This window comes from Urocitellus parryii, chromosome 1 (genome assembly GCF_045843805.1).
Source record: "Urocitellus parryii isolate mUroPar1 chromosome 1, mUroPar1.hap1, whole genome shotgun sequence".
In the NCBI taxonomy this organism is placed as follows: Eukaryota; Metazoa; Chordata; class Mammalia; order Rodentia; family Sciuridae; genus Urocitellus; species Urocitellus parryii.
The window spans coordinates 215,674,198-215,785,034 of NC_135531.1; the positions used below are offsets into that span (position 1 = coordinate 215,674,198).

At 33.3% G+C, this 110,837-nt stretch overlaps 1 protein-coding gene across 4 annotated transcripts; it reads left to right on the top strand.

Annotated features, from left to right (window-relative positions):
• The first annotated feature begins 5,818 nt into the window (after window positions 1-5,818).
• On the top strand, window positions 5,819-104,655 carry Slc4a10 (solute carrier family 4 member 10). 4 transcript variants are annotated; one of them, XM_026393104.2, is made up of 21 exons: window positions 5,819-6,007; window positions 15,299-15,390; window positions 16,355-16,444; window positions 21,560-21,717; window positions 25,520-25,607; window positions 34,392-34,538; window positions 40,318-40,418; window positions 43,350-43,524; window positions 44,118-44,251; window positions 44,638-44,883; window positions 60,525-60,630; window positions 65,392-65,553; window positions 67,039-67,152; window positions 68,230-68,391; window positions 75,971-76,222; window positions 77,487-77,555; window positions 83,149-83,322; window positions 83,821-83,943; window positions 92,054-92,121; window positions 97,939-98,055; window positions 104,259-104,655. In XM_026393104.2, exons 1-21 carry the CDS (start codon window positions 5,821-5,823, stop codon window positions 104,323-104,325), a joined length of 2,832 nt encoding a protein of 943 aa, XP_026248889.2. In that variant the 5' UTR covers window positions 5,819-5,820; the 3' UTR covers window positions 104,326-104,655. The 4 variants fall into 4 exon arrangements, with proteins under 4 accessions (XP_026248889.2, XP_026248890.1, XP_077654661.1 ...); XM_026393105.2 differs by having other exon boundaries at window positions 15,302-15,390; XM_077798535.1 differs by lacking the exon at window positions 16,355-16,444.
• Window positions 104,656-110,837: the final 6,182 nt, after the last annotated feature.

The following is a 110,837-nucleotide window of genomic DNA, read 5'->3' on the forward strand; positions in this document are numbered from 1 at the left end:
AAGATGTTGAAGTAGATGTTGCCTGCATTTTAATGGTGGTTTAACCACTTTATGAATTATTGATTTGGGTCATTTGTGGTGATAGACATGCATACATTGAACCACCTCAAATCAAGAAAAATAAGCCTTCTTCCCTAAGCATATACTACATATAAAGAAGTTTCCCTTTAAAATACATATATGGAGGCTGAAAGACTATATGAATTTAGAGTATGATTTTGGAAAAACACAGGCTATACTGATGGTTGACTCCAAATCAAGATTTAAAATGGTCAACTTAGAAATGTGCAAACCTAAGAATGTAGGAATAGTAGCTATTCCCCTCAATTTCTTAGTTTTACATTTTAGGTCTTGTTGATATTCAATAAACAGTTTTTGTATTTTAAAATGGTGGCCTTTCCTAAACTTTGAAGTTTAGGAAGCTCTAAACTTTGTATATAATCTTTGAGATACTCATAACAAACTTGTAGTTTAGTATTATCATTAGCCTTATTTCTTAAATATAGACACTAATAATCTGAAAGTTAAAAGATTTTGCCTTAAGGAGTTTATTTCTTCTGCTTTACTTACTGATGACATTATCTTTGAAATTGACTAATCCAAGTAAGTTTATATTGGCTTTATTAATGAAATTGTCAAATTCCTCAATCTGTCAAAATAAGCCTCAGGTAACATGCTCTTCATATATCTTTATCAGGCTTTAAATTTCTTAAAGCATATAATTTCTAATGCTTTTTTCAGGAAGTTATTCTTACCAGGAAATCTTTTCCCAGTAATTTGACTAAAGCTCTGTTGCTCATTTCATCAGCTTAGTTCAATTTTGCTGTCTAAAATTATGTTTCTTTTCCCTACCCTGGCCTCCTTCTCTAAGTTAGTTCTGTAGAATATGTGAAGATTAGCTGTGTTAAATCTAGCTTTTTCAAGCAAATTGCATTCTCTATGTCTATTCTTACAATGAAAGTAGTTCAATGGAAGCTTGATACCCTAAAATAGCTTTTTTAGTATTCTTCCTGCCTTTCTAATTAGTGTCTTTCTAACTCTGAAGTAGCCCAACTTGAACGTCCCACTTTCAGTGAGGAGTACCTTGTAAAATGTTGTTCAGGATATGTCAATAGTTTAGAGCTAACATCATGTAGAAAATATTGGTACAAATGTTTGTTTTGGTCATTTTACCTTAGATTCCTTTTCAATTCTTAATGAGAAATTTCTTCTCACCTAGTAAGCATAATTTGATTTTATTTAAATTAAAAGTTATTTATTTCTGCCCTCAATAAAATCTCACTATTTTCTCCTTACAGCTTGTAATCACTTTCTTCTTGTTTATACTTACTGATCTTTTCATGGTATGACAATTGAGCTGCATTATAAGTGTGTAATAAGTAAGTCTGTTTTACATTTTTAGGATTTCTGACTTGGCAAAGAACTTTCATATCCATTAATGTATTTTATTTTCACAACCTTATGAAGTAGGAAAGAGGCTATTTGCCCCTTTTTAAGATGGAAATAATTTCTTTTGATCAACCCATAATCATAGATTTTTTTGTTCTGTTTATCATAAATTGTGATCAGAATCATTAACAATAAGACTTGGAATTTTTTTCACTCCTCCTGTTTATCATTACTTTTTTCATTTGTTTGGCAGTTATAAACTAGGGACATGTATTAGTCGATTGTTTCCCTTTTCCAAAAGTTAGACTAAAAGTTTCTCTTCAAGGTCGCTAGGCCCTAGTACTTTGTGAATGCACGGCTCTGAAGTACTGTTTTCTACACGTTTCTTGTAGAGAAATATGCCCTAGATATTGTTTTGGAACGATCAAGGATTTTTATATCAGTGTTTTGATGTTTTTGACAGACTTAGATAATTCCTTAAGAGATTTTGTTAGAATTAGGAGCAGAAAATCCCATTTGTATCTGGCAGGTCTGTCAAGAATTTCTGGTATAATTAAAGTTGGATTTTCTCTTGGATAAAGTTAATTTAAAATGTATCTATTTCCCAATGTTTCAGCGAACTCAATAAATCTAAACTTCAACCTTAAAAACATTACTTAACCTTTTCAAATCCAAAATTCCCCAGACATATTTTCTTACTGTGATTTATTCTGATGTGGAGGCTAATTTTATTGAAAATACTTCCTAATTATATTTATATACATTATAGACAATTTAATGATCTATGTTAATCTCTTTGAAGTTCAGCTTTATAAAGATTAAAAATGAAAATATGCTCTTTCCAGTGTGAATACTTTATCCTGATTCTGTCAATGAAAGTTAGAGCGAAATTAGAACCAAACTAAAGTTAGTACCATGAACAAATGATCAATCATAGCTTTCAACTCATTGAAGTAACTTCCGTTGTTTAGAATCTTTTATTAAAATATAAATCCACACAGTTTGTTCCACTGAATATAATCTGCAGACTTGGGGATATAGGACTAACCATATACTTTTAAACACATTTGTATTATAAAACTCTTTGGTCTGTGAAGTAAGTGTTCTATGGTGGTTTATATTTTTATGCTTTTAGTGCTGACAACCAAAAGCTAGAATTCCAAAATTTCATGTTCCCTACTCTTCTCTCTATTTTTTTTAAGGAAAAGACAATGGGTTTTCAAAGTACTTATATGGTAATCTTGAAAGAGGTATAGATTTATATAGGATTTGCAAAATCTTTTGATCTTTAGGAGCATTTCGTAGTCAGGATGGGCTGATGAGTGCCTGATATCAGGAGGAGAAATAATTTTTCTTTTTCTGAGGCCTTTTTACATAAATGATTGTAGTTTTTCTAGCACCTGCTTAACAGTAGAATAGGGTGACCTATTTATCCTTTTTCTTCTTGCTTCTTCCTTTATCAAGATCCTGGCATTGTGCTTTGGCAGGCGAGACTGTATCATTTAGACATCATAGCCTGCTGAGATTGCAGGACTTGACTCTGGGCCCAAAGTGATTATGGTCCATTATCCTTTCCTACTTTTCAAGTTAATTCTGATATATATTATAGTGATGAAGAGAACAATGTAAGTGATTTTTGAATCAGATTCCCATTGGTACTATAATCTCACCCTAGTATAAGTTATATTCATAAACAAGAAGATTAGCTTTTCTATTTCATTAAAGGGTTATTTGATGCTGTTATACCTCAAAGGAGTTTATTGTATATTTTGTGTAACTAATGAGCAGATAAGTATTTTTTAAAATATTTACTTTCTCTTATGTAACTGTTTAAAATAAAAACATCATTGCTGAGAAACTGTGAAGCTAGCAGTCTATAAGTCTTTGTAGTGCTCAAAACTGAAAAGATTGTAGCTTATTAGAAATGAAAAATTATAAACATGTTCATAGTTTATTATATAATTAATTTTTATGATTAATTAGAATATCAAATAGGCACATCATACCATGGCTTATGGATGAAATTGCCTTATAATGATGTCATATTGATGTTTTAATAATCTATTTTAAATTATTTTATGAAGCATATATTATAAGCATATTTTATACATATTTTTTCCATCCTAGCAAGGATTCAGTATAATGTCATATATTTTGAATATTTATCAGATCTTTTATTTTAAAGTAATTTAGGGGCATTATAACTACTGATCTTCAAAGAGTTGACATATAGATTTAAATATTATCCTAATATTATATATCTTCAAAATTGAAAGTGACCTTTTGAGATAGTTATAGTGGCTGAAATCTGAATATTTCACATATTTATTAAGGCTGACTACCAAATACTTATTTTCATCTCTTTTCATGGGAAATAGTAAATCAATAAAGCAAACTATCTATATCCCACATTCTAAACGTGGCCTGCAGCCCTATATAATAAGGCTTTTTAGCTAAAAATGGTGATTACATTTTACATGGTTGAAAATAATAAAAAAGAAAATTAGTATTTTTAATGTGACATTATATGAAATAAAAATTTAAGTAACCATAAAAACATTTTGCTGGAGCACATCTGTGCTCATTTGTGTATGTTGTTTGTGGCTATTTTTGTGCTATGAAGGCAGAGTTGAGTGGTTATGCTGGAGGGCACATGGTCCAGAAAGCCTAAAATTTTTATTATCTGCCTCACTTCAGAAAAAGAGTGTCTACGTCTGGTTTAGAGAATTGACTCTTCAGTGAAGGGCAGTTCTTAATTAGTCTAAGCTAATTATGTGAAGCCTGGTTTCATTGCTGATGACTGATTCTGGATGGGCAGGGCTTTGTCAGTTGGACCTAGGAGAATTTTTCCTGTCTGGGGGAATACCCTTTTAAGAGACAATCACAAAAAGTTAATCAAATTTCTTGTTGGATATGAGCAAGGACATATATTTCCTTGTTGCTGACTGCTACCTTATATCCATAAGGAACACCAGGTGGAGGTTAAAACTTACATGTAGAGGAGAGAAGCAGGCAGAACCACAGAGGAATGGAATCAAAGCCAGCCTAACTTGGGTCTTCCTATTATGTGAACCAACAAAATTAATTATTTTAGCTCATTTGATATGTATTTTCTGTTATCAGCTAGCCCAGCTTTTTCTCTATATCATATACTATAATAAAATATGAATGTATTAAAACTACTGCAAATTTCAAATTAGGGACTCATAGCCTAGTTAAAGATTATTGCAAAGAAAATCTTGTATTTGGAAATATTATTTACCCATAGCTTCAATATTCCAATTGGTACATCAGGTGCTTTATGTCATTAGTCCTGGCAAAAATATGAGATATTACTACCTTCCCCCTTACGAATAAGCATATTCAATTTTGTAAGGTACACAGATGGAATGTGATAGAGTGAACCAGGTCTATCTCCCTCAACTTTTTTCCTTTCACATTGAAAGAAAACAAAAGCAAAGAATGGAGAATTCTGCTAAGTTGAAACCTTCAGTGTCCTCAATGAGGCAGTGGAAATGATTCATTGTAATGTATTTTACATAAAGAATTAGTGCTTCAGAAATTAATCACAGTTATATTTGATAATATTAAACAAATTGCATTGATATTTATTGAGGTGATCAGCCGTATTACTACTTAACTCAAAATGCCTTTACCTAACCAATTCTTTTATGGGTATTTCTGATACTATGTGTGGTAAATGTCAATCTCCTTCATGATAGCCTTCTGAAATCTTACCTTCAATTCCATGTTTTGCAGTTATAGGTCTTTTTATCTAAACATATTTTCAAGGAAAAGCTTGAGAAAGGAATGATTTTATGTCAATATGAAGTTGAACTGTTTATTCTCCAAATGTGGGCAACTAAATAGTTGCCTAGATCTCCATGCACTATATTTTCACTTAAAGAGGAAACAATAAAATGGAAGAAAATCATATTAAATTATATTAAAATATAAGTATAAAACCACAATTTCATACAAATTATTTTGATGCTACCCCTACAAATATTCCCTCCCATCAGTGCAAACAACAAAGAACAAAACTTTGTTTTTTCAATACAACTATGTCATTTGGAGAAAAAAAAACTATGAGAATTACATATTTAAAATTAATTAATTCTAGAGGAGTTTCCTTCTGGAAACAATCCAGACTTTGAGAATAAAACCTTTTTCTTATTTTTTTTGTAAAAAAATTAATTAAATGGTTTATGCTCAAAAATGCATATATGTTTTTTATTCAGCATTCTATATGGGAAGATAGACTTCTGCTTATTAATATCATACCTATATATTTTTAAAGGAATTCATTCCTATTTCAAGATCAAAACTAGTATTTAAGGTTTACAGTTTTGGACCCAGTGGTCGGTCCACTGCCAGCATAGTACAACAGGAAAGCTATGCTCATATTTTCTTGCCTTCCCTCCTTCAGATATGGTCCTTGACCAACAGGTGAGCTCAGGTCAGCTGAATGAAGATGTACGTCACAGGGTCCACGAGGCACTGATGAAACAGCACCACCACCAAAATCAGAAAAAACTTACCAACAGAATTCCCATTGTTCGATCCTTTGCTGATATTGGCAAGAAACAATCAGAACCAAATTCCATGGATAAAAATGGTAAATGTTTCCTTATTGTGCTCTTTATATTGACTATAGATCTCTAAACTATCAGTGTTTCTATATCTTTAAAACATATTTCACTTGAAAATGTTTTATTACAATTCATATTGTTATAGTGGAATTATTTCTTTTCATAGGCATATACTGTATATGTAGTCTTATTATCAAGTATCAAATTGTAGAAATTTTAACAAGGAATTTAAGTTTCTTGAAAGGTTCATGAAAGAATGCGAAGAAAACATATCTAATAAGAACTTACACATATGAATGCAGCAAACATAAATGGAGCATCTCTGGCATCTCAAACAAGTAATGCAATGCTTCAACTTAATGCCAAAGGTGGTCTTTAGTTAAAATGAATAATGCTTACTATTTAGTGTTTGTGGAAAAAGATGCTGGCCTCATGTTGCTCACAGTCACTGAATTCCATTAGAGTTAGCAATTGAAAGCCCCACCAGCACGCTGCACGTGATTCTACCTATGTTAGACCTCATTTCTACTCATGGGCTCATTGTTGTGTGCTGTGTGGCATCTTCAGTGTTGGAGCCTCCTCATGGATCATCTTCACATACTATTATTTTACAGAAATCATTAACTTACTTTGACTTCCACTTCAGACTGTTTTATCTCCAGTATTCTTTGTTCTCCCCTTGCATCAATTTAATCTTACATAGACCACACTAAGAAAGCCACTTAGAAATTTCAGTATCATTTATTTTCCATTAGTCTCATTAGGGTAAATGGAGTTAGCCTGAGATAAAAATGAGTTTGTTAAATCTTCCGTCAGCTATAAAAGTACTAAAGCACATGTGTTGACAGCATGGACTAAATCTTGTGTGATTTCATTCCTTTTCAAAATCTTTAGTGATGTCTTAAAAACACAAATGTATGAAATTGAGTTTTCTCTAGACTTTGCTTTGTATGGAAATTTTCACCAGTTTTCATACTACTAGATCAAATACACACAAACAAATACAGAAGAAATGGTCTAAGGTATCACTCAATTTTGTTTCAGAATGTAGGTCTAGTTTCCAATAGCAAGATACTTATTTTATTTTTAGAAGCCCCAATGACTGAAGATGTCATTGTTGTTGTATAGAAGGATCTATAGTTGTGCATACATAAAATTTGCAAAAATTGTAATGAGCACTTTATGGTTACAGATTCCACTGAATATTGTGAAGACAAATAACATTCTTTGATTCAAATCTTTTATGCCATATATTTATATTCTAAATCACAATTTCATTTAAGCTATATGATACATATTAATGACAAAATGAAGTTATGATTAGAGAGATTAAAATGTAGTAATTTTATTATTCTTGTAATGCTAGTATTTTTAATTTGGTTTGGTAATGTCAAGAAAACTAATTCAAATATTTCCTAATTTTGAGTATGAGCTTATGTTTACAGGATTTCACAAACCTTATGAAAATATACCCAGGAACTAATTATCCAAGAACTTATATACATTTTGAAAAATTAAACTATTGCCTTCATTTTGTCAATTTTACCGAAAACCAGACAAATAAAATGTATATATCTATAAGAAAAGTTTGTGTTTCTTCAAAGAGGCAATGATCTTAGTCTGTGAACTAGCTATAATTTAACCTCAAACTTCATTTGGAATAATGTTTACTATACAAAAATTTCATTGAATTTTGTTTTTGTTTTCTGAGGGAAGAGGGCATGGAATTTACTGGATCAACTGAACATTTATTATAATATCATGCAGACCTAGACTTACTGTTTTTGCTTTAAACTTCTGTCAAATGTAAAAAAAAAAAAAAGATGTGAGAATTATAGCTGTAGAATTAAGCCGTGAGTTACAAGTTTCTGTATAGATAGATATAGATATAGATAACAAGGTTTTCTGAGAGCTTACTTTTTGTCTTATTCAGGAAATGGCTTAGTTTTCCCAAAAAGTAGTATCTGAGTGATTCTGTTGCCATCTGTAAAATCAGCCTTTATCTGAACACACACGAATCTTTTCAGGGCATACGTTAGGGTAATAAAAACTTGGAAACACTTGTAATAAGATTCATATATCCAATTAAGTATTGTTGTAGAGTATGCTGTCAGAAGTGGTTTTCTAAGCCTAGGCTTATAACACCTCCTTATGACTCTGTTTTGCTTTCTCACACACTTTACATAATTATGTGTGCTGAGAATTCTGAAAATATGTATAGACTTTACCAATTTAGAAATAAATCTTCTACTCAGAAGTGAAAAAAAGTGTGAAAGACCTTTACTACTAAGGTTCTCAATCTACTTATGAACTCTAAAAACTGACAAAGTCTAGATAAACAAACAAATTTAAATTCATAGCCATATATATAGACTTGACATTAGGCTTCAAAACATCCAATAGAGGTTCAAATTTTTTGGTGTAGTAGTACAGGGAGATGCAAAAGGATTTTAAAATATCAAAAAGAATAAAAATAATATTATTTAAAAATCTCTTCAGTAAGATATTTCACCCAAGAAGGTTCACTTTTTTCTTTTATGATTATAGAATAAGAATTAAGTAGGGAGCATTTTCCAGAAATTTGATGGCAGAACATATTTTCCTTTCAAAACATAAATATGGAGATAAATTCTCTCTTCTTATTTAATGTGCTTTTGCTTTAGGGGCAAAGATATTGAAATGCCCTAAAAAATGGACTGATGATTACGTAAAGATGTTTAAAAGAGTTACTTAGAATGAGTTTTCTACTCCCTTAATTGAATAGTTCCTTGAGCATGCTACTTTGGGAGTTACTGTAGTCAATGTTTTCACTGCTGTGACCAAAAGACCTAAAAGAACAATTTTAGAGGAGTCAGTTTATTTGGCACTCATATTTTCAGAGGTCTCTGTCCAGAGATGGCCAACACCATTGCTCTGGGCTCAAGGTGAGGCGGAACAATAGAAGTGTGTGGTGGAAGAAAACAGCTCAAGACATGGCCACCAGGAATCAGAAAGATCTCTGCTTATCAGGGACAAAAAATATATACTCCAAAGACATGCCCATAGTGACTTACCTCCTTCAGTCACACCCTATAGTTGCCATCCAGTTAACACATTCATGAGGATTAATGCACTGGTTGGGTTGAATATCCCATAATCTCATCATTTCACTTCTAAAATTTCCCACATTGTCTCACACATGAGCTTTTGGGGATACCACATATCCAAACTATAAGAGTATTACTCCAAAGGTTAAATATCCAGGTGCTATTGTGAATGTGTGTCTTTCTAGTTTTAAAGGTTAGATTAACAAGATAGCGTAGTTCCTTGCTCTTCTCCTTCCCATGTCTACAATTTTGTTCATACTTTTTTAGTAACTTGTGATAATTTGAATCTCCACCTCCCAATATACTGTACTATTTTGTATAATTTTTTCTTGGTATTCTGCATATTCTCATGGGCTAAGATGCAGGATGCTATGGATTCACCATGCATTTTTAATGCCACCATGCTGTGTTTAACTTTCACTTTTCATTAAGCATCAAAACTGTGAGAATTAAATGTCTGATTCTGATGTTTCAATAAAAAGTGACAAGTTACATTTGGCAAAACAACAGCAAAAATAATAGAAAAATAATATCTACTTTGACATTAGAACCCTGAATATATATATATATATATATATATATATATATATGTATCAAGAATATTCAGATACTTTCTTAAAACTAGAAGATGTTTTAAAAATAAGACTAAAATAATCAAAAAAGCAAAATAAATTAGTATTTGCATTTATTACTTAGGTCATACATTCACTTACTGAGAAATTTGAATTGCAAGTCAACTTCAAAATGTTATTACCCTTGTAATAACTTTTGTAGTTTTGAAAACAATATGAGATTCTTAGTTTCCTTAGATGTAGGGTGTCTTCAATCCACTCTGTCCTTTACTAATAATTTCTAATTCTGTCCCTCTCTTTTATGTGTTTCATCTTTAGAATCTCAAAACAAACTGCAAAGCAGAAAGTCTCTAGTATTTGTTCAAATACATAATTACTGAAGAACATTTAGGTTCGGAAGGTTGGGATATGTGTTGATTCTTTAGACCTAGGTAGATTCCAGCCCTTGAAGCACTGTATACATATGTACTGTGAATTATTATTATTTGTGGTTTTGGAAATCCCATTTATTGCCTTATAATCACTTATTTTACAAATGCTGTACTTTTTATTTACAAATGCATGATGCCTTTATGTGTCTTGATATTTGTATGTTTTGTTGTTTTTTAAATATTGTGGTCTCATAAATAAGATACCTATGGTGTAATATTTATCTCTCTTAATGTTCTACCTAGGAAGAAAAAGGTAAAGATAGAATATTTCTTATTAGAATTTCTTGACAGAAAGCATATTAAAAGATTCATGTAGGTGAAAGAAAACCAGAATGGTATTGTTGACAAAATTGATGGGTTTGTTCAGGGATTATATCATATTGTATACAACAATATTATATTGTTGTAGTTGAGTTTTGAACTCAAGACTAAATCTTAACAGCAAGCTTAGTTCTATGATGATGTGCTTAAATTTGTTATTTCTTATATTACATTAATTATTTTCAGGCATACTAATTTTTTTCCAAGTTTAATTATATGCATACTTTCATGTTTATTAAATATATCTCACCTAGTCAACATTTTCTAAATATTTAGACCTTCTTTCTTCATGTTTTCTAATCCCATGAATAAATGTATTGTTACACATGTACGTAACTTTGTCATTCATCTTTATATTTCTTTATTTTGCTCTGTCTTGTGTCTGTCTCTAACAGGCTCATCTCATCTCTGTACCTCCCTCATCTCCTACCCTTTGGGTACTCTAAATGCGTTGACGGTTTCTGAGGTAGTGTAACCAGCTTGGTCTCTAGGTTAATAGTAATGTATTTCCATGTCTTCATCCCAGTTTCCTTCTAGTACACATGATTTACAGTAGAATAAGCAATACCAAACAATGATACACTTAAGCAGTATTGATTTGAATTTGGCCAAATAAAAATTTAAAAGCTGCTATTTTACAATACATCTGTGCACAATTTACTTAAAGAGGGAGAGAACTATATGTAAAGACTTGAATGAATCAGTGTAGTACTCAAGGTATTTTTTGAGAACATATTTACCATTGTGTTTAATGATGAGGTATTTTAATGATACTGACATGACTTGAAGTCATGAAATGGTACTTCTGATGTAATCTATTGTTCCCATCCTACAATATTATAATGAAAGAAATGGCTATGCCAGTATTACAAAATATTTAATGAAAAATTTATGGTGTGACAAGCAGAGAAGCAGAGCTTCCATTTTTCAGGCAGTGGTCACTTGAATTGCTGTCAGTTTTTATCCTGTGCTTGGCCCTAGAAAAATACATTAACTATAATATTTTTATATGATTCCTACATGTAAGTCCAGAGGGAAAGATCATTTTATCATTCAAAGAAAATTAATTCAAACAAGTGTTCATATGAATATTGCATATACTTAGATGAGATGTAAAACAAATATTAGAATTGGGATTAAAGTGAAGAATTCTTCAAGTGTAACAGAATATATAGATGTATGATAGAGGATGATGTGTTAGGCTTATCAGTGTTTACATTTAAATAGTTAGACTCTGGTTACTATTAATGCTTTTTTTTACTTTCCATCACTTTTTGAATACTTTGAATGTAATAGGTTACCAAGTTAATAAATATCTTTTTTACAATCATTTTAATGCCTTAAAATTATTTAGATATTACAATAACAAAGGTTGTTAAACATTGCAATGACATTCACTCATAGGTGATATAAATATGGAAAGTTATCAGTGGACAAACTGAAGGTAACAATAAAGAAACAAGTTAAAACATTTCTGTTTGCAAGCATTGTAATATAATGATTAGGAAAGCTATAACAAATAAGTAGCATTCATAAAGCTTCCACAAATATGTGAGTGCTAAACTCAAACTATATACTATCTTTTTTTCCTGGTAAGAAAATATCCTAGCAAATTATTAGTTATTCTATTTAGAACACATTCTCTTCTGGTTGAAGGATAAATTCTGCACTTAAAAATTGCCATTTTGTAAACTATGGCCTTGGACATCAGCAAGTCAGCAAGAAAGTTAGTGATGCTCTTTCAAAATCTCAATGCATAGATTACCTTTTTTGTTTAGTTTTTTGGTACTGGGGATTGAACTCAGGGACATTCAACCACTGAGCCACATCCCCCACCCTATTTTGTATTTTATTTAGAGACAGGGTCTCACTGAATTGCCTCACCGTTGCTGAGTCTGGCTTTTAACTCATGATATTCCTGCCTCAGCCTCCTGAGTTGCTGGGATTACAGGCGTGCGCCACTATGCCTAGCTGGATTAGTTTTATATAATAGTTTTTTAGTTCAAGAAATCTACTTTGATATTCAAGCCCATCAATTTCTTTTGAAAATTTGTAATGATTTGAATAAACTAAAGAAATATTCAGACAGATTATGATTCACAACAGAATTATAAAAAATTTCTTCAACATATGAGAGTTCTAGTAATTCTATGGACTATAAATCATGTTTGGGTTTTAGTTTTATAAATATATCAAATAAAAATTTGAGCTACTTTTAAAGGCTTCTATTTTTTTTGCAAATAACCCAAACCAAACTTATTAAATTTTAAATTATAGTACTTGAACATTTTTCTATTTTCTGCCAGCTTGTCATAACTGTTCTGAAGATATACACATTTAATGTATTCTTTTGTCTTAAATAATTAATGCAAGTTTTAAGAAGTAATATACTAAGATTTCAAATGCTTCTTAAAATTTTCAGGACCTTTGTAATGATAAGTACATTTTACTATATCTCCAAAATATAAAAGAAAAAATTTGTGGTTTATATTACTATCTCATAGGCTGATAGTTTTTATGCCTTCCCCCCTGCATTAGCATATATTCTGTGCACACATCTAGAATCTAGAAATAGCAAGGAATTTATTATCATCTAGTATGATTCCTGCTAAATATTCTCAACTAGATAATTATCAATCCCACTTAAAATACTCAAAGAAAATAGTTCCTAAATCAATTCCTTAATATCAACTTTATAGGGTAATGTTTTGTAAAATTTTTTAGTCATCTTGGAACAAGAATAGACTAGAACAATAAATTACAAAATATCTTAAAATTATTAACATTTATGACTAAAATTCTTTGAGAGTATAAATATAGATGGTAATGTTTTAAACATATTGCATGAACTAAAAATAATTTGTGAAATGTTCTACTGAAAATATACAAAAGAAAACAAAAGATATTCAATTTCTTCAAATTTTAAGTTTCAACATACTTTCCATTTGATTCAATTTCTTCAAAGTTGATGATTTTGCATGGGGTTACTTCCTTTTTGTATGTGTATACTTAGAGAATTAAATAATTGTTCTTCAATGTAGTTTTATACCACATGAAATTAATTATTGTAAGAAAGCAGATACATGTTTATTTAATTTTCCCATGACTTGTGTTTCACCACTCAATTTTATAGAACATTCAATAAATTTAGTTTGAAATATATCTAATGTTCTAACTCATGAAAATATGGAGAAATGATGTGAAACTGGTGATTGAAGACATCTGTTAGTAGCACAAATGCATTATGTAAAAGGTTTTTTTAAAAATTACAGTTATTAATTTGAGAATGGTAAATTGAATGGCTGCTAATGAACAGTTCACAGTGAGAGTTGCATATTGCAGTTAGAAATGGGAGAATGGAAATATTTTATGTACTTTGTTTGACATTTCTCTGAACTTTATAAATTTTCCTGAAATATGCTATAATCAGAACTTGCATACATGGATTGAGGTGAATTTGCTTTTAAAAGTTGCTTATTTTATTTTCACCAAATATTGTATTTTACTTTGTTTAGTGAAAGCAGAGAAGCATTTAAGCTCTAAAAGTGTCTTAAACCCTATTGCTTTCTGACATTATAACAATGTTAAATCATAAAATTGTTCCTATTAGTAACTGACTCCTACCTGAGAGGCTTAATATTCCAAAAATGATAGTGTTTCTAATCACACTAGGTGATTTCTAGGTAACAAAGAATAAGTGAGGTTTTAGGAGAGAATTTAAAAGGGAAGTTTTTTTTTCTTTTGTAAGTACTATTGGAATTATAGAAGTTCAAATGAAGACCACAATAATTGGAGAAGAGGGGAATGAAAAGAGGAGTTTGGAATAAAATTGAGATTTAGGTAGGTAGAAAGAAGAGCTAGGTAGAGAGAGTATTTCTGAAGTCTCAGACTGATGAGAGTGAGCGCAATATTTTGGAGTCACTGAGTTAAGGTCATAAATGTGGTCAAATCTTCAAAGTTGGGTTGTCATCACTCATTTCACAGAGGAAGGGTGGAGATGGGAAGAGGTTGAGGAAGAAGAGACATAAGTGAGAAGTTACATAAACCTTTGTCATTTAATTGTGAACTATGGATAGATTTTAAATGACTTATAACTGCAAAGAATATTTGGTAGTTAGTGAATGATGGGATTTAACCTTTTCCGTCCATTGTCACATCCCCAGCTCTGATCTGTACTTAACTAATGTAATCTTCACTATAATAGGGAAAAGAACTACAAGAGAATTTAGTTTTGGTGAGTGTTAAAAGAAGACTAATACAACTCATGTTTATTGATCATTCTTATATAGAAGCCCAACATAAGTATGCTTATGTAATCGAATAGTCACATTCATTAAAATTATATTTATTATTTTTATACTGTATCAAATAAAGATATTTCTAACTGAAACCCTAATATAGAAACCTCTAAAACTTATTACTGAAAAACTTACTGGTTTGGCTTTTTAGATGTGATTAGATCTAAAAGTGCTAGGTAATTTTTAAATCAACATTCATCTTTTTTTTTAATGTTTGAAATTCTGTAGTCTGTGCTTAAATCTTAATAGATATCTGTCTTTTTTAAATATACCATTTTTTGGATTGATATTTGAAAATTAATGCTGTTTCACAATCATGGTTAGATTTAGGTGGTTTTGTAAGCACATTTTTTTTTTCAGAGAGAATAATCTCTAGAGTTTTAAGTTGAGGATTGGTTTAAATTTTATTGACTGATTTCTCCCATTTCTATCTGTAACTGTTAAGAATTTGGTATTGATCCAGATCTACTTATATTGATCCTTCATGTTTATATCACAAAACTTATTAAGAAATCTGTTAGTCTAGTTTAATTGAAGTTGATGTTTCACTCTGTATACCCAAAATTATGTAAATAATTTTCTGTATTTTGTAATAACAATTTCTTTTAGCAGGTCAGGTTCTTTCTCCTCAGTCTGCTCCTGCTTGTGTTGAAAATAAAAATGATGTTAGCAGAGAAAACAGCACTGTTGACTTTAGCAAGGTAAACTTTTCTCTCTCTCTCTCTCATCTAAGAAGTTTACTCAATTACCGTTAGAAATTACTACCTATTTTAGGAGGTTATTGACATAATTTTTTTTGCATGCACTCTTTGGTTTTCTTTCAGTCAAAGTTTGGAATTGTTATAGATAATGTTAGCATTAAGTGCACATATATTGTTTTGCTTACTCAAGAAACTGAACATGTGAGTTTTATGCACAATTTTCAGTATTCAGCCACTTGGTATAATGTATTTCTTTCAATAAAAGAAATAATTGGACTTCACAGGGTTTTTAACTTAAGTTTAATTTGATGTTTAAAAATTTTTACTAGTATTTTTTCAAAATCACTTTTTTGATATTTATGGAAAAACAAATCATATACTATAAAGCTTTACTGTCATTATAATTTCAGAGTCATTAGTGTAAGGAAATCCTAGAAGGACATGGTGAAACTGGGCTGTTTTGAATAAAAGCACACTAAAGATGACTGTGTTGATGGATACATCTAATTGGAGACAATTCAAAAGAAATCATTTATTTGAATATATTCTAATAAAATAAGGAGTCAGTGAAAATAATGTAATTTAGGTTGGCAAATTCCTGACATTGCATATGTGCCATTGTAAGTTATCAAAACTAACATTCAAAAAGAGAAATTGTAATACATGAAAAATAAGAAGAGCAAACAATACTCTTTATCTAAGTGGCTGAAACAGTAATAACTGAATTAATACTTTGATAAAGTCCTTAGTGCTGGCAAAGGTTGTAATAGTGAATGAGTGGTCTGAGATGGGAATGGGAGGCTCCTTGCAATGGAGGAAGTTGACTGAATCATTCTGTTTCAGCATTGCTGTGATAATGCCTAAGTGATCTAAGTCTAGTTAAGTGCATGTTCTCCTCTGATGCCTGGTGGAGTCTCATGGGGAGCCTGGTATACCAGCTTAAGTCTGTTAATTATGCGTGCAGGGACTGGGAGGCCAGCAAAAGGGGCACACTAGTCCATGTGGGATGAAACAAAGGCATGAAAAAGGACCTCCACACCAGCAAGAGAGAGAGGTGAGGGCTTCCTCGGGCTACTTTTCTACAGTGGTTCAGAGCTCATTTCACTGTATGGAGGCATGTGATTCAAATATTCAGCCAGTTCAAATGTATTCCATCTGCCACTCTAAAAATTATCTTTTAAGGCATTACATCTTCATTCATCTGAAAGTTGGAATAAAATTGTCACAAACTGCTATAACTTAATTTGTGATATTCTTAATTTGAAATAATATCTTAAAAGTCATGACATATAAAATTGATTATTCATTTATGTAAACATTAACAGTATAACAAGAGCATATTTAACATTCTCAAAAATAATGATTATAAACTCTATAGCTCATCCTTTCAAATTAACTACCTTTTAACTTTCTAAAATGATGTAACACTTATATAGTGAATTTTTATATATCTCCATGTCATTTTGGTTTTTGTTATGTGACCTATTTTTACAACCTTCAAAAATGTATCATCACCTATAAAGAATATGAAGATTGACAATTGAAGACAGTAGTCTTATTTTCTGTTCTCCTCAAACAGTCGGGACTAGAAAAAAATAAAAAATAAATGTTTTCCTTTAATCCTCTTCTTCATCATCACATTTCCGTTCACTGGTCCATTTAATAGGGAAATTAAATTTTCCCTCTACTTAGTGCCTGTCATTTGTGTTTCTCAGGTTCTTGGAACATTGGAAAGAAAATAGCTTTGAGATCTTGAATCCTGACTCTAGCATTTAGCATTTGTAAATTATCTGATCATTGAGAAATTCTCTGAACTCCAGTCTTCTCATTTATAAAATAATAATAATAATAATAATAATGATACATATCTGTGGTTTTATTACAAGATTCAATGAGAGAGACAGTGAACCTGGCAGGGAACTGGGCATATAGTAGATGCTCAATAAAAGTGGCTTCTATTATTATTGTTATATTAATATTAGTAGAAATGGAAGTAACCAAATAAATAACAAACCAGGTTTTAATGTTTTGGCAGATATGCACTCTTTAAGTCTTAAATAAGGCTGGGATGTATTTGTTAAATGAATTTCACCTACAAGATTCAAAATAATCTAAACCTTTAGTTTTGGGATTAAAAACAACAAGAGGGTTGGGGTTATAGCTCAGTTGGTAGAGTGCTTGCCTTGCATGCACAAGGCCCTGGGTTCAATCCCCAGCACCACACACACACACAAAAAAAAAAAAAAAAAAGAGGAAAAAAATAAGAAAAACAAATAACATCCCTAATTCTATAACCTGGGAGGATTTGGAGAGAACAGAAGTTATCCATCACTATAGAAACAACTTTTAGTGCCAGATTTTACAGGTAGATAGATGAGTTAAGATTTTTCTTTTAGCCTAATGATATCAGTTTTATAGTAAATTAATCAAAGCTCAGCTAATATCCAGGTTATTATGTCTATTTAAATATCTTAATATGTAGATTCTAAACCCTAGTAAAATTCTGAGATGTTAAAAAAATGGTCATTTACTTATTTGCTTCATGTGACCTGACCTTATATTCTATCTACCTTCAATCTACATATTTTTAATTCATCCACGGATAGGACCATCAAATTTATTCATTGAAGAAGTAATTTAGAATATAATCTGAATTGCCAGGTTTTAGCTTTTTCTACAGTGCTTTTAAAAGAAGATTTGTCAAAACACTATATACCTCAGACTGGGGTTGTGGCTCAATGGTAGAGTGCTTGCCTAGCACGGGTGAGGCACTTGGTTTTATCCTCAGCACCACATAAAAATGAATGAATAAAGTAAAGGTATTGTGTCTGTCTACAACTAAAAAAAATTTTTAAAACCCCACTATATACCTCTTTCTTTTATAAACTGACAATAGAATATATGTCAGTAGTGTTTCTTTTATTTCAAATAAACCAAAGAAGGCTTTATATAATTTAGTTTGGGGATTAAAAAACATCTTTTGCATCTATCTTTAGTTTGTAACACACATTACAAAGAATTGGATTATTAAATCCTAGAACTATAGGAAATTTGAGACTGACAACAAAGCTGAATCCCAGAGAGATTAAGAGAAGGACTCAAGATTGTTGGCTAGTTAGTGTCAAAATAGTGATTCCTCCTCATATTCTCTATTGACTTTCTTGTGCTTTCTATAAGGGGCTCAAGATGTAAAGCTTTCTTTCAAAATTTCTGCCTAATTACCTTTCTTCTGTCAGTGTGGAGCTTGCCTAGATTCTTCTGGTTCTGCCATGGTCTTGTCCAATCTTCTTCCCTACAAACTGTTTTTCATCCACGGCTTTTATACCAAATGCCCAGAATAAAGGATCTGTCCCTCAGCATGACAGTGAAGTCTAAAGAGCCCAGAAACATGAGTGTAAATCCAGAAAATAAATCCAAGAAAATACAGCTTCATTCCTTGAAGATTCCATTGGGAGGATCAAAAACTTTCAGAATTTCTTTCTATCCATTTAAAATATTGGAATCCACTTGAAAATTAATTGTCTTAAGAATTTCAGTCAACCTAGATCACCAGAGCTGTTTTTAGGTAACTATAATGTATGGTTCTTCAGATGTGATTTTTTGTTTATATTAATAGGTAGGGATATTGCCAAATAATATATTTTTATGAATCATACATAACACAAATACAAAAATATAGGGCTAGGCCAGGAATAACATAATAATATAACTATTATAACATGTAATTTCTTATCCCTGAAATACATGTCTACTCCAAGAATAATATAATGTAATGAATATAATATAGTACACCTAACTATAATTTATTGAATTTCAAAATGAAAGATAAACCTGCTAATCTGCAATTAAATTCTGTGTATTTAATGCCTTTTCTAAATAACTGTATCAATGATATAGTAGATATTACAAAATTTTTTAAAATCATGTATAAGCACCATTAGTTTTTGAAAATTAAACTATTTTAGCATACTATATATGCTCTGATTTAATTAAATTTAATCTGTAATAGCTACCTGCCTGAAGCACAGACTTTTATAGGAAAGACTATGGCATTTATTAAATAATAAATGAGTTTAAAGACATTTTTCTAGGTGGAATTTAAATTTCAGGAATTCTTAATATGCCTCATATTGATTACAATTATTGATTTTCTTAAAAAGTTATTTCTCATTTTAAATTTTGTCCTAGTGTATTAATATTTATCACTGAAACTTCATTTTTATAAGCTCTGAAAAACTTAGGACAACATATTATGTTTTTCTCATAGGACTAATATGGCAAATCTCCTATTCCCTTCTTAAGATTTTAACAGTATAGTAAAAATGTAAAGCATTATTAATTTGTAGAAGTTTCAATGTACCTATCAGCTAGAAATATTAAGTATGAAAATCCCATAATATTAACTTTCTTATTAACTAAATTCCTTTGTCATCTATAAATTAGATTTTATAATAGAAAGTTAAATTCTATAAAATAATATATTTACCATGCAATATTCTATATTGTATGATTTATGATAAGTTTATATAAATAAGCTTATAAATTTATATTTGAAGTATATTTGTGGGGTAAAAACTTTGGAATTTATGATATTTGTCAAATATTTCTTTTATAAGCAATTTTACTTTGTTAAATCATTTTTCCTTTTCTTAAATAAGATATTGGTTCTATTTGACATTTTTATAAACTAGTACAGATTACTTTTACACTTAATCCTTATAATGAAATTAATACTGTACATACTGGATATTTTGTTTTTGAAATCCTTGTCTTACAGAAAGATAATTCATTCTCAACCTATCAAATAGCTTTACTAAAGTCTTAATTTAAGAAAGCAACAGATTTAATATGGTCACTAAAATGTGGCTGTGAATTTTATAAAGTACTCCTAGAAGTTTTAAATATTTTTACCTTCAACTTCTTGGAAAAAGTCCTCAAATTATTAACCAGCAAAATAAATGTCTGGCCTAAAAATATCTTTTCAGCCTCACTCTGTTTGCCAGAGCTCTTTCCTCTCTCTCTCTTGGTTATTCTCACTTTGATCTTTGGCCCTCATTTCATTAATAGGAGAGTATAAAACCAATTACTAGAGAAGATAAACTGTTCCCCTAAAAAAACATAGTTCCATAAAAAGCAACTCAAGTGAATAAAAAACAAGAAATAGGCCTTGTAATTTTACTATAAAGTCCCTGCTTGGTTTTCACCAAAGTCTTTTGTATAAAAATTGATATTTATTCTTAAAGATTTTTACATTCATTTTTCAGACACCACTCTTTACTTTTAGCATTTCTTCCTGTTAATGATCACTTTTTAATGTTCATTCAGTCATAGACATCTCATATTTGAAATTCAGCTATGGATGTTTAGCAATGCCTAATGTTGATACTTTTTTTTCTTGTTTTCTCTATTCTGTTATGTCTAAATTCCTTAATAAGAAATTAAATTGAAGAAGTAGCATGCCAAGTATAAAACATGAATAATATAGAACAATTAGAATAAAGATGAATACTAAAGTCATAATTTATACTGTAAGAAGAAGCATGATTATATTTCTTTTGAAATAGCCATATGTTGAGCATTAATTAATAAAAACGTATTATGTAAAATTAAGACAATCTGGCACAAAATATTGAATCTGTTGACAAATGCTAGTTAATATATAGTTACAGTAAATTTAAGTACATATACTACTACTCCCCATATTTAAAGATTGCTGATGTTAAAAAATCTTTTAAAAATAGTGAATAGAAAAATGAAATATTTAGCTCATTGATGACAAAGTAAAATCATCTACAAGTAAAGAAAAGTGTCATGCATGGTGTGGTGGTGCACACCTGTAATTCTAGCTACTTAGGAGGCCAAGGAATGAGGATGGCAAGTTTGAGCCCAGCCTCAGCAATGTAGGGAGATCCTGTCTCAAAATAAATCAAAAGGGCTGGGAAGGTGGGTCAGTGGCAGAGCACCTCTGGGTCTTTTTCTCCTAGTACTGAAAAAAAAAAAAAGAAGAAAATAAAGAAATTTATTATAGAAAAAGGGCAAATGAGATATACATCTGTATTATTTGAATTGTATTTATTGATGGATAATATATATGAAGCAGTGTTCTAAATTATTACTTACCATGTTGTTCCAATTTTGATTTACCTTCTTTACTTTGTGATGATCACAGGTTGATCTGCATTTTATGAAAAAGATTCCTCCAGGTGCTGAAGCTTCAAACATCTTAGTTGGAGAACTGGAGTTCTTAGATAGAACTGTGGTTGCATTTGTCAGGTTGTCTCCAGCTGTCTTGATTCAAGGACTGGCTGAAGTCCCAATTCCAACCAGGTATAAAATATCAGAGCATCTTTTACATTTTTCTTGAAGCTTGTGTGTGTGTGTGTGTGTGTGTGTGTGTGTGTGTGTGTGTGAGAGAGAGAGAGAGAGAGAGAGAGAGGATTAAATATAATTTCCTCTTAGAATTTTGATAAGAAACCAACGTGTCACCAACAAAACTGTTTCCTGTTTGTAAGAGAGAGAGAAAAATTATTCTATACTTTCCTCCTCTTCCTCCTCTTCCAACTTCTATGTTTTATTTTACACATGTTCCTTGTTCCCGGGTACCCTGTCTATGTAATAATAATAATAATAATAATACAAACCTATTTTACATTTTTTTTGGGAGAATGACTAAGTGTTAGACTTTTTTCAAAGGTTACATTAAATGGTGTGCTCAAGAAAGAGAGGATTCTGTATACGAGTGTGGTCAAGCTCAAAAAGATTAAAATTTCCAATATTTGGTTTGTATTTGAGTAGGTAGGCCTTAAAAATAAATATAAGTGCCATCATTAGGAGTGCTTCTGCCATATTAAAGGTACTGTATATTTCAATGTTAGGCACAGTGTGCCTCTCATCCATGGTGTCTGAAGAATCACTAGAAGCAGCAGAGTGGAAATATAGTTCAATCTGAATCAAAAAGTACAAGTTCTATTTGACTACCTGAATTTTAAAAAATTATTATTATTAGTTTTAGTTGCAGTTGGACCCAATACCTTTATTTATTTTTATTTTTATGTGGTGTTGAGGATCGAACCCAGTGCCTTGCATGTGCTAAGCGAGCACTCTGCTGCTGAGCCACACCCCCAACCCCTGTTTCTCATTTGACTATACATAAATAGCTTAGTGATAATACAAACTAAATTGTGTTATCATTTATCCCTATTTTATAGGCTGTCCCTGGATAAAATTGCATATATATAATAAAATACTGACCTTAACATGCTAGGTTCCTAGCACACAATTATCCAAGGACCTTCTTTTCTTCCCTGCTTGTCCCATCAAATGTGATTCCTAAGGATAGATTATCTTTCACTCTGATTTTATTCAGCAAAACATGATACCTAAGGTCCCATTTCCGATGTGACTGCTGCTCTTTGTGTGATACCATGACTCCTCAGATGCTATTAGTATTCCTCCTCTTGCAAACATGGAATGCCTAGTCAGGTTGAAATAATGAAAAGTTGAAGTTCTGAGGCAACTAGATTTAGAAAATATGTTTCCCCCACAGACCTCTGCCCTTAACTCAAAACACAGCAGATTATATCACTTCATACTTTGAGTACAGATAAATATTCCAGAAATATGGAATAGTGCAGCCAGGAGAGGTCTCATTTTATAAGAGCTCAATTGACTAAATTGGGATTTAATGTTGGAGTTCCTAGTCTCACTCTGTGGTTTTAGGGAGAAAGCTACTGTTTTTATCAGCTTTTCATCATGATTACAATCTTAATGACATAACTTAAAAGGGAGAAGACTTTATTTTGGTACATTGTTTCAGAGGTTTCAGTCCCTAGTCAGTTGGTTCCAAGGCAGAAACATGGCAGGAGGGCAAGACAGAGGAAAGCTGCTCAGCTTGTGATAGGAGGTAGAGATGTGTGTGTGTGTGTGTGTGTGTGTGTGTGTGTGTGTGTGTGTGTGTGTGTGTAGGAACCCAGGACAAGATGTAGTCTCCAAAATAGTCCCCAAGGGCAAGCCCCCAAAGGCACACTCATTTCTATTAGATCCCACCTACTGTACTTTCCACTACCTCCCAATAGTCCATTTGAAGTATGCATTCCTTAATGGGTTAACCCACCAATGAGGTCAGAGGCTTCAAGATCCAATCACTTCCCAAAGACTCCACCTCTGAACACTGCTGCATTTGTGACTAAGCCTTCAACACATGAGCTTTTAGGGAATACTTCATATCCAGACTATAACACCTAGTTACCATTCAAGTTATAGAAAAAGTTTCTATTTATCATGGTTGATGGCTTTTTGATATTTCTGATACATACCAACTTTTATTAAAAAGGAGGAAGGTTGGCAAGCTCATTGGCAGAGTGGCTTGTGTGGTATGATCCCTTAATTGGATCTCCAGTACTATACAAACAAACAAGCAAACCAGGAAGGGTGAACTCACCATATTAAAGCAGCATCTGATTGGTTGATTAAGGCTGAAATTTCTGTGCACCACTTATAATCAATGCAGAGTTTCTGAGAAACTGGGGCTCAGATTCGAGGGATCAAACTTACTAATTGTAGAGATAATATTCTGGCAGTTTAAAATTTCTTTTCAGTTGTCCCAGCAATTTCCACCCTTTAGGAAGCTATCTGGTGAACTATGAGTAAATGATTGCTGTTTATGATAATGATAATTCCTGTATTTCAAAGAAAAAATTCCCAGGAGTAGAGAAAAGCAATAATGAGATTATATACCCTCAGTTTGAAAATTGTGAGGTTTACGTGACCTCATTTCATACTGACATAGCAAAATATGTGCAGTGAACAATGGAGAAAAAATTAGGGGCACTGTGGAGCCATCACAGAAGGAGAGATTCAAAAGACTAGACTAGTTAGGAAAAGTGAAAAATGGAAGAAGATTAGTTAGACAAAGAGAATAAAGAAAGCCATTCAGGATTCCTAATTATCCTTTCTTAGGAGGACAAAAGGGCACACCATGAATATAAGAGCAACACATAGTAGAATATGTCAAAAAATAAATATTTTAGGACCTTATAAATAGCTCATGGAAACCTGAAAAACAGCAAGATGCACATAGGTTAGGACATTTCTCAAAAGTATTATGGTTGATAAAGCTTCTGGCACCACATTCCAATATTAATGTTTTAAATATATAGTGGATTTTTCTATACAGTAGAAATTGACTTGAATTCAGTTACAATTGACATAAAAATTTTATAAGTTGGATCCTGTAAGGTTGTATAACATGATTTATGTAAAAACATGTATAATCTGTAAAGTCTGCAACTGAATGGAGGATAGAATTACAGTGACTATTTCAGTATACCTTACAAAGCCATTGGTCTTCATTTTTCATATAAACCATTTAACAAATTAACACCAAAGAGTTATAATGCAAAATATAGGACATTCTTTAATTTTCACAATTTCCTTGTAGCGTTGACCTTCTCATAGATAGGGCAATTACCAGTCCTCCAAAGTCAGAGCATGTATTGATTTCTTTAAAAGCTCCGGTTATGATGATGAATTTGCCAGACCTTCAACCTTGTTTAGATGGAGTATTATAGTGCAGCTGCTATTTTTATTCTTCTAGCATTGGAATTAATAGAATATTAACTCTGTTTTCTTATGCCTAAATGATCTTTGATTTGTAACAATAATTTTTATATTTTTATATATATCTACAGGGTATTAATATTATGTTCTGTCTTTCTTTATACCTTTGTATTATTTTCTAACCCCTTTGAACTGTTCTCCATTTTGTATACAAACAAGTTTTTTCCTTCTAATTTGGAAAGGTTTAATGAATTTTACTTTTTCTACCTTTGTCCTCTAAGGATTATAGAATCCTTAAAATTCCTAGGAATGACTGTGTAGGTCAGATAACTCAATGGGGAAATACTGAGATAAAAATGATTGTGTATTCTCATTGCTCAAGGACCTTATGCATAAGAGTCAATCACTGTAAATTGTTTCAAAATAATAATGAACTATGAAAAATTGTGGAACTACTTTACAATGATATTCTCATTTCACTGATTCCACTGGGAGGTGTGGTTCTGTTCTACTAAAAATATTTTTATATTTCTACCCTGAAGCATTTCTCTTTTTTTCTTCTTAATTACAGATTTTTGTTCATTCTTCTGGGACCCCTGGGAAAGGGTCAACAGTACCATGAGATTGGCAGATCAATTGCAACACTCATGACAGATGAGGTATTTATTCAAATTTGTTTCACTAGCTCCTCTTTCCATGACAGTTTGCTACAATTCGGATTTCTTTGTACTGAATTTCATTCTATCATGTATCCATTATCAAATTTCCTTGAGAAAAAATTGTTCAAAAGAGATTATAGATTAACACCCAAGAATATAATATTTTAAAATACCATATTCTAAAGAGAGTTAGTTTAGTGACAATTATATTGGTTTATATTCCCTTTATAGTACATGGGCTGCCAACATAAGCATCACTGTTTATCATTGCAGATTTTATTTTGGGAAAAAATAATTTTAAGGTCTAAATGAAACACAATGGTGTGTTATTTGAATAGTATACATAACACCAAAAAGCCCTGCAACATCTATAATTTTTCTGCAGTTACTTTACATATATGAAGATGTTTTAAGAGACTTTTTGGACTATTAGAGGCCCTATAGATAGATTTTCAAGGGGCTTGTTATCCCTGTCATAGAGTGCTCAATTTTTTTCTGTGTGGAAAAAAATTGTGTGTAAATTTCTTTTTTGGACTAGAAAAAGCTTTCATTAACTTCTCAAAGAGATGTATGTCTCAAAAAGTAAGATCTTAAAATAAGAACATAAAAAGTTGTATGATATAACTTTTCTTTGACTTGTATTCCCCACACAGTATGGAAATTTGTTCTTATTGTTAAAGGAAAGAGCAGATGGGAAAGATCACAGAAGGGGCATTAATTCAGTACTAAATGAACAAATGGAATTATATATTATCTAAAATATCATCTAAATAATATAATAATGTGTTTATTGGAATACAGGGATGCAAATACTTGAAAATTCTATAAAAGGAGCCAATTAGTATTGTATATTACTTTTCCTAACTTTATGAAATTGGAAAAATTGAACTTATGTTTGGGGTTTGACATTATAAGCTTTTCTATCTATTCAAATTAAGTTTTATATGAATTAATGATGTATATTTATACATTGGCAACTAAAAGCTTAGAAAAACGTTTTAAAAATCAATGTTGCTTATGGCTCCTATAAAAAATTGCCATGAACTGGATGACTTAAAACAAGTAATTTTTTTTTCTCCTGTTTGTTTTTTTTTTTTTTTTTTTTTTTTTTAGGCCATAAGTATGAAGTTCATATGTCAGCAGAGCCACACTCCCTTATAAGTCTCTAGGGGAGGGTCCTTCTTTATCTCTTCCATTTCTGGTGACTCCTGCTATTCCTTGGCTTATGGCAGAACTTCCTTATCTGTCTCTACATTCATGGGCTTTCCCCCCATGTCTCTATGTCTTCCCATTTTCTGTTATCAATGACATCTGACATTGGATTTAGGGCCCACCTAGGTCTAGGATGACTTCATCTTGAGATCTTTACCTTTAAATTTAAATTTTATCTTGAGATTCTTACCTGTAAATTCTATCTTCAATAACCCTTATTTCTATTGGTAGAACTCTCTGAGAAAACTCATAGTATCTCAACTTTTAGTGTTTCCGAATTAATATTTTACAATATTGTTAAATAAATTATACTGTGATTTGTGTTTTATAAGTTAAGTGTATTATCACTTTCATGATATTTATTTCATGTTTTATTATGTTTTGGACAGCATTTCTCTCCATCTAAGACATTTAGGTCACTACATAAGAGAGTTGTGAGGTATGCCACATTTTATAATATGAGAGGAGTGTAGTATATCCTGAAAGGCTCAGGTATAGTCTTTTTAGTTCTCATCTTCCTTTTCCCCAAGTGTGAATCAAAGTTTTCTCAAGAGGAAAATGTTGGTTCTGAACAACAGGGAAACACTCATGCTTAATTTTAGATTTAGAATGAGATCAGAGAAAGGGCTTCCTCCAGTTTCCTTGATTGATGAGACTACCTAATTTGAGAACAAACATTAGCCATCTAATGAAGACTGGAAATGAATCCTTTAGACTTGAAAGTTTTGAATTTAGCTTTAGGAAAATTTGTAATTCTTTGTGTGTACTGGCATAAAGAAGCAGAAAGCCCAACAGAAAGTTACCCATAACCATAAGAATTATTAATTATACCAGGGCATGTAAATTGAATAGAATATTGATGGAATATGAAAAACCTGTTTGAATACATTTATTTATTTGTTTATTTTAGTGCTGGGAACCAAACCCCAGGTCTGACACATGTAAGGCTAGCATTTTACCACTGAGCAATATCCCCTGCTCTTAGTATGTTTAAAATACTTTTAAAAAGAAAAACAATGGGTTATTGTTCAAAGTCCAGGTGCTTATTTAATTGCTTTGAAGTCTATAATAATTTAATCATTAAGAATGAAACTGAATATGTTGATTTATAGAGTTAACTTGCTAAGAAAATGATTAGTTGTATTATATTATAAAACTGTAAATTCTGTGAAAGCAATAACAGCTGATTTTGCCAGAGATCAAATAAAGACTTGTTGAAGTGAACTTCATCCTTTTCTTTTTTCTCCTTTGTCTGTATTGGGAGGTTCTGATCGGTAGAACATATCTTTTATATTTTCAAATCCTTTTGTATTTTAGATCCCTGTGTCAGGGATCAATATTTTTTTTTTTGGAAAAGGACTATTTTTTTTGTATCTCTGTTATCATGTATATCTAAAAAGAATATTTTGATACTCTTTTCAACAAAACATTTATGAAAATTAAATTCCTAGTTATATGTTTGTTAAAAAAATAAAAAGAATGGGCTGGGGATGTGGCTCAAGCGGTAGCGCACTCGCCTGGCATGCATGTGGCCCGGGTTCAATCCTCAGCACCACATGCAAAGATGTTATGCCCGCCAATAACTAAAAAAAAAATAAATAAATATTAAAAATTCTCTCTCTCTTTCTCTAAAAAAAATAAAAATTAAAAATCTCTCTCTCTCTAAAAAAAATAAAAAATAAAAAGAACAAATAAAAAATTTAAAATGAATCAATATTGAATGTACAACTCATCCTGCCAATATCTTGAATTAATAATAATCACTTTCTTCATTGCTGTTGAGCTTTACTAGAGAATATCAAATGATTGTGCTTATCAGCATTGATGCCCATTTGTTCATCCCTTTACATTTGAAAATATTAAGAACCTGAAAAGCTATTATGTATATAGATATGTTGTTATGTATCATCATAGAACTTAAAACTGAGAAATTTAAAAAACATTCATTTTAAAATCTATTTTAAAATAATAGTAAAGCCATTATATATTAACATAACAGTTTTATGAAAACCACAGCAAACGGAAAACCCAAAGTATTTTCTACTAAAAATGGTACATTTTTTCCTTTTTTGTTCTGGATTTTCAAACTAACAGTTTTCTTTCTTTCTTAGATCTCAAATCAACACTGGCTCTGTGCAGTCAGCAAACATGCCCAACACATGGTAGCTACTTAAAATATATGTATGAAATGAATATCCTGGTCTCTCCTATCCTAAAAGTAAATGTCTTACTGCTTAATAGTTTCTAGCATTGAGGAAGTGTTGTCAAAATCTGACTCTTGAGAGTTTTGAAACAGCAGTGTGTACTTGGTCATGAATATTTTAGCTTCATCTAACGTATTGCAGTCTGATATTTGCTACTAACACTCTCCTGAAACTGCTCCCAGTCAGGTCACCATTTACAAATATACTATTGAATGTTCATAATGATGTTGAATACCACTTTTTTCTTGTTTTATATTTCCCCCATGAAAAGGAGTTAAAATTTATTGTATGCTTTGTTTTGATACTAAATGTCTGAAATGTTACTGTTTACCCCAAGGTTATCAATTATCCTGCCACATTGTGTTTATTGAGCTTTCATATGTTTTTTTCAGCATATCTGGGATTGCTTTATGTGTGATATGTGGATAGAAATATAGTTTCATTTTAGATAGATTAGCAATTGGCTCAGTACCATTAATTGACTAGTGTGTCATTTTATTTTTTGCAATCCCTGCCTTTAAAAAAAAATCTACTTTGATGCTAATGTCACACTGTTTTACATATAACAGCCTTATAAAGAGTTTTGAACTCTAGTAAAACCAGTCTCTGTGTTCCTCATTAATTCCTTTGATAAGTATGTATTGGATAAATATTTATCAGGCATTCTGACAGAGATGGTGGGTGAACTAAAAGATAGAAGTGAACAAAATGGATAGAAGTGAACAAAATGGATAAAGCCTTTTCTTTTATTAAGCCAATGGTCTAGTGGAAAGACAGACCAACATAGAACTAAAACATAAGGCATATGGAGGTAAACACTATGGAGGGAGGGACGGGAGATAGAATTGGGTGGAAAGTGGCACCAGTTTAAATGGTCAGAGAAGAACTTACTAAAGAGACATTTCAACCAAGAACCTAAAGGAGGAAAGAGAGCAGCCTGTACAGACAGCTATGGGAAGAGTGTTTCAAGAAAAAAATAAACAATGGCAAAGGCTTTGAGGAAAGAGTGTTTCTGAAATAACAAGTGAAAGCAAGGAGGACAAAATGGCTGGGAAGGAGTGAGGAAGGTAAAGAGCAGCAGGCGTGAAGTCAGGAGGGCAGCTGGGGCAGTCTGCATGGGCATTTGTGGGTCATTACAAGGACACTGAGTTGGGAAGCTAATGGAGTGTTTTGAGTAGAGAATTGTATTTTGTAGTCATCCTTGACTCCTCTAGCTCTTTAACACCCTAAATACAATCTGTCAGTAAAGCTTCCTGGTTGTGCTTTCACAGTGTAAAAGCACAGAATCCCACTACTTCCCACTTTCTGCTCTATTATAGTCTAGTTTTCATCATCACTTGGTCCATGTCACTGTTATTATTCTTTTATTGAAAGAGCCTCCTTACTATTTTTTCTGTACTTGTTTCACTTCATTTTCTTATCAATACAAAAACTAGAGTAATCCCTCCTCTGTTAGAGACCCTTGAGTGAGTGGTTCCCTATGTCACTGAGTCAAAGTTCCTAAGTTGACCTACAAAGTCCTGCAGGGCTTTAAAAAATATTTTTGTTATTATTATTATTTTTTATTATTATTATTATTATTATTATTACTCTGGGGACTGAACCAGGGTCATTCTACCACTGAGCTACATCTCTAGTTCTTTTTATTTTATTTCATTATTTTGAGGATCTTGCCTTTGCCAGTTGAAACTGGCCTTGAACTTGTGATCTTCCTGCTTCAGCCTAGCTGGGATTAAGGCATGTGCCACCATGCCCCTGCTAATCCTGCAGGACTTTGCCTCTTCCACTTTATGTCTCAGTCTTACTACTTCCCTCTTGCTTTTATCAGCCCCAAGAATTGGCCTCTTTGTTGCTTCTTAAAAAAATGACATGAATGGTCTACACTTGCAGGTCCCTCTGCCAAGAAAGTCTTGTTCCCAATAGCTACACAGTCTGCACTCTTCGGGTCTTTGCTGTAATAGCTATTGATTGAAACCTTCCTTAACACTCTTTTTAAAAATTTCAGCATTGCCTAGTCATTTCCTTATTCCCCTTTGCTGTTTGTCCACAGCACTTGCCATTATCCATCAAAATTTGTTTATGTTATTTATTTTCCTTCTCCCCCTCACTAGAATTTAAACTCCATACAACAAGGATTTTTATTGGTTTATTCACCTAACACCTAAAGAGTTCGGATAAATCTTTATTGAATGAAATTTCAGAGTTTGTTTGAAAAGCTAAAACAGACATTAAATTACTAAATACACAGTTAAAAATGAATTCTACTAGATCATTATAATTACAGAGAAAGCTATCAAGAAGGAAGAAGTATTATGAGAGTATTAAAAAAAATGTCTAATTTTGTCTGAGAAGGGATCAAGAAAGGCTTATCTGAGAAGTCAGATGTGTGTGTGTGCCCTTAGATCTGTTAGACAAAAAGAAGGAAGATGAGCAATTCAAAGTAATTAAGTTACTTGGGAAATTGGCACATATTGTTTATAATTTAAAATCAAATAAAGAGTAGTGTCTATCTTTGAGGAGTTTTAAATAATAGGAAATCAGCTGCTTTGGACATTCATCTGTCTAAAGCAGGATATAGGATCATGTGACCTCTTGAAGCAATTTTTTAATTGAGTGAGATCACATAAAGAAAGATCTCAAGAGAGCTGACAGTAGCAAGAAAAGAAAGAAGAGCAGACAAACTCTCATTAAAGATTATGAACATTTGCAATTTATAAGTGTTCAGATTGGATTTCAGGGCCAGGTAAAGATCTTTATGTGTGAGTATTTGTAACTTATACAAGCACTTTGAGTTGAGAAACAAAATAATAGTCTGAGCCATAAAAACAGTGTCTTGGGGCAAGGAACTCTGTGTTTTTATATTTTAAAAATCTCTTTCTCAAAATATAGCTAAGCCCTTTATATAACTTGATGTTTTCATATTACACTAAGTGAAGACTATATATTTATCACACCAATGATGTTTTGTGAAGTGTTATTAGATGAAAAGTCAAGAAATCGCCTTTAAAACTGATCAGGATCATCCAGTCAGCAGTTTAGATTGAGTGTCCAACCAGAAATTGAAACAAATGGTCTGAAAGTGAAATAGAATATTTGAAGTAGAATTTTCTTTTCTTTTCTTTTTTATATAGTGTGTAGCTTTACAGATTGGATTTTTTCACTAAATAGTATTCATTTAAATTTCTTACCTGTCTTTTGGGAACATGATATTTCTTTTGAGCACTGAATAATATTTTATTGTCTAAATGCATTACAATTTACCTATTTACCTACTTAAGGACATCTTGGTAGCTTCCAAGTTTTTGAAATTAGGAATAAAGTTGTTATAAACATCTTTGTGCTGTTTTGTGCAAATAAAAGTTTTGAATTTATTTAGGTCAATACAAAGAAGCGCAATTGCTGGGTCATGTGTAAAAGCATGATTAGTTTCTTAAGGAAGTGTGCCACATGGCTCCAAAGGTAGCTGGACCATTTTACATTTCAAACATTGATTGAAATTGCTTGTAGTTCCACATCCTTGCCAGTATTTAATGTTTTGGAGTTTAACCACTCTGGAGTGTATATAGTGGTATACCATTGTTTAAGTTTGCAATTTTTTAATGTCAAACATTTTCTCATTTGCTCATCTGTCATCTGTATGTATCCGTACTAAGGCACTTGCTCAGATGCTTGCCCATTTTTAGGCTGTTTTCTTATTGTTGAGTTTTAAGAGTTCTTATATAGTTTACACAATAGTCCTTATTGAATTATGTTCTTTGCAAATGTTTTCTATCAGTCTGTGGTTTGTCTTCTCTGTTTTCTGATAGTATATTTAAAAAATACTGAATTCTTTTTTTAATATATGACAGCAGAATGCATTAAATTCTTGTTACACATCTAGAGCACAATTTTTCATATCTCTGGTTGTATACAAAGTATATTCACACCAATTCGTGTATTCATACATGTACTTTGGATAATAATGATGATCAGATTGCACCATCATTTCTAACCCCTCCTCCCTCCCTTCCCCTCCAATCCCTCTGCCCTATCTAGAGTTCATCTATTCCTCCCATGTTCCCTGTCCCTATCCCACTATGAATCAGCCTCCTTACATCAAAGAAAACATTTGGCATTTGGTTGTTTTTTTTTTTTTTTTTGGATTGACTAACTTCAGGTCTTTGCTGTAATAGCTACTGACTGAAACCTTCCTTAATACTCTTTTAAAAATTTCAGCATCCCCTAGTCATTTCCTTATTCCCCTTTGCTGTTTGTCCACAGCACTTGCCATTGAATAGCATTAAATATTTAGTCACTTTAATACATACCAGGAAAAAATAATATAGGAATCCCTAGCCTCAAATATTCTGGTTTTTTTTCATGTATAAAATGCAAAAATTTATCAGAAGTGTTTATCTTATTTTTAGTGTAAATGAATATGTCCAGTTTCTCCTTATTTTTTTCTTTTCTCACTTGTATTGAGTGTATTGTCCTGTATGTCAGTCAGGAGGAGCTTGGTTATGCTGAGGGAAAAGCCAACTAAAATCTTAGTGTCTTAAAACAGCAGACATTAAATGGTGCTGAATGGCCATTACAGGCTCTGCTGATTAGTCACTCTGGCACTCAGGCTCATAGAAACTCAACCTGGACCTGTGTTTTTCAGTTCCTAATCAGACAGAGGTAATGCAATATGTCACACACTGGTGCTTATAACTTCTAGTCAAAGGTGACATATGTGCACCTAAATTGACCACACCTAATCCAATGACAAGAAGACAAAAAAGTCTAATCCTACCATGTGTCTCAAAGAGGGCTTGGAAGATCTGTGAACAGCCAAAATGACTGCACATGTATGGGCAGGCTGAAAATATAACTCATTCTTTGAATGGAAAATAGTTTCTGTATTTTTAAAGTATACAGCCAGAAAGTACTAATTTATAACATTATTATTTTCAAAATTGAATAAAATTAACCTTTTAAATTAGTTTATGTATATCAGGATATAATTATAATATTTCTAATACAGTTTACAGATTTTATTCTCTATTTTTAAGCAAGGACTTTTCCACCAGGTTTGACTTACCCACATATAAATAAACTTTATGTAGCTTAAATTTTTAACTCTAGTTTAATGAGTTTTCATTTGTTTTCCTTTTCCTTTCCCTTACTCGTCACCTCCAGAAATTTTACCATTCACACTAGCATCCAGAGAAAAATAGTGTGGAATCTGTGTGGAATCATAAAATAATGTATAATATTTTACATTAGAGTGAGAGCTGCCTATTTCTTCAAAATGTTATAATCACAAGTGGGATCCTGGGAAATGAAAATACTGAAATCATTAAGATGTTTATAATTTTTAAACTACAAGTGGTATTTCCTTCTACAGGTCTTTCATGATGTTGCTTACAAAGCCAAAGATCGCAATGACTTGGTATCAGGGATCGATGAATTTCTGGATCAGGTTACAGTTCTCCCTCCTGGAGAATGGGACCCCAGCATTCGAATAGAGCCTCCCAAGAATGTTCCTTCACAGGTATGTATGTTTGAAAACACTCTTTAAAATGTCATTATTTTGTTTTCCTTTAAATATATGACCTAAAATTATATAACCCTTCAGAAAGATTCAAATGGTTTAAATTATTACCTCTAAGATAACTGAAGTATGAATTTACAAAAGCTTTCTTGATACTATTCTGCAGAAATTTGGCATTTCGATGACAAGCCACTAAATCAGTCTCATGCTCCTGGAAAGGGATTTGACATGGGAAGAAAATTAAAATTTTAATGACAACATAAAATATGGCCTGGGATAAAGCTTACTAGAGTCCTTTGGGGTTCTGGATTCATTACTTTGAATTTGGCAATTATAAGGAAAATTTCAAGGCATGGCTTAATGATTTTATACAGAAAACTTCCTGTTACTACTAGCCACAGTGAAAATTGAGAAGAATTTTTTAGTGTAATTCTTATATTTGTATTACTTTTATGTAGATTTGTGGTATAAAAGTTGTAAAATTTTTGCCTATAAAATTTGAATATGTATTTTATCCATCATCCATTCCAGAAAGATATTGCTATTGTTTGGGTCATTTTTTTTATTATAGGCATGACTGTTGAGAGTGGTAGCCAAATGTTTACAAGTCTCCCTCCTCATATTGCCACCTATTGGGCATAAGCCTTTCAAATGACCCCAACAATATCCTTTTTCTCTGCCTTGCCTTTGGTTCTTGCCCTGAGGGAGTCCCGCCTGGTCTGACTTGCTGCTCTGGTTCAAGTGACAGATGGCCTGAATGACACAATCTTGGGTTAGTCAGAATTGGGCAAATGAGCAGGTGTATCACTCAACAATGAATATGTATAAAGGTCATCTTGATTTTATTATCAATTTAAAGAAAATATATTAATATTTTATCCCTATATTTTTATTCCGAAGTCATTCTATAATTATTAAAGACAATTAACTTTCCTTTACAATACCATTTTTATGATTTTATAACTGTTATTACATAGTTTCAGTTGCTCTACTACTAAAATAAAAGCAGTTTCTTAAGTAATAATTGTAAGGATTGCCTTTTTCTGTGTTGTATACATCTTCCCACTAATGATTTGGGAAAGGCAAGATTATGCTCTCTGGGTTAATTAAAAAAAAACTCTTTAATTGATGTCATTTGGATAAATTCGGTGAAAATATAAAAGCATGGAAAATGTGACTTTAAAAGTCACTGTAACACCAGTTAGTTACTCAAACATTAAAGTTGAAGTAAAATGTTTTATTAAAATACCCTGTTTTTGAAGAATGATGTGTTTGAGGCAAGTCAAGAATGGGAGGTCTGTACTTTCCATTATTTGTATGAGAAAATACAAATTAATTAGTAAATTCTGAGTATTGAGAGGCAAAAGTTCAAAGAACATTGAATTAAGAATCCAGACATCTGGGTTCTGCCATTATTCATTTGTCTGACCTTGAACAAATACTTTATTTTCTGATCTTCTGTTATCAGTGCTGCCCAGCAGAACTTTCTGCAATGATGGAAATGTTCTAAATCTATGCTACCAAATAACCAAGCCATTATTAAGCACTAAAATTGTAGCTCCTGCAACTGAAGAACAGAATTTTTATTTAATTTAACTTAAATTCATATAGACATGTGGTTAGTGGCTAACATATTACACAGCAAAATTCTATATAATGAGTTTGAATCAGAAATACTCTGAATGCTTCATTTCAATGTTAATATTTTCAAAGGCATGTTTATGTAATAATATGAATCTGTGTTTTCTTCTATTAGATGTAGTAACATGAATGAACATATATTAAGCACCCTGACTTCATACTCATTCAGATAATATTTTCCCTGATGGCAAAAAATTCTATAGTTTTTATTCTTTTGAAATGTGCAAATCACAGCATCTTAAATACTTTTTTCATTCAGTTAAAAGAAGAATAACCTGCCACCTCAAAGAATAACCCTGAAAATATTCATTAGAACTTTGTGTTAGTCATTCTAATGATTCCCTTTTATGTACCCAAAACTTTTGTATTTTCTCATGCCACATACTTGCTTGTCAAAATCACAATCCTGTGAGAATCTTTACTTTGTATCTGTGCAATATAGCTGAAGCTGAAGGAAAATGTATAATTGCATTGACAGTTCTTACATTATTTCAAGACCACAACCTCAATAGGACTGTTAATGTTGCAAGTTTATCATACTTGTCTTCTCAAGTCCAATCTTTCTCTTTAGATGATGATTTTACAACTGTTCTCTCCTCAAACCTTCACCATATCTTTCCTGACCCTTGCTCTCATATGTTGACTTGCTTTTTCCTGAGAAATTCAAGAAAACCAAAAAGGATTTTCCAATGACTCCTGCCATCACACTTAACCTGTATGCCAGCAGTTGTATCCACAAGTGCTGCCATCTTACATATTACTCCTGGGGAACTATTTGAAGCCAGCCTTTTACTTGTGCATTAGATCCTATCTCTTCACATCTATTCAAGGACATTACCAATATCTTTCTTCTATATCATGAATTATTTTGTTCTGTGTTACATCGTTTTATTAGCATACAGTATACTGTTAACTTGCCAATCTTAAAAAAATAACTATTGATACCACTTACCACTACCTCTGCCAGTAAGTCACATTTCTTGTTTATCTTTGCAACAGAATGTCACAGAAGAATTCTTTGTACCAACTGCCTGAAATTCCTCTCCTCCAAGTCTCTCTCAACATCTACTCCAATAAAACTCTTGCCCCCTGCTGCCCTGACTTCACTTAAATACTTAACATGATGGTCACCAATGATCTCCATAATGCTAAATCCCATGGTCAACTCTCAGTCCACATTTTATTTAACCTATCAACTAATAGGATTTGACAGAGTTGATCATGATTTTTTTCCCTTGGCAGATTTGCTTGACTCCCCAATCATCACACTCTTAGTTTCCTACAATCCCATTGATTACTCCTTCTCAGACCCCTTCTGTTTCTTCTTCTGATTTTTTTTTTTATGTTGAAATGACATAAGGCTCAGACTTTAATCATCTTCTCTTTTCTGTCTACATTCTCATGAGGATATCATCTTATCTTAGAGTCTTAAACTTTCCTGAAATTCATTTTCCACCCTGCACTTGAGTGTTATTATCCAAATGCCTATCATGTGACTCTACTTCAGTGTCTTCTATATATCTACAGGTTAACATGTTGAAAGTTTGAACTGATTTTTCCATTGTCAGGTTTCTATACCTATATACATCTTTGCATTTATGATCTTAGAAAAAGACTATATAATGTTTCCCAAAGTATATAAAAATCACTGATATTTTCTCAGAACTTGTTGCATTCATCCTTAGCATTGATCAGGCTAAAATCATCAGTTCTTTTTTTCTTATACCAGACTTCTATTCTGTCAGGAAATTCTATTGCCTTAACATTCAACATTTATCCATAATTATGTTATTTTTCACTACTACTACTGCTACAACCCTGGTTCATCCTGCCATCATCTCCTGGATTACTGAAATAACCTCCTAACTAGTTGGCTCATTGTTTCATCCCTGGGCTTCTAGAAACTGTTCTTGACATAGCAGCCAAAGTAACTTAAGTTCTGTTATGCCACTCCTTTCCTCAAATGTTCATTTCACTGAGAATAAGAATAAGATAAGAGCCAGATCCTTACAATGGACAATAATATACACTATCTGGCTTCTCTTTACATCTGAAATGTCTTTCTGCCACTTTTTTCTTTTCTCATTTCTGTCAACCAACAAGATCTCCTTGCTCCTGTTCTTCAAGCTCTCCAGCCACTCTCCCCATTATGACTGCCCCACTGGCTGTTCTTTTTATCTGGATATCTCCTGGTTATCTCATGGCCAATGCCCTTATCTCCTTCAGGTTCTTCACAAATGAGCCTTTGTCACCAAGCCTGCCTGACCCCTCTACTTATTATAGCCAAACTTTCACCTACCCACCACATACCTCAGACCCCCCCAACTCTGCCCTATATGTTTCTTCTTCCATAGCTCTTGCTTTCTAACACACAGTAGAATTTATTTACTCATTTAATTTTTTGTCTGCCTTTCCATAAGAATATAAGCTCCATAGACTCAATTTATCCACTGGTATATTCCAAGGGCCTAGCATATTTTTGAAATATCAAAATACTTCTGTTTCAGATCATTTAACATTTTCTATATTTCCTTCAGAATAAGTATTGGTATTATTCATACACATTACATTTTTTCAAATGTCATTTTCCTTTCTCTTTGAGGAAACATGTACTTTAGAATTATTAATATCTTTCATGATTTATCATTTATTTTCATCAATGTATGCCTTTTTAAAAACTGTAAAACGATGATTTAACTTATCCAGAAGGGATAGTTTTCCCAGAAGACCAAATATTATCACTTGCTTTCTAATACTGGTAGGTGCTATGGAAAATTTCCCTAGATAATTAGGAAGTAGATCTTGAGGACCACTTTTACATCCCTTTGTTCTGTATTATATCTTTTTTTATTACCATATAACATACTATCAACTCGATAATCTTAAATGTATCCTATTTACCTGACATTTTCATCAGTTGATAGATATTTTATATTCATACTTTAGTCTCATTGTATCTACTCACATGCCCAGGGAAAATGTAAAAATATTAAGCAATGAACTGTTCTCTATTGTGCTCATTACAAAAATCTGTTTTTCTCATGTTTTAAACATGAACCATTCTAAATTTCCCATTGTGCATAGACCAGTTGATAAGTCACTTTTGTGCTTCACATTTATACTATTTTGGAATGGCATTCAAGTACAATTTTTAATTGTACCACTTAATTTTTTAAACTATCTTTTCAAGTGCTTTTGAACTCATTGGTGTACTGTACATGGTGGGATTATGTATAGGGCTTTCCAGTTTTTTTTTTAAATTTCTCTCCCTGAAAAAGGGAGAGAAAATAACAAGGGAAAATAACACATAAACTTCCATTAATTTGTCACTGGTTCAATTAGATGCTTTCTTTTATAATAATGTTTGGGTATATGAATCAGAAAGCCTTATCAATTATTCCTTGGGTACAAAGATATTAGCTGTAATTAAGGAGGGAAATACAATGTAAAATTAACAGATAGTAGTGTTTATTGAACAAACTATGCCATGCATAGAACACCACCATGCCTAACACCTTCTTACTCTAGCCTACCCCATCAACCTGTCTTTCTCTTTTTCCAGTATTTCACTTTTCTTTGTAGCTCCTATATTTACCTCATGTTACAAGTTTATTGTATACCCATCAATAGAATGCTTTTTATTTTAGTTTTTTCCTTCATCTGCCTCCTCTACCTTTGTCTCCTTCTTTTCTCTCTTTCTCTTTTATGGTCTGGGGATCAAACCCAGGAAAATGGGCATGCTAGGTGAGTGTTTTACCCCTGAGCTATATCCATAGCTCTTAGGATGTCTTTTCTTGCTTACCTTTGCAACTCTAGCGTTAATAACAATGAATGACACACATTAGGCACAGAACATACATTAATGGAAAGAATAAATAAATAAATGCCCATTACCTCATTTAATTCTCTCAGCGATACTATAAGATAGGTATTATTGTTACCACCAATAAATAGAGGAGGGAACTAAATCTTTAGGAGGCTAGATAACTTTTCAGAGGTCAAAAAGACTATAAGTTATACAACCTGTGTTCTTAGACACTCTGCTTATTCCTTCAAGAAAAAAAGTACTGTTATTTGCAATTAACACCTGGAATTAAAACAAAACAAAACAAACAACAAAAACAAAAACTTCCTGCAGGAAAAGAGGAAGATTCCTGCTGTACCAAATGGAACAGCAGCTCATGGGGAACCTGAGCCTCACGGGGGACATAATGGACCTGAACTCCAGCGAACTGGAAGGTGAGTGAAAATCACTTGTATGGGACTTCAAGGAGCAAAAGACATATCATTCTTGTCTCTCAGGAATTGTTATTTTGAGATCTAATTTATTTCATACTTTTAGTACTATTTGGGGGTGAAAATGTCAATTATTTGATTTCTCTGAAGTTACTAATGATTATCATTAGTGTTAAATCAGAACAATGGATACACCATCTCATTTTATCTTACCTAATCTTTCATATGTGCATATGCATTCACAGATCCTGTGAATGAATAAGAAAACTGTCAATTGACTCTTCCAAAAGAGCTTGTTGAAAGCTTCAAGTTCAAGATGGAAATGAAACTAAATACCAATAATTCAGTCTTGTAGACCTTATCTCATTAAATGCAAGCAGGATGTATATAATGGTACTTGTTATTTTTATGGCTGTGATTTGAAAGAGCTATATGATTTATTTTTCTAATCACACATCTTTGAAGAGATGAAAGCTTCAATTTATTTCATAAAATGGTGCTTTATGTTTTTTTGACAGCTTGTCTCTCTCCAAGCAATGTGTGAGCAGAAAATCAGAAACCCTTGGGTGGGTCTGTCTTCAGGGAATTTGTGTGTACAGCCTCCACTATAATTAAAGGCAATTGCAAAGGCCCCACAGGACTGGTGCCCCCGCCCCTCAAGGCCATTTTCTGTACTGCTTGCAATGTGTCCTCTAAGCTGGCTTTCCAGTTCCTGACGACTCTGTGCATCTTAATTCTCTTGTGTTCTTTCCCTTCATCTATGTTTTGTCTCTGAGGAAATGTCCTTTAACATCTTCCTTAGGCTCGATACCTAATTTGAGAGGGTTTAATTTTTTTTCTTTCTCCCATCAGTGGAAGCTTTGTAACTCATTCTGTTCACTTTCATACTTTCAAATGCAGTCCTTTTATTTTTGGTGGTATTTTTTTCTTTCTCTCTCAGGTGTAACATACCACTTAGCTTAGATTTTTTTCGAGTTCACTTTTCCTTACTGCTTCCTAAATCCTCCCAGGTCACCAATATCCGGTATCTTCGCTTCTCCAGAGTTCTTCCACAGATTCTGTTGCTGACATGACTTGAAGTATCCATTACTCATCTGCTCTCCTGGAGTTGCTGGTGTACATCTGGGCTGCTCTTGCACTGTTCTCTGTAATGAATTCCCACTTCCGGATTTAGATTTTTAATGCTAAAAGCACATTTATTACAGTTATTTAATAGCTAGTCAGACTAATGTATGCTCTAATAAGTAATTAATTAGAAGCAAATGGTATAATATAAATAGCTATAAATAATATCAAATAGCCATATATTAATTACTAATTAATAGCTTATAACCACCTCAAATTCTTTTTTGGGATTAGGTAGCATATAAATCATAAATGAATGCATAGTCTAGTAGAGTAACGCTGTTTGAACTGTGACTTAACAAAGAATTCAGAAATTTTAAAAAATTATTCAAAATTAAATATGCATATATTTTGACAGACACAGGCAGAGGAACCTAAGGTGAGCTTTTTATGTGTATAAATTTCACAGACAAGCTTCTCTGAGTTTCCAATGTCCTTTTTTTTTTTCAATTAAAACTTTATTCTTTTCAACCCTCTTCTGATGGAAGAAATCACTAGGAAAGCAGTAATTCTGTGTTCACATAATCATAAAATAGTTATTAATATGAAACTATTTGTTTACATCAGGTCAAGGAAGTTAGAGAAAATAGTCAAATTTTCAGTAATTCTGAATATATACATCTTCCAAGGCCAACTAGAATTTACTTCTCAAGAGAACAATTACTTTTGAGATGATTCTAAGACTGCCAAATGAATAATCCTATTCATAAAATGAATAACAAAAGTTTGACATTTTTGTATGATCCAAGTATATTTAGCATACTGACATAACTTTGGAATATAATGAGGTTTTTCACCATAAATTTTCATGTGGGAACTTCAATGTGGTTTTACTCAGTTGACTATCACATCTTTATTCCATGAAGCACACAGATCTTTCAGCAATCAATGTTAAGTCTGAATATCATTATTAAATTTCAAAGAATTAAAATACCTAACATTAATGTTTATTAGTGTTCTCATTCCTAATAGAGTAAAAAATATAGTTCTCAAACTTTAAGCATCATTTCATAATTTAATAGTCCCTTGCCAAAATTTTTTTATTAAGTGTTCCAGTGTGGGTTTGGGGTATATTTGTATGGAATTATACCTACTGGGATCTTGATAGATGTTGGGACATGTTCAGGCAATAGTGGATCAAAATTATATTTATCCAATTCAGTTATTATCAGTTTGTCCTTTAGTTTCCTAAAAATACCAACAACCCTTGAATCTATCTGTCTCTATTAAGTATTGCTGTTATGCACAACACAAGGCCATTTAGATGTCTGTTTGAAACATTATGTGGTGAGGGACTTTTTATTTTTATTTTTTTCCAGAGAGACTAGGTAAGTGAAGCCATGGTAAAACGCTGCATTTTCTCTCTAATGTGATGTTCAGTATTGGTGTGTACAAAAGTCAGTTAACCCTCCCTCCCTTCACTTCTGTTATGTTAAGTGGAATGTAAGCAATTACAAAATATTGCCAATGTTTGAGAGTGGTAGGCCTGAGTTTAGAATGGAGTAGGTTGATATAGAAATGGCACAGAGAGTAGAGTAATCCTTGAATCCCAATATTTGAATGTTGATTGATGAATAGCCTTGAAAGAGTCTTGGATTTTGACACCGTATTTGGTTAAGAATTGAGATAACATAGTGGTGCAAAGCCATCCCTATAGATCATGATAACATAACGTAGCAGGTTATTGTGGGTCTCAACTCTGCTGATGGAAAACGTATACTGTGGCCTGGCAACAAAGCAAGTGAGCACTTCTATAATTTTTTTTTTATATATTTGGGTTTCACTATTGTGTTTTCCCCCATGTCCTAGGATTTTTGGGGGACTTATCTTAGATATCAAAAGAAAAGCTCCATTCTTCTGGAGTGACTTCAGAGATGCTTTCAGCCTGCAGTGCTTAGCATCTTTTCTGTTTCTCTACTGCGCCTGTATGTCTCCTGTCATCACATTTGGAGGACTGCTGGGGGAAGCAACTGAAGGTCGTATAGTATGTATTATGTTTTCTCTGAACTTTGAAACTTGATTTGTTTGTAAGATTGATAGTAAGATAAGTGAGCCTTTAATATTGGATTCTGTTATAAGGATAAATTTAAAGTGTGGTGTGACCGATAAAACTCATATATGACTTTTCTGGACAAGTAGTGGGGAACTGGTAAACTAGGAATAGTGTCTCTCAGAATAACTAATTCTGAGTCCTACATGAGATTTCTGTCTGATCCCCTTGATCCCTGTCCCCAGTACCAGGCCAGTTTTAAGCTCTGGTTCTTACCTCTCAAGTCCATTTCTAATATATCTGAGCCATGTTTCTGTCTAGACACTATTTCTAAATATGTTCAAACTTTCTGTGAGGTAAGAGACAAGTGAGGCAGGAAGGTAGAGAGGACACTTCCCATTTGTTACCATTCATTTTTGCCCCTCTTGGCTCATTCCCCTGCTCCTATCCTACCTTCTGCCCAGAGTTGCCAGGCTTCGAATAGTGAAGAAAAAAAGAATGAACCTGTGTATTTTAAACATTTCCTAACTAGTTTCAATGGCCACCTATACAGCTTAGGTAATGGAAACATTTATATCTTTACACAGAGTGCAATCGAATCTCTCTTTGGAGCATCCATGACCGGGATAGCCTATTCTCTCTTTGGTGGACAACCTCTTACCATATTAGGCAGTACAGGACCAGTTTTGGTGTTTGAAAAGATTTTGTTTAAATTTTGCAAGTAAGTGTTACATACTCTGACCCTCAGTCCCTCTCTTTTTCTTTACTGTGTTTATTCTTCCCCTAACATCAATTTTGAAGGTCTGTTGAGAAAGTTGGAAGCAGCTGAGTTGATCCAGTTTGTCATTTCTGTCTCAGTGGAAACAGAGGGAAAGTCAAAGGCTTATGCATATTGTTATATGATGTTAATAAAAACTAAGATTCAGTTCTAAGCACTGAAGAACCTCTTTTAGTTTTGTCCCTGAGTTGTTCCCTTTAGACAAAGTCTTGAGTTTCATTACTGGGGATATGAAGCTTATTGAATTAGGCTTATTTCTACTTATTTAAAATGGTGGCAGGCTGTAAAATGACCTTCTTCCCACTATTATTTCCTTTTGTTCCTCCTAGAGAATATGGGCTATCATACTTATCTTTAAGAGCCAGTATTGGACTTTGGACTGCAACATTATGTATCATACTTGTGGCCACTGATGCCAGTTCCCTCGTCTGCTATATCACCCGGTTTACTGAAGAAGCTTTTGCTTCTCTGATTTGTATCATTTTCATTTATGAGGCTCTAGAGAAGCTGTTTGAACTCAGTGAAGCATATCCAATCAACATGCATAATGATTTGGAACTGCTGACACAATATGCGTAAGTACCATTTGCCCTGTTGTCTGTGGAACTTTTCTTTTCACAAATATTGTCATTGTTATAAGAAATATGAGGAACTTACTCATCAGAAGCTATGCCTTAAATTGATTCATGACCTACATCCTGGACTTTCAGAGTTTAATAGGATTCTAAAAGTCAATTAATTAGTCACTCATCTGATTATTGAGTTTATTATACCATTTCTGCCAAGAATATCTTCTGAAATTTCTATTTCTCAAGTAGTCCCTAAAATAAGTAGATAAGAAAACAAGTCAATTTTAATTTACATTGATTTTGACTTTGGAAAATATGTGTTATTTTTGTTTTCTTTTAAGTTCTTTTCAATGTATTATAACATAGTAATGAAAATCTAAGATTTCAGACATAAAGCAATGAGGTAAAAGAAACTCACTGAATTTGTGTTAGGTTGATGTTTGAAAATATGATAAAAATGTAAGTGAAAATCACTGAAATGAAATATTGCAGTATATGGCATTCGTGGTAGAAATACTCCAGAATTACTCACTGAATTATATTATCGTTGAGGATTAAAGATGAGATTGCACCTATTGCTCTTTCTAGTTTTGTTATACCAGCAGTTGGAAATTTCTCAGATTGTTCCTGTAGAGTATATGTGGCCATTAAATAACTCTTTCATTTAATTCTAGAATTTTCGATTGCACTTATATATAGATTTGTATACAGCCAGTATTCGAAGCAATATATTATTTCTGAGACACTTATAACTTCTGCATCAATCACCAGTATTTTTCCTTTGAACTGCTTAGATGTGGCCTCAAGCTTCTTGAGTCTTTATTTACTACTAGTTGTTGAATGTTATAATTTTGTTAAGAATGATCTAATGATACAATTATCTAATGATACAGTGTTGAAAATAAAATGGTTCTTTAACTTTTTCTTGGTTTTTAGAGATAGATTAAACAATGAATGCATCCCTATTTTTAGACAAGAACCAAAGGGGTAATGTAAAATAACTTTCCAATAAAAATAAATAAAATAGTATGAATTAAGAAGGGAATAAGAGTAGGTATCTGGGACGCTCAGAAAGAGGCAGATTGTAAGAGCAATTAACCAGAACCAGGGATAAAATTGATACATGCCTTTTCATTTATCTTTACTTAAAAAGAGAGCAGTATACCTGATTTTAGTTATCTTTGTTGGGATATTAAATTCTTTCTGGTAGGATTTTTTCAAACTGATACATGACAGGTACTATGCTAGGTGCTGGGGAAATCATGAAAAAAGATATTCTGTCCTGCAGGAGTTTCCAGTTTACAAGGCACCAGAGACAGATAACATGATGAGATGAGTGCTGTGTTAAGACATTGGTGCAGAATGCCGTGGTACTACCTCAGAAGAGTATCTCACTCAGATTTGGGGTTCAGAAAAGCCTTTCTAGAGGAAGTCCATAGAATAAAAAAATCAATAGAGGTTAGAAAGAGCCGAGGAATAGGGCAGGAAAGTGGCTCAGACAGAGCGCGTGAATGTTCGAGATTCACTGAAGCTTTGAAATATTTGTCTGAAGTCAGATGGATAGTGGTAAAACACAAAACAAAATCCAGGTTTTATTACTTTGACATAATTTAGTACACCAGTCCTAAAAATGAACAAATTAGCACTCCAAAGAAATGATGTAGAACAAATAAAATGGGTAAAAGCAGAATGGTTTTATTTGAAGAGGTGGGAAGGCACCACTTACCCACCCTTCTGGCTGTTCTGTCAGCCTCAGTGGCAGCTTTTCAAGGACTTCAGACTGAGGGACCAGTTTAATATCCCCTTATCTAGAAAAGAGAAAGTTAGAAAAGAAGAATTGAGCCCTGGATAATGTTCACAGCTTGAGGGAAGAAGAATAAAAAAAAATTGTAAGTCAATAGATGAAAAAAAAGTAAGAAGAAGTATCAGAGATGTCAGCTAAAGAGAAAACCACGGGGTGAGGTCAGGTTGTAGAAGGCAAGAGACACAAATGGATGAAAAAATATTCAGATAGGACAGTGGCATGGAGATTAAACATAATAAGAAAAAGGATTTGAAAAGAGATCATTGTTAACATTAAGAAATAGTACTGGATTAAGAGAGGAGGCAGCACAAGAAGGCAGTGAAAGAAATTAAGAAGAGATTAGGTAGAGCCCAGGATGTAGGCACGTGCCTGTATTCCCAGTGGCTCAGGAGGCTGAGACAGGAGGATCAAAAGTTCAAGGCCAGCCTCAGCGACCCAGTGAAGTCTAAAGCAACTTTAGTGGGACCCTGTCTCAAAACAAAACAAAAACAGGAAGGGCTGGGGATGTAGCTCAGTGGTTAAGTGCCCTGGGATTAGATTCCCAGTACTAAAAACAAGAATAACAACAAAAAACAGAGGGATTAAGAAGTAAAGAATACATGCATAGGACATTTTGATGTCAAACAAAATGAGAAATAGAATGCCTTCTGGGAAGGACAATGTGATCAGTGACGGGAACTTCGTGATAGAAGAGTTAGAAAGTGAGGAAATAGAGATAACGGAAAGAAAGAGAGATGATGGAGAGAGAGTGAACAAACATGGGTGAAACTGTCCAGGAAGTCAAAAAGGCATGAGATTCAGACAAACGGTGGGGTTAAATAAGACAGATGTTCAGAAGATAATATGAGATGCAAAATAGCTTTATGTGTCTGTGGTCCCTGCCTATCCTGATATTCAGAAGAGGAGTGGGCTCCAATATTCATGTTATTTTCAACTCTGCTTTTTAAAAAGGGATCTTTATAAGTTAAAGTTTCACTTGGATCAGTGTGGGCATCTGAAATCTAAATATTTGAAGACTGAGCATGAATGGGTGCTGGTCTGCATCACATTGCCCCTCTCCATCAAAGTTAGGGAGGTGGAAGGAGTGGAGAGACTGGATAAACCTGAGGGGCAGTGAGATTTTCTTGTCATCTGGCACCTGAAATGTTTGTAGCAGAAGTAGAATAATAGGTCTCTCTGGGGAATGTTGTGCTGGCTGATACCCTCACTGTATTGGTTCCTAACTTTGGTTTTTATTCTGTGACTGCCTTGCTTCTGATTAAGAATGATGTCACACATGTGTCATTAGCAATTCATGTTCTGGACTGGACAGATTTTCATATTGTGTACATGCATTTGATCAGGAATTGCCATTACTTGCTTTCTGGAGAAGCAAAATCAATCTTTATTTTTGTTATGTATACATATATTTATTAGTATACTTTTAGTTATGTGCATTAAATAAAATACAAAAGTCATTGCTCATAACACCATTTTAATGTATTGCATACTTGCAGAAAACATTTAATGTTTCATGAAGTTCCTATTACACTTGTAGTTGCTTGCTTGTTCTGACCTTTTCATATTAATAAATTTTAAGTGTCATTATCCTAATGCCCATCTAAAGTTTCTGCTTCAGATGTTGTTGGATTCATGCTTTCACAAATTTTTTTAGAAAAAAATTATTAGAAAATGTTATAGCCTGGACATACTATATCTGAGATTGCAATTTTTGTAAACTGAATATACCTATAATTGTATATATAAGCTCTAATATGTCATATGTTTTATTGAGGTGTAAGATATTGGGGGGAAAAGCCATCATGTTCAGGATCTGCATTTCAGATATTCTTTGTAAATGGGCCTGCTATATGCAGATTTCCTTAAATTCATAGTTTACCAAACAAATAACAAAATGTTTTTGATTTGTAAAAAAAAATACTTTTCTAGTTCCTCTGGCATCTTAACCTCATAATGTGGTAATATGTAGACCTTACATTTGAAGATGCACACTTTCCTTTCATTGTGCCAAAAGCAAGTGTCAAGATAATCTATTTAGTTTTGAGAATATATATATATTATACCAGACGATCAAACTGAATATGTCAAGTTAGAAATAAGTAATGAGTTTAAGCGAATAATTTTTCTTCTTTGCTTTGATTTTTTCAGAAATGGCAAAAATAGAATAAAATGTTCTGCTTGTGTAAGATGAAATGTTCCTTCAGTGTATAATAATAATCTAAAGTTCTCAAATATGGCTAGTTAAAGAAAGATTAAGGATATATGGATGTTTTGCAAATGGTTGGGTCAAAGCAAAGTGCAAGGTCTATTACTCTAGTTTCCACATACATGTAGATTAGAGTTAAATAAAATATAACAATTATCAAGATGTCAAAGGAGTGATCTCACTACTATGTGATGTGCTATTTTTTTTCCTCTCTTGTTTTCTCCAATACTTTATTCAGCCCTCTACATAATCCAGGATAGTGATCTGTTTTGAATAAATGATGATATTTAATATCCTTTTTCTCTTCTCCAAGTAGATTTGAGTCTCCTGTAAAGTACAAAACATGTAACAATTTTATACCCCATAGTACTATTGACATGGTCAAGTGATGCTTAATACATATTTATTAACTAATCATGTTGCAAAATAATTGACATAACCTGGCCTGTCTTGTTGGACAAGTAAAGACAATTGTGCTAGTTTACATTATCTTTAGTATTATCATAAAGATTTCATCCAGAAACTTTGAATAAATTTGACAGATTATGAGATTCTTAATATGAAATAAAGATGTATAAACCTATATCAGAAAGTTAGTTCTGATTGAAAATTTGGACAAGGTGCCAATATGATGGAAAAATCATCTGGGAGAACCCAGTGAAGCAGGACTAAAATTTGCAGTACTTCAAAAACTGATCAGGGGGGCTGGGGATGTGGCTCAAGCGGCCCGGGTTCGATCCTCAGCACCACATACAAAGATGTTGTGTCCGCCAATAACTAATAAATAAATAAATATTAAAAAAAAAACTGATCAGGGATCGGGGAGAAAGAACATGAAAGAGAAGTTTTTATGGCTCATGGACCTTTTAGGACTTTAAAAATAAAAAGTAAAAAAATAAAGCATAAAGTACATTTAGGGTAACCTCTGCACTTCAACTTTCTAAAATCACATTTTTAGATGTATATCAACTAAATTAATTCAGAATTGTTTGCAGCATAATTTATAATTATATCTTTATGTGTTTGAGTAATGTCTATGTGCCTTCACTAGTTTGATCCCCATAATGGCAGGCCCAGGACTACTATGTGCACCTTTGCGTTCTCTACCTGCAAAACAATTAGCACATATGATATGAGCATGTTTATTCATGTTTTTACATTTCTGAACATGCTTCTTAAGGTTGATATGCATATTGACATAAAGTTTTTTCCCTCCAAAAAAGCTAAATTTAAGAAGGTTGATTATCTGATGCCTTAAAATCAAATAAATAAGTACACTGAGTAAACAAACCTCTAACAACCAACTTCATTCTTGATAGAACTTCAGGACTTCTTGCTCCTATCTAATTATGATTTAGTACACATTAATCAACATTTTGCCATCTCCCCACCATCCATACACACTCTACCTAGCCTCTGGTAACACTATTCTACTTTCCACTTCAATGACATCAACTGTTTCAGACTCCACATAAGAGTGAGATCAAGCAGTACTTGTCTCTTTCTATGCCTGGTTTATTTTACTTAACATAATGACCTTTAGTTCTATTCCTGTTGTCACAAAGAACTTTCTCTTTCATGGCTGAACAATATTCTATTGTATATACATATCACATTTTCTTTATCTATTCATTAGTTTATGGACACTTAAGTTGTCTTCATGTCTTGGCTCTTGTGGATCATGTTGTAATAATCATGGCAGTGCGTATGTCTTTTAGACAGACTGGTTTTATTTCTTTTTGATACATACCCAGTAGTGAGATTGTTGGATCATATGGTACTTGTGTTTTAGATTTTTCAAAGAACCTGCATATTGTTTTCTACAACATCTGTACTAATTTACCCTCTCATTTACTGTATGAAAGGATTCCTTTTTCTCCACATCAACTATTATTTTTAGTTTTTTTGATAATAGCCATTCTTACTGGGGTGAGATTACATCTCATTTTGGTTTTGTTTTGCATTTCCCTAATGATTTTTTACTGCTAAGAATTTTTCTTGTATCTATTTACATTTGTATTGTTTTCTTTGGGGAAAAAACATCTATTTAGATCTATTGTGCATTTTTCATTGGATTATGTGTTTGTTTCGATATTGAGTTGTTTGAGTTCTTTACTGGTATTAACATCTTGTCAGATGGGTAGTTTGCAAACATTTTTTCCCGTTCTATAGATTGTCTCTTCACTCTGTTGATTGTTTTTTTTGCTGCCCCAAAGCTTTTCAGATTGATGAATTCTATTTGTCTATTTTCGCTCTCATTTACTGTGCTTTGGTGATCTTATCCAAAAAACACTTGCCCATTTCCATACCCTGAAGCATTTCTCAGTTTTCTTCTAGGAGGTTCATAGTTTCAGGTCTGATATTTAGATATTTAGTTCATTTTGAGTTGGTTTTTTTCATATGATGAGGGATAGAGGTTCTAGTTACATTCTTTTGCATTAAGTATTACATGAACTCAATCTCATTTTAATAATAAATCTTGTTTCCAATAGCAGTGTATCCAGCAGAGTAGTTTATATTCACTGTTTCAGTGATACTGTCCCTAATGTTTTTTTTTTTTTTTTTGTCTATCCGCTTCCAGAAAGGTAGAATACTGATAGCCTTTGTCAAATTTATTCTTTAGATCCATTTTCAATTACTGTTTTCCTTTTTTTTTTTAAAGAGAGAGTGAGAGAGGAGAGAGAGAGATATATAGAGAGAATTTTTAATATTTATTTTTTAGTTCTCGGCGGACACAACATCTTTGTTGGTATGTGGTGCTGAGGATCGAACCCGGGCCGCATGCATGCCAGGCGAGCACGCTACCGCTTGAGCCACATCCCCAGCCCCACTGTTTTCCTTTTATATTACTATAGTTTTGAATTATAGATTTTAAATACAATTATCTACTAGTATTTCTTATTCTTGTTAAATATCAACAAAAAGGCAGTAATTTACATGAATATCCAATGTTGAAAGGAGAATGCTAAGCAGGAATCAGTGATTTCCTGATTTATTGCATAAATATATACTAAATGGCTAAAATATAGAACCATATTTTGGTAAGATGTGATGATGGTTCTCAGAGGTGACAGTCTATGAAGTACTGGCCCAATTTCTCTTTGCTTCTTGAAATGACCTAGATTTAAGGATATATTCTGAAATATTTAAAGTGAAATGGAATAATATTTTAATTTACATTAAAATACCTCAGCACAGACACTGTGAGAATGTGTATGTTAGTCCTGGGCAGCTATGCTCTGAACAATGTACAGCTAGTGTTAAAGCAGAAGCTGCACTCTAGCAAAAGCTCCTACAAACCCTGTGGCTGTTAGCCACATCTTAGCCAACAATGAGGTTCTGCTGAATGTCAAAAATGGATTTCTGTGGACATAATTACTGACTTGTTAGTCAGTATTACTGAAATGTACTGGTCAAATTAAAGGTAATCCAGATAACATGGATTGACTACGATATCCCTGCTCCTGCCAAAAAAGGATATAAAACTCTAGTTAGTAAATTGTGTAGTCTCAACTCCTACGGAGGGTACTCAAGACCTGATTTGTACTCAAGACCTGATCCTGTGTCCAGCCATCTTTGGCAATGGCCACCTACTGAGAACAGTAGTCCTGAGTATGGAGCACTGTCACCTCATCCTTGAATGAACTTTTCGTGCAAGATGAAGTCAAAGTACATAAAATAGAAAAAGTGGAGATTCAATTAATTGATAAAAGAAGTTATAGGAAGGTTTTTTTTGCCTTTATTTTTCAGGAAAGTTTGTTTAATATATGTCTTTGGGCATTACTGGAAAATAAAAACAAACCTGTATTCCTCATCCTTACCTTTCTGAGATACATTGGGGCATAATTTTTGAGTCTCTCCAACTTTTTAATATTTCTTTCAACTGCTGGAATTTAAAATTTTCTTTTAAAGCACTGTTTTTGAACCATAAAGTAAAGCAATTTAAATCGTCAACACAGTTTATTTTTTAAAAGCAAGTATTTGTAATAAAAATATTCATACAACAATTTCACTGGATTTTTATATCCTTAAAATTCATTGTAAATGAAAAACAGAACAAATAATGAAAGTCTATAGATAGTTGACAGATTAGATAGAAATATGAAGTTATAAAAGTTATGAACCATTGCTGTAGTAATTATCTAGCTATTTATTTATAAAGTATCAGTTAAAATAAATTCAGACCTCATATTTTAATTTCAAAGAAAATAGTACTTTTTATTTTCAAAGTCCCTTTGATTATTTTAATTTATATTTACTGAAATCTTGTGGAGCAGATAAGGTCTGTCTTATGGAACAGGTTTTAATGACTTATGATTTACTGATAATTAAATGAAGCACAGTGAAAACTCAGTTTTTTAATGTAATATTTTTTCTAATTAGATGGCATGATCTCTTTCCATTAATGAACTTTATCTTACCTGTTGATTGGGCAAATTGCCACAGATTCTTTATGAAATTAATGTAATGCCAATATTGGTACTTTGTATATAATTTGATAATTTCATTCAAAGTAACTGCCATTCCTACTGGGACATTTCTAGCAAATTTTTCTTGTTCATGGAAAATGTGGATGCATTATACATACATTCATCTTGGCTTTGCTGGATGTTTCAAGTGTCACAGCTACATACCTGATTGTATTAGTTATGTTTAGAGACATTTCAATAACTTCTATTAGTGGAAGAAACATTTACATTTAACTATGGAAATTAATATTTTAATTGCTCTGAACACTATATTTACTAGATATTTATAGAACCAGTCAAATTCAGGTAGCTTAAATTTTTTATGAATGCCATTTTTTATAACATAGGGTGTTGTATTCTTTATAAGTTTATGTGTTTTATATTTGTTGTAACATAGAGGAAAATATCATATAAATACATATTGTATATATATTTATACAATTCTGTAAAAGAAAGACATTTATATTATAGCTCTTAGTTGCAGGTACAACATTTTAATATGCTAATCACCAAATTACTAATACTTTCTCTCCAAGACTATTCAAATATCATGTGAAAAATATGTTCTAAAATATGTTCTAAAAATGAATGGTCATTGCCAGTATCAATAAAGTTTGTGTACAGGCCAGTTCTCTTCTACTCATCCCATTATGTCACTCATTTCTTCATTACATAGGAGTCTTCACAGTCTATCAGAACTTTCTTTAGAATTGATTAAGAGGCTAGTTTTATTTCTTCCAAAATTTTTCGCATTGTGATATCTAAATAAATAGTCCATGGTATAATTTTCTTTTCAATTATAAAAGCAGACTTTTAGGGGCTAGCAGGGATGTTTCTACCCACTCTGAAATCATATAACTAAGTATTAGGGGATGAATTAAGCCCCCTCCCCATTTTTGGTGTCCTAATTCAATCTGACTGGTGTTCTTCTAAGAAGAGGAAATCTGGACTTACTAAGAAAACCTATAGATGTGTTTGCACAGAGAAAAGACCATGTAAGGACACAGCAAGAAGGCAGTCCTCTGCTTAACTTGGAGAGAGGTTTCAGAGCAAACCAATCCAGATAATACCTTGATCTTGGATTTCTAAGTCTCCAGAACTGTGAGAAAATAAGCTTCTGTCTTTTAAGCCACCAAGTCCATATTATTTTGTTATGGAGGATATAGCAAACAAATACATTGAATAAATACTTATATTTGAGTCCTATTTATGTTTGGAGTTCTGAGAGGAAACTCTTACAGGCTTTTCCTTCTTTTAGCTCTTCAGACTTCAGACTAATAAATACAGATTTATTCTTGACTACTTTCTCTCACATATTCAGATTACCCAGAAGATTCTAATGGCTCAATATGCAGAATTCAGACACTTTCTTTTTTTACTGCCCTTTCTTCATATATTTTTTTTTGTCTAGATTAATAGCAATTGCCTTCTAACAGCTGTCTCCAATTTTATATGTGGGACAAGACTAACCTCAAGACTGGCCTCCACAAAGCAGACTAGCCTCTCAAAGCACACAGAATCATTCTTTTGAAACCCAGGACAGATCACTCTGCTTCTCAAAGCCCACTGCTGGCTTCCTGTGACCTGTAGGGTACTGCCCCACCTGTCCCCTTTGCTTCTCCTGCTTTACCTGCTGCTCCAGACACACACTGGTCTCCATGCTTGCTCAACCTCCTTGGGGCGTTTCTGCCTGTAGGCCTGCACATTGGCTATCGTATTTTTTGGGTCTGGAATGTCTTTCCTCAGATTCCTATGTGGCTTCTTTTTTTCCCCTTTCTTCAAAATCATGCACTTTTTGATCTAAAATTTCAACACCTCTCCCGCCCTGTCCTAACATATTATACAATTTACTTATGTTTTTAAAGTAAAGATTATTGAAATATCATTAGGTAAAATAAAGTTAGCCCATTTTAAGTGTGCCCTTAAATGAGTTTTAACAAATGAATATGACAGTAATTGATGTATGTTAGAGTCTGTAAACAAGTCAGGATGCATGCCTGGTATTTTGCCAGAGGGAGTGGTTTGTGAAGTAACCCCAGCGAGCCATTAAGTGTGGAGATTTCTTATTGGTTGACTGCTGTATCTAGTTTATTTTAATTAAGATAAGCTGTGTGGAATGTATAAATACCCCTCCTGTCCTACAATAAACGGCTCCCACTCCTGGTGTATCAATCTACACAAGCTGCTCGTCACCCCCCCCCCCCCCCCCCCGTTACTTTACTGCAGCCGGACTGCGGCAGATGTACAAAACATTTTCCAAAAATATTTTGTTATGGGTCCTTACTTCACGGCATTATATGTATAATAAATATTTAATTATAGTTGACCTATGTGCTCTCACATAAAGGTATAGGGTGCCCAAAGGTGTAGAGTAGAAAATATTGCCAGAGTTATGTATTTAGAGGCTAAGGAGAAGATGTGCCATTTGTATGGAAATGAAATTCAAATGAGAGAGTTTATGAATTTAATGGAGCTAGTATGTTTGTTTTTAGTATTAGCTGGTTGTGGCAGTGTTTTTACAAAGTTATGTGACATTTTTTAAAAGCTAAAGCTAGTTTTCTCATGATATGATACAGCTGTACATCAGAATGATGTCTTAAAAAGTATAACTGAAATGGAGTAAATCAAATGCCATGCAAGTATGATTTTGTCAAAATGAACTCAACTTATATGTATAGCTATAATACTCTAATAAAAAAAGTAAGGTACTTAGCAAATCCACTCAAAGAATACAATCTGAAATATGGAAATAGGTGTTTTTGTAAAATGCTTGACACTGTATTATTTAAATAATAATCTGAATAGAACAAATTAATGTTTAATAATAGATGAATAAGTAAACTACGTTGCATGTTATTAAAAAGAAAAATGTATGCTTATAAAAAATATTTTGAAAATATACATAAGAACTACTGAAAGAAATGTACCAAAAAATATAGTAGTCATGATGGAACACCATCAGAGATTTATTTTTCTTTTTTTATTTTAATATATATTCTGTAGTGTGATTTTGATATTCTTTGTAATTCAAAGTACTTTTTGAAACAAAACAAAATCATCTTAAAGCTATGTTTCACTTTACAGATAGGTCATGATTTTCTGATTTTATGCCTTATATTCATACCTAACTTGCTACACAGCACTCTGGAAGCTAATTTAGTCAATAAAGAGGCTTGAAAAAAAAAATGAATCACGAACCATTACTGTTCAGTGCACACAGGAAGGTACTATTAATAACCACAAAGGCAAAAGGAGAGCATCTGCAACCCGGGGACTAAAATTAGTAATAGTGTTGAAGGGAGTTTTACCAAACCGCATTTTCAGAAGGCAGCCGCAGGCTTCTCTTGTGTAAGGAAGACTGATCACCTCCATTAGCCTAGAAACAAAAGCAAAGACTTCTGGATGAGGGCATTTAATTATAATGTTTATCTAATCACTCTACAGCCATTTAGATAAACAAGATGGCTTAGAGCACATGCTTTTCTGTGGGTAGTAAAGGGTAACAGAGGATGTTTTTGGTAAAAAGTGCATTTTAAGCCAAGTGATCCAATATCACAAGTAAAAATTATTGGCATTTTAAATTGGTGTTTATAAAAAATGTGGAGAAGTAAAATAAAGTAAAAACAGTGAAGTACAGATACTGCCCTTTCTGCCTTATAATCAATGGTAACTGTAATGTTTAACGATGATACCTAACACCTAATCAATATGTATTTTCACCTGTATTAACTCGTTTATCCTCATAATAACCCTGTAAAGTAGACTACTGTCATTATCACCTCTTTATAGATAAATCAAAGCATAGAATGCTTAAATTACTTGTACAAAATCACTTAGTTGAATGAACATAAGAAATTTGGTTGGATGCCCTGGTATCCTAAGTGACAGTATGCACCTAAAGTGTGTGTGTGTGTGTGTGTGTGTGTGTGTGTGTGTGTGTGTGTATGTGTGTGTGTGTGTGTGTGTGTGTGTGTGAATTCTTCTATCATATTGTGAGAATCACTAGAAATTATTTTGGATGAGATTAGCAGAAGAACTTTTTCTGAACTCAAACTCCATCTTTTCATGTGTTATTTCTAATGTATTTTTCTTCCTTTTTTATAGTTGGAATTAGAATAATTTGGACCAAGTTTATTGGTACAGAAAATGATAGAAAATGATATTTTTCTCTTTTCATTTTTAATTTATAGAGTGAGAATATCTGCTTCTCATGTTTAAAAACATAAGAACTGAACAGTCAGGACCCTTCTTTGGGCCACCAAGGATTGGCACAGAGATCTTTTTAAACTTTACACACAATCATACAGCCTCTGAGAACTGTCCACTGATTCCAGTTATCAGATATGTTGACTCAGGAAGGAACAGTGGCTTTCTTGGCTATCCTTGATGTCTGTGATATACAAAGTAAATATTTTAGATGAAAACATATTTTTTCCAATTTGGAATTGACTTACAAATGAGGAAAGTTATTTGCCAGAGAGAGTCCTGATAAAGGCGTAAATAACCCACATCCACTTGAACACCTAGCTCTGCAAAAATGTCTCTCCTATGAGATTGCCATTTTTACATGGTATTTGTAGCTTAGCACTTTCATTGAGTCACAGTTAAAGTGTAAGAGTAAATACACAGCCAGGAATGCAGTTACACATTATGCCCTTTTATCCACTAGCACCTATGATTACTTTGGACAGCAGAGAACATGGCCTGAGGAATGGTACACATGACAAACAAGGTGAAAGGAAAGCCATATCACCATATCACTAGGTTTAGATGGGGTTAAGAGAAATAGGACACTGGACATCAGGACTGAGGAAGGTGGGGGTGGAATAGTTGTCATGATATGAAGGCAAGGCTACATGGTGCTTTGGAGGACACATAGGTCCTGAAAAACAAAACAAGGAGAAACACATAGCACAATGTAGGTTGCTTCATTTGTTTCGAGTCTCCTCCCTTTCTGACTATACTGCTAGAAATGGCACCAAGTCACATCTAGAAGCATCATATTATAGCTGAAAGAGCAGGAGTTACAGGGTCAAAGAGACGTATTCAAATCTAATTCTATCAGCACAGGCTTTTGGATAAGTTACCAAATATTTAGGTTTTCCCATCAATATCATATGGAAATTAAATTATTAGCCTAGAAAACATAAAGTGCTTCCTATCATGCATATAGCTATATGCATGACTTATTTATATGTACAGATAGTAGCTACAGAAATCATATGTATGTGTGTATACCCATTTGCACATGGGTGTATTCATTTTTACTATAGTGCTGTCTTTCTCCCTTATTATGTTTCCTCTACAATAAACTGGCCATATTTTCTCTCTTTTACATTTTAGTCATCTCTTAGTATCCTTGGGCGATTGGTTCTAGGACCTCTAACAAATACTAAAATCTGCCGATGCTCAACTCCTTCACATAAAATGGCATGATATTTGCATATAACCGACTTGCATTCTAGTGTATTTTTCAAATCATCTCTGTAACATATAGAATACCTGATACAATGTAAATGCTATGTGAGAAGTTATTATACTGTATTCTTTAGGGAAAAATAGCAAGGAAAAAATGTCTCTAAGTGTTCAGTTACAGAGGCAGTCCCCATCCCCAGAATATTTTCAATCCATGGCTAAACTAAATCTGCGGATGCAGAACCTGTTTTATGGAGGGCTCACTGTATATATTTACTTTGAAGCAAAGCAAAGAGAGTGCTAGCATATTACAGAAGGCACTAGGGTTCCTTTTATGTTACAACAAGATGAAAGTTGAGTTTTATATTTTGTAGAAGACTGAAGAATCAACCAGAAAATAGTAGTGATGATAAGCATGATGATGTCAGGCATAGTTCCAGAGGTATCTACATGTTACTTATTTTTCACAACAGTTTTAGTAGGTAAGCTTTTTTGTCTCCATTTCACACATGAGGAAACAGATTTAGAGTGGTTAAGTAAGTTGCCCATGGTCTCAGTCAGTAAATGATAGAGCTGTCTAGTACAAAATCCTGTGTTCTGTGACTATGTACAACCAGTCTGGCACTTGGGCACAACTTGCATTCATCAATGTCTATTAGGCTAGTAATAGACATCTCCAGTGTCTTTGTTTCCCTTCTGCTGACACAGGCCAGTGCAGCTGATTGTAGCAGCTACAGCCTGTATATTCCATTCCTTTAAACCCCTTGTCACCAACTTCCTCACTCCTCTGGCCTCTGATACCCATCAACAAGTGAGCCCAGCTGGAGAATCCTCTAATATCCCTTAATGAGAGCAAGAGCCATGCCTGTCCATCTTGCCCAGATCAAGTAGAGTTTCTCAAAATAATAGACCCTCTACTCTGAGAAGCATGAAAGAATGGTGGAAAAGCAAAACAGCCAAACTTCCTGATATGGATGATGAAGAGAGATTGTGGCTAAGGCACACAGAGGTTTACCAAGTATAAATTGTAAAAATTTCCCCACAGCTATAATCTTAGCAATAGTGGTTAGGTTATACAGTTATATCAAAACAACTAAAACAGGATTCCAGTGAAATTTCATGTTTTGTACTATACGTGGATTATCTTGGAGCCCAACCACCATTTACAAAATGTTTCTCTTAGAAAATGCATTCTGAATGGCAAAATAGCAGGAATATGAATGACTTTTTGGAAAACAAACTATTCATTAATTGAGGTTCATGTAGAAGGCCATACTTTTGTTAGTTGTCTTTGCTTATATTCTCTTCTCAATAGGTTATAAAGTTATAAATAACGTGGTCAGAAATTGTATTTTCATATGACACCAGAATGCATTACAATTCTTATTACACATATACAGCACAATTTTTCATATCTCTGGTTGTATACAAAGTATATTCACACCATTTTTTGTCTTCATACATGTACTTTGAATAATAATGATCATCAGATTCCACCAGCATTTATAACCCCATGCCCCTCCCTTCCCCTCCACCCCTGTGCCCCATCTAGAGATCGTCTATTCCTCCCATGCTTTGTCTCCCTATCCCACTATGGATTAGCCTCCTTTTATCAAAGAAAACATTCGGCTTTTGTTTTTATGGGGATTGGGCTAAGAAATTCTGTGAGTGGGGAGAAAGGACCATTTTCATATGTGTTTTGGGTACTGTGACAAAAAGCTATTTCAGAAAAGACCTTATTTTGTCTTTTCAGATGTAACTGTGTGGAGCCACATAATCCCAGCAATGATACATTGAAGGAATGGAGGGAATCCAATATTTCGGCCTCTGACATAATTTGGGAGAACCTGACTGTGTCAGTAAGTAAACCACTGAAAAATAAATCCTATCTTGAATCACTTACTTTTGTTGATTGACATTCTGAATCAATTATTGCCAGTAAAGTAAAAGTTTTGAATGCATAAAATTTTGAAAGGGATAACTTTAAGTTCCTCCATTTTAGGTATCCATCAGTAAACTGGGGTTTCACTCATTATCAAATGAGAAGGTTTTTCTAATAGTTTGTAGGCCTGAAATGCTCTGAAGGCACACATAAAAAGAACAATATGTGTGCATATATTTTAGCTTGACCCATAAATATTTAAGATAGAACTATTTTAAAAAAACCAATCATTATATATTTATCAAATATTTAAGTCATGCGATGAATTGAAAGTACATTAAATATGAGTACTGTTGACCTAAATGAAATCACATGGCATGACTCGATCTTCCTTCCATGTAAAGAACCCAGAATGTTTTTACTTTACTCTGATTCACGGCTCCAGCTGCTCAGAATATATAGAGTGGGAAGGGATACTTTGGGTGGACAAAATCACTTTTCTTAACAGAATTCTGTTACTACCCTCCACAGAGCTTTCTTGTTTCCATTTTATTCTCGTCTTCTATTCAAGAAAGATGACCAACATATTTTTCACCAATAGTGTTAAATCCTATGGCTTTGTTTTATTTTCTTAGCCTTCTTTGCTTGCTTTCTTCTCAGTTTCATTTCTCAGTTCTTCTTTATCTATTTTAATGTTTGTGCATCTCTTTTTACATTTATATTTGCATTCTTTACTTCCATTCAGTGAAATCTTATCATTTGAAAAACTGAAAGTGTCCTACTTTTTATAAGCATTAAAATCTCTGAGAAGCTCTAGTTTCTTTTCAATTCTACCCAGTTACAAACATTACAATCCAAAGCTTTAGCCACTTTACCTCCCTATGTAAGCTCAAATTCCATTGTGATCATCAACACAAAACTGCATGAATTCTAGTTCATTTGATCAAACACATGCTATTTTAGTAAGTGGGCCAGATAGTGGAATATAGAAATCTTTATTTGTTGTTATACAAATAAAAAATATAAAAGTTGAGTTTTATACAAAACTCAAAACATGATTCTTATGTGACCTTTTGTCTATTTTCTCAATTTTCTAAAACACTAAATGTGAGCTTTCAGAATCAAATTACTTATCTTCCATTTTAAATTCTTCTTGACCTGAATTTTACTACCTTTATTCTTATTATAGTTATTTTCTCTAGAATAAGCCTGTACTTATTCTTGTTGTTCTCTTCTGTTATTGTCAGTTAACATTTATTCCTTTTCATCTATTTTTTATGAGGAAAAAAAATTGCCAGGTTGCTTCTGCTCCGAATCATTTAATTTGGCCAATAAAAGAAAGGATGAGCTGACCAAGAATTATTCAGAATTTAGGCATGGGAACATGGTGGATTTTTTCATCAGTGGCTCTTCAATCTGCATTCCTGTTTTGTAAACTGTATTGTATCTAAAGAGCCCCTTGCTGTGTTCCTTATCTTGATGCTCTCTTCAACAAGAAAATCCAAATAATCCCACCTCTGAATTATTTAACATGATAATTTACACTTTGTGCTTTATACTATTAGAATAATTTAATATTAAATAATAAAATTCATTCTATATATTAGCAAATCAGAAATAATAATCTTCTAAAAGATTTATAGCACAATTGATGTTACTAGCCATTCCTTTCTGTCTGATACTAGAAGTTTTCTGATCAAGTGGAATATGGTGAAAAATATTTTTGCAATCAAAGATAATACTTGGTGGTTTTTTCTTTTTTATTTTTGAAGAAATTTTTTATTAGGTGTTAACTTCTGGCAGAATTTTCAGATTATTTTTCATTAGTTAAAAGCAGTTTTACAATGGGTAATTGCTAATCTTGACCAGCTATAGCTATTATCACCAAAAAGAATGCTATATAATGGTGGTGGGGGGGGGGGGGAAAGCAAAACAAAAACCTGTAATTTTTAAGTCAGTGAAGAACATTAAAATTTGTCTTATACTGCTTTTTTCTCAGTATAATCATGACATTCATCAAAGAATTTTATTAATAAAGTGCAGTTAAAGTTTATTATATTTTATGAGTAGTGATATAACATTAAATTTACCTGTTATTCATTTGTTGAGTCCCATATTGTTTATTTTTGAGTTGTTAAGTACCTCATGAATCATAATCTACACCTTGCTAACTAAGCAAGAGAAAAAGTCAAAGGACTTTTCTTTGATTATCTCAAACTGCTATATGTAGACTAAGGTTTAAATATTTGATAAATATATGATGATTGTTTTTAAAAAATAGTTCTATCTTAAATATTTACAGGCAAGCTAAAATATATACACACATATATGTATATATCTGAGTTTGACATATATATCAAAATCAGCCATTTTAAGAAATCCCTTTGCAAGGTTACAATATTCATAAATAATTACCTAGCAATTGGTTAAGAATTGTTTTTGTGCCTGAATTACATATGTAGTTTGTACATATATTAGGGGCAGGACATTCATGCCAGCTTTAATAATTTATCAACTTATTTTTGCCAACTTATAGAATTGTTGAAACTTAGAATGTGTTTGAAGAGTAATTAGTGGAAATCAGTTTGTCAACAAGCATTTTTTGAGAACCCATTGTAAGTGAAACCATATGTTAGACTCAAAAGAAGAGAGCAGGATTTGGAATTGGTTTTGACTTCTAAATTTCAGAATTTGCTGAGTGTGTGAGTGTGTGTGTGTATGTGTGTGTGTGCATGTGTGTTGAGAGTACAATTGATATAATGCTGAAAATAAATATTGAACATAGTAGTTCATAATTGCATATTTTTAAGTTAGCATACTGTCTCCTTGAAAGCAAGAAAAAAATAAATAATATTTTAAAATTTGCTTTGAATTAAAATAACAAGACCAGTCTGTGCAATTTATTATGGATTATAAAAGAGAAAAATGAACCTTTAAATGGAATCTGTTTTAAGAATTAAGGATAAGACCTGGCCAAATCCAAGGAATATTTAGAAGACTTTTATACTTGCAAAAAAGCCTGCAAATGCTCACAAATCAATAGATAATGTGCTTATAATGGAACTTTTAGCTCTTCTTTGTGCTTAGCCATTCTGCTTACCCATGATGTTGCTTAGTAATTGCTCTCCAGCATTTCTGGACAGGAGCAGAAGCATAGATTGAAAAAAAAAAAAAAAAAAAAAACCCAAAAAACACAAGGATTCATTTTTGCTACTTTATCTATTTTTACAGAGTTTTGAGAGAAAGGAAATTAAAGCTATAATTAAGGCCTGGGGGATTTTTCTGTGGTTTTTTCAATTAGCCAAGTTATTGTGTTCTGTACTAGCTTAACATGGATAATTGGAATTCAGCTTGCAAGAAAGGTATCCGCAATTAGTTTAGAATAGGAGACAGACTCTTTTAGACAGTTTAAAGTGTCTCAATCATATTTCTCAAGATTCTTAGGATTAGGTGTCTACCCTCCAGTAGATTTTGCTGTTGTTTTCTTGTTTTCAGATGACACTGTAGCTACTTGTGATTTATTCTAGAATCTTTTAAAGGTATTTTTGTTCTGCTATGCAAAGATTCCAGTATTTGAGGTTTGATTCACTGTGAAGACTCTGTTGCTGTTCCATCCATCAGTCCATATTTTTCTCTAAGATCTTTTTGTATTATTGCACAATTTAATTTCTGTTCAGGGACCAGAATACCTCAAAAACCAATAAGGTCACTGGAGCATTTAACTTTTTTCTCTTTATTTATCTTTATTCTTAAAATAAATATAATTTAGTAAGATTATTATAAAATTAAAATAGGAAAACCCCAAATTGATTTAAAGTCATTTTTTTTTTCCTTTCAAAATATTTGATGTTTAAAATGCTGTTTTTCTTGAGGAAAAATTTTTTGACTTTGCTGCCACCTCATGGCTAAGGCCGAAATTAGAAATGGTTTTTCAGGGGTTTATAGAAATACAGTAGCAGAAATAAAGATTGTGGGGAAGTCATAGTAAAAATGAAGTTTATCTTGCTCAAGTAACTTTTTGCTCACTTGTTATTTATCTAAATTCAAGAGTCCTATCTCTGACTCACAATTTCATTTTAATAATTATGTATTGTAGTTTGTTGTTGTTGCTTGTCTTTCCAGGTGGTTGTAGAGTAGGTAATTTTTCAAAATAATTGTTCTTTAATATGTGATCATTTTCACTACAAGAATCTCATTTGTATCTCAGCTTTGCTGACACCCAGCAGCAGTGAGGCCACAACAAATTGCTTAATTTCTCTGTACCTCAGTTTCCTCAGATAATGAAATACAAATAATAACATCTACCTATACTATAGGGCAGGTGTGCAATTAATTAAATTGAGGCACTCAAATGCTTTGGCCTTGGGTCTGATGTTGGTAACTATTCACTATCAAATATATCATATTCTTAATAAATATGGTGTCAGGAATTTAGTTGATATTAGGTTTAAGAAATTTGATAAATCAGTAGTCTTGCAGATTTAAATTTAAATTTGTAAGAATAAACATTTTAAAAGGAGTTTGCTTTCAAATTTTACATACTATGTCTTTGATATTGCTCTTTATCTATCCAAACGGAAATCAGAAAGAATCTGTAATATCTGCTTAATCCTTGTGAGAATCACAGGCAAAAAGCTTGAGTTGTTTTAAGCTGCTGCTGATTGGGAAATGTTGTTTTCTGAATGAAAATATGCCCAGCTCTTTCTTAACATCCCATTTGCCTTACTTCCTGTGGCAGGAGTGCAAATCGCTGCATGGAGAGTATGCTGGACGAGCCTGTGGCCATGATCACCCCTATGTGCCAGATGTTCTGTTCTGGTCAGTGATCCTGTTCTTTTCCACAGTTACAATGTCAGCCACTCTGAAGCAGTTCAAGACTAGCCGATATTTTCCAACTAAGGTACTTTGACTGTAATTTTCCTAATCCAAATGTAAACCAATATACAGCATGTTATGGAGTCCTACATGTTTTAGGACAAAGGAAAGAGCAAGTGATGGAAGGAAAGGGGCCATAAAAGGACTTTTGTATGGCATGCCAGGTTAGAGGCAGGGTGGGGTGAGGGGGTGATAAGGAAGCATTTTGTGATTCAGGTGCCAAGGAGGGCACCAGCCCTGCAGGCTTTTCTCCTGTCAGCCTCAAGGATCAATGCCCACTTTCCCACTTAGATTTTTGGAAATTCAAAGCACACACTGCATTACTGATTGTCACTTTCTTGCCCAGTGAACAGTGGGAACTATTCCAACCTGACAGATACCTCAGAGGAACCACTCTTACATTCTCTAATTGGGGAAGCCCCTGCAAGACTTATTGGAACACTATTCTCTTTTTCGGCTTTTAAAGCGTCAGTCCCTCCCCCTAACCCTCCATGTTTGCATCTGCATATTTGGAAAGGAAAGTAAACAGAGAAACAGCCTAGTTCAATATTTAACACTGCAAAGTAACACCTATAATGTCTGATTTCGCCAAAAAAAAAAAAAAGTAAAAGAAACAAGGAAACAAGCTTTTTATGGTTGAGCTATAGATTTTGATAAAAATTCTTCTGAGAAAATGTTTCAAGAACTGTTCCCTTCAGAAAGGGCTTCTGTTTTAGTCTCTTTCTCCCCTAAGGTGGAAGATTAATTTCTTCCCACTAAGCTTAATCTGATTAATACAAAATTATTTTTTGTAAGTTTAAACAGTAATCTTAAGCTTTTAAAAATTATTTGTATATATAAAGATCCTAAGGAAAAAAAAACAGATCTTATTAATAATTGTGTAAGGATATTTGCTCAAAAGTGGATTTTTAAATGAGAAATAACTTGAAAAACTGGCTCATGCAGAATACATTTAAAATTGAATAAATTTTAAATTTGCCTCCTCTGTTTTTTATATTACCAAGTGCCATACTTGTATCATAGATAAACTAAGTGTCATACTTGTATCACAGATAAACTAAAACATTGAGCTTCTTCAATAAAAACAGATACTTTTATTTTACAATGCCTTTGACTAATCATATTAAAATGTTTCCTATGGGCTTGAAAAGGAGTCCTAAAATTTTGTCAAATTTTTTCCATGCAACCTTATTCTGTGTTCTGAATTTTTACACACCCAGGTTCATAATAAAGTTAGATTTTAAGTAGGTATTTTAACAACACAACCACCATTATATCTGTTCCATAATTCTTCATTCTGGAAATGTTAAGTGTGTACTCTCCGAAATGACAGAGATACATAAATATATATTCAGGTTCTGACAGACCTAATGGTAATATTATAGTATACATGAAATATATTATGAGATTATGTCATAAAGCATTTAGAAAGTGTGACTCTAGATTATGTTCTGAGTACTTATTGGTATTTATAGCTTCTTCAAGTGACAAGTGTTCTTATTATTTTTAGGTTCGATCCATAGTGAGTGACTTTGCTGTCTTTCTTACAATTTTGTGTATGGTTTTAATAGACTATGCCATTGGGATCCCATCTCCAAAACTGCAAGTACCAAGTGTTTTCAAGGTGAATTTATCATAGCACTTAACATCTATCATCTATCTCTCCCTTTCTCTAGGTTCAATCTTCATCAAGATGAAGTCTGTAACCTTAGCACTTCGTATTATCATGAAAATATATAATATATATCAGTAGAGCAGTAAATTAGCTACATGTAGTATGTTTAAAACTTTGGTTTAGTATTAAAAATAAATAGTAATCATAGAAATAAAAACCCAAGGATTGCTTGAAAAAAATTCCTGTCAACTTCCATAAAATCAACACTCTAAAAGATCAGGAAGGATTTTGAAGCTAAGGGAAATGCATTATCTTGAGACAGTGAGTAGGGCTTGAAAAATAGATTAAGATAGGCCTGGAACAGAATTCTGGCCTTGAGTTACTAACCCTCTCTGAACCTCAGTTTTCTCATTTGTAGAACAGGGGTGGGAAATTCCTCATAGTATTGTTGCCAGAATGAATTTCTTTGAGACTCATCTTCAGCATCATTCATGTTTAGAACTCTATCCTGAGCCTCTGATGTGACAAAATTATTACTCCATCTTCACACAACAGCCTATGCCTATATCTAAAATATTTTGTTTATATGTCTTTCGGTGATTCTAAACTGAAAGACGGTTCTGACTTAGTTATCTTTGTATATCAGTTTTAGAAGAGTAGTCAATGTATTATTTGTTAAAATAAATAAAATTTCCAATTGTAAAGGGTAAATATTGATTTTTTACTGTAGGTATTGATTGAGAATATAGATTTTTGAGCTAATTTGTCAGAGTTTAAATTCCATCTCTATTACTTATTATTACTTACTTTGGGACCTTGAGCAATTTACTAGATCTGTATGCCTCATTTTTTTTAATTATCTTCTTTAGAATGTTGTGAAGAAAAAAAATGAGTTAAAATAGTTAAAGCACTTAGAGTGATGACTGTTATCTTATAAATGCTTCATGAATACCATGAATATTAATTATGGGCCACTCAGTTTGCCAGTTTATAATTAGGGATTTCCTGGTAGTATTTCTAAGACTTAATTTGATTCAGTATCTATTAATCCAGCTGCTAATATGTACACTCATTTATTTTCCTCAGCCTACCAGAGATGATCGTGGCTGGTTTGTTACACCTTTAGGTCCAAATCCATGGTGGACAGTAATAGCTGCTATAATTCCAGCTTTGCTTTGTACTATTCTAATTTTCATGGACCAACAGATTACAGCTGTCATCATCAACAGAAAAGAGCATAAGCTAAAGGTATATTTTAACATCAATTTCAAAATAAGTAATTCTGATTTAACTGATAGTAATCAACTTTGCCTGTATTCTGTATTCATTTGCACATTGAAATACTAAAATCATATTTTGGGGTTCATAATTTTGGTGGGAATACAAGGGATTGAACTCGGAGCACTAGACCAATGAACCACATCTCAGCCCTATTTTGTATTTTATTCAGAGACAGGATTTCACTGAGTTGCTTATCGCCTTGCTTTTGCTGAGGCTGGCTTTGAACTTTTGATCTTCCTGCCTCAGCTTCCTGAGCAGCTGGATTAGTGCCACTGTGCCCATTGGGGTTCATAATTTTTATTGTTTTGCAAGACACTTTATCTTAAAATACAATGAAAAATTTGTTAGTAGCACTTGAGTAAGCATTAGTCTTAGAACCTTACCTTCAGGACTGAGGAAAAAAAATTTGTCAATTTTCTAATTTTAGCATGTTTAACATACTTTAATGAAGTAATTTCGGTTAAGTACAGCTTTACCAACTTATCTTACATCTGGGATTCTCTGTTCCTTTATTTGATCCTAAATATGCCTATTACATGCAATTGCGTTGCATTAGTAGAACAGATTACATGTCCAGATATTTCTCGTTTTAATCATTATTCTGTTTGTAATGCCTATAACAACAAAACTCAGTCACAAATATTATAGTTTTTAAGTGATATTGTTTTAATTCTATGGAAAATTTTGATAGCTTTTTTTACAAGGAGAATAATTAATTTTGGATATATCTTATATACAATATTTTGACCCTACCATTTTGCTACTTTGAACAACCATTTTTCACTGGTATTCAATTTTTCTGAGTTATGTGATATGAGTACTATCATTTAAAGGAATGAGTTAAATAAAATCAATTAAGTCATTGAATGATTAAAAATAATCAAAATAAGTCCTTGTAAAAAGAGAACATGTTCAATCTTGTTTTGTTCTAGTATCATTGGGGTTTGGGGATTGCCAGCTCACATACTCTTACTCTACGGGGGAAAAATCATTTTCAGAGTAACAGAAATCATGGATTTTGTAAATATATTAGAATGATTAAAAAATTAGACTTTTGGTGAATATAGTAATGAGATAAGAAAGCATAATTATTTGTCATAAATCTTCCTAAGGAAGTGTATCTATCTTAAAGAGCTTTCTTCATTCTCTTTGTAGAAAATAACTTAAGATGCTGAATGTTTAAAAGGTATTAATTCAATTTACTTGGGGTTTTTATTAAATAAAATGTTCAATTATTAACGAAATATATTTTAAAACATCTCATAAAATCTTACGAACTAGATCAGTGGAGTGTTGGTCTAGTTTAATACCAGGTGAACAACCAGCTCTCTTATGTAAAAAAAGGAGACCCAGATTTACCATATGTGCTGATTTCCATAGTGTGACTATTCCCAACATGGCCATTTTGAACTATCAGTGGGACATAAACTGGCAGGAAAATTCTACTTTTTAAATTTTTATTTGTTTTCATTAACACATCAATTAATCTCAAGAGATGCAAAAGAAGCATTTGATGAAATTCATGATAAAAGCTTTGAAGAATTTAGAAGGATCATGCTTCATCAATTAAAAAAAAATCATATATGATAAACCCACAACTGAAATCTTATGAATTGTGAAAAATCTGAAAGCATTTTCTCTAAGAAACCAGACAAGGGTGTCTTCTCTTGCCACTCCTATTCAATGCAGTACTAGAAATTTTAACCAGAGCAATCAGGCAAGAGAATGAAATAAAAGGAATATGAACAGGAAAGAAGGAAGTCAAATTATCCCATTTACAGGAAAATTTTTTTAAATTAAATAATTTGCTTTCTTAAGTTTAGATGGATTGGTTTAAAAGTCTCCTTATTTATTTATCTATTTATTTGTTACCAGGAAATGAACTCAGGGGCACTTGACCACTTAGCCACATTCCCAACCATATTTTGCATTTTTATTTAGAGACAAGATCTCACTGAGTTACTCATCATCTCACTTTTTAAATATTTTTTAATTTATATATGACAGCAGAATGTATTCTAATTCTTATTACACATATAGAGCAAAATTTTTCATATCTCTGGTTGTATATACAGTATATTCACATCAATTCGTGTCTTCATACCTGTACTTTGGATAATAACCTCACTGTTGATGAGGCTGGCTTTGAACTCTGGATCCTCCTGCCTCAGCCTCCTGAGCAGCCTTTAATAGTGTCATTTTTAAATATCAATAATTTTAAAACATTTCCTTAAAAATATCAGCATTATACAAAATCAAGCATCACCAGGACTTTTTATTATACTGTTACATAGTTACGTGAGTAGACCTATAAAACAAGTTTTAGAACATTATTTTAAACATTGTGTTATCCTGCAATTCTCTAAAATGTAGGAAAACATTTTATACTAAACACCTATTATTTTTTTAAAAAACTGAAAGCATCTCTGTTTTCTGATTTTAAAGTAAAACATGATTTTGATTTAAAATCAGATAATATGAAAAATTAAAGGACAAAGTTGAAAAACACTATAATTTTATGGCCTAGAGATAATATTGTTTACATTTTGATATATAGTTAAGTAGATATTATCTTATTCTTCCTTCCATCTGTCCGCCTTTCTGTCTTTCTTTCTCATTCTTTCTTTTCTGGGAATCAAACACAGGATAAGTATGTGTTCTACCACTGAGCCCAAACCCTGCAGCCCCAGCTTTAAGTATGTATTTTCTTACCATATCTATTCATTTTTTTTTTCATGGAAGAATATTATTGTGGAGATCATCCCATTTCAGCAATGTAATTTTTTTTTTCATTTTTAGTGACGGCATATAATTACATGACATTTTTTAAAAATAAACTAAAAGACTGATATTGTAAGCAGAAAGTAAGCCATTCAGTCATTGATTACCTTTCAAAAGAAGTTTGCTTTAGCCCTTATAATAAGGGTAGAATTCCATTGATTTTGCTGAAATATTACCCTGTGTGTAGGTTATTAGTTAAACTGATTCAGACAGTATTTTCTCCAAGTACTAATGGAGTCATATTAAAACAAACTGGAAGTAAATGAGGATTTGCTTTCTGTGTTATTACCTTCTGAGCCATTCTGTATCCTGGCCCTTTTGAGGTTTCTCAACCTCATGAATTGCCTAGCCCTTGTTCTTGCTCCTCATTCTTCATAAGCCTATTGTAGGCCCTTAACATCACAGCTCCAAAATCTACATACTGTTCTCCCCTTTTACACACAGTGTAGAATAACCAGAATATAGTAATACATTCTTCAAGTGGTCCTTTCATATACTTGCATTGACAGGATGGAAATGCAGAACTAAAACATTTAATATTTTTGTCACTGAAATTAACCTGAAGCTCCATAATTAAACTTTTTGTATTATGTAAATAAGTAACTATGTATTCAGAAGGTTCATATTTTTACCCCTTAGTATCAGAAGCTTAGTATCAGAAACTTGGACTTAGTATCAGAGCAAGTCTGGCTTGTCTCTGAGCTCTGTGGTATTGCTCTCAGTAGAGGAGTCAGTGGGGTCTTGGTTACTCTGAGCCTGAGCACCCTGTCCTTCTTGGATATAGATAATTTCAAAGCAAGTTTCTTCCATTGGATACATGATTTATCCACAATGAACATTTAATTTTGTTCTATAACCCTTGTCTTCTTTAACTTTGCTTTGCTGCTGATTTCTTGTTAACAACAACAAAAATATCACCTCTTAGAACACTGTTTACTTAGAAAAACAGTTGATTTCATGGCTGCTCTCCCTTCCTACTGCTTCAATGAAACATTTGCAAAGACTCCTGACTTTGGCTTGAACCACATTTTCACACACGTAAAAAAATGTTTCTTGAATATACTTCCAGACCACAAGTTCACAAGTTCACCACATCTCAGCTTTCATAAGTTTTCTTTTTTTTTTTTTTACCTGAAAACCCATTTTTGCTCTGGTTGGAACATTCCCTGAAAATTTTTAATGAGTTTTGTTTTCTAGTTACTGTACCTTTCTAGTTAATATACCAAGCACCTTGTAGACTCTACATCCTATTATCTAAGTCTATATCATAACTCTAAGTCACTCCAGAATTAATTTGTTTTCATCTCTTCCAAACATATTTTAGATCTTTTCAATTTCATCATCAGAACTAGTAGTTAGTTTTCTTTTAGATAATGTTTCTCATGCCAGTAAAAAAAAAAAAATCATTTTGTGAGTGTTACTATATATACAAACCTTGCTGATCTACATAGGCTAAGCCTAACTCACTAGCTAAGTGACTCACTGCGATAAGAATGAGGGAGAACAAAATAAGCAAAACTCTAACTCATTGCAACTTATGATCTTTTGGGTCATATGAAGAGTGAAAGAAGCTGCAAGTGTGAAAATCTGAAATGAAAAGTATAATATATATTACTTATAGTTATACATATAAATCCATATCATCTCCAGCATTTGTATATTTGTTTGTTTGTTTCTTCCTCAGAGAAGTGGGATAGGCATAGGTTAATGGAATCTCTTTAAAAAGCATTGAAAGTAACAGCTTGTTTTTTTTTTTTTTTTTTTTTTAAAGCTTACTCTCAGAAAGTGTAAAGAGAAAGACATTATCTTGCAGAAAAGAAAGTTTCTGTTAAGATACAACTATGGGCTTTTCTACATGTTTCTGTAGACAGTTCAGGCTTCTCTTGACATCATTTTTAATAAACAGCAATACAATCCCAGATCACTTGAGTAAATGAATGCGTTTGCAACATTCATTTGGCACCACATTCTCTTGATGATTATGGCATTTGATATGTTCTTTTTTGCCCTCTTTGTCAGCCTGGTTCTTCATGTCAATCTATAGTCTTTTATGTGGTTAACTTGACAGATGCAGGAAATTGCTGCCAAGCTTTGAAATGAATTTTTTCAGCAGTGGCATCTGGGTATCAGATGGTCCTCTTGGCTGGCCTCTTGTCTTGCTGCATGTTGGTTTTAGTGGGGTCTGGTGTAGCATCACCTGTTGCTATGCTCCCTTTTCCTCCCATATGTCCATTTTCCGTGATTCATGGATGAATGTGAGAATAAAAACTCCAGTTCTGTCTTTATTTGAGAAAAAAAAGTCTACAGAAATATGTTAGAAGGTGCAGAGTTCTCTCTCTGACAAAGGGATAGTTCCCTTTGGCTGGCATGCCTATCAGCTAATAATTTGGTTACAAAGACCAAGTTTTTAAAGGCACTTCTAATGAAAGGCAAGAATAAAGTTGCTGATTAATTAGTGGAAGTGCCAGAACGACTTTATTTCCTTTGGTTTGCATAAAATCAATATGCCCCCATTGTCGTATGGCATAATGAGGGGGAAGTTGTCTTGTTTTTTTTTTAATGATATATTTGTATATAACAAAGCTAGCTTTCTAAATTTTAAAAGGAAATTAATCCCTCTGAAAAATTGTTTTGTCCATTTTCACCAATCCAAAATTACACTGTTCACATTGTATCACATTATAAAATCACTCAATAGGAGTTATAGAAAATCTCCATCAAAAAGAAGATCTTCCTCCCATTATTAAATTGTAGTAAACATGGTTCCTGAGCAAGTCCAGGATGTACTAAAAGCACAAACTAGACTCTGATGTTCATCTTGTGGCTACCAGAACTTCTTACATCCTCCATCCTCTCCTAGCAGCACCACAGCTTTGCTACAAGCTTCAGGGGCACATTCACAACCACTCCTTCAGATTTAGGGCCATAAGGAGGTAGATCCTTCACTCGCCTTTATCATTGTCTCTCAGTTCCTAAGACAAAACATTTCTGGAACTGCTTAGGGCAAACTCTAAAGGAATCAAAATTTAAGTTCTATATGACAGAAGCACATCTTCCAAAATGTTTGCAGAAGGGTCAAGGGACCACATTATAGCCCTAGTAAAACACCTTCCTACTGCCTTTTAGGTTATGCTGACACCAGGATTCTCTTCCCATTTTCCAGATCTTTTAATGAAAATCTTCCCTGCATTGCTTACAAAAGAAAGTTTCCAGAATCATATCCATCAGGGAAATAGTTCTAGTGAACATTTTAGTGAACTGTAGCATTGCCCCAGATATCGGTTGACTCAAGGAAGTGCATCACTGAGCTGGTGACAACATGGGGACGTGGGGGGGGGGCAGTTAGGCGGATCCCCCCCCCTTTTGTCATTTTTAATGATTTAGCAGGGATAAACAAAAAAGAAAGGAAGTACCAGTAACTTTGAGAATCTTTTTTTAAAGAAAATAATTAACAAAACAAAATAACAGAAAATGCTGTTATGACAGATATGCAACAAATAAGATTCATACTTTAGACTCTGTGAGCTTTTGTTTTAACTACAAACTGCTTGTAGTTTGACAAAACTGCCTCCAAAAAGGCCAAAGTTGTTTTATTGAAGAATTGGTCACTGCTGCTCATGGTCAGACCAAATTTAACTATTATATCTTATTTTATAATTAAAATAATTAAGTTAAATTCTAAGAGAAGTTTCAATGATATATATTTCCTTTTAAAACAAGTCAATCTGTAACTTTTATTGGTTACTTCATGTGTGTTAATTATTGTGCTAGAAACTGTGAAATATTGAGAAATTATATGGCAGATTATCTGTTGTTAAGAAACACAGTTTTATTGAGGAGCATTGAAACAAAATGAGTACAAAAGAAAAATGTGTTGTCCAACTGCTAGAATATAATGGTACTTAATGTTCATTGAGTGCTCTCCATAGATCATACATAATACTAAATGATTTGCAAAACTAAATAATTCAATTCCCATGACAACCCAGTGATGTGCTTTCTGTTATCATCATCAGTTTTCAGAAAGGCAACACAATAGACAAAGAGATATACCTAAGGTCATTGGATGATCTGGCATTTGACCCCAGGCCGTTGGTCTCCAGAACCTATTCTTTTAACCACTTTATTATACTGCCTCTGATGCAGTGGTATCTTTGCACAATTAAAAATAAGAATTGGAACATAAAATATGCCAACTCTTTGCTACCTCAGAGGTTTTACCCTTTAAGTTCCTGCAGGACCCAGTGAGAGAGGGGAGCAGTGCTCTTGCCCATCCTCGAGTTCTCCCTCAGAGAATGGACCTAATCACGTATTGATATCAGCCTCCTCATATCTATCCCACTTATTTTCCTTTCTTAAACTTTCTGTGGAGCACTTAAATTTGCAACACCTGGAGGTTAATGATAGTGAAGTAGAAATACAGAGGAGATTAGTAACATCAGAATGGAAATACAGAGGAGATAGAAAATATAAAAACTATCATTTTAAGAAAGACTGATATTTTTCTAGTGCTGAAAGAAAAACTTTTTGAACTAGATCACACTATATTGAGATAAATTGAGCATAAAAAGGGAGCCTTGATTCTATGATATTACTCTTCCCACTGAGATATCAGAGAGCAACTGGAAAAATGTTTAAGAGTTTACCTGGAGAAGATCCCCTGTGGAGGGCCTTTGGGATATTATCAGGATGAGGATTCTATTCACAATCAGGCCATCCTTTAGCTGTTTTATTGATGGTTCCTTTTCTTTCTGCTTTTTAACAGAAAGGTTGTGGGTACCATCTGGATCTATTAATGGTGGCCGTCATGCTTGGAGTATGCTCCATCATGGGCCTGCCATGGTTTGTGGCTGCCACGGTCCTTTCCATCACTCATGTCAACAGCCTGAAATTGGAATCAGAATGTTCAGCTCCAGGAGAACAACCCAAATTTCTTGGCATTCGGGAACAAAGGGTTACCGGGCTTATGATTTTTATTCTCATGGGATCATCCGTCTTTATGACCAGCATTCTGAAGGTAATGGAATGTTTTTATGAGTTTGAGAGAAAGCAGAAAATGCATATTTAAAGATTTCACTTGAATCTAAGGAACATATTACAAATATTGTATGGCATGTGATGAAAGTGATGAATTTTTTTATCATGTTTATGCAATTCTTCTTAAACTAAGAAGGGAAAAAAATATGTCCTATAGTTTAGAATCCTTAGATATATAAAGGTTTTCAATGGCAAAATAAAAATCATTGTGTAAACTATTACAATAACTTTGAAATGATGATCAAGCTCTGGAAAAACATCACTCATTTCTGATTGACTGTGACCTGAATTCACTTTTAGGGTACTTCACAAACTGAAGTTTCTGATTTTTTATCAATGGAAAGATATACTAGCAACTAATATTACCTGCTATAAGTTAGCTGTGTAGACATGAGCATAACCATGCTTGTGGTCAAATATCCAGTTTTATACTTTAAGTGCTCCATAAAACTATTGCATGGACATCATCATTACATATACTTACTTTTTTACATTTAAAATATTTTAATTCATTTTGAAGAGCACTACATAGTACTTATTTTGTCATGTAATTTGGCAGATATTTCTGAATAATGTTAATTTCACTATAAATTATAACTCATTTTAGTTGCCTGTAATTTGAAAATTTTAATTGAATTATTTAATAATTTTCACAAGTTTACTTGTATTTAATCACTGAAATTTTTACAAGAATTAATTCATGTTGTGTAAGTAATTATAAAGGTGGATGATGATGAGCTATTTCAATAAAAAGAGATAGTATGAACAACACATGATTACAAATATCTACTATAATCTAGGAACAACTTTTCAGTGTAAGATCTATTCTTCCTCTTTTAATCCAAATATCTTGCCATTGTGAAATAAAATTTAAATTGTCTTTCAAGTTGCATAACAGTTATTTTTTATTGTTAAATAAAAATATTAATAATTGTTAAAACTCTTATTTATTGTGCATGATGTGGTTTCTGAAATAGTTTTTCACCTATTACATATTGATAAGAACCCTATTGTTATCATCGCTTTTTAGATAGTGAACAACTAATGCACAGAGCTTAAATAATTTACATAAGCTTCCAAAGTGCTAAAGGTCTGATTTGAATCCATGTCTTCTGGTTCTGTATTATATTGCTTCAAAAATACATTTTGTATCTGTTTCCACCCCCACTTTTGGCTAAATGAAAAACAGCATGCCAATGTATTAGAAAATAATTTGTGCCTTTTCTCTAATTGCTCTTTTACAGTTTATTCCCATGCCAGTGCTATATGGAGTATTTCTTTATATGGGTGCTTCATCTCTAAAGGGAATTCAGGTAAGCTACTTACAGTACTACAGGCACATCTGTCATGACTTATCTTAGGGTTTGTTGATGTTGTGTCATATGACAGCTGAGAAAACAATATCATCTGAAGAGTGGTTTTCAGACCACAATTAAATTGTTCAAACTTTTCAGAGTTGTAAAAGTTAAAAAAGACCCTCTCCAGCATCCAATGTTCTTAATCTTAGGGTACTTTTATTTACCAGAAATATATTAATATTTTAAGAAGTTTAGCATTTATACCTTTTATTGATATTAACAGCAGTACTTTTCAAGATATATCCAAATACTTACAGTCTTTGACACTTTAATCATATTTATGGACATCTATCCATGACAATAGAAAAATATCCACAAAAATGTTCATTCTAATAGATGTTATTATTATCCAATAGCAGTGAAATGAGTAAGCAATTAGATAGTCACTGAACATTGATAATTATGATGCCTACCAAGATAATATGATAAAGATGCTTATGATGTAATACAAAGTGAAAAAGTACCTACCATATGTTTATAAAGCTAATAGGTTGAGTTGGATTAAAATGAAAGGTGGAGGAAAAAATGTGTTAAGATAGTGAGATCCTGGATGATTTTTTCCTATTATATTTTTCTGTTATTACAACTGTATCTATAGAATTATTTTTAAGATATAGGGTAAGGCAGTTTCAAATATAAAAGAAATTTTATACATTGTTAAAATATTGGTTAAATTATCATGTTAGGCACTGTATTAGTTTTCCGTGGTTGGCAAAAATTTACTTTACAATCCCATAGCTCAAAACAACAAATCTTTATGAGCTCACAGTTTCTGGGGGTCTTGAATTCAGGAACAGATTAGTTGGGTGGTTCTGGTTCAAGATGACTCATGTGGGCCTGTCAGGATGTTGTCAAGGGCTGCAGACATCTGGAGCCTCCACAGTGTTGCAAGATTTACTTCAGGATGACATATCACATGGGCATGGGCAAGAAGCATCATTCCTTTGTGGATTTTGGTTGGAGATTTCAGTTTTTCTTGCCACAAGGGCCTCTCCATAGGATACTTAAGTGTGCTCACGACAGGGAAGCTAACTCCCAGAAAGAGGAAGTTCTAATGACTTGTGATTTACTCTCCAGAATTGCATGTAGTCATGCTTCATATTTTCTATTTGTTAAAGGTAAGTACACTCTAAGTCTAGCTTTGAGCACAAGAGAAATGAATTAAGATGTCATCTTTCAAAGATAAGAGTATCAAAGAATTTGTGGACACATTTAAAACCCTCTGTAAGTGTATTCTAAATAATTGTGGATGCTATTTGCAAATTTTTCCTGCTTATTTCTTTTATGATGTTTTATGGGTTGGATAGTGAGTGTTCCATCAAAATTCACATCCATCTGGAATCTCAGAATATTATCCTATTTGTAAATAGGGTCTTTGCCGATGTAATCAGATACTTGGTACACTCCCAATCTAATAACTGGGGTCCTTATAAGCCGAGAAGAGGACACACAGAAACACAGGAAAGAGAAGCTACATGAAGGTGGAAGAAAAGATTGGAAGTTTGCTGCCACAAGGCAACAATGCCAGGAGCCCCAGGAGCTGGAAGAGGCAAAGGAAATTTTCTTCCCTAGGGCCTTCAAAAGGATCATGGCACTGCCAACATTCTGGTTCAGATTTCTGGCCTCTGCAACTGTGAGAGAATAAATTTCTATTGTATTAAACCAGAAAGTTGTGATAATTTGTTATGGCAGCTCCAAAAAACGAATACAGATTTCTACTTAATTTTGCCTTTGAATAATCTTATTTTATAACTTAATATTATTTAGCCAAACCACTTCAATATTCCTGAAAAAGAGATCAAATTCAAGCCTTATTCACTGAGTAGTTTTGTTTTTTGTTACCTTAGAGAAAAATATATATTACAGCTTTTTTTATGACATAGCTGGTCCCATTGCTGTTCAGAACATACAGAAGAACAGTCACTTGACTGAGGAACAGCACCATGGGTCTTTGTTCCTGAGTGAATGGCCAGTTTCTGACTTTGAGAATAGCAGCATGTAAGCCTTTGGATAGTGCTAGGTATCAGAATTGAGGTGTAACTTCAATGCAAAGTCATTGTAAAATCACTGAACACACAAAGATAGTATGTCTTTGTTCATCTTGACTCTGGGTAAAATTAACTCAGGAGAGGGGGATGGTTGAGAAGTGTTATGTGTTTAAATTTTTCCTGGGATATGATTTCATTTGTTCATTTTAAAGTGTCTTTTGGTAGAACTGAATTGGTAAGGCAGATAAGGAAGAGTATGGAAGAGGTTTTATTTATTTGTTTTTTTCTGGATTTTTTTTTAAATTGCCTTTGGCAAAAGTTCCATGAGTACTAATTTCATCTGTAAGTGAAAAGTATTTATTATTAGGCCCCAGGCTCACATAAATACAACAGCAGAAGTTTAAGAAACAAAGTAAAATCATTTTGATAGGTTTCAACAGATTCCCCCCCCCCCCAATTCAACTCATATGATTTTATACCCATGTGGTTTAGAATTAAACAAGAATGTCAAGTTTTGGAATTATTTGGGAAGTGATTCTTTGAAATAAAAATTGAAGAAAACATTAACAAAGCCCTATGAGTTAAGTAAAATGAGTTTTAAATACACAAATGAACAGCAAAACAGGGTACACCTGGACAAATAGCATCTCATACTGAGAAACAAGCTTAGTGAAAATTTAAGTGAGCGCCACACTCAGCAGTTGAAATTCCTAATGGGAATTGTAGCTAACTGGGCAGGGAAATGGAATATTGACATCATGATATAATAAAAGCCAAATGCAAAACTTAAAATACATCTATTATGAGTAATAATAATTAAATGTGTTAAATAGCTATGGTTCAAGGAATATGTTACTTTGTTACCCTATACATTGAAAAAATCTATATATTACCTTATGGGCAATATTAAGAAACTTTTATGTAGGTTTCTCAATGTGAAACATGGCAGAAAAAACAGATCACAGTGTTCTGATGAACGCTGTTTCCGTATTCAGATATATAACCACATCTATATTCATTCTAACACTTTGGGAATCCAAAGTAAAGCAAATGTGCCACTTAAACAATAACAATTGAAGCACCCACACACTGAAGTACACTTATGCAATAACATAGCTTCATAAATGGAGAAATGGTAGTTAGGGAAAATTAGTTGTATAGAAATGGAAATTTTCAGTTGTAAGCCAAAGGATTTTATTTCTCCCCTATTCTTATCTTTACTGTGCCCAAAGTTTTATTTGTATGCTTAATGATTTCTAATTTTAAGAGATATTTGAGAAGTATTAAATAAAGAGACCTAATGGTATGTGTATGGACAGTATGGAGAGAGATGAACCAGGAATGAGTTTAGCACTTAGTACTCTTAATAGAAAGTTTCCATAAGTGTTTTGGAAGGTAAATGAATGGACACTGGATGAATTAATGTGCACAAGATTCTGGTTTAGATAAATGGGCAGAGGAAGGTCCTGCATTCTGTAAGATAGAATACAGAAGGACAGAGGTTTGTATTGAGTCTGGAATTTCTAGTATATGAACAAATAGGGTTTGGTAAAATAGGACCCTAACAGTTTGACTATGGTCAGTTGTTCCTCTGCAGATTTGAGTAATTTTGAAATATATGATGAAAACTGCTAGTTCTTTCTTATAAGAATATTACTAATTTTAACTTTACCCTTTTAACAATACATATATTATTGTAGAAATGGCACAAAGAAGAACAGTGACTATGATTGAAAGTCATAGTATTTTCTAAATAATAACCTCATGCCAGAAACTGAAAATGGCAAAAATTTCAGAAAAACTAAAATGACCACCACAAAATAAAATTACTATGCACTACAAAGTGTTACTAAGTAAAATGTAAGGAAGATTTAAGCTTCTGGTGAAATTTTAATTTATTAACTTGGGTGCTTGATAAAAATGGCCTCAAAGTCAAAGCTACAACAGTAATGCAGTCAAAAATAATGCTACTACATGGCAAAATTGAAACAGAAAATAACATTGATTTATGTAAAATAATTCAAATAAAATATGATTAAAAACCATAAATGGTTTGACAGTGCAATATAGTATATTAGTCAAGAAGTTAAAATTGAGTTAAAATCCTCTCTGGAAAACAATTTTTAACAAAAATTTATATAGATTAAATATTTTTTTCTTTTGTATATGTAGATTTTACTGGAGGTTTGGGGTGAATGCTAATGGAGGATAAGCATACCCAATATGGAGAAAACAATTTAAACTATGAATATAAGTAAACCTGATCTTAATGATCTCTTTGGATATCTCTGTCACCAAGAACTTTGTGAATTTTGAATGGCCAAACCTTAAAAAATTTTATTAACACAAAATTGTACATCTATATGAGGTTGATTATATTATACAATATACACTGATGAAATCAGGGTGATTAACATTTTCATCCCCTTATCATTTGTGTTTTGAGTCTTTGAACTTTTCTTTTCTAGCCATTCTTAAAAATATATAGTTGGTCATTTTGAACTATAGTCACCTCATTGTGTTTTTAGAACACTAGAACTTACTACTTTTTCTGTTTTGATACAACCTATTGAATCCTTTACTATCTTTCCTCCTCGGTTTTTAGTCAGTTTGTGTGTGTGTGTGTGTGTGTGTGTGTGCGTGTGTGCGCTATAATCAAAAGATTTGGCAAGAGCAACTGTAGAGAAAGAAAGGCTTATTTAGTACTCATGGTTTTGGAGGTCTCACTCCGTTGTTCTGGGCTTAAGGTGAGGAAGAACATCATAGCAGAAGGGCATGGCAGAGGAAAGCAGCTCAGGACATGGTACTAGGAAGCAGAGAGAGAAAGAGAGCTCACCCCGAATGCAGGACCCCTAAGACCTGTCTCCTCCAGTCACATCCTACTTACCTACAGTTAACTTCTGTTAATCCATATCAGAGGATTAATCCACTGATTGGCTCACAGATCTCACAATCCAATCATTTTTCTCTTATATAGGTTAAATATTTATGGTTAAGAAGTTTGTGTTTGTAAAGACAGCATCAAAACCCTTGTTGGGGATCTAAGTGGCAAAAGGAGCAGAGTTCAAATAAGGAACTCAGAACATCCTCCACAGCAGCTGGGTGGGGTCTGGAACTCAGAGAGGTAACTGAGGGAGACAGCCAGTTTGGGAGTCATCAGGAAGTGTGTTAAAGTGGAAAGATGAGCCATTCCAGGATAGAAGAGAACTGAGCTTGGGAGTACAGGAATACCCAGTATTTGTGGAGGAAAAGGAGGAGATTGTGATGTGACAAGAATAAAGATGACCTTTTGCCCTCAGGACTCTACTCTCCAAGGTAGCACTGACTTTGGCTTTACTATTTAGCATTTAGCACTGGCATTACTGTTGTTATACTCTACAACCTGTGCGGTTGTAAATTAAAATTGTAGTATTTCAGTGCGGTGTATCAATCTCATTGATGTCCAATTATCACAGATACATTATGTCAACCTAAAATTTGGGGACTATATTAAATATCTGCCTTTCTATTTCTATTGTTGTCTTATTACTAAATGTAATTTAGTCTGCTTAATCTTTTAGTTATTTGATAGGATAAAGCTCTTCTGGATGCCTGCAAAACATCAACCAGATTTTATATATCTACGGCATGTACCACTCCGAAAAGTTCATCTCTTTACAGTTATTCAGATGAGTTGCCTTGGCCTTCTGTGGATAATAAAAGTTTCAAGAGCTGCTATTGTCTTTCCCATGATGGTATGAAATTTGTACCCACTCTTTTCCTCTGATTTTGGGGTCCCTTTGGAAACACACAAACTAAAATTGGAACAAAAGAGTCTGATTATAAACCTTAGTATGGGGTTTGAACAACCATTGGAAACCCTACTATAAACTTTGGTACTAAAATTAGTGACAAAGATAGGGACTGAAAATGATCATGAATTTCAGTGATTCATATTAGTTTTGTCTATATTATTCTGAATGTTTGTTATAATATGAGGTAATTTACCCTAGGTGAAAAAGTATAAACTTTCAAAATTTAGCATCAGGGGTATTTTTAAGTGAAATTTAATTAAATATTTCCAAGAAGTTTCAAATACTTCAAAAACTATAAATTCTCAACATGAATATACATATTCATCTCAAAGTTAATGTTAGCCCTAATCAAACTGACTCATTTCTACCAAAAACAATTGAATCTATATTTCCCACTTTTATTCTTTAAATATTAAGCTGTTTTATTATTTTCTTCAGGTGTTAGCCCTGGTATTTGTAAGAAAGTTGATGGACTTCTTATTTACCAAACGAGAACTCAGCTGGTTGGATGATTTAATGCCTGAGAGTAAGAAAAAGAAACTAGAAGATGCTGAAAAAGAAGTAAGTCAGAGAAAAAGCAATGTCTCATAAAGAAGAAGAAGAAAAGTAAAAGAAAGAAAAGAAAATCAGTTGCTCCTTGCAAAACTAAATTAGTAGAGTTATCATTAGACAATTATTACAAACAACCATGATGGATAGATTCGGAAGTTCAGTTTTTAAAATCATGAAGATTTAACCAGAGACAGAGGGCACCAAGATCTCACATTAGGAAACCAATATGTATGAAATATACAAATACTTTGTGCTTAATTAACTTCCAAATCATAAGGATTATTATTTCTCACTTATAGATGGCATAAAGTTGTTGATGCTTCACCATTTACAAGTTATGGTCATGCAATAACTATGTTTTGGTTGAAAATGTGAAGACAGAAATAAGTGAGTGAGAGAGAGGGAGAGGAACAGAGATGTGTTATTACTGATGGTATTTTCTAGGGAACAAAATTTTAATCAGAAGATTCTAGTGAAAAATTAGTTAGGTTTGAAATAGATGAAATGCTTAAAAGGAAAAACGATTTGCATTCAAAGTGATTTAAGATTGAATAAATGTTTGAGAAACATTTTGGGTTCTATTTATTTTCATGAACTACTTATTTGATTCTATTTCATATGTTAAAACAATTTATTTTAAGTTTTAGGGCATTTATAAAGTTAATATGTTAGCTTGGATCTATTTTGAAGACTAATCATAACATTTTTAAAAGTATATAAAAACTACAAAGAATATAAATGGAAAGAGAGAGAGAGAGAGAGAGAGAGAGAGAGAGAGAGAGAGAGAGAGAACTCATACAACATTTAGCAGAATGATTGAGTTCATAGATTGTAAAAGTAAAACAAAATTTCTATGTAAATATAAATAAGATTTAAAGAATATTTTGTGAGAATTGAACATTATTATTTCAATTTTTCTTATAGGTGGTTAATAAATGTATTCAGTTTTTTAATTATAGAATATTTTTTAAAGTCTTAGATATGTTCTTTCCATTGGGTAATTCATTTGTAAATGTTTCAAGAATTTTAAGTTTTGCTTAGTCATTTAGTGAACTCAGATTAAGCCACAAAATCTAATGAAGTTTCTGCTCAGAATTTTCTACCTGTATGGCTACATAATGTGAATAATAATTCCTTTCTTTTTTTATGGTATTCCATTGCAGTCAATAGATTTTCACACATAGACGGACCATGATGATATATTTTTTTCTGTATAAATATTTCAATTTTTCAAAATGTATAGAAGGCATATATAGAATCATACTTCTAGTATATTAATATAATATTAAATATTATAAATTTGTCATTAGTTCTCTATTTTTCTAAGTTTAATGTATTCTGATTTAAGTATTAGACATTTTTAAAAAATAATGTTTTAACTAGTATATTTTGGATCTCTTGTTTCTTTTTAGAGTGTCAGTAAATGTCTGTTATCCTCAGGTATTATTCAAGAAAAATATGACAGAATTTGGCACAAGCTAAATTTAAATAAGATGGACATCAGATTATTGAAATTTTAATGTCTTAAATTATTCATAGTTGATGTAATTAAAATTATTAAGATTGAAAACAATTTCTAAGAAGTTATAAATTTTCAAAGAAAGTAATTTTGAAGAGAAGGTGTGCATGTGCAAATATTTAACAATGAATCCCAGTACAATGTACAATTAAAATACACTGGTTTAAAATTTTTTAAATATATAAATTGAATTTTTTAAAAAGCTTATTGGCCACAAGCTTCTCTATAGTTTCTCTGGTAATTTTACTGTTATTAAGTACATTCATGCAATAACTTAAAAGTTACTATGACTGTATTTTCTTACTTTGTTTACCTGCCACGTCTTTACTGCTACTGGTGGAACTAGATAGCAATATTCCCAGCTATGTATAATCACTGCATCCTAGCATTCATCTTAGGCCACATCATATCATGAGACATTTTTGCTCCTCTTAGAACTTCAGTCTTAGAATTTAGAACTTCCAAAAGAAAAAAATGCTGTGTAATTTCCTATGTTATCTTTAATATTCTTCCCTACTATGACTGAAAGTTTCAGATTCTCCTTTTGTCTCTGAAATAGAATAGACAAAGCTGATGGTAATAATAAATTTCATAGAATTAGCCATTTCCACGGCCCAACTTTCAAAGCTGTGCATATTTGGCATTTGTATGTATGTACCCTATATCCATTTTGCAATTTATTAATCCCATTAGGTAGAAATTCTATATAATTAGCTTCTAACCTTTTTACATTATATCCTGCTATAATCTAATGGGTATTTACTCTCTTCTGATTATGAAAAATTCTAGAAGTAACTAGTGTCCCTAAATTTCCTAGAACTCATGTTTTCTGCAAGTATATAAAAATAGGTTAAAGATTTATTGGGATAATTTTATAGCCAAATTCTTCAGCTCCAAGTTGAGAGGGGAAAAAATGTTGTAATACGTTCATCAGACAAGTCTATGGATCTTTAAAATTCAAATAGATAAATACAGTGAGACTTCCATGTGATCCTCATTACATGGAAAGAAACAAGAAAATCAATAATAGTCAAAAAATAAACTACAATTGAACATTAAAATGTAGTTCTCACTATTGCAAAGGCAAATAATTCTGCATCAAACTGGGGAGAGAAAAGAAAGTTTAAAGATGTTTATGTTATAACCTGGGATTAACATTTAAAAAGTAGGATCAGGGAAGAGAGTAGGAAGATTTAAGGAGGATGACACTAAAAGTTAAATCTCTGGTTGATTTTCTGCTTGGTTGCCTAGATCTTGATATTTTATTTCTTGAGCTTAAGGACTCCACTAAAGGATGTGATCTTAACTATGGCATCTTGTACCAAGGCCCAGTCTTCCAGGAGATTTTGCATTAAGGTGGCAAATGGACAAGTTCTCCAGAAATGTTGCATTTCTGCAATTGCTCAAATTAATTGAGTAACTTTGATCATGATCTGGCAAGATAGTAAATAGCAGAAATGTCTCAGCTCCCTGAGAGTTGAATTTAAAGTGAGCTCACCTCTTGTCCTTTTGATGATAGTTACAAGCTTGTACCTTTATCCTCTAGGGTTTTCCTATCAGTAGCCCATTTATGGTCTTATGGCACTGAAAAAGCATTCATTTGACCTTAAAATTCAATAATGAGTTAAGCAGAATAAATAGCTACACAGGCCAGTCCAAGGTCGCAGAGCTTCTGTTCCAAATTTTCATGTACTTCATGCATATGCATATGCATATGCTTCAGTTTTTAGAAAGAAAGGATTATAATCAGGGTAGAAATGAATATTGGAACCCTGACATTTTGCACATTGCTCTGTGTAAAGGGAAGACTGCAGAATCAAATTCTGGATGTCCAAATGTGCTCAGAGTACCAACATGCCTTTCTTCCTACTTAAATATTCTCTAGGACATTGTACACATTTGACAAAAGGACTATTGTTAAAAGCAGAAAACTCCACAGAATGTTTACTCTTGGAGAGAGGGTGATGGGGTTAAGCTTAGCTAAACCCTGGACATTCAATTTGGCAGAAGGTATCAGATTGAGACTTCTTGATTTACTGAGGGTTCACTCTAACACATACACTGTTAGAAAAAGTAGACAAGTACGGCTTTTGTGATTTGTATCAAATGGGTTCATGAAAAATTCCAAGAAATTAAAAAAACAAGTGCAATAAGCAAATTACAGAAAATGTCTTACTATTAAGAAGGGTCAGGATGGGTTGTGGATTTAGAAAGCATGGATAACTAATTATTATACAAATATATTTTCTAATTGAATCTTAAGATGTGGCAAGCTTATTCTCCTTCTTCAAGCAGTAGTTTTTCAAAATGTGATTCCACAACCTCTGCTACACCAGCAACACCTGGCAATTTGTTAGAATAAAAATTCTTGGGCCTTACCCCAGTCCTACTGAGTTAAAACTCTGGGTAGAGGGGCCAGTGCTCCGTATTAATAAGACCTCTAGGGGATTCTGATTCATGATAAAGTTTGAGATGAGCCCTTTCCTAAACTACAGAATCTGAATCTCCAGAATATACTCAGATTCTAAGTACAAGATAACTCTACAGAATTTTTCACTTTTGTATTTATAATAATTCATATATATTTAGAGACAATGAATTGAATATTTTGATGAAAAATATATATTGTCTCTCTATATTATATGAATTCTATATTAATCCTCCCATTTTTCCTTCTGAGCTTTCATTGTTAGTATTTTATGTATTGGCTTGTCTCTACATTAGAAATCATAAAAAATCCTTATAAATATGACATTGTTATCACATGTTTGTAGCACCTATTCTGTTAGTTGGGAAAGGAAATGTCTAGATGCTTCTTATATTCTGTAGGCCTTGTTTTCTTCTTGGATAAAATAAAGGAGCTGAACTTGAATTTGGAAATCTCTTCCATTTCTTAAGATATATAGATTACAAAATTGCTGAATATTTTCTCTCTTCTGTACGGTAAGCATCTTCACAAAGATACTTAGAGTTCCTATTTGTCCTTTGTTATTGTTTGTAATTTGGAATATTTGAAGCCTCCTACATAGATACAGACTTTGCTGAAAAATGGATAAAATAAGAGATGTTACTACTTCATTAAAGGTAAAAAGTAATTAAAGGATGGAGAATTTGTTAGGTGTCACAATATGGGAATCAGAATTTTTATCTTTATACAATTCAAATTCATGATATAACTTGATATATATCCTCCTATTAATCAAAATACCCCACAATTTGATTCCTGTTTTATTTTCCTCTTGAACTCAACACAGACCTTTGGCTCTAACAAGGCTAGTTGCTCATTACTATGAAAACATGTTTTATTAATTCCTTCATTTTATGCTTGGCTCACATTATTTCTTCCTACCTACAATTTCTTCCATTCTACAACTTCTGCTCCTGTACTTCTCATGGTGAGCCTTCATATCATCTAAGGGTAGGGTCTATATCTTTCTTTCCATTGTTGTAACCTAATGCCTAACTGACTTCCCATCATGTAGATAATGCTTAACACATATTCATTGAATGAATTTATTAATGGTTTCTGGATCATTCTTGTTCACTGGGTGACTAGAGCATAGAACATGCTCAGTAAATGTTGGGATGCTAGTGAGTAGATTTGTTTTCTAAGCCTAACTTTTCCTTCCCTTTACTGGACATAGCATTAATTGCAGTTCACTTATTTTGTGTCTGAAAATTCTTTGATTATCTTAATCAAAAGATGACATTTAAATCATTATAAATATTTCTTTAGTCAAATTGAAGAAACTCCTCAAATGTTCTTGGGTAAATTTTGATCTTCATCCTTTTAACACCTCACAACTGGGTACTACCACGTCATAGAACTCAGCATATTCTTGATGGATTCTGTATAAAAGAAATGCTGAATAGAACTCATTTTGAGGTGTGTCTGTGGTGGATACCTGGTTAGCTTTATGCTATTCTCTCTCTGCTTGCATGGTTGACATAACCTGAGTTATGATTGTCGTGATGACTGGTGCCTGATTTGACTGCTCCTCCCCAGAAAGGCTCAATTTTTGGCTCCCTCAGAGTGCTGCCTGGGTTGCAGCCGGCCCTCCATCCCCGCTCCAGGGCCCACCCAGCTCCCTTCTGGCACTGAAGGCAGCGGCTGCTCTGCCACCCTTCTCTTCAGATAAGCATGGCTTGGAAATGCTATCTTTAGAGGTGATGAGTTTTTGTTTGGATAGAATTATGACTAGTATAAAGCCCACACATGCTAACAAGCCACAGAGTGCAAAATAATTATTGAAAGCAATTTGAGAGGAAAGTGGAAAATCATCTGAAGAAAAACCAAAATTGTTCATAATGCTTTGGCCCAAATTTTTGCTGTTGGATTGAATAGTGTTTCTTCATTTTTCTGCTGCCAGGTAGCTTACACGGTGATGAACCTGTTCTTCTCTTAAACTTTATTTGCATTTTATTCTTTGTTAAACATCCTTAGCTTTTTGACATTCTTTTCTGAATTGGCCAGAAAAGATACTATATGACAGTCTTAAGCTCTTACTGGACAACTAAGGACAGATTTACCTTTTGTTTATATCTTGGTTTTCTTTACATAGCCTATGGAATCATTGAATGTCTTCTCTTTAGGCTCCTCCATGTGCATTAAGGTAACCTCTCCCCTGGAAGTAACCTTTTCTACCTGAAAGGATACATATGCTCTGCCCATGGGTTCCAGGATGTGCTTGTAAATTAATATGATATATGTATTATATTCCATATAATCTTTTTATTGCATTTGCAAGGCATATCTCATTCTAGGCTGCAGATTAGCTCTGCTTATGCTTAAATGGATTATTTTAAACTAATAGGACTGTGCTCATCTTGATTAGTTTCAATAGTGCTGCCAAATGATAAGGAGAATATGTGTAAAACATAAGTAATAAAATACATGGGCCTTAAAATAAAAAAAAAAATACTTTAAAAACAGTAGAGAAAGAGAATAGAATTGGTTCTTGGAATGCACAGGGTTATGCCATTAGCCCCACCGTGTAAAAATATAACATAAAGTGTCTGAGGGGGAATGTATAAGCAGAGGCGTGGCAGAGCTTATGCAGCACCCTGGCCTCTCCATTGCTCTGTAGCCTGGGCTGGGCATAGAGGTTCTGTATGCACCACAACCAAAGCCCCTGCAGAGAGGGCCCTACCTTGGCCAGTAGGTTGGGAGACTGATGCAAGAGTGAATGAGGCCTATCGCCACATCACATGACATATTCATAGGTGAGCTGAAGAGTCACTAAAAACCACTTTGCCTATATAAATAACAAGAAAGATGGAATATGACATTCAGATTACAGATTGTGCAAGTGGAGGGCCAAGATTTGAATAAGAGAACCCCAGGTACCACCTTGCCTTCCAGGAATAATGGCATCAGCTAAAGGTCACATCTCTCTGGCAGCTATTATAGGTTAAGCTGGGTTAAGGAAGTTTAGCTCTCCTAAGTTACTGAAAGGGGAAAGGAGAAGAGCCTTCAGGGCCATCTGTATCTGTATTTTTTTTTTTGTCATCAATTCCCTCTTGGGGAGGATCACCTACTTCTTTATGTCTGTACATCTTAAAATCCATTTTGAAGATAGAATAACATAACCTAATATTTTTAAATATTCTAAATAATTCTTGAACTGGAATAATGCCAGTTGACCCATTTGAAAATAAATAAGAGCTGTAATCTATAGACAACTTTCTTACTGGGTGCAGAGAAAAAGTTTAAGGATAACATTATTTGAAAATTTAATGAGAACATTTTAGTATGGTAGCCATATGATTATCCTCATTTCAAAGATATAGTTTAGAATATTATATATGAAGATATACATTTGTGAATAAAGCATTTCTACCTTTTGGAGAAAGGTGAAATGTTATTGTTGTAAGAAGAAATGTGAAGCATAAACAAAAGCTAAAGATGCATCTGACTGGAGTCTAACTATTCAATTTGTTTTTCCACCAAGCTTACCTATGTTTTGATACATATATTATAGGAAGATATCTTCTATTATATCCTTCCAAGTCTGCAGCATTTGTTCTAAAGTGTGGTGTCCAGACTAGCATAGTCAAATTTAAGTGGAAACCCATTAGAAATGTAAATTTTTTTGCCCTCTCTACTTCAGACCTATAGAATCAGATGAGGGCAGAACCCAGCAATCTGTATTTTTAAAAACCCTGCCAGGTAATTCTACTGTAGAGTTTGAGAACTACTGCACTGAATATATGCTTTATCTCCTCCTAACAGAGCATTCTGGGATGTAATTTCAACTTTATAACAACAAAACTGATTACATTACCCACACTTTTGTCCTTGTAAGGTTTAGATTAATTTTTAAAAAGTCTGTTTGGAAATTAACCATGTTTTACATTGAGTGACATGAAGGAGATTGTTGTTAGCATTTAAATTACTTTGTGTTATGAGATTCTCATTAATTACTTATGTTCTTGGTAGGTAAGCTTTATTGAAAGGACCTGTGCTGGCATTAATAAATGCAAACAAAGTGGAAGGTCTTGAGGTTAATGAGATAATGAAACATTAATCTGTGTTTCTTCTTTAATGTAAAATGGAGATTCATCAGGTTCACTTTATATACTTTACATTTGTCTTTCCAGGAGGAACAAAGTATGCTAGCTATGGAGGATGAGGGCACAGTACAGCTCCCACTGGAAGGGCATTATAGGTAAGATATACATTTAAAAACACATCCATGTCTGTAATAGAATATGTTGATATGTACTCTAAGAATTTCACACTGTGTGGATGCTCATAGAGGTTTGCTGAAGTTGTGTTAGAGGAGAGACTGAAACTAGAAATTCGATTAACCAGATTCCAGTACTAAGTTCTGCCCATACTGACTGGATGACTATACCCAAGTAGCATAAAATGATGTGGGGTAGGAACTATTGTCTGAAATATTTTCTTCTCATATTTTATGATGTTTATAAAAGAATCTTTCATAGTCTCAGAAAGGAGCAAATAGAGGACAGGGGTAAGATTCACTTCTGGATTAAATGAGATAGGTATTCACCAAGTTGATCACCGGTCAATATTTTAACTCTGGGAATTTACCCCTTAAAATGAAAAGTTAAATCTATTTCTTGAGCTGGAGGAATAAGTTCTATTAATCATTTTAGGAAAGATTTATGCAATTCCCACAAATATGCTAATATTCTTTACATACAATAGGAAAAAAATAAGTTTTATAAGTTGTAATAAACATTTTTGCAAGTATTTGGCCAATAATATTCTCTCTCTCTCTCTCTCTCTCTCTCTCTCTCTCTCTCTCTCTCTCTCCACACACACACACACACACACACACACACACACACTGCTCCACTCACCCCTCCCTCTCTCTTGCTATAGTTTAGTTTAGTTTTCTTGTAAATTCTATTTTAAGTACCATTTAATACCCAATTTTATGGATTCAGCGTTCTTAAGGATAATTTAAGGCTTGCCAGTAAAAAAAAAAAAAAAAAAAAAAAAAAAACCAACAGGGGATAATTTCCACTGAGGGAGGAATTTGTCATAGTGTTAAAGACAAAATAGGAATATTTTGGAGCTTTAGGGTATATTCTAAAATCATATTTCCTAAAAAGTTTTAAATAAAATTACATAGCACTTAAGGGTGAGTATAAGTATAGAAGGCATTTTTACTTTCTTTCTTTTTTTTTTTTCCTTCTGCAACACTTAAAATCTAAAATCCTCTTGATTTAGTGGAACCAGTATATTTCTAAATGTATTCTATGGAAACCTAGTCTCATGGGGTAACACTCCGAGAAGAGCCTGATAATGAAATAAGTTTGGAAAACATTCCATATTGCATTCTAGTTTGAAAATTCACAATGTACAACTGCATATGAAATAATCTAAGTAGTATTGGATTTTTAAAATGAAGTTTAACTTTGTCTAATCTAGCACTTTCTAAACTCTTGCTCATAGCCCCTTGTAATGTAATTTCATGAAAAACTTGTGTTTCACATGATGATTCTTTTTAAATTAGTTGATCTCATGCTTTGTGTTACTAGGAAGCTCTCTTTTCAGGCAGATTAGAGGAATTAAAGAGCACCTTTCTAGATTGGGTAAAGTAGAGACCCAAGTTTTTTGTTTGTTTATTTGTTTTTTTCCATCTTCAATGTTGAGTTGTTGCACTCTTGTGAGCAACCACCAATTTGGTTCATGTGAGGTCACTTAGGACTTCTATAGGACATGATTTTTGTCATAGCAGTTTTACCTACACATAACAAAAAGAGAGATATTTTCTGTTATAGAAACTTTATTTCACTTGGTAAATAATTAATTGCTACTGCCATTTGGTTGTTTCTACCCCTGGGGATGTTTTGCAGCATCCTGGATGTAACCTATAATTGGTGCCATTTTAAAATGTAATAAAAGCATCAGGTATACTACAGGCTCTGATATTGTAGGTTACCCTAGATATGTGGAAAGAGCTCTGCCAAAGATACAGGCTGCATTCATCTGTTAAAAAACAGTTATCATGTAAGTGAGTACCAAATACATGAATGAATGATCAAGAATCACATCCTTATGAAATTTATATTTAAGTAGAGTAGAAATGGAGGACAGAACATTAAAAAAATGAACAAGTAATATAGTATAGTATTTCAGATGGTGAAAACTGCAGTGAAGGCAAATATCAAATAAAAGGGATAGGTGTGGTATGAGGAGATGGAAATAGCAATTCTAATTAGAGTGGTTGGCAAGAGCCTGAGAAGGTGATGTTGGAACAAAGAGAGGGAAGTTATATATGGTGGGATGAAATACTTGTGAGGGCAGAAGAAAGATCTAGAACAAGGCCCTGAAACCTTTAGTGTTCTACAATGGTCAGGAGGCCATTGTATTGTGTCTGAATGAGCCAGGGCAAGATGGAGGAGGTGAAGTAGAGGTTGGGGGGGCATAAAGCTTGATATGGATCATTGTGAGAACTCAGTGCTTACTGAGTAAGTGGGAGCAACTGAAGGGCCCACACCTGCAGACCAGGGATCTGCATGGCTGTAAATGCCAGGTGCAAGAGCCTAAGCAGTCCACATGTAGAATCTAATCTGTTATGTGAAACAAATTTTTAAAAACTGCAGCCCACTCAGGTGTGATGTCCTAGTCCTGTTATCCCAGAGACTCCAGAGGCTGAGGTAGGAAGATCACAAGTTCAACAATTTAGAGATAACATCTCCAAATAAAAAGAAAATAAAGAAACTGAGGGACTGAGGATATGACACAGTGTTAGAGTGCCCCAGGTTCATGCCCCCAGTTCCACCAAAAACAATAAAATAAAATAAAATAAGAAGAAGAAAAGGAAAAAAGATTGATTGTATGTCCTCCTCTGAGAAGTGTCTGTTCAGGTCCTTGGCCCATTTATTGATTGGGTTATTTGTTATCTTATTGTCTAATTTTTTGAGTTCTTTGTATATTCTGGTTATTAGGGCTCTATCTGAAGTGTGTGGAGTAAAGATTTGTTCCCAGGATGTAGGCTCCCTGTTTATCTCTCTTATTGTTTCTTTTGCTGAGAAAAAACTTTTTAGTTTGAGTAAGTCCCATTTGTTGATTCTATTTGTTAACTCTAGCGCTATGGGTGTCCTATTGAGGAATTTGGAGCCCGATCCCACAGCGTGTAGATCATAACCAACTTTTTCTTCTATCAGATGCCATGTCTCTGATTTAATATCAAGCTCCTTGATCCATTTTGAGTTAACTTTTGTGCACGGCGAGAGATAGGGATTCAGATTCATTTTGGTGCAAATGGATTTCCAGTTTTCCCAGCACCATTTGTTGAAGATGCTATCCTTCCTCCATTGCATGCTTTTAGCCCCTTTATCAAAAATAAGATAGTTGTAGTTTTGTGGATTGGTTACTGTGTCCTCTATTCTGTACCATTGGTCCACCCGCCTGTTTTGGTACCAGTACCATGCTGTTTTTGTTACTATTGCTCTGTAGTATAGTTTGAAGTCTGGTATCGCTATACCGCCTGATTCACACTTCCTGCTTAGTATTGTTTTTGCTATTCTGGGTCTTTTATTATTCCATATGAATTTCATGATTCTTTTATCGATTTCTATAAGATATGCTGTTGGAATCAATCAACACGTACATGAAAAAATGCTCACCATCGCTAGCAGTCAGAGAAATGCAAATCAAAACTACCCTAAGATACCATCTCACTCCAGTAAGACTGGCAGCCATTAGGAAGTCAAACAACAATAAGTGCTGGAGAGGATGCGGGGAAAAGGGCACTCTTGTTCATTGCTGGTGGGACTGCAAATTGGTGCAGCCAATTTGGAAAGCAGTATGGAGATTTCTCGGAAAGCTGGGAATGGAACCACCATTCGACCCAGCTATTCCCCTTCTCGGTCTATTCCCTAAAGCCCTAACAAGAGCATGCTACAGGGACACTGCTACATCGATGTTCATAGCAGCTCAATTCACGATAGCAAGACTGTGGAACCAGCCTAGATGCCCTTCAATAGATGAATGGATAAAAAAAATGTGGCATTTATATACTATGGAGTATTATTCTGCATTAAAAAATGACAAAATCATAGAATTTGGAGGGAAATGGATGGCATTAGAGCAGATTATGCTAAGTGAAGCTAGTCAATCTTTAAAAAACAAATACCAAATGACTCCTTTGATATAAGGGGAGTAAACAAGGACAGGGTAGGGATGAAGAGCTTGAGAAGAATATTTACATTAAACAGGGATGAGAGGTGGGAGGGAAAGGGAGTGAGAAGGGAAATTGCATGGAAATGGAAGGCGATCCTCAGGGATATACAAAATGTCATACAAGAGGAAAGGAGGGGTAAGACAAGATAATACAAATGGAAGAAATGATTTACAGTAGAAGGGGTAGAGAGAGAAAAGGGGAGGGGAGGGGAGGGGAGGGGAGGGGAGGGGGGATAGTAGAGAATAGGACAGACATCAGAATACATCAGACACTAGAAAGGCAATATGTCAATCAATGGAAGGGAAACTGATGTGATACAGCAATTTGTATACGGGGTAAAAGGGGGAGTTCATAATCCACGTGAATCAAACCGTGTAATATGATGTATTAAGAACTATGTAATGTTATGAACGACCAATAAAAAAAAAAAGAAAAAAAAGAAAGAAAGAAAGAAATTGCCATAAGCATTGAGGGGAAGGAGGCAAGTGCCTCTGGTTGGGAAAACCCGAGAAGAGCATTGTGGAGGGAAAGCTCCCAACTCGACTGATTGGGAAATAAGGTGAAAGCAAGCCTGATGATGTGCCCATATCCCAGGTCGAATGCATTAATGAAGGGTCTGCACATCTTTGTAAGCCTAAAACAACACAAATCAAATTCCTAGGCATAGTATTAGATGTATCTACTTGCTCAGCAAGAGGGCAAAGAGTTATGTCTCTTTAACATATCTTTCATTTCCTGGTGTTTGATTTTGTCCCATCTCTCAGTTGGGTTTATGTAGACTAGTGGTGTTTGACTGGGTGTCTCCAAGAGACACTTGACATTGTTAAAACTTGTGGGGAGGATGCCAAATACGTATAATCATACCACTTAAATATAATCACTGAGATGATATTTCTCTGGGATTTCTGAATTATAGTAATCTAGAATTCAAAAAAAAAAAAAAAAGAAAAGGAAAAAAGAAGAAGAAAAGAAAAAAAGAAACTGCAGCCCAAACCTGTATTTTTACAATTAGAATCTTTTCTTTAGATCTTTTTGAGTTTTTCTAATAATTGAGAGAGTCTTTCCATATTTCTTAATTTTTTTCTTTTCTTTTTTTTTAAAGAGAGAGAGAGAGAGAGAAAGAGAGAGAGAATATTTTTTTAATATTTATTTTTTAGTTCTCGGCGGACACAACATCTTTGTTGGTATGTGGTGCTGAGGATCGAACCCGGGCCGCACGCATGCCAGGCGAGCGCGCTACCGCTTGAGCCACATCCCCAGCCCCGCATATTTCTTAATTTTCGATTATTAAAAATCTTGTAAAATAAATAAAATTTGGTACATATGTACAACAAAATGTTATTCAGCCTTAAAAGGAAAGAAATTCTGACATAAGGTACAACATAGCTGAACCTTGAGGACATTATACTAAATGAAATAAACACTCACAAGAAGATAAATACTGTTTTATCTAACTTATATGAGGCCCTTAAAGTAGTCACAGTCATAGAGACAGAAAGTGGTTGCTAAGGACTGGGAGAGGAGGAATAGGGATTTATTGTTTAATGCACATAGAATTTCAGGGTTAAGAGATGGAAAGTGTTCTGAAGATGGATAGGGGCAGTGGTTTTATGTTATGAATGTATTTAATAACATTTAACTGTGCAGTTAAAGATGGCTAACATAGTAAATTTTATATTACACGTATTTTACCACAATAAAAATGGAAAAAAACAATTTCATATAGACATAAAATTGTCCTATATTTAGTTTCTGTCCTTGAATAACCACAGTTACTTATTTAATGTTTATTATTTCATTTTTTGGTAAACTCCTAACTAGAGATGATCCATCTGTGATAAATATTTCTGATGAAATGTCAAAGACTGCCTTGTGGAGGAACCTTTTGATTACTGCTGATAACTCAAAAGATAAGGAGTCAAGCTTTCCTTCTAAAAGGTTTGAATTTTAAGATAATGAGGTGTACTGTTTCTAATTATTTTATGAAATCAATCTACTAGCGAAAGAATGATATTGGTTTCCATCAAATTTATATCTAAAATGGTTCAGTAAATTCATTTTGAAAATGGTCAAAATTGTCTTTTTTACAAATGTTATTGTTTTCCAACATTTCACTTGAAAATATAAAGCTCACTCCAAAACTAGCACAGTGGGGGGAAATGGAGGTATAAGTGAGTTCTAATGCATGGCATTTTTGGACATTTATTTTGGCCTACTCTTTTGCTGTATGATTTTATTGTATTCCATCATCACCCACCTTGGAACCCCTCAGATGTGTGCCCACATTTCCCACTTCCTATTTCCTTTTTGAAAAGAGATATCACATACAGTGGGGATTTTATGTTCAGTATATTGCTAGTCCCCTATCTCAGGTCCCTGAAAATTTTACTCACTTCCTTACCCTGAAATTTTTGGCTCTCAAAAGTTCTACCCATTCTTGTTTATTTATATATAAATATGCAAACAACCCCTAGAGTTGTCTCTGGTGATTTTAAGTGCATGCGCAGGGATAGGTATGTCCTCAGATATCAAGAATTGTAATGAAATGTTCTATTGAATTTTCCAGAATTTATAAATAAGAATCTAAACTATACCATCCTGTCTCCTCAGTTGCTAATCTGAAGAAAAAGGAATTCCTTTGCTATGCTAGTGTCTCTTATTAGAAAGCAATTGAAGCAATTTGGGATGGTGTTATGGTTATTAAGTTTCTTTATTCTCATAACCTTAAATTAACTTTTTCTACTTAATTTTTATATTACATTTTGTCATAAGCTCCCCTTCCTAATCTCTCTAGAAGCTGATTCCCCAAAGGTAAGACTCTCTCCCTTACACCTACTCCTTGGCTGCATTTACTTATGTTAAATGGTGTCTTCTGGAAACCCGATCAGCCTGTGTCTTCTGTGTGAATTTTGGGGAGGCAAAAGACATAGAAAGTCTAGTATCAGATCTAGTATCAGACTGAGTTCTATGCTGCTCCTGTTACTAGTCAGCTCTTTAAGTGGCTCTGAAACTTGAATAAACTTTGTTCCATCCACAACTTATACAAATGCAACATATATAAATCAATAAATCTCACAGAACTGTATTTAGTACTGACATTAAATTTTTAGATTGGGAATAGAAAATTTGTCCTTTCAATTAGGAAATTAATAAATGGAAACTCAGATTCCATTTATGTTACCATGAAGCATCCCTACCTTCAAGTCTTACCTGACTTCATGAGTCATAATTGGAAACATGGACTAGAAAGCAAGACTACTTTACACTTGGAGAATATATCTCTTGTTGCTGGCTTTTGTCACCCCAAAATGTCATACCGCTTCAGTGTCACCTCTACACCAGACAGAATAAATAGGACAAACAGTGGATGAGAAGAGTCTTCACCCCAGGGGCCGGGTGGCAGTCCTCTCTCTGTCTCTGTCTCTGTCTTCTTCTGTCTCTCTTACTCTCAACTCCTCCAAGACTTACTCCATAGGATATTAATATAAATTACTCAGTGGAATGTCTCCAAGATCTTTGGTTTATATCTTTGAACAGGGCTTCAAAACTACCACATATTTATTTGCTTGGGTCAAGCAGCAGCAGTATTTTATTCTAAAACATGCTTTATCTTCCTTTCCCCCAAATATCTGCTGTAGTCTTAGATTAAAAAGAAAATATATACATTTAAAATAGAAAATCCAGGCCAGCTTGGGAAGCTGAGGCAGGAGAATTGCTGATTCAAAGCCAGACTCAGTAACTTAGTGAGACTTAAGCAACCTAGTGAGACCCTATCTCAAAATAAAAAGTAAAAAATAAAAAAATAAAAGGTCTGGGGTTAAGTGCCCTGGAGTTCAATCCTTGGTACCAAAACCAAAATCAAAATCAAAACCAAAATCAAAACAAAACAGAGAAATCCAGGTTGATGAGCTCAAAGTAAGAAGTAAAATGCCAGCTGTGGGAAATATCTGTAGAATTTGAAATAATCTTGTAGATTGCTTTTCTTCCTGAATTAAAAAGATGCGTGTCCCAAATTGTTTCTCTGTTTTTCTTTGGTTCAAGCAAAAGGTTTTATGGCATGAATTTTCAGTACTCCTTAAAGTTAAGTATTAAAGTCAAAGTTATGCTTCCCACCAGAAAAACCTACTCATATTTTTTAAAATATGTCTTGATTACTTCAGAAGTAGATTAACTCTAGTGAACAGTGTAATGTGCTTTTAGTAGGTCCAACTTTAAATAGATCATCCTTTAAACCTTGATAGAACCACTTGTTTTTCATTCTTTAAATATACACTCCCACTGACCTGAGGTTCAAACTATTATGGAATGAACATTTACCCAGATATCTTTACTTTTTCATGTGATACAATCTGTGGCTTTTCTCATGAAAAATCTCTTTCTGAGTGGTTAACATCTTTCACCTTTTTAACTGTGGGAACTGTAACAGAGTGTGGCTTTCAGAAATCCTAAAACCACCTATCCTAATAACATGAATATGGTGCCAAAACTACCACTTTCTTTTGGTTTCATTTGAAGGCACTAAAGTATAACAACCAGAAACTAGGAAAAGTGGGTACCTGTTAGAGTATTCATTGGCCAAAAGAAAAAAAAAAAGAGAGAGAGGCCTAAGATGTCAAGTTACCAGGACCTGTATCTCTCAAGACCTAAGCTGGTTCTATGCAGCCTTTGATCCAGTCCCCTCAGTTATTTTCCTTCCTATCCCTGGCTATAATATGACTCAGAGAAGCTTAGGTACCCTTTGTAATAAAGTTTACCAGTAATTATTTCATTAATATTTTATTATTTCATTCATTCATTGACATTCACACTTGCCAAACATATTTTACCTAGTTTGACAACAAGTAGAATCTAAGAATGAAACACAAGTTCTACCTCATCCATAGGATGTCTCCTTTTGATCTCAGTTTAATAGTCCCGTACATACGACCTCCTCTGAAGCTTATGTGATGGATTGGTAGAAATAGGTCTCATTAAAGACCACATTGCATCAGAATAGGTGAGCAACTGCTGTGTTTTATAAAACTGATGCCACAATCAACTTTTCATGGGAAGGTACCTGTCAATGTTAGGAAAGGCAGCATTGGTTTTGCCTTGGTGGCAGAGGGTAGGCTCTGGGGCAACTTCTTTTTGCTTCACCCTCCCCAGCATACCCCTGCACTCCCCACAATCTTATTCTATCCTGGATTCTTCTCCTTTGCTCTGATTTTCTAGGCCTAGTCTCTCTAATCACTGCTCAGTAAATATTGTTCATAATAACTGTTTTTAGTACAACCGAAAAGTAACAGCTTCATAGATTTCTTAGCAGCATGACAGTATTGGGTCACTTTTTCCTCTCTTGAAATACTACTTGCTTACATTTTAAATTTTAACTCTTCAAGTACAAAGATAGTCTTTTTTTTTATTGGTTGTTCAAAACATTACAAAGCTCATGACATATCATCTTCCATACATTTGATTCAAGTGGGTTATGAACTCCCATTTTTTACCCCAAATACAAGTTGCAGAATCACATCAGTTACACATCCACATTTTTACATAATACCATATTAATGACTGTTGTATTTTGCTACCTTTCCTATCCCCTACTATCCCCCCTCCCCTTCCCTCTCCTTTTCCCTCTCTACCCCATCTGCTGTTGTTTAATTCTCTCCCTTGTTTTTTTTTCCCCTTTCCCCTCACAAACTCTTATATGTAATTTTGTGTAACAATGAGGGTCTCCTTCCATTTCCATACAGTTTCCCTTCTCTCTCCCTTTCTCCCACACCACTCGTCTCTGTTTAATGTTAGTCTTTTCCTCATGCAAAGATAGTCTTATCTATATTGTATTCCTAGGTCTTTGCATAATGTCTGGCACATAACAGATATGCAGTATGTTTTTTTGCAATAATACATAATATATATGTAATATGCATCTGTAATAATTAAAGCAGTAAATTGACTGGCATCTAAACAATGATTTAATAGGGAATCTGGAGAGCCATACAAAAAGAAGATTCAAACTAAGAATATTTTTCACAAAAGTCTTGAACTAGTTATAAAATTTCTGCTTCATAATTTACTGAAATCTAATTTGATAGCAAAACCAATAATTTTAATGAGGGGAAAACAGTCTTTTATAACCAAAAGACTCAATATAACTGAAGCAGACCAGAAGGAAGCTCATCTGTGGATCAAGTTGATAATCAGATTTTTTTTCTTCACTGCCTGGTGACTAACAGTGCCATTGAGAACTCATTCATTTATCAAAAGGTCATGGACCGCCTCCTATGTTCCAAAGTATTATATGCATAGGAATTGTACAGTTGTAGAGGCCAGTACAATTGTCCTTCACAATTTCCTGTTAAATATTTCATAAGGCAGAGTCCACTGGAAATGGAAATACCAGTGTCAGTATGCTGGAATTGAGCTACAAGAGAAATTAGAGGCCATTGGTACAAAACTCAAATTTATAGATGAAGATACTGAGTTTCAGAGAGATTAAACAACTGTCACAAGGTCATGCAGCTCATTCTTAGCTTCTAGGAACTGAACCCAGATCTTCCAACTCCAAACCCAGGGGTCCCTGCACTGCCCATTCTGCCTTCTTACATTGGCTTTGTTTGGCAGAAGAATTTGGGAGCCAGGTAAAGCCCAAGGAAATGTTAATGTTGAAAGCAGGATATCCGACACTTGTCATATAAAAGAAATTTAAAGTAGAAGAAAGTGAGTCATACAGATAGAGGAGTTAAAAATACAGAGTTAAGACTCTCAACACATCATGTGCACACTGTCATCTCTTCTCATGGAAAGAGAAAAGAAAAGGGAAAAAAGTTGCTTTGCTCTGACCTGTAAGGAGTATGTGCTGAGAAGTGTGGCAGGCATAAACCCGGGTGCCATAGACACTCGCTCACACCAGCTCTGAGCGCTGGCAGCGTGCCACAGATGGCAGAAGCTCCAGCACTTCTTACCTGATGGTGCCGGGTGGTGGTGACAACTGAGAAGGGCTGTTTCTAGCTTGAATTGGAGGAAAAACAATTTTAAAAACACACTCTTAGAATGTGTCTAAGTTATTGACCACTGAGAAAGCTGCATAGGAAGACCCGTAGAAATACAGTTTGATTACTTTATAACTTGGAGAAGAGTTATAAAACCCCAGGATGTCTTCCCCTCAATTGTTTCATAAATGTATATTAAGGGTTGAAGTTAACCATAAAATGCTGTAGATTCTTCCAATTTAGGGCTTCAGAGGCTGGTTGTAGGTTATCCTGTGTCATCAGTGGGGAGGGGCACAGAGATGTCCTCCACTCAGAGGGCTCTGCTGTGTACTGGAGGTACTAGGGGAATAAGCATTCCATCCTACTGGAAGCACTCTCTATATGAGCTTCATGTATATGAGCATGTTATTGGAATTTTCCATGAACACTTCATTGGAAGAGTAGGAAAAATATACAGTGAGAAAATATTGACCAAATAGACAAAAATGGTAGAGTTACAGTACCAGCTTGACCGTCAGTAAAGTTGATTAGAAGGTGAGATTAAACAGAAACCATTCAGGAATGAGTTTATTCTAGAAGTGAAGTGAAGCGAAGCAACATTCCTCTGATGTAAAGGCTGAGGGCTTGTTTGTAAAGATTGCGAAAGCATCTGGAGAGCAGAGTGCAGAGTCACCCATACACAGATCAGGGAGATATGTCAGTATTACCTGTCTGAGACCCAATCCTCACCAAAGATCAAGATCCAGTTCATGCACAAAGGAGGGGCCACTTGCAGAGTCCAGAAATACCTCTGGCAGCATCTTGTTTGTGTCATTTACTGGTGTTAGTGCTATCTTAAAATGGGGCATGACTGGCATTTTCAACAATCATCAATGATTCATTTCCTAAAAGTAGATCATGTTATTAATCTTGCATGCTTTAGAACTGTTTTAAAATGTCTGGGTTTTGTTTTTAGTGTCTGTTTTTGAATTTCCCCCTCTCTGCAGTTCTTGGTTTCTATCTCAATGAGTGCAGAGGATTTTAATTGTTGCTTCGCAGCATGAGAGAGCAATGCCTATAGGCTCTTGTGTTGCTTGGGGGTTGATGGGTTTTGTGTGTAAAGCAAGCAAATCTCAATGTAGCCATGCTGGATTGCAGTAATAAATTTCTCTTTCTTTTCCCTTGTAGCACTGATAGCCGAAAAGAGAAGAAAGCTGACTCAGGGAAAGGTGTTGACAGGGAGACTTGTCTATGACTTGATCTTCAATTTATTTTTTTCATATATCTGAGAAGAGTGTCACAATTATTAATAAAACTGCTTTGATCATGTATTGTAAATTCTGTTTCTCATCCCCAATCCACCTTCATACTGTAAGTAGTGCAATACTTGTTTCATTTCTGTGTTTAACCTTCTGAGCAGTGAGACAACCTTGTGAACAGATACAATAGCTAATGCAAGAATCCGTGTTGTGTTCCTTGCTGTAAGACATTTATAAACACTGAATTCTCATTGTCAGCTTTATGAGAGCAATAGCTTTCTTAAAGAGATAAGTCATATTTGCCTAGTTTGTATTTTCCTACTTTAGTAACCTGAAGATGCCTGATAATTTCATTCAGAAGAATTTTGAAAGGTAGTCTTACTTCTTTTTATTTTTATAGATTAGCATTAGTGACTTACTTAAAAAAACAATCAAACAGTTAGTTTGAAAGCATTTTTAATAATAATATTTATGCACTTCCTTGATTTAATATGATACATTTAATACTTAAGAATTTATATGTAACCAAAACTTACAGTCATTTGAAAAAAAAAAACCCTATAACCTGTTCACAGCTTGTTAAAAACAATCAGATACTAATGCAATGAGTCAACTAGTATTTGCTTAAAATTCAAGTTGTGAATACATGATCAAATATTAGGCTTGTATGAAATGCTTTAGAAAAACTTTGTAATGGTTTTGTGGGATTTATCAGAAATGTGATGTTAAATTTCTCTCCCATTGACAAGAGATGTTTTCCAAATAAACCTATAAATACATACTTGTGGAGTAACACAAGATAAATTATCATACATGAAGTTCCACTTCTGTACAGTTATTCTGCTACTAATGGTCATGTACTGCTTAATGTTGGTCCTGAATCATGTTCTAATGAAGACCAAAAGGTCTCCAATTGTAATTTTTTTTTCTGCAAAGCTCTTTTCCACTTTTTAATTAAATGCATGTTGTGGAAAAACAATCTTTTAAATGAAAATTTCAGATTCTGTTTGAGAAGGTTCTGTAGATATTTTAGTCCATATGAAATAATCCATATTTAATAAGCTTATGCAAGAGGAAGGAAAGTTAAGGGTTTGAGCATTACCAAAAAATGTAATATTTAATTTCATTTTAGATTAATGTGAAATGAGTAAAAACTAAATTTGAGTAATCAGTGGTCATCACACTTAAAATATTTCAATGTCCAATTTTACAATATTTCTGAGCCCCTTAGCTTTTATATACTATTAATCATGTACTCTGTACATGCACATGAAAAGTAGAATAAATTCCTTTTTGTGATTAAGCTAATAAGGGGGAAAAAAGCAACAAATCCTCCAGTAGATTTCACATTTTGATACCTTCTGAAAACATTTTCCTCACAATCCTTGAAGGAGTCATTTTTTAAAAATGGAACATGAGTCAAAAATTATGGGAAGAAGAATTTGCAGTTTAAAAAGTTTGTCTTTATAAATGCTGAAGAAAAAAATACAGAAACTTTCTGTTCTAAATAGGTTGCCTTTTTGTATTTTATAATACTGATATACACTGTAAACATTTCCATTATTTTATGATTTAGCCAGCCAGTCCCAAAAGCAGTCTCCTAGTGTTTTAATATATTACTAACTGTTCAGTTAAAAATGATCACAGTGAATTAAAAACTTCATGTGATCACTGATTTGAATAAGCAATCATATTCAATGAAATTCTGTATTTCTGAGTATTTTTATAGTCATTTTGTTCCTGTGTGAATTTTAATGCTATCTCTATGTTAATCCTAATATTTTGAAATCATATAAAACATAAGAAAAATGTAGTGTTATATATTTACTCTTAATTTCAGATTCCTGGTCAGAATTACTGAATATATTGAATGTAATTTATTGCAAAGTTTAAGTAATGTGTAAATGTGACTAGGATATTGTTTTTCAAAACAAATGTTATGTGGAAATAAATATTTATCCTAACTAATTTCCTTGTATATTTTAAATTATGATGCAATGTGTCCTGTCTTTGTTTTTTCCTTCATATTAACAGCAAAATTAAAATAGAACTTTTTTGGAATAGTACTGGGTATTAAACATAGGTGCACCTAACCACTGAGCCACATCCCCATCCCTTATTTTATTTTTTACTTTGAAACAGGGTCATACTAAGTTGCTTAGAGCCTAGGTAAGTTGCTGTGGCTGGCTTTGAACTTGTGATCCTTCTGCTTTCAGCCTATGGAGCCACTGGGATTATAGGAATGTGCCACCACACATGGCTCATGTAGAACATTTTATTTGTTTGAATGTAATATTTAAATTTAGACATCCCCAAGTATAAGAAACCTTGGTGATGTAAAGATTTCAAGAATAGTCAAATAATTTGAACTTATGAACAAAAAAAACCAATGAGAACTATATAAGAATGTATTTTCTCATTTTCCTGGAGTACAATGTCTTGGGGGCAAATGACATTGCTGTTAGAAAGAGGCTCAAAGGTCATGATCAGAATTTCCCATATTGGAACTCCTTAAATCCTGTTTTTTTTTAAAAAAAAAATCCATGAGGAAGAGTTTCCTGAAATTTGTCTCCCTTCAATTTGTTATAAAGCTCACATCAGACCGTTAATATTTTGTAGTCATCTGTAACTGTGCTGTGGAAATCAGTACATTCAGAACTTTACCTGCTCATTAGTATTTCTCTCTTGACTATTGAATTTACATTGTAATTTCTACTACTAAACTGCATACAGTATGGGGAAGTCTTTCCTAACTATAATTGGAATGTCTTTTTGGTGTAGTTTAGACCCATAATATGTTAAAGGACCCTCCTTAGGTATTTTTGGATTTTTCTAGACTCTTAGAAGTGTGGTTTATTCTGCTTCCTATCTGCACTGATCTACCTCTGTTTCTGTTTAACTTTAGCCTATTTACTCCTGAGCACTTATTCTACTATTATTCTACTATTATGTAATATTGCTCTACAATTTGTTCAATATGTCTCTATTATATATTTATGCAGTGTAATGTTTGAGATTATAACCACTTGGAAGATTTATGAAAGTAATTTAAGTAATAAGACAAGTCTCCAAATATCTACTTGGAGAGGGTAGTTCAAGTCAAAAGCCTAGTAATCAAGAATTACTGATACTACTTTAGAGATCTTATTTAGTTATTCTATACAGAAAGCTAAGCCAGCTGATATGCTGTCCCTCCAATTTGGTTGTCAGTATATTGAGCACTATTGTGTGTTCTGGATCTTTGAAAACAGGACTATGACCTTTGCTTCTAAGGGTAAGTTGGGTATATGGCTATAATAAAATGCAATTTTTCACTATTTTGGTGGTATATTAAAATGATATATAACCCAAGGATAGAACTTTGAGTAGGACAAGGTTTGAATAAAATGTTATAGAAGAGCTAGCACATGAATTAGGATGGAAAGGGGGAAGGAAGTGTATTCAGTAACTGCAGAGATTCTCAGCCTCATGTCAATATTGAAATAAAGATAAAACAGTAAAGCTAGGTGGCAGTAACTACTCCTGGCATAGTTGATGTATAGTGTACATGGAGCCAGGGTGGTGCGATGTTAGGAAGGTAGTGAGACTTGAAAAAATAAAAAAAGGTAAAAACAGAAGATGGAGACATTATAAATGATGTCAAATTCTATTTTAGGATATTTGAACTTTATCCATTAAGAAGCTCTTAGTAATGGAGAGACATGAGTTTTTGAAAAGATTAATCTGACAGCACAGTAGAGAATATAGTGGAGGAAAGAATGGAATCATTCCTTTGGGGATCCTGCTTCTAAAATAACTCTGTGATAGTCTCAAATAGACTCTCTCTGAATAGTTTCTAAATTTCTATTAGTATTGAAACCAAATGGGCTCCTGGGGTTCTTAATGAATTAGTCCAGATATACTAGTTTTGTTGGAATATCTTCTTTGTAGAGCTTCTATACATGGAGATTTTATATATGTATGTACACACATACAGAGATTTGTATTTGAAAAAAAAAGTTCTGAAAAGCATGGCATAAGCACAGAAGCCTGAGACTATTAAATAATTCTAAGTGTGGTATGAAGTTCAGCCAATATCTGCCTCATGAAAGTTCAGAAGCCACCTTCCTCTGCCCACAATATCATTTATTCTTACTGTGCACTTTGCTTTGTTCTAGGTCTTCTTCACTATTGGTATATGTAGGATCATGTGGTTTCTACTATGTGACTTATTTCTTCCATTTGTTTTTAAGCTCCTTGAAGGTAGCAGTGGTATTTTACCCCTCTTTCTAATTCTGGTGTTTACCCAGCTAGCACAAGCTGTTGATAGAACAAAAGTAAAATGTGTCAGAAGATGCTTCTGCTTAGTTTAAAAAAACAAAATGGATTCTTACTGACATGTATCAGAACAAAAGCCATGCTTATTAAGCACCTTTATGAGTCCAGTGCCCAAGAATATAGAAGCCTAAGGCAAAAACCTATGCAATCCATGAGGCTATCAAGGTGTGAGAAGCACCAGATAAATATCACTAGGAGGAAGGAGAACATGAAAGGAGAGCATTAGACATTGCAGAAACATAAATCTCAATAAGCTCAATCGTTTGAGGTAGGTATGTTAGTGCTACAGTTGAAAAAGTCTTAGTAATATCCTTTAAATGTTTTTCACTAGTCATCAGTTACTGATAATCTAACCCTGGTTCATCTTGGCTGCAGGATGCTGTGTGTCCAGTAAGACGTTAGATGGGACTGTCTTCCCCCTTATGGAGTGTTCATTCTGGTTCATGGAACCAAAATCAAAATCAGGTTAAGACGAATAATATTTCTTTTCAACATGCTATATTTTCTTCACTACCTATTTCTCTGAGGTTATCATTGGTAAGCAAATTTACCCAGTTAAATCCTCCCCTTTTTTCTCATTACTCACAAATGTCATGGCTTTGGATAAAAGAGGTCTCAAGAAGTACAGGTGCCCTCCTAATCCTCAGGTTCCACATCTGTGGATGCAACTATCTGAAAATGAACACTATTTGGAAAAAAAATTGTGTCTATGTTTAACAGGCACAGTTAAACACAGTCCCTTAAAAATGTAGTATAATAGCTATTTGCATAATATTTACATTGCATTAGGTATTATAAGTGATCTAGAAATTATTTAAAGTATATAGGAAGATATGCCTATGTTATATGTAAATGCTATGTCATTTTATATAAAGTATTTTAAATAACCCCAGAATCTGGTACCTATATTCATGAGAAAATCTGGAACCAATCCTCTGTGGATACCAAGAGATGACTGTAACTAAGGGTTTTGATTGTCAGATGATTGCACATCTCACCATACTGATACATGCTCTTTCAACAATTTGAAATACTTGTATACTTGATTCAGTGAAAGGCTATGTAGAATAAGAATATTGATTTTGTTGAAGTTTAAAGCCTGTAAACATTAGGAAAAAAAAACTCCCTTCTCAATAGCAAGAAAGTTATTTCTATTTTTATTAAATTCTTGGGGTCAAATATTAATATTACACAGAAAGATGACGTGCATAGATGATAAATTCCTACTCAACACAACATTGATTTTATTAATACCAAGCTCTGAGCTTTTCTTTGGATAGTGAGTGACATTATATCTCTCATTTCGCTCTCATTCTCAACCATCTGTATCCAAGAGACATCCTGAATACATACTCCAGGTCACTAAGGATGCACGCAAAAAGATTTTTGGACACTGCTAAAATAACTTGTCATAAAGTTGGCACAACAAAATTCTCTTCCTTTATGGAAAAAGCCATGCTTGTGTTTTGGTATGTTTTTGATTTAGAATTTATTGAATCTTAAATATTTTACAAATCGAGTAGTCTTATAAGTCAGTATTCTCACGTCAACTTAGAGAAAAAGCAGAAAATGCCAAAAGGTGGAACCGATAGCCTGTGAATATGAAAGGAAACAAAACCCTCAGGATATCATACAGCCTGATGTGATGATTGATCTTTATGGTGGCGGCTCTGAGTCATCATGAATGCATCGAATTATGTTCTGTGCCTTCTATTTAAGAAAGCATAAAGATATGAAATTATTTTTAGCCAAGTTTCCAATAAAAACTGTTCAAAAATAATTTAAAGTGATTTTCTGAAAGTTTTGATAGAAACTTTAAAAATGAGCTTGTATCTACAGATGAGACATGAACTGTTTATCCCTTCTTTTGGTGCATGCATCCCTGGGCTCTTTTGCACTCTCACAGGCTGTTGGTGACAGAAGTCTTAGTCACTCACTAGTTTGCAGAGTCTGCAATTGTCAACCAGACACAAGTCTGCACATCTTTAGTGGTATGACTAGTTCTTGTGTTTCACATTTGTCCTCAGGTTAAGTAGGTCTAGTGAATCTATCAATTTCCTCATCTTCCTTTTCTAATAGGCAAATTTGAAACTCTTACTAAAATGTAAAACTTATCCTATGAAGGTCAAATAAAAACTGCTTTGAATTTATTCACATCATTAGCACTTGTAGCCCCCTTTGCCTGAAAAAT

Bases quoted from the DNA above. Each gene is read 5' to 3' on its own strand.
- Slc4a10 (XM_026393104.2), top strand. From the start codon at position 5,821: ATGGTCCTTGACCAACAGGTGAGCTCAGGTCAGCTGAATGAAGATGTA. The intron at 21,718-25,519 runs GTATAAAATATC...TCTTAATTACAG, and splicing joins GAAGTCCCAATTCCAACCAG to ATTTTTGTTCATTCTTCTGG. The intron at 40,419-43,349 runs GTGAGTGAAAAT...CCCATGTCCTAG, and splicing joins GAACTCCAGCGAACTGGAAG to GATTTTTGGGGGACTTATCT.